Source organism: Triturus cristatus, chromosome 2_2 (genome assembly GCF_964204655.1).
Source record: "Triturus cristatus chromosome 2_2, aTriCri1.1, whole genome shotgun sequence".
NCBI classification, from domain to species: Eukaryota; Metazoa; Chordata; class Amphibia; order Caudata; family Salamandridae; genus Triturus; species Triturus cristatus.
The window spans coordinates 301,059,637-301,203,815 of NC_140582.1; positions in this window are offsets into that span (position 1 = coordinate 301,059,637).

Here is a 144,179-nt window from a genome sequence, read left to right on the forward strand (position 1 = left end):
ACTAGAGGTGCTCCCCAAATGGCTTCTAAATTAAGGCTACAGAAAATAATCGGGGAATTTTAAACTGCTCTTCTTCCAGTAAGGAGGAGCCCCACAGCTCCTAGTAGCCTCTCGGCCCGGAGCCTTCGAGTTTTAGCACTCTGCTCCTCCCTCAAAAAAGACTAAGCTATCTGCCTGCCTGCAATCCCCAGGTCCCAAGGACCTCTTTGTCTTGCAGGAGTCCAGGGTACCCCTTCACAAGGCACCTTCAGACAGGACCTGTTCCTCCTAGATCAACCACAAGCACAACCTCTACTGTTTCCCAGAGAAAGTGCAGAACCAGTCCACTGGCCAGTAAGACAGTCTACTAGAGTACAAGGTTACAATCCCAGAGTGTTCCTCCACTACATACAGGGCTTCCTCCAGATAGTGGGATCACCGCCTTTTCTCTTCTGTTTTCCATTCTTCTCTCTGTCCCTGTGCAGGTGTTTAAGGCTGGACGTGGAAAGTTCCAGGCGTGGGTGTCTCTTCTCAAACAAGAAATGCCACTTCACCACTTCACCCCTGAATGACATTTATTGGGAGCAGACAAATACCTGGCCCATCATCTCTCATAATATCTTAGGATTTTTTATAAATTACCTTAGTGTAGAGAGAGTTTGAAAGACCTCTGCTGCAGCTTAGGACCTCCCCAACTGACAGTGTAAAATTGTTTTATTCCATCCAAGACCTTAAAGAGAACCAATAGTGAGACTTGGCCAGAGCTCTGTTCTCTTCTCTCCTTTGTTCATAGAAAAAAGCCATGCACAGGCTTGCCATTGAATATCAGATAATCACACTATGCAAAGTTCCCCTCTGCCCTCTTCCTGTACTGATAGAAGGCTAATCCCTTCACCAATGGGCCTATTGTTCAGTGAAGGTTTGCAAGATGGCCAGAAAAGGAATTAACTTGGCTTAGAAGGGTAGTTTAAAACCAAACACTCAGTAGGGTTGGCTATCCGAAGTACATCAAGAAGAAGACAGTATCAGACCACAGGAGGTAGCCCATATACCACAGTGAGACTGGGGCAGTACATGATATCTAACAACAATGTCTCAATGTGGGATTCATTGGAAAGACAAGTTATTCCAAAGCAAACCATATCATCAAGTGACGGAGGAATGAATCCATACAAAAAGGACACAGAGAGACCAGAAATGTAGAAGAAAGTTATATTTTCAACACATGATGGACATATTACGTCATATGTACATATCGTATAAGTTTAAAGCACTGCGTGACACTTAGTGAAAAAGTGTAACCAACAAAATACTGTGCACAAGTGCTCGTGAGAATCGTGACGGCGCAAGTGACACATGAAGTGGTATGTACAGCGGTGAAAGGGCGCAACAGAGAGAACAATAATACAATGATTAAGTCAGAGTTAGGGCATTTACACAATTAATGAAGGGATTATGAAGGAACAATAGAGCAAATGCCCATGGTACAAATGCGCCAAAAGTAACGCTGTTAAAGTCGACGGCGTTTCGGCCAGTAGCACTCTAGGCCATCATCAGGACTGGTTACACATATTTGGGGCAGTGCTAGGGTAAAGGAGAGACAATTCTCAAACAAAGGAAAGAACTCGATTTCAAAGGACCAGAGAAAAAGAGAGAAAGAGCAGTGCAACGTATTAGTGACCACGGGCGACGTAAGGCGACCAAGTGTGAAGGACTACTGGGCGGTCACGAGTGGAAGGGCAAGGGGATAAAGACAAGAAGACAGTTAAAGAAAGGAATTGGTCATGGTGCCTAGAAGAACGGTGGGACCGAGTGACTTTCGAAAGTAGAGGGAGTAGTGAATGGGTGAAAAGGTGTAGTACCCGGGAGATAGGCATCTGTAAAACACCGTGGCTAATTGGGTAAATACGATCGATCCTAGCGATTAGTGCTGTTGACTATGAAGAGTCAACCGGTGACAAGGGCAGAAGTAAAATCTCGTCACCGAAGAGGAAAGTGCGAGCGAGCCTCAAGGGCTGTGATGTAGACTAGCAACTAGCCAGGTCGTGACTAAGTATGGACACAGGTTGACACTAGGGAAAAGTGCGCATCTGGGGCGGTCCCGTAAAGTAACCGGAGCGGGCGGGGGGATAAATGATCCCGAGTAACCGCGGGTGGGTCATAAACGAGGTGAAACTCCGTAAAGCGGCGGAGGGGAAACTTACACGCATGGAGAGGTGGGCTGGAACCAGCAGGGAACGGCCAAGTCGGGATTCCGGCAGGTCCAGTAAGGTCTCAGCTGCAGGGGGAGGGAAGGAGGAGGGTGAGGGGGGGCTCGAGTGTGGAACGGTCAATGAACGGGGAGCAAGGGGCTGCACTTACTTGAGGGACGCAGTGAATGAAGAAGGAGGCGAGTGAATCGCCGGGAGGGGTCCAGTGCAGGTTGCAGGCCGGTACGAATCAGGCGGCGAGTGATGTGCAAGAGCGCCGGTAGAAAGGTATAGAGGCGGCGTGTCCGGGTCACATGGTACGAGGACGAGTCACACGGGCTGTGAGAGAGGCAAGGGCGCGCGCAGAAGGAAGCGGGGAGATGATTGGTGAAGGGGCGTGGGGAGAGGAGTCATGGTAACTGGGACGGCAACTAATGGTGGTCAGTCACGGAGGTGGAACGGCGTATGTGTCATAAAGACAGGAAAGGAGGGGAAAGCGAAAGGGAAGAGGGATGAAAGGAGGGGAAGGATACAAAGGGTCAATTAACAGGAGGAGGAATAATAATAAACATAATGAAAACAAATTTCAAATAACTAAACATGATAAAACATACTTATAGAGTATAAAGGGTGAGACAAGGGGATGGGAGGGTGGGAAAATGGTGTGAAGAAAGGTGGTAAGGGAAAGCGGGGGCGGGGAAAAGGAGGTGAGAGACGGGGTATGGAGGGGGGGAGTGGGGGGTTTAAAAAAGATGAAGAAACATATTGCTTAAAACTAAAGCAAAGAAACAAAAATTAATTAGAAACAATTTACAATCAAATATTGACAACATAATTACTTCGAAGTGAAAGACATAATAATCAAAATGAAAATAGAGGAAGGAAAGGGAGGAGGGAAAAGGAAGGTGGTGGGGGGGAAAGGAGGGGGAAGAGAAACGGGGGAGGGGGGGGGAGGCACCAAAGAGGAGGGTATCAGAAATGGTGGGTAACGATGATGAGTAGAGTTGGAGAGCGTATCAGCTAGACAGAGAGGTAAAGGCAACAGGAAATCATGATTATGCAAGGGTGGAGTTCCATTCGTCAAAGGAATTCAGGCCTTGTTCGATGATGTTAAAGCGAGCAATCCAACGGCACTCACACCTATTCAAAAGTCTTTGAATGTCCCCGCCTCTTAATGGAATGGACGGTTTGTCGATTATCAGCCAGGTGAACTCAGTTTCTTTGTGATTTTTTTCTTTGAAATGGGCGACCAAAGGGGCTGTTAGGACTCCACATCTAATGCGGCTGCGGTGCTGAAGAATGCGGTCCTTGACCATCTGGGTGGTTTGCCCGATGTAGAGTTTGTTACAGGGGCATTTTATCAAGTAGATCACGTTTTGGGATCTGCAGTTGGTGAAGGAGATCAAATCATCTTTCAAGCCATTGTGTTCAAAAGTCTTTGCGTTGGTCGTGGAGGAGCATGCTGCACATCTTTGGCATCTGTAATGGGCCCGTACCGGTGGAAGTTTCCATGAGCATTGGATCGAATCCGATATGGCCGGTGTAGTAGGCCAAGTGATTGCATGTACCAGGTGGTCGGCTATGTTTTTACCCCTGCGGTGAGAATAGAGGGGGTTCGTTGAAGATGGTGAGTGGAGCTAGAATGTTCCAGTTTGATTTGATGGTCTTGGCTAGTTTATTACTGGAAGGTGAGAAGGTAGACACAAATGGGATACGGCTATTTGATCTCTTTTCCTTGGGGGTGAGTAAAGTGTCACGATGGTTATACCATGCACGTTTTCTTGCCCTGTTGACTAGTTTCTTAGGGTACCCACGAGCCACAAGTTTGGCAGTGAGTGTTGCAGCCTCCTTGAAGAAATCCTTGCGCCATTTGCAGTTGCGCCGAATCTGCAAAAATTGTTCGAATGGGAGACCGTCGCGGAGGCCACGTGGGTGGTTGCTAGAGTAGAGCAGTAAGGTGTAGCGCTCTGTTGGTTTCCTGTATAATGAGGTGCCGATTTTCCCATCTTCTACCCGTAGAGTAAGGTCCAAGAATGGAAGGTTATCTTCTTTTGGGTCCACTGTGAATTTGAGATGTTGTTGGCTATTATGTAGCCAGTCAATGAACTGGGATAGAGAAGTCTTGTCACCAGTCCAGATAATCAGGATGTCATCTATATAGCGGCGCCAGAAGGTGATGTTATTCCTGAAAGGGTTAAGGGCGGTAAGGATCAATGTGCTCTCGAGGTGATGTACGTACAAGATGGCAAAATTTGGAGCAAAACATGCGCCCATAGAGACTCCTTTGATCTGTAGGTAGTAGGTGTCTTTATACAAAAAATAGTTATTTTCCAGGGCAATTTCCAAGAGATCCATCACGAAATCTGTAGGTATTCTTTAGGGGGATGGTCGAGTGTTGAGGATATTTCTTATAACCGCAAGTCCTTCTCTGTGGGGTATATTGGTATAGAGGGATTCGATGTCCATACCTACCATCAAATTAGTACCAGGTATGAAAGGGGTGTCTTCAATGAGATTAATAAGATCCATGCTGTCACGAACGAAAGTATCAGTCTTGGGTACAAATTCTTTAAGAATGCTGTCGATGTACTTCCCAATGGGTTCTAGGATAGAACCACATCCAGAGACGATAGGCCTCCCAGGTGGATTCTGTTGATTCTTGTGTATCTAGGGTAAGACATAGAGTACTGGAGTATGTGGATTGATTTTGTTAAGAAACAAGGCCTCTTTATCTGAGATGATATTATCCAATTTCGCCTGATCAGTTAGAGTAAGAATTTTGGATCTTATCCCAAGGAGGGGGTCAGAAGGAAGAGCACGGTAGTGTTCCATGTTATTGAGTTGGCGAAGTATTTCCATGTCATATTTAGTTTGGTCTTGTATGACAATACCTCCCCCTTTATCTGCGGGCTTGATGATTAAGTCTTTGTTTTTGCTAAGGTGATGGAGGGCCTGTTTCTCTTCCAAGGATAGATTATAGGGGACAAATTCATGTTGCGATTGAATGTTCTTCATTTCTAGTAGAATCCTTCTTTCAAAAGTAAGAACTTCTGGGGGCATTAGTACTGATGGTGGGTTGAAGGTGGATGGTAAATGGAATGGGGAACGTGTGTTAAGTTCCCGTGAGGGTCTCTCTGAAAAGAACTGTTTCAATCTGATTCGTCTGAAGAATAGTAATAGATTCTCCTGGATCTCGAAGAAATTACTTCTGTCAGTGGGCACGAACGATAATCCTTTACTAAGGAGGTTGGTTTCGTATGGCGTGAGATTGTACTGGGAGAGGTTAAAGATGGGGAGTGTCATTGAAGAGTCGATTGTACTTGATTTGCTCACCATTGGTAGAATTTTCTTCTGGTCTGGCGTTCTCCGGAGTATTGATACTGGTTGTTGCCTCTCGATCGGCCCCTGCCCCTCGCTCGGTTTGACTCTAAAAAACCAGCAGGGAGTCGGGGTTGTGGTCTTGGTGGTTGGTTTCTTTGGGGTCGTGAGGTACTAGGTCCTTCTCCTGGGCTAGAGTCCTCGGCTGATGTATTTGAGGAAACCGAGAATGACACTTGTTGATGATTACGGTAGCAGCCCCAGTTTCTTTGTTGTTTAGGAGGTTGGTACGGTGTGTCATAAAAGTCGTCCTTTAAGTAAGGATAGGTGTGTTCGTTGTCGTAGTAGCGGATGTCTCTTTGAATCTTGTTAATTTTCTTGTTTTGTTCAAAGGTATTAAAGGAAAAGATGGTCTCATTCACTTTGTCAAGAAGGTTTTTGGCATCTGTGATGGTGGTGTCCTCGAGGATAAGTTTTTCGAGTTCAGCGATTTCAGCGAGCTCCTTCCGACTATGCTCCAAGGCTGTATCAATACCAAGGACCATCCAGTGTCTGGAACAAGTGGTGGCCAGATGGCTAAATCCGGATCTGAATTTAGGGTCCTGTGTGAAGATAGCCGGGACGTTGCGAATTTGTAGACCAAGTGGGATAACGTTGGATTTGAGATATTCCGTCGGCATGCGTGCATGAAGATCGGTGCGGATCTGTTTCTTTTTAAGCCTTTCAAGTCTGTCCAGTAAGATGCGAGATTCAGTTGCGCCAGGTGGCGCGGGAGTGGTGGAGGACGAGAGAAGAGAAGGTCCAGAAAGAATTCTTTGGATATATTCGTCAGAATAATTTGGGGTACATCAAGAAGAAAGCATATGACCAAATGAATATCGTATACGCATGTGGGACCCTTTTCAACAATGGAAAAGTCACATCAATAATTTTTCTATGGTCACGCAATCCAAAATTATATTTAGCACATTCTTCGGCTAAAATGTGAATATAGGTAAGCACAAGAGACATACACCACCTATGTGAAGATATCAGGCTGATTCGGACAACATTCTCCCTCACTCAACTTGAAGATGGGTGCCCAATCGTTTAAACATATGTAACGAGGGCAGAGCCTATTAAAACATGGGCATGATAGTTACCACTCAAAACCCTTTTGACAGTAGCTTACAGAGGATGAAACTCCAGTTGCGGGTCTCTCTCACGGTAGAGTTTCAAAAGCCAAGTGGCCCAATAAATAAACTGACTATAGGTGGAAGCTGGTTGTATAAGAGCAATCAGGTAAACAGATCTAAATTACTTCTAGAGATACTTCTGCCTCTGGCAGGGTGACACATTGTTGAATAAAGTACTGCTAACGTGTCCCTAGTGCTTAGGACCAGATCAACTTTTCATAAGTATTCATCCATTTCAACATTATGTTGTCCTTATGGTCTAGGACTGCCCTGTCCACCAATGAAATCAAAGAAATTAAAGAAGGTAGTTGTGATGATTCAAGGAGAAGGTCCTGTTGGAACACTCATAGCACCTATTTTATCAATAATTGAAACCTTAATCTTACTCCTAATCCCTTCACTGGTGTACATAGGATGCACTGCAGTGAGGTGCATTCATAGAGTGCAGAGGGATTATTGCCATTAGGATGAAATGTAATGTATTGAGAAGCAGGCCCTTAATGTGAGTGAGTTGCTTAGGAGGCTGTGTGCTGACTGATTATGAGTGCCTCTTAAAATTCAGAAACTCGTTTAAACTGGAGTCTGTAAGTTTGTCAGAATTGTGAGCATGCTGGGCTTTTCCGACAGTTGCAAATTTTCACACAATACATTTCAGCACGTCAAATCAGCTAAAACGTACTGCATGAAAAATGCCCAGTATATGTGGATTTTGGTTCAGTAAGAACCAAATCTCCATGTTTATGACAAAACATGTAATTGCCATCATTTTTCACACCCGACAAATATTGGACCCAAGGGCATTGTTATTGATGGAGTGCAATAAAATGAAGATGCAATTTTCTAACCTGCTACTCATACCCCCATACCCATTCACCCTTTTTATATATTTATAGGATGGACCAACATCTATCTCTTAGAGGAATGGATCTGCCCTAGATGGGGAATAGCCCGATTCCAATTTTGCTATATGTAGATGCCGCAGTCCTAATTGGAAGAACAGCAAATGGCCTACAATTGTTGTTTAACCTATTCTTGTCTTTCATGGAAGATTTGGATCTTAAGGCACATTTTTCAAAATCATTTATTATGACTAGCCGCTCCTAAAATACCAAGAGTAAGTCATATCAAATGAGTGGTACCCAGCTATATAAGGTTAGGGCCCTTAATTATTTGTGAATCTCTTATTGCAGGGTTAAACTGGGCGCCCCTTTTAACTTTAAGACTACAAAAAATGTGCAGCGCAATGGAGGCTGGGTTATATTACCCACTGTGTAGTTGAACAATTACTCTTAGCCTCCAATATTTTCAGCTAAGAATTGTTTGACTGAGGTACAAATACATGTGTATTTCCACCATCTTCATTTTGCTTTTTGTAAATGCTAATTAGGTTAGTTTGAGTATTGCGAAGAAGGGCAAAGTTGGGGCAGTTTGCAAGATGTGTCACACATTTGCCATAAATTCTGAAAGTTAGTGCTGCAGATCAGAGCATACAAATTCTCCTTACTTCCACGGACAGAGTAATTCCACAGTCATACGCACACACACTCATCATACGCTAGGGCCCATCACACTAATATTCGTACTATTACTCTATCCACACTGGATATACGAGAGAACTCCTAAACCAATCTGCATCTAAACTGAGGTCAATGCGACCTAATTGTTATGTCTTGAGTCATGATTTAAACAATAAGAACAAATTCGTTAATTCAATAATTGACAAAGAAATAACCACCCGACACTGTAATTCAAACAAAAGGTTATTTTTATCTAAATTAGTTCAAATGAAAAGTCAATCAATAGCAAATCATTATTCTCATAATTACCTATTCTAGCTAAGTGTCATTTAGGTCAGGACAGGTCTCTCAGTAAAGTCTCCCGAGTCGCCATCCTCTCAATCAGCGTTGATCCTCTCGAGCATAGGTTCAGGAAGAAGTGGCCTTAGACCCTCTCTAGTCTAACAATATTTATAGGAAAACTAACATATTTAAAGTTACAAACAAACTCTAGACGTCCGTTGAGCCGTTGAGCAGAGCGAGCAGGAAAGGATGTTGACTCGCAACATTTAGAAAAACCTCCGCTCTCGAAAATCACAAAAATAAAAACACGGAAGAAGGAAGCTCAAACTAAAAGTAACATCCATGAATGCTCTTCCTCGGAATCACAGTGAAGCCACCGCAAGTTTATCAAAGTTCATTGTGGCTTTCTTTCTTTTCCAAGGATAACTGGTGACATCTGGCAACAAGCCCAGAGCTGCTGTCCTCACGGAAACTTTCAATACAGACAGAGGCCGAAATCAGGATTTCATCCATATTCAGCGAGGCCTCTCTTCGTATTTCAGCTACTCAAATGCAGGCTGTAAATATCGGCCATCTTTGACTAGGCCAGAATGGACAATCTTAATTAAAAGAAACACAAAACAACGTTACCACATCGTAATGATTATACAGTGTTATTTCCCACTAATACCCTTACGTGTATGTAATTATCTAGCCATCTGCGACATAAAGAAGCATTAAAGCACGTTATTTTAAAGCGCAAACACGAAACAAATAGCACTTTAGCAACACTTATTTTATTAATTTGCTCACCAACTTAGTTCACGTATTAATAAAGCAACATAAATGCATTCCCACGTGTAATTCTTTCATTAGTAAGGTTGATTAGTCAGAAACTTCAACAAAATTAATATCTAAAATTATCTATTAGTGATTTTAATTATGACATATGCTGATGTTCGGATTTTGACAGAAAACCCTGCTCCAGCAATAGCACTCTATTTGCTCATTAGATCACTGTAGTAAAGCTACTGCTCACCAGGCTGCTGGCATTCAAAGTGCATGTTTCAGTCTGCATGTCAGAATATTTTTAACGAAATAGAAGAGGATTTAAGAAGTCAAAATGTGCCCTAATTTTTCTTTCTGCAGCACTAATCATAATTTCTATGGCAAAATGAACACCCTCATTTTGTTCCTTTGCAAAGTAAATATTTTAAGTGTTACCACTTTATTCCAATCAAGGTGGCTTCAGGTGTGCCATACTTTTATCATAAGTAAGACTGTTAGCGCTCCAGTTGTTCGTTAGAACACTCTAGGACATTCTGTCATTGGGCTATACATGGGCTACATCTGGGTGATATTTGTGCTACATTTGGGCTTTTTTGTCTCTGGTGGCCATTTTGGGAGACTTATTTGTTATGAAGTTTCCTAATTTCCTCATTTACTACAGTCTCCTCAGTAGGAAATACTTTCAGTTTTTTACTTTGATTCCATCAAGAAGGCATTCAGATGTGTCACACATTTGCCATAAATTCGGAATGTTAGCACTCTAGTTGCTTATTAGATCACTGTAGTAAAGCTACTGCTCACCAGGGAAGTCTGCTGCTGGTATTGAAAGTGCATGTTTCAGTCTGTATGTCAGAGTGTTTTTTAATGAAATAGAAGAGGATTTGAGAAGTCACTCAAAATGTGCCCTATTTTTTCTTTTTTCAGCACTAATCATAATTTCTACAGCAAAATGAACCCCCTCATTGTGTTCCTTTTAAATTAAACAACTCACTCTCTACTACTAACTCGCTACTACTCTCTACTACTCACTCTCTACTACTCACTCTCTACTACTCACTCTCTACCACTCTACTACTCTCTACTACTACTCTCTACTACTTAATCTCTACTACTCACTCTCTACTACTTTCTACTACTCACTCTACTACTCTCTACTTCTCTCTACCACTCACTCTCTACTACTCTACTACTCACTCTATACTACTGTCTACTACTCTCTCTCTACTACTCCCTCTCTACTACTCAGTCTACTACTCTCTACTACTCACTGTTTACTACTCTCTCTCTACTACTCACTCTCTACTACTCACTCTCTACTACTCACTCTCTACTACTCCCTACTACTCACTCTCAGCTACTCACTCTCTACTACTCGCTCTCTACTACTCTCTACTACTCACTCTCTACTACTCACTCTCTACTACTCTACTACTCTCTACTACTCTCTATACTACTCACTCTCTACTACTCACTCGCTACTACTCTCCTACTCTCTACTACTCTCTCTACTACTCACTCTCTACTGCTCACTTTACTACTCTCTACTACTCTCTACCACTCACTCTCTACTACTCTACTACTCACTCTCTACTACTCTCTACTACTCACTCTACTACTCACTATACAACTCTCTACTACTCACTCTCTACTACGTTCTCTCTACTACTCTCACTCCCTACTATTTTCTCTCTACTACTCACTCTCTACTACTCTCTACTCTTCACTCTCTACTACTCACTCTCTACTACTCACTCTCTACTACTCTCTACTACTCACTCTCCACTACCCACTCTCTACTACTCACTCTCTACTACTCTCTCTACTACTCACTCTCTACTATTCTCTACTACTCACTCTCTACTACACACTCTCTACTACTTGCTGTCTACTACTCGCTCTCTACTACTCTCTATTACTCACTCTACTACTCACTCTCTACTACTCCCTACTACTCACTCTACTACTCACACTCTACTACTCTCTACTACTCACTCTCTACTACTCCACTACTCTCTACTACTCACTCTCTACTACTCACACTCTACTACTCCCTACTACTCCACTACTCTCTACTACTCACTCTCTACTACTCACTCTCTACTACTCTACTATTCTCTACTACTCTCTCTCTACTACTCAAACTCTACTACTCACTCTCTACTACTCTCTACTACTCACTCTCTACTACTCACTCTCTACTACTCACTCTCTACTACTCACTCTACTACTCTCTACTACTCACTCTTCTACTCTCTCTACTACTCTCTACTACTCACTCTACTCTCTATTACTCATCCTCTACTCTCTACCTCTCTACCTCTCTCTCTACTACTCTCTACCTCTCTACCTCTACCTCTCTACCTCTACCTCTCTACCTCTACACCTCTACCTCTCTCTACACGCACACATTTGCATATATATATGCATATATATGCACATGCATTTATATATATGTATATATATATATATATACACATTCATATATAAGCATATATATAATCTGTATATCTATTACCTACTGGCAGTCGCCAGTAGGTAGTTATAGTTAGGACCTATTGTCCATAGGAAATCCGCAACATTCTATTTGGAATAACGTTGGTGTCGATTGATGAATCTTCGCGAAATTTTCCAAACTTTTGGCCAGCTCCGGTTCGCTCCTATCCTGAAAATTTCACGGTGAATCGTCAAGCAGGGGCCGAAAAAAAAGGGGGGTCCCAAAACGCGTTTTCCCCATGCATTTTCCCATAGGACCTGTTGACGCAGCTACAGCCCGAAGTGCTGAACGGAATTACACCAAATTTGGCAAAGAGGTAATCCTCAGTTCAGACTCATGCCTTTTGCTTAAATGGTGTAAATCCGTTCAGTAGTTCCTGAGAAAATCAAAAGTAAAATCATATGTATATCTGGGCGGAGCCTAACCACACATCTCATCGTGAGATCTGATTGGCTGTCAGCACTTCATCCAAGAAGTGTTGGCAGCCATCTTGGGACCAATATACATGATAGCACCTCATTAAAAAGCATTGCAGTTAATAGAAAGTTTTAAGACTTTAGTTACATTATAAATCATTTGTTGATGGTACCATACTCATTTTAGGAATTTTGGTGTGTTCTAAGGTGATTTTACCATGTGAAAAAGCCTTCTGCTGTGATATCATGAATCATGTTTGAGAGAAAACTATTTTCTCATGCTTTTCCCACAGAGGTTTGGAAGGTGATCTAAAAGCTAAACTGAGAGCATATTTTCTGTAAATTCACATTATCTTTCTCAGTCATGTGAGAATGAAGTCTGACATTCTCAGTAAAACATGTACATCCAACAAGGGCAGAGACTGTCAGTTGATTCCTTTGTGTTTTACTGCAGCTTCCCAGAGTGTTCTAAAGAACAACTAGAGCGCTAACAGTCCTACTTAGGACAAACTAATGGCACACCTGAAGCCATCTTGGTTGGAATAAAGTGGTAACTCGTGAAACATTTCATATAAAAAGGAACAACATGAGGGGGTTCATTTTGCCATAGAAAGTATGATTATTGCTGCAGAAAGAAAAATTAGGGCACATTTTGACTTCTCAAATCCTCTTCTATTTCATTAAAACATTCTGACATGCAGACTGAAACATGCACTTTCAATACCAGCAGCAGACTTCCCTGGTGAGCAGTAGCTTTACTACAGTGATCTAATAAGCAAGTAGTGTGCTAACATTATGAATTTATGGCAAATGTGAGACACATCTGAATGCCTTCTTGATGGAATCAAAGTAAAAAACTGAAAGTATTGCCTACTGAGGAAACTGTAGTAAATGAGGAAATTATGAAACATCATAACAAATAAGTCTCCCAAAATGGCCACCAGAGACAAAAGAGCCCAAATGTAGCCCAAATATCACCCAGATGTAGCCCAAGTATAGCCCAATGACAGAATGTCCCAGAGTGTTCTAACGAACAACTAGAGCGCTAACAGTCTTACTTATGACAAAAGTATGGCACACCTGAAGCCATCTTGATTGGAATAAAGTGGTAACACTTAAAACATTTAATTTACAAAGGAACAAAATGAGGGGGTTCATTTTGCCATAGAAATTATGATTAGTGCTGCAGAAAGAAAAATTAGGGCACATTTTGACTTCTCAAATCCTCTTCTATTTCATAAAAAAATTCTGACATGCAGACTGAAACATGCACTTTCAATACCAGCAGCAGACTTCCCTGGTGAGCAGTAGCTTTACTACAGTGATCTAATAAGCAACTAGTGTGCTAACATTCTGAATTTATGGCAAATGTGTGACACATCTGAATGCCTTCTTGATGGAATCAAAGTAAAAAACTGAAAGTATTTCCTACTGAGGAGACTGTAGTAAATGAGGAAATTAGGAAACATCATAACAAATAAGTCTCCCAAAATGGCCACCAGAGACAAAAGAGCCCAAATGTAGCCCAAATATCACCCAGATGTAGCCCAAGTATAGCCCAATGACAGAATGTCCCAGAGTGTTCTAATGAACAACTAGAGCGCTAACAGTCTTACTTATGACAAAAGTATGGCACACCTGAAGCCATCTTGATTGGAATAAAGTGGTAACACTTAAAACATTTAATTTACAAAGGAACAAAATGAGGGGGTTCATTTTGCCATAGAAATTATGATTAGTGCTGCAGAAAGAAAAATTAGGGCACATTTTGACTTCTCAAATCCTCTTCAATTTCATAAAAAAATTCTGACATGCAGACTGAAACATGCACTTTGAATACCAGCAGCAGACTTCCGTGGAGAGCAGTAGCTTTACTACAGTGATCTAATGAGCAACTAGAGTGCTAACATTCAGAATTTATGGCAAATGTGTGACATATCTGAATATCTTCTTGATGGAATCAAAGTAAAAAACTGAAAGCATTTCCTACTGAGGAGACTGCAGTAAATGAGGAAATTAGGAAACTTCATAACAAATAAATCTCCCAAGATGGCCACCAGAGACAAAAGAGCCCAAATGCAGCACAAATATCACCCAGATGTAGCCCACATGTAGCCCAATGACAGAAGTGTGCTAACACTTTTTTTTTGTGTATTTGCAGTTTTATATAGTGCAGACTTGTCAGGTATTGGAGTGCTTTACATGAGTATTGGTTACATCACACAAGATCAAATTCATTTTGGTTGTAGTCATGGGGAGATTAAGTGATTTGACCAGAATCACAGAATGTTGAGCTGAAGCAGAAACTCCAACCTGGTTCCCCAGTTGCAAAGTCTGCAGCTCTGGAAGTAACACCACATTCTCTCCCCTAGGTGCAACATTTAATCAAGTGGTCAACTGGATAAAAAAACATAAAGATTATAAATAATTTAGAAGTTCTTTGTCGCTATTTGAAAACTCAGAAAATATGTCCTCATTTTAGTTTTTTAGAGCACTAACCATAATTTTGATGCAAATAAGACCCTCTCATAAACGTAATTTCTAAAGGAAATACTCTAGGTATTACAGTTTTGATTACATCCAGATGACGTCAGGCGTTCCACACTTTTGTAATAAATATAGAATGTTAGCAATCTAGTTGTTCATTGGGATACTGTTGAGAGGCAGAGACCAGGGGCACGGACTCTGAAAATTGAAGGCAGGTAGGAGAGTGCAGATGCAACAATTTGACCACACTGGGCAGGCAGGAAGGGCAGTGGCAGCACAACAGACTATGGAGGACAGTGGAAAGGGGGGCAGGGGCATCAAACCAACAATACAGGACTGGCAAGAGAGGCTGTGGCAATATAATAGACCATTGTGGGCAGAAGGAAGAGGCAGTGGTAGTACAACCATACATGCCAACAGACCCGTTTCAGCCAGGAAATGTCCAAAGTTTTTAAGCTCAAATGGGCTTTATTTGATCTGTCTGCTGTCTACAATCTCCTCTTTTTCAATGTAACTCAAAGGGGAAAATCAATACCACGTTTTTTTTTCAAAATCTCCCTCTTACCAAGTTCAAAATGTTCGCAAGTATGGTACATTGGATCATGGTAGGCAGGAGGAATTGGGGTAGGGACATGGACTCGGATAACAGAGTACAGGAGGGACATGGAGAGGTGCACCAAACTGACCCTACAGGGCAGGCATCAGGGTTTGCAGCAGCACAGTACACCACACAGCGCATGCGGGACGGGAGTGCAGCACAACAATCCATAGAAAGCAATAGGGAGGGGACAAGACCATGCACATGGACAACAGAGAACAGAGGGGAAAGAGGCAATGGTAGCTAGCTGACCATAATGGACAGACAGGAGAGAAAGCTGCAGCATAACAGACTATAAAGGGCAGGAGGGACAGATCAGGGGCATTACAATGGAACAGACAAGTCAGGAGGGAGGGAATAGGGGTCTGCACATGGAAACAGAGGGCTGGGGGCAAGGGGGCAGGGCAGGAGCAGCAAGATGACCATGGAGGTCAGGCAGGTTGGGCACTAGAAACAAGACACACCATGGAGAGCAACAATGAGACTATGATGGCATACACACAGACCATGGAGGGAAGGTGGGAGGGGGTCAGGGGCAGCTAGCTGACCACACAGGGAAGGTGGGAGGGGCCATGGCAGCACAGAAGACCATGCATGGCAAGCGGGAGGGTTAGTGGCAGCACAATGGCTACGATGGGCAAGAAGGAGGGTGCAGGGGCATGCACAAAGGACCATGGAGGATAGAAGGGGGGGGGGTCAGGACCTGGGCACAGACAAGAGAGTTCAAGGGAAGGGGCCTCACAACAGACCGCGTGGGGCAGGCAGGAGGAGCAGTTGCAGCACAACAAACTAGGGAGGGCAGAAGGGTGTGGCAGTAAAATGGACCATGGAGGACAGGAAGAAGGGGATAGGGGCATGGCATGTGGACAGGCAGGGTGGAGGTGGCAGGGACAGGTTACAGTCATCTGACAATGCTAGGCAGGTGGGAGGGGAGTGGCAGCTCAACAGAACGCTCTGAGTAGATAGGAGTGGCAGGTCCATGGAACATCGTGGGCAAAAAGGATGGAGCAGGGGCATGCACAAAGACATCGGAGGGCAGGGGGAAGGAGAATAGGGGCAGCAAGCTAAGCACAGAGGCTAAGCAGGAGGTCAATGATGGGTCATAGAATTGGGCAATGGAGGGCAGGAGGAGTGGACTGGTACATCATGCTAAATGGAGGGCAGTGGCAGCACATCAGACCATGCGTGGCAGGAGGGAGGAGGCTAGTCCATGGATTCAGACAACAGAGGATAGGGAGGAGGTGGATGGGGCAGCAAGCTAACTGTTCAGAGAAGGTGGGTATTAGGAACTTTATTGTTTTTAAAATGTATGTCTGTGCGAACTACTTAAAATATGAACAAGTATGCAGCATAATCTCACTTTTATTCAGGAAGAAGAGGACGTTTGTGACTGTGACTCCGGGTTCTCTTGGCAGCAACACCCCCTGACCCTCCACCCCCATCGCAAAATGTAATGCTCGTGAAAAGGGTAGGTGGACGCAGTGTTATATAGAACATAGTCCTGAGAGCACGATTGAAAATGAAAACTAGATATAGTATATGGTATAAAGTATGCACCAAAAAGTGTGATATAAGATGAACCGGGCGTGAAATATAATATGCAATACATTGTGCGCAATTACAGATTCATTGGAGAGCGCGAGATAGCACAGGCACTAGCGCGTGCTATGCGCCTTGGAGTGTAATATGCACATGGCAGTGTGGTGTAAGCTAACTAGTCTCTAAAGTTGTAATATAAAATATGTGCTGGGGAGTGTAACGTTGCATATGCACTGTGATAAAGATATGGATCCCAGATTGTAATATGTATGGCATAGCGCTGTGTGTTATAACATAGGCATCGAGGAAGGCACGTTAGATGGGGCAATATAACCCGTGCGAAGTGTCGCATGACATATTCACGGGGTGGTGTTACAGTGCACATGGGCTAGAGAGTGTCATAGCATACGCACTAGCTGGTGGAATACAACACAGAGGTGTGAGGCACTCGGCGGGCACTGGTGGTGTAACACAGCATTGGGCTCAGCCAGGAGCACGCTGTGACTCTCAAGTGAGGTTCGTCTCCTTTCCAGAGAGTAAAATAAAAAGTATTACACATCCGGCGGTGGATGTGTGTTTTATTAACCGTGAGGGGGGTTTCTTGCATAGTTTGGTCGAATTTTTGTCGAATCCCCTTTGAATGGCTTGGTGTGCGTGTATATTAAATGTGCCCGTCAATAGCTACCCATGTTTGTATAAATAAACGACAAGGGTGTTTACTTGGAGAATACCCACCAGCGGGGGCGCTGGGTTTAGGCACGGTAGGGCGTCAGACACGTCAGAGCTTCACTAGCGGTGTAAATACATTCCATGTGGAATCATTCTATGCATAGTCACCTTTTGATTAATATCACACAAATCGTCATGGTGATAGGTACATACGGTTTGTCCAGCATGTCCTAGGTGTTTCTATAAATATATATATTTTTTAAATAATAAAAAACAAAGGCCGGCCCCGGGGGATGGGGTCCCCGGGGCCATAAGTGGCCTGAGGAGGGGGGCAACGCAGCCCCCTCCTAAAGAATTTTAAAAAAACGCCATGACCCGGGGGTTGGAGTCCCCGGGGCCAATTAAGGCCTTGGGAGGGCCAAATTAATTTTATGGGGTCCCCAGGGCAAGTAAATTAGAAAAAGAAGGGGGGCCACACAGCCCTCCTTCTTAAAAAAATAAAAAAAATAAAAGACCGGCATCGCGCCGGAGGCCACGCCCCCTCCTTGCAGCACTCTGCAAACGCGCCCCCTGGCCATTTGTAAGTTGGGGAATTAATTCCTCTTCAATACTTAGGGTCCCTGAGGGCCAACTAGCCCAACAGGTATCTCCAGTATGCGCCAAGGAGCTGCGTTGCAGACAGGTGTTTTGAGGCCACACCCCTTTTTACACCTCTATGCAACGCAGCTCTGTGGCGCTTACTGGAGGTACCTAGTGGACTAGTTTGACCCTAGGGACCCTTAGGATTCAAGGGGACTTAATCTCTCAACTTAGAACGGCCACAGTGCGCGTTTACGCAGTGGTGAAGGGAGGGGACGGGGCCTGAGGTGACGTGTGCAAACACGCCCTGTGGCGCGTTTTAAGTTGGGGAAATAATTCCTTTTTAATCCTGAGGGACCCTGGGGGCCAACTAGCCCACCAGGTGCTTCCAGTAAGCGCCACTGCTCTGCGTTGCAGAGAGGTGGTGCAGGCCGTGCCCCTTTTTACACCTCTCTGCAATGGCGCTTACTGGACGTACCTAGTGGGCTATTTTGCCCCTAGGGATCCTCAGGATTCAAGGGGACTTAATCTCCGAACTTAAAAATGGCCACAGGGCGTGTTTACACAGTGGGGAATCTAGGGGACGGGGCCTGAGGTGATGTGTGCAACCACACCCTATGGCGCGTTTTAAGTTGGGGAAATAATTCCCCTTCATTCCTGAGGGCCCCTGGGGGCTAACTAGCCCACCAGGTGCTTCCAGTAAGCACCACTGAGCTGCGTTGCAGAGAGGTGGTCCAGGCTGTGCCACTTTTTACACCTCTCTGCAACGCAGCTCTGTGGTGCTTTCTGGAGGTACCTAGTGGGCTAGTTGCACCCTAGGGACCCTCAGAATTCAAATGAACTTAAACTCCTAACTAAAAACGGCCACAGGGCGTGTTTACACAGTGGTGAAGGGAGGGGAAGGGGCCTGAGTTAACGTGTGCAAACAAGCTCAGTGGTGCGTTTTAAGTTGGGGAAATAATTCCCTTTCAATCCTGAGGGACCCTGGGGGCCAACTAGCCCACCAGGTGCTTCCAGTAAGCGCCACTGCGCTGCGCTGCAGAGAGGTGGTCTAGGCTGTGCCCCTTTTTACATCTCTCTGCAACGCAGCTCTGTGGCGCTTACTGGAGGTACCTAGTGGTCTAGTTGGACCCTAGGGACCCTCAGGATTCAAGGAGACTTCATCCGCAAAATTAAAACAGCCACAGGGTGTGTTTGCACACGTCAGCTCAGCCCCCCCTCCCTTCATCAGTGTGCAAATGTGCCCTGTGGCACATTTTAAGAGGTAGTTTTAATCCCCCTGCCCTATTATGTACTAGTGTCTTACAGAGGAGGCCATGGTAATCACAGGGGTACCCCAACGCATAGTGTTCCCTAGTGTATGTAGGTGTTTTAACTGGATTCTAAGTGTCTTTTAGCATAGTACTGGCTCTAGGACTGGTTAGTCAGAGTCAGTTACCACCAGTACCCATCTGAAAAAGTTGAGGGTATAGGATGATTTCTTCGTCTTTGAGGACTTCTGATGCTTCTTTCTGCATTTGTTTTTCTTTTTTCTATGTGTTTTTTCTTCTTTCTTCACATGTCCTACCTCTGTAGGCATAGTTAGAAACTAGCATTTAAAAAACCTTTGAAATTCACTGATAAAGCCATAGGTTTCAGGCACGTTATAGTTAGGAATAAGCATTTAAAAAACCTTAGAAATTCACTGAAACCATAGGTTTCAGGGGCGTTATAGTTAGTTGGACATTATAGTTAGTTGGACATTTCACTCGTACAAAGCAGTGCCCTCAATGCACTGCTGAAGACGTCACATATTACATCACTCATGACATGGTCAGTGACATCACTCATGACATCACTGATGACATCATCCTTGTAATAGAGTGGCAGACCTCCTCTCACCCTATTTTAACCATTGATCCACAGACTCAAAAATAAAAACTAACATTTTAAAAACAATGGACATACCAATACCACTTACAACACACCTATTCAGTAATTCCAAGATCTACACAAACATCCACTCATTCACCAACAGTCCTATACAGTCACTCATACATGTACTCCCTCATCATATGTACTCATACACCTATACATCCTGTTACACACTGACACTCATCCATAGAGTTACTCGCACACATAGTCACACATGCAAACAAAGTATCAAACATCCATTACATTGCAGATACAGTTATACACACACCACCACACTTACTGCTACAGAAACTTACACATACTTACTCTCTTAAGCAATCACTTATAGAAACATATACTAATTTATACAAGAACTCTTCCAATCTCTCACTGTGAGATATACTCACTTATATACACCAATACTCACATATACTAGTTTAAAACATATATAGATACTCATAAAGACACTATTGAGACAGTCATTCACTCACTAACATACCCATACACACACTCATCCACCCAAACAGTCAGGCACACATGCTGTCTTCAACACATACAAACAGTGAGTCACTCATTCATGCATCTATGCGCTAAGTAATACCCCCTGAACCACACAGACACTCACACACTCATACTGATACTCACAAAAACAACTAATAACCCATATAGACACTCATGTGGCTACTCACCAACCCATGCAGCCACTTATACACAAAGTGAGAGACTGATACAGATATTACAGATTTAAACATTACTCACTAACACATGTATTCACTAAGATACACTTGATCAGTCAGTTATACAATCAATTTTTAAAAAACAATCATCCAATTAGACACTTATATACCCATTTATTCTTCCATCGACCTTGAGATATACGTATATAAAACATATTTAATTTTCAGAAAAAAAAACATATTCACTGGATGATGTCATCAGTAATGTCATCAGTGATGTCATTTGAGATGTCATTAGTGATGTCATGAGTGATGTCACTGACCATGTTATGAGTGATGTAATATGTGACGTCATCAGCAGTGCATTGCGGACGCGCGAGTTATAGTTAGCTGAACTAATTATAACGGGGGAATTTCAATGGTTTTGTTAGAGTGAAATGTCCAACTAACTATAACGCCCCTGAAACCTATGTTTTTTTCAGTGAATATATTTATATATATATTTATATTCAACACAAACAAATCTGAGATAGTTTCATATTACAAGCAAAGAAACAATATATGAGTCTTCTTATGTATTCATCTTCTGATGTTTATTCTTATTTTCTTTGTATGAGATTGGTGGCTCCGGGCAATGTTACCTGTAACCCAAGTTGTATTAGAATATATATATATATATATATATATATATATATATATATATATATATATATATATATATATATATATATATATATATATATACTGGCAGTCGTCAGTAGTTAGTTATAGGTAGGACCTTGCTTCTATTCAAAGAGCGTTTTTTCTTTTATCTTTGGTGCCATTTGATGAATCTTCACAATATTTTCAAAACTAATGGTTTGCTCAGGTCAGCTCCTGTCTTGAAAGTTTCGCGGTGATTCGTCAAATGGGGGCCGAGAAAAAAGAGGGGATACAAAAAGAGTTTTCCCCATATTAATTTCTATAGGAACTTTAAACAAAGCTACAGCCCGAACTGCTGATCTGAATTACACCTAATTTGGCATAAAGGTAGGTCTTGGTTCAGAAAATGTGCTTTTTTTAAAAAAATGGTGTAAATCCGTTCAGTAGTTGCTGAGAAAGTCCAAAAATAAATATATCAATATCTGAGGGCCGAAGAGGATTAGTGAACCCTCCCAAGCACGAGCTTCATTCTGATTGGCTGCCAATACTCCAAACCAGGAAGTGTTGGCAGCCAACTTGTGACTCAGTAAAACCGAGTCACAAGAAATCAGTTAAAAAAGGATACAAGACAAGAAAGGGGGGCAGGTTAGAAACACCCTGACCCCCTAGGCCTGCTCAGGGATCCCACAAGGATCCCCAGAGCCCAAAAAAGCATGAAAAAAACAAAATAGGCCAAATTCACGCTGGGTGCGTGAATCCAGCCCCCCAAAATGTAAAAAACAAAGCGCGGGCTCCGGTGCTTCTTTTCTTTAAGCCCCCGGGTGGGCCAAGTCCCGGGGGCAATGTCCAATAAATTAGCTGGGACCCGCCACCTCCCTGAGGCTTGATCCATAATGTGCGGTGGGCACGCAGCCCCCCCACAGCCCCGGGGAGTGCCACCTGCCGGGGATTATTTATAAAAAAAATCCATGGGAGTCCTTCCCCCCACGCTGCCCCGGACACTGTCACCTCCCTGGGGCTTTAGTTTTTTAGGGGTGGGGGGCCTTGTGGGCCCCCTCAAGCCCCGGGGATGCGCACCTTCAGCGGGGTTCCAATCATATTAAAAACACCCAGGAAGTTGCCTTTTGCTATCACAGGGCGGGAGCACAGCTCCCGCCCTGCCATACCAAACACTGCTTTGCTTCTTGGAAGCAAGAGCAGGAAACCTGCTCTCACTTCCAAGAAGCAAAGCCGAATTGCTTTTGGACAAGGGAAGCTGCATGTTAGCAGCTCCCCTTGTCCAAAAGCAATGCCGGCTCCTTCAGGGGGCAGGGAGCCAGCTGGGACCACGAGGGCATTGGGGCTCACCCCATGGTCCCCAACGCTGAGGCTAGGCCCCAGTTTTGGGCTCCCCGGGGCCAGAAGTGGCTCAGGGGAGGGGGGCCACACCGCCCCCTCCCTGGAAAAATATATATATTTTTAATAAAAACGAGGCCAAGCCCCGGGAGATAGGGTCCCCAGGGCCAATAGTGGAAAAAATAAAAAAAAATGCTCAGGCCGTGGGGGATTGGGTCCCCAGGGCCCAAAAAATACTAAACAAAGGGGGCCACACAGCCCCCCTTCTAAAAATATATTTAAAAAAAGAAAAGCCAGCATCTCAACGGAGGCACCACCCCCTCCCTGCACCACTCTGCAAACGTGCCTCCTGGTGCATTCTAAGTTGGGGGATTAAGTCCCCTTGAATCCTGAGGGTCCCTGGGGGCCAATTAGATCACCAGGTACCTCCAGCAAGCCCCACACAGTGGGATTGCTGAGAGGTGGTCCGGGCCATGCCCCTTTTAGCACCACTCTGCAAATGCACCTCTTGGAGCACTGCTGGTGGGGCGATTAGGTCCTCTTGTGTCCTGCGGACCTCAGGACTAAAGTGGACTTCATCCCCCAAGCAGCAGTGCACTAGGAGGCGTGTTCCAGAGTGGTGTAAAAAGGGGGCTTGGCCTCAGACCACTCTCAGCAATCCAGCTGTGTGGGGCTTACTAGAGATAACAGGAGGGCTAGTTGTCCCCCAGGGACCCTCAGAAGGCAAGGGGACTTCATCCCCTAACCAAGAGCGCACCAGGAGGCACGTTTGCAGTGTGGTGGAGAAAGGGGGCATGGCCTGTGTCCACCTCTCAGTAATCCCATTATCTGGGCCTTACTGGAGGTATCAGGTAGGCTAGTTGGCCCCTAATGACCCCCATCAGTGAAGGGGATTTTAAGACCCATCGAAGAGCACACCAGGGAGCACCTTTGCAGACGGGTGGTCAAAGAGGGTGTGGCCTGCTATGAGTACTTGCCAATGCTGCTGTGTGGGACTTACTGGAGGTAATAGGAGGGGCAGTTGCCCCCCAACGTTGTCATTGGGGGCCAGCTACCCGTCCTGTTACCTCCAGTAAGTCCCACACAGCGGGATTGCTAAGAGGTCTTCGGAGGTCTCCACCACTCTGCAAATTTACCTCCTCGCACACTACAGGTTGGGGATGAAGTACTCTTTACTCCTGAGGGACTTTGGGGGCCAAGAAGCCCTGCTTGTACCTCCTGTAAGTCCTACGCAGCGGAATGCCTTTACGCTGGTTGGAGGTCCAGTCCCATTGCTCCACCACCCTGCAAACGTGACTACCAGTTGAAGAAGCATTTGCAATGTAAATTTAGGTTTCGCATTTGCGAGAGTTAGAGCTATTGACGTTGTAAATTTAAAAGTGTTTTATTAATGTTTCTTAGAGTGGAGTGGATGTAGGTTGTGTGTAGTGGAATTATGTGGTATGTCGTGCAGTGAATTTATGTGGATAGAAAGTATGTGGTATTTAGTGTATAGGAATTATGTAGAGTGGGATTATGTGTTATGGAGAGTAATTGTGTGGTATGCTAGACTGTGTTGTGGAGTTGTAACCTCAGGTTTAGTCTTCCTCATTTCCATAGAAGCTAAACTATAAACTCAATGAGACAAACAAAAGAAGGAACCACTGAGGAGCACTTCTGGACCTAGTCAGAGGTATGAGCAGAGCCACTGGAATTATGCGACTGTTTGGCTGCACGCCTTTTGCACAGTTATACATTTTCTGCATTTGCCACATCTATCATCTGCTGTATAATCTGCAGATTTGAACAAAAAAAACATTGTTTCTAGCTCAAACGGCTCAGATGTTACCAAAAATGCAGCAACAAGTGTTACAGTGTGGTTGAAGGGCCTTTGCAAACCTATAACGGTTACCTGTTACTTATTGCTAAATATGGGTATTAACTTTGTACTAATGGTGTGTAAATGACTCTTTCTTCTTTCTGCGACTTTCTTACCTCTTTCTGCATTTCTGTTGCTTCTTTTTGCACCTTTCTTTTTTCTGCACTTCTTTTGCCTCTTTCTGCACCTCTGTTGCCTCTTTCTGCACCTCACTTGCTTCCTTTTGTACCCCTCTTGCCTCTTTCTGCACCCTTCTTCCCTCTTTCTGCACCTCTTTTGCCTCTTTCTGTACCCCTGTTCCCTCTTTCTGCACCTCTCCTGCCTGTTTCTGCACCTCTCTTGCCTCTTCCTGAACTTCTCTTGCCCCTTTCTGCACCACTGTTGCTGCTTTCTGCACTTCTGTTGCCTCTTTTTGTACCCTCTTGCCTCTTTCTCCACCTCTGTTGCTTCATTATGCACCCCTCTTGCCTCTTTCTGCACCCTTCTTCCTTCTTTGTGCAATTCTCTTGCCTCTCTACAATTCTCTTCCGTCTTTGCACCCCTCGTGCCTCTTTCTGCACCTCTGATCCTTCTATCTGCACTTATCTTTCCTCTTTCTACACCCCTCTTGCCTCTTTCTGCACTTCTGTTGATTCTTTTCCACTGCTCTTGCTTCTTTCTGCACCCTCTTGCCTTTTTCTGCACCCCTTTTCCCACTTTCTATACCTCTCTTGCCTCTGTCTGCACCACTGTTTCCTCTTTCTGCACCTCTTTTGCCTGTTTCTGCAACTTTCTGTAGTGCGCTTGCCTCCTTCGGCACCTCTGTTGCTTCTTTCTGTACTTCTTTTGCCTCTTTCTGCAGATCTCTTTCATCTTTCTGTACCCCTGCTGTCTCTTTCTGCACTCGTCTTCCTTCTTTCTGCACCTCTCTTTCTTCTTTCTGCACTTCATTTGCCTCTTTCTGCACCTCTCTTGAAAATATCTGCACCTCTCTTGCCTCTTTCTGCATCTCACATGCCTCTTTCTGCACTTCTCTTGCTTCTTTTTACACCTCTGATGCTTCTTTCAGCAATTCTATTGCATCTTTCTGTGCTTCTCTTGCTTGTTTCTGTCCCTCTCTTGCATCCTTCTGCACCTCTGTTGCCTCTTTCTGCACCTCACTTGCTTCTTTCTGTACCCCTCTTGCCTCTTTCTCCACTGCTCTTTCTTCTTTCTGCACCTCTCTTGCTGCTTTCTGCACCCCTGTTCCCTCTTTCTGTACCTTTCCTGTCAGTTTCTGTACCTCTCTTGCCTCTTTTTTGTATCCCTGTTGCTATGTTCTATACTTCTCTTGCCTCTTTCTGAACCCTTCACACCACTTTCAGCACCTCTGTTGCTTCTTTCTGCACTTCTCTTCCTTCTTTCTGCATCCCTCCTGCCTCTTTCTGTACCACTCTTGCCTCTTTGTGTACCTCTCCTAACTCTTTTGGCACCCATCTTGTCTCTTTCTGCACCTCTCTTCCTAATTTCTGCACCTCTCTTGCCTCTGTCTGCACCCCTGTTCCCTCTTTCTGCACCTCTTGTGCCTGTTTCTGCAACTTTCTTGCCTCTTTCTGCAGTACTCTTGCCTCTTTCTGCACCTCGGTTGCTTTTTTCCGCACTTCTTTTGCCTTTTTCTGCACCTCACTTGCTTCTTTCTGCATCCTTGTTGTCTCTTTCTGCATTAGTCTTTCCTCTTTCTGTACCCCTCTTGCTTCTTTCTGCACCCTTCTTCCATTTTTTGGATCCCTCTTGCCTCTTTCTGCACCTCACTTGCTTCTTTCTGCACTTCTCTTGATTCTTTCTACACCTCTGTTGCGTCTTTCAGCAATTTTCGTGCCTCTTTCTGCATTTCTCTTACTTGTTTCTGCACCTCTTTTACGTCTTTCTGCACCTCTGTTCCTTCTTTCTGCACTTCTCCTGTTTCTTTATGCACCCCTCTTGCCTCTTTCTGCACCTATGTTGCTTCTTTCTGCACTTCTCTTGCTTCTTTCTGTACCTCTCTTGCACATTTCTGCACCCCTCATGCCTCTCTGTGCACCTCTCTTGCCTCTTTCTTCTCTTCTCTTGCCTCTTTCTGCAGCCCTTGTGCCTCTTTCTGCACCAATGTTGATTCTTTCTGTACCTCTCTTGCCCCTGTGTTCACCCCTGTTCCCTCTTTGTACACCTCTTTTGCAAGTTTCTGCAACTCTCTTGCCTCTATCTACACTTTTATTTTCTCTTTCTGCACCACTGTAGCTTCCTTCTATACTTCTCTTGCCTCTTTCTGCACCCCGCTTGCCTCTTTCCATACCTCTCTTGCTTCTTTCTGTACCACTCATGGCTCATTCTGCACCCTTCTTCTCTTTTCCTGCATATCTCTTGGTTCCTTTTGCACTGTTCTTGCCTCATTCTGTACCCCTCGTGCCTCTTTCTGAACCTCTTTTGCTTCTTTCTGCACCACTCTTGCCTCTTTCTGCACTGCTCTTGCATCTTTCTGCATTGCTCTTGCTTCTTTCTGTACCTCTGTTGTTTCTTTCTGTACTTCTCTTGCTTCTTTCTACACCTCTCTTGCTTCTTTCTGCACCCTAATTGCCTCTTTTTGCACTCTTCTTCCCCCTTTGTGCACCTCTCTTGCCTCTTTCTGCACCTCTCTTGCCTCTTTCTGTGCCCCTCTAGCCTCTTTCTGCATCTATTTTGCTAGTTTCTGATCTTCTTTTGCCTCTTTCTGTGCCCCTCTTGACTCCTACTGCACATCTGTTGTTTTTTACTGCACTGCTCTTGCTTCTTTCTGTACCCCTCATGCCTCTTTCGGCACCCCTCTTCTTTCTTTCTGCACCCCTGTTCCCTCTTTCTGCACCTCTTCTGCCTCTCTCTGAACTTCTCTTGTCTCTTTCTGCACCTCTGTTGCTTCTTTGTGCACTTCTCTTGCCTCTTTCTGTACCCCTCTTCCCTCTTCCTGCCCCTCTGTTGATTCTTTCTGTAGTTCTTTTACTTCTTTATGCACCTCACTTGCTTCTCTCCGCACCTCTCTTGCCTCTTTCTGAACCCTTCTCCCCTTTTTCAGCACTTCTCTTGCGTCTTTCTGCACCTCTCTTACCTCTTTCTGCACACACAGGGCTACTTTTAAATTAAACTGACCTCAGGCTCAGCAGTGAACACATGCAAGTGCAGAAAAGGGCTGCTGGCCTCTAAACTATCATGAACTATTATATGATAGGGGCTTAGAGGTAGTTTTAATCCCCCTGCCCTATTATGCACTAGGGCCTTACAGGGGGGGTCATGAAATTCACAAGGGGTACCCAACCCATAGTGTACCCTTGTGCATGTAGGTGTTTTCACTGTATTCTAAGTGTATTTCAGCGTAGCAGTGGCTCTGGGCCTGGTTAGGCAGAGCCCAGGGTCAGTCAGCTACCACCAGTACCAGTCAGAAAAAAGTTGGGGGTGCCCAGGGCACAGGATGACTTTCCAACAAGGCCTCTTTCTGCACCTCTGTTGGTTCTTTCTCCATATCTCTTGCTTCTTTCTGCACCTTTCTTCCTCTATCTGGACTTATGTTGCCTCTTTCTGCATTTCTCTTGCTTCTTTCTGTGCCTTTCTTCCTCTTTCTGCACATGTCCTACCTCTGTAGGCATAGTTAGAAATCAGCATTTAAAAAACCTTTGAAAATCACTGAAAAAAACCATAGGTTTCAGGGATGGTATAGTTAGTTGGACATTTCACTCGTACAAAACCAGAGAAATTCTGCTGTTATAGTTAGTTGAGCTAACTATAACTCGCGCCCCCACAATATACTGCTGATGACATCTCATATTACATCATTCATGACATGGTCAGTGACATCACTGATGACATCTCAAATGACATCACTGAAGACATCTCTGATGACATCATCCACGTGATAATCTGATGCACCACCTCACACCCTAATATAACCTTTGATACACCCACTCAAAAATACAGACTACCATTCTCAAAACCATAGACACACAAATACCAGTTATTACATACCCATTCCTAGGTCTACACACACATCCACTCATTCACCCATGCAGTCACTCATACATGCAGTCACTCATCAATACAGTACTATCATATGCACTTATACACCTATACAGACACTCACACACCACCACTCATCCATAGAGTTACTCACACACCTAGTCAGTCATGCAAAGAATCAATCACACTCACATTTACTCACCTATACAGTTATACACACACCACCTCACTTATTCATACTGATACTAACACATACTTACTCGCTTATACAGTCACTGATACAACCACACACTCATCCATACAGCCACTCTCACAATCACTCACTCTCACATATAGTCATTTATATACTCCAACACTCATATATAGTGCCTTTCAAATATATTGTTACACATGTATCACTGAGACATCCATTCACTCACCAAAACACCCATACACACACTCACTCACCCATACAGCCCTTCACAGATGCACTCTTAAAACCCATACACCCAGTGACTCACCCACTCACACATCTATACACAGAGTCACACACCCCCCCACCCACCCACACAGGCACTCTGGCAACCATACTCAGACAACCAATCAATAACCCAGACAATCATGTAGCTACTCACCAACCCATGCAGCCTCATTTAATCATACACTTATACAGTCAGTCACGCACCTACTAAATCATCCATTCAGACACTTATAAACCCACTCATTCTTCAATACACCTTGGCTTACCGCAAGGTTGAGGCGCTCTTTTTTGTCAGACTTTTGCTTTTGGATTTCATGTAAAGAGTGCCCACCGGCTGCGATATATGACATGACTGGAGTTTTGATGGAAGGGCCATATTCAGAGGCCCGCCGCAACTTGGTGATTGAACTTTTCCACAGCCAGGGTATGCAGAAGGGATTTCCCTGTGCACTTCGTGCTACGAGGATACCAGCTTGAAAGGCAAGCTATAAGGTACTTTGGTGGTAGCAGGATGTCCTATGAAATACTGTGCCCGTCTTATGGAACTTTCCGTTTAAGGCAGTGATTGCATTCGGAGCACAGTGGAACGAAGGAAGTTTTGCCAATAGCAAACATTGAATGAGAAATTGTGGAAAAAAGGTCAGTTTTGGAGCATTATGGGAACTGTGGTACTGTGACTACAAAAACAACGAATGCAGCAAAGTGGAACATTTATTTATGAACACTTTTGTTCAAAGGATTGAACCTGGTTGAAATTGAAATAATGGTACTTACTTTTGCTGCTTTCAAATACATTATGAGAAATCCATTTATATATAAACTCACTGTCCCTTTAAAAACTGTGATTAAGCGGACATCTGTCCTTTTTCAATGTTTATAGTCATGTTATTTAAATTCTAACGAACCCGCCAAACACACAGTGGCATATGATTAAGACTCGCATGAGTTGAAACGCGTAATGCTGGTTTGCTGGTTCCATGCTGGAATTTATTTGCCTCAAATAAAAAAACCTAGAAGCACGATTGGAGTTGGCCTGTTTTCACGCTGTGGAAGGAGTGCGTGTTGTTCTGTGGAATATAGATACATATATATACATATAAAAAATATATTTAAACTTTACAGAAACATACAGTCATTTGATAATGTCATCAGTGATGTCATCGGTGATGTTATTTGAAATGTCATCAGTGATGTTATTGGTGATGTCACTGACCATGTCATGAATGATGTAATATGTGACGTCATCAGCAGTGCATTGCGAGGGCCTAATTTCTCTGGTTTTGTACTAGTAAACATGTGTTTTTTTCAGTGATGTCTATATATATATATGGCGGTCACCAGTAGGTAGTTATAGTTAGGACCTAGTTTCCATAGGAAAAGCATTTTTTTATTTTTCCAATAACTTTAGCGCTGGTTGACGAATCTTCGCGAAATTTTCAAAACTAGTGGGGCGCTCTGGTCAGCACCTGTCTTGAAAGTTTCGGGTTGATTTGCCAAGCGGGGGCCGAGAAAAAAGGGGGGGTCCCAAAACGCGCTATCCACATGTAATTTTCCACAGGAATCTTTAGACAAAGCTACTGCCTAAACTTCTGAACGGAAGTACACCAAATTTGGCAAAAAGTTAGCCCTTGGTTCAGAAAGAACCCTTTTTGTTAAATGATTTAAATCTGTTCAGTATTTCCAGAGAAATTTGGAGAAAAAAAAGGTTTCCATATCTATGGACGCGGCGGGTTCGCGAACCCTCCCAAGCACAAGCTTTACTCTGATCGGCTGGCAACATTCCAAACCAGGAACTGTTGGCAGCCATCTTGTGACTCAGTAGAATCGAGTCACAAGCAAACAGTAAAACAAAGTAAAAAATGAAGAAAAGGGGGCAGGGTAGAAACACCCTGACCCCCTAAGGCTGCTTAGGGGGTTCTACAAGGACCCGCAGGGACCACATTTTTTTTTAATTAAACAGCAGAAGTCGCGTTGGGGTAGTGACCCCTGCCAATTAAAAAAAAAGGAGCGTGGACTGTCATTTTGAAAGAGCCCCCGGGTGGGCCAGGTCCCGGGGTCACTCAGGAATTAATGTGTGGGGGCCCATGAGGGCCCCCATAGGCCCGGGGACCGCCACCTCCCCGGGGCAGTTAATATTTAAATACGAACGGACCCCCGGGACCTCCACTTGCCCGGGACAATGAAAAGGAGAGAGGGGGGCCCCCTCAAGAAGCCCTTGATGGCCCTGGAGACCGCCACCCCACAGGGCTAGCTCTTGTAGTGTCCCGGGCTGTTTGCAATGACAGGGCAGGAGCCGTGGCGCTCCCGCCCTGTCATTGCAAACTCCTACATTGCTTCATGGAAGCGAGTGCAGGGAAATCTGCTCTTGCTTCTACAAAGCAAATCACGATTGCTTTTCCACAAGGGGAGCCAGCAGCAGCTCCCCTTGTGGAAAAGCAATAAATTAATAATAGTAGATTTTCTTTTTTCGTCAAAGCTTGGAGTCGCGACCCTTACGTGGCACCCAGCAGGGCCCCCTGGTGTAAACACGAGGGGTTCGCGGTGCTCAGCACTGCCCCCTAGTGTAAACACGAGTGGTGCGCAGCTCTCATCACGGCCCCCTAGTGTGAATGCGCGGGGTGCGCGGCTCCCAGTGCAGCCCCTAGTGTGAACGCGAGGGGTGCGCGGCTTTGTTAGTCACTCTGCGTGCGCGATTCTAAGCAAAACAAATATATATATTCATATAAACCTAGGTTATATGCTGGGTTATTGAGTGGCTCTAGAAAGAGCTCTTCTTTTCATTGGGAGATTGTTGTAGCTACATGTGAGTGCGGATGCAGAGCTTCAGGTTGTTGAGAAACATTCTGTTGCCTTCATCAGTGAAGTGTACTCCATCACTTCTGTAGATGCCATCCATATTGAAACAAAGACTGTTGTTATAGATGGAGCCCATCCTATGGTCTCTGAGGTAAGCAGAAACAGCTAACAGCAGCTTTATTGAAATGTATTCTAGCTTTCTTAATCTGAGGACAGAATTGTTTGGACCACTTCCATATCTGAATTTGGCATATGTTAGAGTATACAAAGACAGTTTGGGGGAAAAGCAACATCAATTCTGCAAAGGTGTCCTTCATTAGCATTTCCAGACCTACCCCAGTCAATGTGCCTAGGTCATTGCCACCATAGTGAACAATCATGAGGTCAGGGACTTGGAGATGCAAAAAGGGTTTAAACAAAGGCATCAATTTGTGCCACTTTAATCCTCTCTGTCCACTCCATTTAAAGTCTACATTTTGCACTGCTAGGTCTTTGTCAATACCACTGCGTTCAGCATACCCTTTGCACCAGAAAATATAGCTGTGCCCAAAAATCCACACTGAAAGCATCTTGAAAGGATGACTGTAGGTAATGAAAAGATGTTTGTAGCTGAGGTAGTCAGTTGGTAGAATGAGAGATATCTAAAATGGTGGCGAAGATGCTGTTTTTAAGAAAGTAGAGATTTGGCTGTTTAAGAACATAGTACATTAAAAAATAGGGTGCATTTTACTTTCTTTAAAAATCAAGTTTCTTATTGGTTAGTAAAAAATGTTTGAAAGGTACAGCAGAAAGGATAAGGTCATGTTTTGCAAAGGCAACCACCCCTGCTGTTCTCATTTGCAACATTGTGTGGTGAACTTGTGACCTGCCAGTTAAGTTGAATGTTGCATGGCCTGTTGCTATGGAAACTGACTTAAGCAGAAGGGGTGAAAAAGTCAGTTGATAAGGGTTATTATCTGTGACCAATTGAAATGTGTTTTACAATTTGAAAATCTCTACTGGTTTCACCTTGTAGAGTCTGGTAATTTATATTGACTGTGTGTAAAAGAAATTCCTATCTGAATGTGTGAGATTTTTCATTCAACAGATTCATTTAAAAGGTGAGTTATATATTTTTGAGGTTTATTTAAAAAACATTTGACATTATTCTAAAGCTGTGTTGTTTGAAATGTATTATTAAATGTAGAGACGTATATTGGAATTAGTTTCAATGTACTTGAAGTTTGTTTGAAAAGCAGTCTGTACAGTAATATGTATATTGTTAAGTCTGTTCAAAGGTATACCTGAATGATGCCTCATATTTTTAGATAGTTGGTTGTAGATGCAGTACAAATGTGTATTTTGAAAGATGTTCATAGAAGGTGTAGTTTATTAGGCTTCATTTTTAATTCTCTTTACAAAGGAATAGTTGAATGATACTGCATAATTATAAATAGTTTGGTAAAGATGCAGCACAACTGTGGTGTTTGAACGATGATCATATACGGTGTTATTAATTAGGTGTCTGTTATTAGTTTGTACAGAAGGTAAAGATAAATGATAGCATATGTTTAAAGATAGAATGGTGAAATTAGGTGCTGTTAATTAGGTTTCTCTCTGTAGTCTGAGCAAAGGTATAGTTGAATGATGCCACGTAATTTTAGATACAAAGCTGAAGATGTATAAAAAAAACTGTGGTTTTTAAAAATGATAATTTAAGGTGTTATTAATTTCTCTTCATTCTTAAGTCTGTTGAGAGGTATAGTTTAATGATGTCGCATATTTCTAGATTGAATGATCAAGATGTAACTCAAAAATAAACCACCATATATTACCCTTTCTGGCATGTTGTACCTATATATTTAACTAGGTAATGAGTTATCTATGTGTTCAGATTCTATTTATACAGTTGCATGTATGCTTAGTGTACTCATGCAATGACCCAGGCACTAACTCATGCATTTCTACAATCCCTTGAGTACTATCTATACATTTCAGTAATCTCTCCGTTACTACTTATGCACTCCTCCAATCACCCAGCCAGTCCTATGTCCTTATCTAATCACTGCGCAAAACCCAAGCACTTATAAATTCATCATGCACTCTCCTTACAGTATTCTAATCATCCAGTCAGTACCCATGTACTTATGCAATGACCCAGGCACTAACTCATGTACTTCTATAATCCCTGCAGCACTACCTATACAGTTCAGTAATCTCCCTGTTACTACTTATGCACTCCTCCAATCACCCAGCTAGTCCCATGTCCTTATCCAATCACTGTGCCAAAACTCAAGCACTCATAAATTCACCATGCACTTTCCTTGCAGAACTCTAATCATCCAGTCACTACTCATGTACTCATGCAATGATCCAGGCACTAACTCATGCACTTCTACAATCCCTTGAGCGCTACCTATACAGTTCAGTAATCTCCCTGTTACTACCTATGTATTCAAGCACTCTAATCATCCAGTCGCTACCCATGTACTCATGCAATGACCCAGGCACTAACTCATGCTCTGCCACAATCCCATGTCCACTACCCATGCAGTCCTCTAAACACCGAAACACTATTCATCTACTCCTCCAATTATCCAGGTAGTACCTGTATATTGCAGCAAACCCAATGTGATTTCAAAACAAAGCATTTAATTGGTTTTTATGTAGAACGTGTTTGTTTAGTAATAGAATAGTATATTTTTATTTAGTTATATTATTAATATTATATATTTTTTATTTTTTTCAGACATTCTTCATCATCATCAAAAAAGACTTACCATGACCAAAAAAACAGAAAGGAGGAAACAAGAAAAAAGAGAATATTATTTTAAAAAAAAGACAACAGCAAGAATTAGATGAACTACAACATGTGGGAAAAAAGAAAAAATCTTGTGGTAAGAGAACAAAATAATTTATTAAAATACTTTCAAGGACTAGAAACAGTTTGCACAATGTAGAAAGTAGAAAGAATACCACAACATCAAAGAAGAATGAAATAAAAAATGGAAAAATGAATGGGAAATCACGTTTTCAAAAAACAATCTATGGTAAAAGGAGAAAGAATCAATTTGATGAAATAAGGAAAAGAATGTTTCACAATAGAGTAGTACTTAATTTATTAAAAGATGGCAAGAAATATAGAAAAAGATCAACATTTTATAAAAAGAAGAAACATGTTGAAACTATTGTAGAAAAGGCTTTCGAATTAAAAAGGAAATTATTCATTTTAGTTTTAAACAGAATTTGGTCATCAGATAAGCCAATACATTTTATGAAGGCCAAAAATATAAAGAAATGACTAATTAACACAACTAACCTTTGTGATATTTTGTTGGGGTGAATGGAAGCACATTTCAAGTTCAGAGCCTTTGTTTAATGATGAGAGCTATTTTCAAACCAATACATTAGTTCACGCAGTTGATACCAGTGGTCATGCTTATGAAGTGAAGAACGGTTGTCCAATTGAAAAAGAAAAGATGGTTCCTAGAAATGTAGAAGTAGTGATAGATGATGAAGTCCTAGGGAGACGTACTAAAGCCCAAGTGTATACTTGGAATTGGGTAGTATTTGTAGTATGCTACAGGAGTCTATTGATATTTTTCGAAATTTCTTAGAAGAGTATCGTAAAAAAAGTGTTAAACAAAAGATTAAGATGCGGCAAGGACTGGATCCTTGCAAAGTGAGAAAAAATACTGATTTGCAAGGTCATTCTCTTGCTTGTCTTTCTAGAAAAGTGTGTCAAAGTGTTTTTCATCATTTCATAATGTTAGCAGTACATCACTCTCAAATGCGGAAGTTAGTCAGAAGATTGTACTATGCAAAAAGTCCAGCAATAATTTTAAGTGATTTAAATAGTGTTCTTTTGCATGGGTCAGTATCAGATGTAAAAAAAAGTTTGTGATGAAATAGAGTTTCGTTACTTTGGTCTTGAACAAGAGTGTAGAGAGAGTGAGACATTGATAGAAGCAGGTGTTGAAGAAGACGTGCAAGATAGTAGTACTGAGAAGTTTGAAGAAGAAATTACAAAGTTTAAGGCAATTTGTTGTGAAAGACCAAATTATGTTTGTATTTGTTGTTGACGTACTCACTATAAAAATCAAACTAGGAATGTTTATCTGTATTTAAAAAGTGAAAAAGAAAACAATGATCAGTGGGAGGAATTTGCAACGTATTTGTTCGTAGAAAATTGCTTTGATTTGGGTAGTGATCAACGTATCTGTAAATATTGTTATACCAAATTAGAGGATAACAAAATGCCAGCTAGATCTGTACATAATAACCTAGAGTTGGTAGGTATTCCTCCAGAGCTGGTAGATTTAAATACTTATGAGTCTAGTCTGATTCAATCTGTGTACTCGTTTCAGGCTATTGTTCGTATGGAGCATAAAACAGGTAAATTGCCTTCCACAGATTTACAGAGAGGATTAAAAGGAAGAGTTGTATATTTACCTTTAGATTTAAAGAAAAATATTGAAACTATTGGTGTAGAGAAAGAGGACACTGAATCTATAGTTATTCTAGTCAATGGTGTTCCTACGAAGAGTCGGAAAATATGGCAAGAATTAGTAGATGTGAGCAAAGTGTTATATCTCACAAAAAACAATGATTACTACAAAAATGTGTATGTGGAAGAAGAAAAAATAGTTTTAGGAGATAATTGCAACATTTCAAGTGACCAAATTGAAAAAGTGGACATGTCCAAAAGTGAAGAAATTGATGAACATTATAGTGTACATCCTTTACATTCCGAAGAAGTGATGGACAATACTATTGAATGATTTCAAATGAAGAAAGCGAAGGGTACTCTCATGAGTGTTTAGGAAAAGGTTTGGAAGCTCGATGTTTTCCACAGCTCTTCCCCACTGGAAAAGGTGGATGATATGACGAACTACCAGTACAGATTCCTGCATCAGAATATCGGACAACAAGATTGTACTACGAAGATCCAAGATTTTGGCAATGTATCCCATATATATTTCATCATTTGTTTGAAAGTGACTTGTCTGGACTTTGATATGCAGTCAACCACATATTAAAAACAGGAGTTCATCTTCAAAATGTTTCTGCAAAGGAACTCATGGACAAAGCACTTCAAAGAGATCATTAGAATCTCAATTGATTAATTTGATGGCGTGTTAACTTGGTACTAATGAGTATTGGTATCATCGTCATGGAGAACTTAAATGCATGTTAAGGAACTTAGGAACTCCTACGTGGTTTGTTAAGCTAAGCTGTGCTGAATACGCATGGGACGATTTACTTGAATTTCTTCGAGAAGCAAATTCAGATATCAAAAACATTGAATTCAAGACACCTGGAGAACTGTGTTCCTTGGATCCTGTAAATGTGTGCAGATATTTTAATCATAGGTTTCAAGCTATGATGTTTTTCATCTACAATAAAATCAATCCTCCTCTTGGAGAAGTTATTGATTTCTTTTAGAGAAAGGAGTATCAAGCTAGAGGTGCTCCTCATATACATATGCTTTTATGGATCAAGGATGCACCCAACTTTAGAACTGATTCGGATGAGACTGTTTTATCTTTTATTGAAGACTACGTTACATGTGCTGTATCAAAAACAAGAGAAGAAAACAGCATAAGACAACAAGTTTTACGGTTTCAAACTCATCGATGTGGCAAATACTGTCGACGGAAATACAAGTCGAAGGAAAAGTTTTATACAAAATGTCGTTTTGGATTTCCACGTCCAGTAATATCGAAAGGAAGAGTCAACAGTTTCATGTCAGCAGTGAGGCATACTATCACTAGAAAATCTCCCCAAAACACGTACAATTCAAAAAGAAGTGAACAATCAAAGTATATTAATGATTATAATCCAGTTATTTTGTTGATGTGGAATGCTAATATGGATATCCAGTATGTTGCGGATAATTCCTTTGCTGTTGCTCGGTATGTAACATCATACATAACAAAATCTGAAAAGACGGAGTTGAAAGAAATGAGGGAAGAAATTTCCCATGAGAAGAGTCTTAGTAAGAAATTGTACAGCTTTAGTTTGAAGATACTGTCCCATCGAGAGATTGGATCCTACGAATGTTCGGATCGGTTGTCCTCTTCAAGTTTATATTCAAAGTCAAGAGGAATCATTTGGGTTACTCTAGGTCTTGCTGCAACACGAAATCGAGTACTTAAATCTATACAAGAAATCGAATAGTTAGCATTAAATGAAATGGAAAGCACAGATATTGTTAAAACAAACATGTTGGATACGTACTATCCTAATAGAAGTCCCCATCTTGAAAACATATGTCTCTATGAAGTGCTGCAATATTACAGTTTTAAGAGAAATATTACAGAGCACATAAATGAAGAAAAATATGCAGTGATTGGTTCAGAAGGATGTTTGGTGAAACATAGTAAAGGAAATCTGATTAATCACAGGAAACTGAGTTGTGATACGCCAGATAAAAGGCAATTTTACTATTTAGCACTTCTGCAACTCTTCAAGCCTTGGCGTACTGAAATGGAATTACTTTGAGATTTTCAGTGCTATGAAGATTCTTTTAATGCATGTAGAGATAGCATTGAATGCACAGTTTTTCAAAATTATCTCCAAACGAATGTTAAACAAAGAAATTGAATAGGAAGCTAGTATTGCAGTTGAGATTGCTAGAGACAGTTCTCAAGATAGTCAAAGTTCCGCTCCACTCAGTCAAGATCCACTAGGAGAACCAATTCTTGAAAATGAAGCAGCAATTGCTATGAGTGAAGTAGAAACGGCAATGCATCAAGCTCAACATGATATTATGGAGTTGGGGAACTTAGAAGTGTAACTAAATATTGAACAGAAAGAAATATATCAGCAAGTTACACAACAGATGGACCATGGTTTACTTCATGAAAACAAAGAATGCAACTATATATCAGTGGTCAAGGTGGTACAGGAAAAAGTTTCTTAATCAAAGTTTTAACCAGTTATTTACAGAAACCCCTGAATCTCATTTATATTGTGTTGTAACCGCTCCAACTGGGTTAGCAGCACACAACATTAAAGGAATTACATTTCATCACTTGCTAATGCTACCTGTTGAACAGGAAAACAAGTTGGAATATCACAAGCTTTCTGGAGAAGCTTGTTTAGAAGTTTCAAGAGTACTAAAGAAAATTAAACTTCTGATTATTGATGAGGTAAGCATGGTCTCAAACTTAATGCTTGCCTTTGTGCATTTAAGAATGCAGCAAATTTTAAAAACAGAATACGATGTATTATTTGGAGGAAAACATGTGATAGTTTTTCGCGATCTACTGCATCTTTCTCCTGTAAAAGGGAAACCAGGTTATAAAACACTTGTGCATGAAGACACCAGAAATCTTTGGGAAGCATTGGAAATGTGAACATTTGGTCATATTTTGAGTACAAAGAACTTATTAAAAATATGCGACAGGCAAGTGATGAAGATTATGGAAGCATTCTTCAAGATATAAGAATTGGTGTATTGACAGAACATGGCAAAGAAGCTTTGCAAAGTCGACTACTTACAAACTTGTTTCCAAGTGAAAATGTTGCACCGGTAATAATATACAAAGAAATTGTAGAAAAGAAATCTATAATCTACCTAATGCCAACACTGCAAGAGTGTTCTACATTCAATGAAGAACTTTTGAAGCTGGAAAAACAACACATAATAAAAATGGAAGCAATTGGTAAAATAGAGCAAGAATGAATTACTATTATTTTGACAGAAAAATTAAAACAATATTGGGTTAATTGGCAAAATCTATATCTAAGACTGTTGGTTTAGAAAATAATTTATATGTTTGTGAAACTGTCGGGTAATTTTACGGCGTAATTTGGATGTGGAAAAAGGTTGAGTAAATGGAGGAATGGGAAAAGTTGTTGATTTTGTTAATTATCAAAATAGAGATGCAATTGAATTTTTGAAGATCAAATTTGATCAGATTGAAGAAGTAAAAGAGATAGCACGTTGTTCTGTTTGTTTTTTCCTTGTTAAAGATTTGTATGTTCGTAGAAAACAGTTTCCTCTTTCTTTAGCATATGTGGTGACCATTCATACATTTCAAGGTTTAAGTGTAGACAGTGCTTGGTAAACATTGGAAGTACTGTGTTTAAAGAGGGTATGGCATATGTTGCATTGTCCCAAGTCAGAAGTTTATCTGGATTGTATTTGATTGATTTTGATGAGAGAAAGATTAGTGCAGATGCAAAGTGTGTAAGAGAGTATAATCGGTTAAGAAGATTGTATGCTCCGAACTTAGGGGAATATCCTGTATATGAAAAGCGTGTAGTAGGTAGAAAATGAACATATGAGAGACTCTGTAGTGAGGTTGGAAAGAAGAAAAAAAATCAAGACAATGTTGAGTTTCCAAGCAAAAAGAACAGGGACACTGTTGAAGAGATTGTAAGATATCAGTTAGAAGATAGTTCAGGTTTCAACTGCTATGCTAATGTAGGTGTGAATGTCATATTTTTCTAGAAAATCTCCAACAACAAATTATGGAGAATCGAGAAAAAATGTTTTGTTCCTTGTTGCATTCTATTTTTGAGAAATTGAGTACTGATAAAACTAAAATTCAAAGTGTTTCTGGCATTTGGAATCTTCTGGATATATGTTCTGGTTCTTCACAATTTGCACAGAATGTACAGCAAGATGCTCAGGAATTTCTTATGTTTAAGCTTGCAGTATTGGAAGATGAAGGAATACAAACTGAAAATCTGTTTGTAGTTCGTTACAGATGGGAACATGAATGTGAACATTGTAGATTTACTTCTACCACTAACATACACACTGAAAGATTCATATATTTGGCAATACCAGATTGTAAAACAGTGTCTTTTAACAAAGTAGTTAAATCAGCTAATCAAAATATGGAGTGTAGTCACTGCAAGTCAGAAATGTTATCAACATTATTTATAGAAAGATTTGGACAATATATCATTTTAAAGATACAACGTTGTACAGCAGATGGAAGAAAAAAGGAAACTTTAATTAAAAGTTTTGTAGCAAGTCAACTATCAATATCAGTAAGAATTTTGAAATCAGTAGCAATTATTTTCCACAATGGACCTTCTATAACATCTGGAAACTACACTGTCTATTTAAAGTGCAATAAAGGATGGACACATTGTAATGATGCCCATTTGCTTTTCAAATATCAGTTACCTAATGAATTACCAAATTCATACCTAATATTTTTGATGCCAAAGTTCTGAGAACATCATTCGGCCTATTGGGAAGATGTCATCATGAATTAATGAGATTATTTTGGAGATTTTTAATCCAAAGGATTTCAGAAACATTATTTGGCCTATTGGAAAGATGTTAATATGAATTAAGAAGTTTATTTTTGGTATTCTCACTGCAAATGGTTTCAAAAACATCATTAAGACTATAGGGAAAATATCAAGAATCGCTGATTCAATTATCTTTTCTGTTCTTTGATATTTTATTTAGAAAATTGTGTTAAAAAGAAGCATTTCATATATTTGATCTTTGTATTATATGCAATAATATTGAGGATGTTTATTTTAGGAAATCTGAACATATAGTTGAGTTTGTTGTAAATATTTTGAACACAGATTTTTTAACAATCTTATTGATTGTATTTTTTTTCCCCGCTGCTACATGATGAGCAACATTGAAATCACTGTCTATGGTGAAATTCTATAGATTCTGAGAACAGCAAAAAAAGCAAACTGAATATGTTATGTAATGGTAAAATTATTGTGTGTACTTTAAACTATAATATTATATGTTATAACTGTATTTTTTCTTCTCTTTTACAGACCAAAATTCTAAAGTTTGAAAGTATTTAAAATTTAGATTATAAAAAAGAACTGCAAAAATTGTTTCAAAGACTTTCATATCTACTCTCGAAAAGGTAAGATTAAGTAACCGAAACACTATCCATGCAGTACTACATTCACCTCTGCATTATCCATACAGTCCTTTTACCACCTAGACACTGCTCATTCATACCTTTAATTCCCCAGGTAGTACCCATGCAGTCAAACAATCATCCTGTCACTCCCTGTACACTCCTTCAGTCACTAAGCCACTACCATATACTAATCCAAACACTCCGCCAATACCCAAGCATGTATAAATTCACCACGCACTCTCCTTGTGGTACTCTAATCATCCACTCAGTACCATTATACTCATGCAATGACCCAGTCACAGGCACTGCTGCAATTCCCTATACACTACCCATGTAGTCCTCTAACCACTTACACACTTCTCATTTGCTCCTTTAATTCCCCTGGTAGTACCCATGCACTCCAGCAATCACCCTGTCACTCCCCGTGCACTCCTCCAGTCACCCAGCCAGTACCATGTATTAATCCAAACACTCCGCCAATACCCAAGGAACTAATAAATTCACCACACACTCTCCTTGTAGTACTCTAATCATCCACTCAGTACCCAGGTACTCATGCAATGACCCAGTCACAAACACATGCACTGCTGCAATCCCCTATGCACTACCCATGTAGTCCTCTAACCACTTACACACTTCTCATTCGCTCCTTCAATTGCCCTGGTAGTACCCATGCACCCGGGCAATCACCCTGTAACTCCCCGCGCACTCCTCCAGTCACCCAGCCACTCCCATGTACTAATCCAAACACTCGGCCAATACCCAAGGAACTAATAAATTCACCATGCACTCTCCTTGCGGTACTCTAATCATCCACTCAATACCCATGTACTCATGCATTGACCCAGTCACAAACACATGCACTGCTCCAATCCCCTATGCACTACCCATGTAGTCCTCTAACCACTTACACACTTCTCATTCGCTCCTTCAATTCTCCAGGTAGTACCCATGCAGAAGAGCAATCACCCTGTCACTCCCTGTGCACTCCTCCAGTCACCCAGCCACTACCTTGTACTAATCCAAACACTCCGCCAATACCCAAGCATGTATAAATTCACCACGCACTCTCCTTGCGGTACTCTAATCATCCACTCAGTACCCATGTACTCATGCAATGACTCAGTCACAAACACATGCACTGCTGTAATCCCGTATGCACTAACCATGTAGTCCTCTAACCACTTAAACACTTCTCATTTGCTCCTTCAAGTCCCCTGGTAGTACCCATGCAGTCCAGGAATCTCCCTGCCACTCCCCGTGCACTCCTCCAGTCACCTAGCCACTACCATGTACTAATCCAAACACTCAGCCAATACCCAAGCACGTTTAAATTCACCACACACTCTCCTTGCGGTACTCTAATCATCCACTCAGTACCCATATACTCATGCAATGATCCACTCACAAACACATGCACTGCTGCAATTCCCTATGCCCTACTCATGCAGTCCTCTAACCACTTACACACTTCTCATTTGCTCCTTCAATTCCCCTGGTAGTACCCATGCAGTCCAGCAATCTCCCTGTCTCTCCCCGTGCACTCCTCCAGTCACACAGCCACTACCATGTACTAATCGAAACACTCTGCCAATACCCAAGGAACTAATAAATTAACCACACACTCTCATTGCGGTACTCTAATCATCCACTCAGTACCCATGTATTCATGCAATGACCCAGTCACAAACACATGCACTGCTGCAATCCCCTATGCACTACTCATGCAGTCCTCTAACCACTTACACACTTGTCATTCGCTCCTAAAATTCCCCTGGTAGTACCCATGCAGAACAGAAATCACCCTGTCGCTCCCCGTGCACTCCTCCAGTCACCCAGCCACTACCACGTAGTAATCCAAACACTCCGCCAGTGCCCAAGCACTTATAAATTCACCAAGCACTCTTCTTGCAGTACTCTAATCATCCACTCAGTACCCATGTACTCATGCAATGACCCAGCCACAAACACATGCACTGCTGCAATCCCCTATGCACTACTCATGCAGTCCTCTAACCACTTAAACACTTCTCATTCGCTCCTTCAATTCCCCTGGTAGTACCCCTGCCACTACCATGTACTAATCCAAACACTCCGCCAATACCCAAGCACTTATACATTCTCCATGCACTCTCCTTGCAGTACTCTAATCATCAGTCACTCAAGTAATTTTTCTTTTTTAAACCAGTAGAGGTGGATCAGTAAGAACATTTTTTTTTCTGAACAGTTTTTTTTAATGTTATTTTGTAACTTTTTTTGTGTGTTTTTTATTTTAAAAGCAACAGACAAAAATGAAGATCAGGATACGATCTCTCTAACAAAAACAAAAGCACATTCTAAAAAGAAAAATTAACATTTATGTGCTTTTAGAGCAGGAGAGATAACGTCCACACACTGCTCTCCAATACAGAGTTTGGTGTCGCACTTAATGCAACTAACTGTTGCATTTAAAAATTCTGGAAGAATGTGGGGCCTTGGCGCAGGTAGAACCTGTGCTGACGTAGATGGAGCATTACGATCACGTTCAGCAGCAGCATTCAACTCTCTTCTCCTCTCCTCTCTTGCCAGGTGTACCGGGTGTATCGTCTCCAGATGTTTCTTAATGTTGCTAGAACCGCACAAATACTTCTTTTTGGACCCTCTAGACTGCACTCTCTTGCAAATAACGCAAGTAACTTTTCTGGCGTTCACCTTTTTTGCACCTTGAGGAACGGTGAAAAAAGCCCATACAATACTTTCTTTTTTCTTCTTGCCCTGGTCCACCATCTGTTCTTCCTCCTCAATGGCCAAAAAATCAACTTCAGCAAGACAGGAAGCCATAGTTTTTTTGTAAAATAAACAAACACACAAAAAAGGTAAAGTTAAGAAGACAAATAGGAAACCGGTCTTTCCTCTGTGAAAGACAAAAAATAAGGGGAATATCAAGAGGATGGATCCTCCCTCTTCCACAATGAAATTGATTTAAACCAATCAGATTATTTTTTTCTTCTGCTGACATGAAGTCGTGTAGGGTGCGCGCACCCGTCACGCACCCATCGCGCACCTGCAAAATATCGAATACATGATTATACACTATATATAGAAATTTCTATAAACTTTTACTAAGTATATTAGCAAAACTGTTCACTCTAATATCATATTCATAGTTTCAATAGTCATTTTTATAAGTTTAACAATACGTCGCAGTCGAGACCCCGGCGCAATCACGGCGCGATCACGGTGCGACCCTGGAAATATATGCGGGGAGGGGTCACGCACACTACGCGCATACGTTGCGCATAGCGCAAAATGACTTTCAAACAGATTATATTGAAAATAATAGTTTAAAAGTACTTTTGTAAATAAATTTAGACAAACACTTAAGCAAAACTTTTATTCATAATTAATTTAAAGATATTTCATACTTTACAAATTACGCCGAAGTTGTGACCCCCGCGCGACTTCTAAAATGGCTATGTGCGCACTCATCGTGTAAGGTGCGCAAACCTTTTTTTAAATATATATATGTATAAAATGTAGTCAATATAAAAAACTATAGGATTGAGGCACATTATACTTAGGAATCAGCATTTAAAAAATGTTTGTAATTCACTGAAAAAACAACAGGTTTCAGGGACGTTATAGTTAGAAATTAGCATTTAAAAAACCTTTGAAATTCACTGAAAAAAACATAGGTTTTAGGGAAGGGTATTTGGACATTTCACTCTTTCAAAACCAGAGAAATTCAGCCATTATAGTTAGTTGGGCTAACTATAACTCCCGCCCCTGCAATGCACTGCTGATGACGTTACATATTACATCACTCATGACATGGTCAGTGACAAAACTGATGACATCTCAAATGACATCACTGATGACATCACTGATGACATCATCCACGTGATCATCTGATGCACCTCCTCACACCCTAATATAACCTTTGAAACACCCTCTCTAAAATACAGACTACTATTCTCGAAACCATAGACACACCAATACCAGTTAGTACATACCCACTCACTGATCCATAGGTCGACACACACATCCACTCACCCATACAGTGACTCATACACGCAGTCACTCATCAATATAGCTATTGAAATATGCAATCATACACCTGTACAGATACTCACACACCGCCACACACTCATAGAGTTACTCACACACCTAGTCAGTCTTGCAAAAAATCAATCACTACTCGCCTATACAGTTATACACACACATCACTTCACTTATTCATACAGATACTAATACATACTTACTGTCTTATACAATCACTGACACAAGCACACACTCATCCATACAGTCAATATCACAATCATATATAGACATTTATATATTCCAACACTCACATATACTGTCTTTTACATATGTAGTTACAACGTGTGAAAAAGAAAACTACTACACCACAGTCTTCATAACTTCTCTTCCCCTTGTCTACCACACAAAATTGCTACTTTTCAAAAACAACATCATAGCCCATTGCCTCAATTTCAACCAGTCTCCCCACCACCGACACACACAGACCCTAGAAAATGGACTCTAAGCCTGTTGGACAACCAGAAACAACTCATTTTCAGAGTCCTGCCACAGCAAACACAATCATCAATAGCACACCACTTATGACCTCCAGGATAATACTCTCCCAAGGCACACCACCTCTTCCAAAACAACACCTTTATACCGCCCACTAATAAATACTTGTTCTATGGCCAAAAGGAAGTACCACACCTTCAACCTATCGACAGACACAAAACCTGACTTACTTTACATAACGTACTCATGGCTGGGGGAAGTCAAGGCTCCAATATAGCATGAAGCTGTTCCTCCAGGCTATCGAACTGTTACACAAAATCTCATTGAATCCCATTGGCAAAGAGGAGGCAGTTTAGCTGCCATTTAAGAAAACAACAACTCCCATTAAAGCTGGCTATCTTCCATACAGGCTTTTTAAGGCCCTTCTGGTCAGACGCAGCCATATCCAAACCTTTTTCTACAACTTTCCCCTTGTTTACAGACCACCACGTAGCAAAAGAACATTCCCAGATACATTTCTAGAAAATTCAAACAGACTTATGTTATGCAATGTTATGGTAGCAGTTTTTTTAAAGTGCTCAGATTACACCAGCTGTAGCGTTCCCACGCTAGGATTTCCACACTATAGCAACAGGAAAAACATCTCAAGAAGCTACCAGAGACCCTAAAAGGAATAAGGCATCCAAGGCAAAGACCAATGCCCAACCTCTGTGAGGCCTACAGGGAATTAACTCTGTCTAAGCAGCGAGGCTTCTAAATTATTCCATGGTTGGACAAACCTAACATGCCCCACTCAAGAGAAATCCTCACTGGTCTAGAAACGTTCAACCTACAACAGCTCATTCCCAAATCCACACACATTACAGGAAAAATCTCAGATGTCATTTTTGGCAGCCCAGACCTAGTCGCATTCCAAAGGGTTACTCCGGTTACATGGTTAGACCACACCTGGTTGCCTTTCAACAGATAACAGCACAACTCATCCCAGCTAAACTCAGTTTACCTGCTACTACATATCAACCTTGGAACACGCTGAATTTGGAGGACCTAGTAAACAATCTTACTTTCAACATAGATATGAACACAAACTCATTTAACATTATGGATGGCTCCTTAAAGCTTTTATATATTAATCCAACAAAACACATCAAAACATAACACATGAAAGAAGTCCCTTGGCAGAATGCACATTTAAAAGAGATAAAACAACAAATGGCAAAGCTTCCACGCACCTGGCTCAAACCAAACAACTCTGGAATCAAAATAAACTCACATAAACATAACAGAATGCACAAATCAACAATCAAGCAAGGTAAAATAAATGCTAGTACTGAAGCAGATTCCCCCACCATACACTGCTTATGACCTTATATATTACATCACTCATGACATGTTAAATGACATCAATGATGATATTTCCAATGACATCATTAAAACAATTATTGTTGAGACCATACACTGATTGTGACAACATCCAATAAGGTTTTCGGCAATCTGCCAGGTTGGCAGCTGGGCCTGGCCTGTGACCAGGCCCTGCACCCAACACTCACCGGAGGTCAACCTGCTGGAATGTATTTCCTTTGGACATGTACTGTTGGTAGTTGACCGCAGGGTCTGACCTGTTGCTAGGTCCTACGCAAAACCCCTCATAGGTGCCCAGAGCTCCACTGCTGGCCAACTCCCATGGTCTAGTAACCCCCCACTATTTCTTTCCAGTACTCCCGCGGGACCACATGGGAGGGTCGTGCTGGGTCAAGCCGTATCTCAAGGGGTCCTTGCTGGGACTGCAAGGAGTATTGTAGGACACATTTTCTATTTTATTTAGCCTGGGGGGAGGAGTTTGGTCTGGGACCCCCTCACAATGACCAGGGGGTTAAGGTACTCCTACCCTGGCCCCTTATGGCTTTTCTTATTAACGGTAGGACACGGGGACCAAGTCCCCATGTCCTTTGATAGGCATCTGTAACAATCCTATTGATGTTGCTGCCAGACAATCAGATTCCTTAGTACAGAGTTGGCCCTCCCAACCAAACAGCTCGCTCTATTTTTTTTCTTTTCGTTTGTCTGTACCGCAGAATTCCTGCATGTCCAACCATCCAGATATCACTAACATTTGAAGTTTAATTTCATGAAAATGGCTGAATAGATTTATACTAAATCACACAAAAGTATGTTTTTCTAAGTAACAATCTAGCTTTCTGCCAAATTTGGCGTAATTCTGTTCAGTCCTTATTTCTAAAATGCCTCTGAACATTTTATAAGAATTTGCATGAGGAAAATGTGTTTTAGTGCACTCTCCTTTTTCTCTGCTCTGCTTGACAGATCACCCCCAAATATTCCAGGAGGGAGCTGAGGTAGATGAACTGGTTTTGGGAACGTTTTGGGAAGATTCGTCAAATGACACTAAAGTTATGTACCAAAAAAGCTCTTCCATTGGAAACTCTGGAAACTCTGACGTAACTAACTATACAGTGGAGACCAATATATATATAAAAATGTAGATTTACAAAAAAACACCAAAAGCACCTTTTATGATTAGAAGAATCCATGCATGTTTATGCATTAGATGTACACACAAGATTGACTATGTAAATATGGAGATGTGCCTGTAGTTGTAAACATTATATAAGAATATAATAATTATATATACACTTACCGAAATAAAAATGATACAATAAATATCTGCATATATATGACAATAGACATATGTTTATGCATTACATATATACTTGTGTCATAGCATGTCACATCTACACCCTCTGTTGGATCCTTAGCTGGGAACTTGGGAATCATCTTTGATACCAAAGTTTCTTGGAAAGAACATATCTTGAACACAGTCTTTGTCCGTTTAATTCTCTAAAAAGTGCTCTCTTTCTTCCCTATGTAATATTGGAGAACGACTCTCCAAGCTACCTTTGTAGCTATGCTGGAGTAATGGAACTCGATTTTCCTTGTCTTTCGCAATAAGTAGATCCAATGTGTTCATATTATCCAAAATGCATCCGCATGTCTCCTATTGTGTTTTGCCCTTTGTGACCTTCATTGGTTCAAAAAAGGAAAAAAGATGCCTGTTCAATTCCTTTAGCTTCCAATGCACAACTGCAGAAGTAATCGGCCCCGATTACATCGAGGATATTTTCAAGCACCATGTACCCATTCTCTACGCTCAGCCTCCACTAATCTTATTTGCATTCACTACCTGAAGGAAATGAGATTTAAAGGCCATTCTTTGATAACCTTAAAGCTGTGGCCAGTAACCAACTTTCACCCAGGATCCGTAATGTTATGTTATGTTATAACAATTTATATAGCGCACTAATACCCGTGGGTGTCTAGGCGCTTCCTGTTCACATGATGTGTCAGAAGAAGCTAGTTTCTAAAAAGCCATGTCTTGAGCAGTTTCCTAAACTCAAGCAGGGAGGAAATCCTCCTAAGAGAAAATGGAAGGGAGTTCCATTCCTTGATAGTACTGTACCTGAAACTCCTCCCCCCAGTTCGTCCTTTTAAATCTGGACGTGGGCATCAGGTACGCATTGGCCGAGCGTAACGGTCTATTGGGCGAATACCAGCTGAAGGAGTCCACAAGAAATTGTGGGCCTTCTCTGTAAAGGGCCTTATGTGCGATGCAGAGAGCCTTGAATTTATCACGCTGGCCAACGGGCAGCCAATGCAATTCCTGAATCCCTGCCCTAATGGACTGGTATTTGGAACATCCAGAACTAGTCTAGCGGCGGCGTTTTGTACCACTTGCAATCTTCTGAGTAGGTTGGATTGAAGGTTGATATATAGGCCATTGCAGTAATCCAGTTTTGATAAAACCAGGGAGGTCAGTACCGTTTTTCTGGTATTTTTTGGGATAAATGGGAGAATCTTACGTAGTGTTCTAATGGTGAGAAATGAGGAAGACACCACCTTAGAAATCTCACTTTTCCTTTCAGAAACAATGCGCAACACATCTATTTGCGCTTTTTTTTCCTCTCTGATTTTCTTTGATCGCATAATTTTCACACTGTTGTGATCTTAGTGCCAGAACAACCTTTTCCGGGTGACAGTGTGCTTTATAAATGATCAATCAATCAATGTCTCTTCCTCATGCTCAGAGAGAAAACTCCTTGTACACAAGATTCATTGCTTTGCTTGTTTCTGAAAAAAGCAAAAATTATTGGAGTGGTCTGCATCAACATGGCTGCCCAAACGGCATTCTCCTGTGATGAAAGCATGTGTGTCACAAAGGAGGATGCACATTTATCACAGACATCCCACCAGTCAGATAGGGAGATCCACCATCGGAGGACAAAGAGTAGGCAAAGGCTTCCATCAAACAAACAGGCTGGAACACCCACCCAACAAGACGTGTCTCTGAGGTTTTCAGTCTAACTTCAAAATAAATGAGAGTAAGTTTGGCCTTATTGTTCTTCCAGGGCTTTGATGTGTCATTGTTCCAAAAGTAAATTTAATTGAGCAAAATAGATAGTTTTTGGGTATATAGAGGTAAATTTGGTTCATCAATTGTGTATCACAAACATACACTCTATTTTGGTACTTAAACTATTAACAGCCAAAACACCTAAACCGAGATTTGAAAAATAGCCAGGTTTTCAACAGCCTCCTGAAATGAGTGCACACATAGTTAGACTAAATAAACCTGAAGAGATGGCTTTTCCTCACAGGGTACACCAAAACTGAAACAGCGCGGCCTGTCTGTCATTGTCTGCTAAAGCAAGGAATCATCAGCAAAATCCATTGGTGGAGCATGCAGGTCTACTGCAACCCTGTGTCCAAACATTTTTGTGCAACTTTGGGGCAGAACTAAACAAGATTTGATGAATTAAACATATCATCGTAAATACCGCTATGGGTCAGGTATAGACAGCCAACGAAGCAGCCTCAAAGGTAGGTAGATTCCTTCAAATCTGTTTTCTCGTGAAACCAATCATGCAGCAGAACTTTGTACCCTCTCAGGGCCGGCTTTAGCGCTGGTGGCGCCCAGTGCGACAATCATATTTGGCACCCCCACATGCCATTGTCGCCTCCTCGGATTCTCTAACTACCACAAGACAAAAGTGCCCCTCAGCTCTCCAATCATAATTAATTGCTAAACACAGCGCCCCCGCCGAGGTCAGCACCCCCCTACACAGGTCAGTCGCACTGCCCTAACGCCAGCCCTGTACCCTCCGAATATTATTCAGAAGTGACTTAGCGAGACAAGGACACAAGGAGTAGAAACAATCAATCCTCAACCCCAGTAAGACAGATGCAGCCATAGGGTGTGGAGTGAGACAAGGCACAATTTTCCTCAGAAGTCTTGTCTAAGCTAAAACAATCAAACACGTAGAGGCAACTGTGTAGTATTTTGTGCTAGGTATTTTTCCAATTGAAACCTGACATAATCTCAAGTAAAATTATCCTCAAGTGTAAAACACGTTACTTTTTGAGATAGTAACACAGTGAAAAAAATCATACAATGTCAGTGACCACAAATTTCCCCCCAATCTTGGTGTTTGATTTAATCTGCCACAGAATTAAAGGGGATGCTAAGTCGTGCTACTTTGTGTGACTGCAAAAGTGTGGGTTTAAGTGGACCTCTATAGGCGTTTGGTCAGTTCTTCTCCCACAACTCACACATTTTAAAGCATTTTGCTCCTCTACTCAAAGCAACGTTATTTAGTAATCCATTAGTGGTATAGAAACCTTTTACACTTAACTCTACTGGTTGTATCACTCTGGGTCAGGTTAATGGCCACACAGTAATTTAATGCATTTGTGAAATATTGTTACTAGTTGCCTCACTCACAAGACCTACAGTGTACTATAGTGTTCTGGACTCTAAAGCAGAGGAGGAGTATTGTGTGTAATAAACGCAAAAAACAGACTGAAAGTGTGGGAGGGGTCTATGCCACACAGGGCTAACATTTTAAAACTTTGAGTTAAAAAATGAATGCTGTGCTTTTGGAAAAACAGTGCTGATTTTGATGCTACACTCTTAATGAGGAAATGCTAAACCATTCCATTTTGTGTCAGTGCTTCCCCGGGAGTTTTGGGGTTATTGGAAGATGGCTGATTAGGTCCATGTTGCCAAAGGCCCTTGGTGGATTAGGCTGTCTTTCCAGCATGGGTCAGAGGGAGCTGGAGGTTGAGCTGTGGATGGTCAGGCTGTTGCTTTTTGCCCATGTGAAAATGCTCCTTGTTTTATATAGATATAGAATCATTATATACCAGCATATCTCAAGGTGCCACGCTGGTGGCAGCAGCGCGTGCCCTTGAGTCTTTGGAATGGTTTTATGACACCCCACAATCATTTGTCTTGCAATATAAAAATCAGCTGTACTTGCAGGTATCCGGGACTTCAATGGGGGCTACATTCGCCCCCAGTCTGGCCTGCATTTATGTGGGCCAATTTGAGGATAATGTTACATATCATGCCTCCATTCCCTTCAGAGGGAATATCTCCCTCTGGAGGAGATATATTGACGATGTCCTCTGTATCTGGACAGGTACAGAGGACCATCTATCAGCCTTTCTAGCATGGCTGAATCAGGCTGATGAATGTCTACGGTTTACCTGGTCGTTTAGTAACATGTCTGCTGTATATCTAGATGTCGATATTACAGCCAGGGACCAGAGGCTGTATACTAATGCTCATCAGAAACCTACGGACAGGAATTCCCTCCTTCATTATCGCTCGTTCCATCCTAGAGCCTTGAGGGATAATCTCCCGGCAGGCCAGTTTTTGCGATATCGCCGGTACTGCTCTACAACTGATAAGTTTGTTGAGCAATCAGAAGAACTGGTGACTAAGTTAAAAGAAAGGTAATATCCAATTAAAATAATTAAACAAGCACGTAAGTGTGCCTTAAATACTCCACGAGATGCCTTGTTAGAAAGAAGTGAAAAGCTGAAAAATGAATGTCTGCCTGTAGTAACAACGTTTGATCCCCTCTCTACAAAATTGAGACAGATAGTAAGGAAACATTGGTCCTTACTTGATACAACTACAAATAAAATGCCACCCCCACGGTTTGCATTTAAGAGAGCGCCTAATTTGAAGGACAAACTTGTTCATACACGCACCCTGTTAACAACACAGTCATTCAATCTTCCATCTGGTCATTTCCTGTGTGGTGGCTGTTCGGTGTGTGGTCTTACACAGGTGACTAGGAGTGTAATGTTGCAAGACGGTAGGACATGGTTTTTAAACAAGTTCAGCAACTGCAACACAACTAACGTCATCTATAGGCTGACGTTTAGCTGTGGGTTGTATTATATTGGCTTGACTTCACAAAAGGTGAAAGTCCGTATACAAGAGCATTTAAGCACTCTGAAGGCAAAAAAATTGACAACACGACTGGTGCAATATTTTAATGAGAAACAATATGACCCAAGGGATCTGAGATGGACTGTGCTTGAGAGAGTGTTGGGTGAGACACACAACATTGAATCCATTTTGGTAAGGAAAGAAGCCAAATGGATTTTCTCTGAAAAGGTGGACCAGTCGGGATTGAATGATTCTATTGAATGGAACAGGGTGAGCAGACGTTGAAATGTACTTGTCTATCCCCATATTATATACATCCCCATTGAAAGCTTTCTAAATTTCATTGTTCTGGGTCACCAGGCTCTGATACTGGGTAATACATGGTTGTTTGTCTCGCAGTTACCTTATGATTCATGATGACAAATGTATAAGGTGTAGGAAGTGGCTTGTGATGTATATTGGAATACCTTATAGCACCGCCTTTGAACACCAGTTGAGGACATTGGGCCTTTGCCTGTCTTAAAGATGTAAATTTGGTGATTGAAAGGTCATCGGCTATTGGTACATCAATCAATGAGTAAAAATAGATGTTTTTTTTTTTTAAAAATGACGATGTATATGGAATTTACAAGTGAAAATAAAGCTATATTGAGTAACTCTACCCTTTTGAAGAAATAAAATAATAATAAAGAGTATAACTCACACTCTGAAAGGAAAAGTGGTGGCTTAGATAATCGCCGTTTTTTATGGATAGCGGTTAGAATGAGCACAAAGTTTTCTTTTCAAGAATACAGGGTATTTAATTTTAGCTGTTGACTCTGTGATTCGATATCTTGCCTATCTTGCAAAAAAGTCTCTGCACCTAGCGTGTAAATAAATGCCATGCAATTCGTGACGCAATAGGTCTTCTAGAGTTATTTCTTCCCCTTGTTAAGATGGCCGCCGTGTAATAGAGAAAGGTCTACTAACGTTACGGGACATCTGTGAAATGAGCGCAGGACCGGTGAGGCATTTATGACGCTCAGAACTGGGCGCCCATGAGTGGAGCTTCTAACACGCCGGTGGGACTCGGCAGGGGTAAGATGTGTGTTTACGGGCACACTGTTACCCGGTGTTTGTACTAAGATTTGGATTTTGAGATGGAGAGGTGAGCGTATGAGACTCGAGTTAAAATGCCCGTGTTTGGATTCTATCCTTTGTAAAACTTTTTTTAAAATAAACGCGGAATGCGTTAAGTTTTACGGTACGAGGTTGTACCATGGCCTGCCTCCGGTGCACTTCCTGAGGTGGCGTATTGCCAGTGGTTCGGTGTGTGTTGAAGAATATGCGCTAACTTGGATTGCGTACTGAGAATTGGGCCCATAGGAAATGGAGGTGGCTATGAAAATAATTAGCTGATCAGTATGAATATGGGAAAAGGTTTCCAGTTGCTTATGATGATAGGAAGACGCTAAGAATTTTATTGAGAGTATACGATAACCGATAAGTGGTATAATGCTATGCCTTACATTCATATAGGAAACTAGACATTGGGCAGTTACCCTATGGACACGTGATCAGTAGACGCGTGTACTGATTTGAGATGGTTGCAGGTACGAGGAGACTTCGCAACTAATCGGTAAAGATGGATTTGTGTATTCTGTCCAGAGCAAGCTTCTTATTACAGTATGTCTTGATAAAGACAGGTGGCTTTTACATATGGCGCTCTTTGTGTTCTTTGTCATACCATCACAGGTTTTAAGGTGAATCTCCAGTGAAATTGATAAATGGAACCCCAACAGCCCTGAAGAAGTTGCATAAGAGTTGAGCAACGAAACATGTAGCGTTAAAGAATTGATTATGGTTTGAATGAAACCATTTTTAATTGGGGAAGCTTACAGCAGTGAATAAAGCTAAGTTGAAGCCAGTAGGCTTTACCGTGTTTTAGTGGTGAGGATTACTTCTTTATATTCTCACAGGGGTCCAATGGGCACGTAGAAGAATATTAGGCACTGATAGTTAACCCACATTCGAACTTTACTATCTTTCTTTTCTATCTTCACTGGGTATGAGATTCTTCTGAAAAGAGTATACTCACATTCCTGTTCTCTATATGGATAGAGAGTGGCGAATGATGATAAGTGGGTATACTGGCAAGCATTAGCCAGAAACCCCTCTTGGTGTTACTACCCTGAGGTGCTTTCTCTCCTATTCCACACTTTTTCTGGATATTCTTGGGTGGGAGTAGGTATGATGGTTTGACGATCCTTTTAAATTTGACACACCAGGGCACTTAGAGTGGTGGTGGTGTACACACTCTAGGGAAATAAGAGAGGATTGTATATCCCTTGAGTGTCCCAGTTTAAGGATTTGGTGTACTCTGGGTCAGGTCATTAGTTGTTTATAATATGTTGAGTGGGGGACGGCATGGCCCTGCTTTCTGCCTATAGCTCCTAGTGTGTGATTATCCATTGGCATGTGCCAACACTACATGTGGAAAACGGACTCCAAAAGACTTTGCAGCTTTGGAAGCTGGACGTACTCACTATCCTTTAAGGCACTTTCAGACAAGCAGGTGCAAGATACTGGTAAAAGCAAAAATCTAGGTAAAGATATTGGCATGGCCAAAAAAGAGCAGCTGTGATGTAGGTAAATAAGTAAATCGGGGTTGCATAAGTCCTATGGTACATATATTAGTTAGAATATATGGTGCTAAAGAAGATGAGTTTGACAATCCTCACAAATCAATGCCCAACCTAAAATATATGACGTCGCAAATGGAGAGCAGGAGAAAGCAAATGAGGAAGTCATTTAGATTGCATATAATGTTTTTGCAAAATGTTGCAGTTCATATATAGTTGGACTACACAAACAGGTATTACTTTGTAACTTAACTCTATTAGAAATATTCACCATGTCCCTCTATTTTGGCTCGCACTATGCTATAATATCCCAGTACAGAGACATATGCATGACACACATAATGCACATATCCTTTGACCTACCACCTGCATGCCTGTCTAACTCCTGAGACATTAAGAGTTCATATACTATACTTCTGTATGACTGGTAGGATGCACTGACATTCAAGAAATCCGACAATCAAGGGAGATGACTTGCACCCAGCAATGACAACCCAGCACTGAGACAGAGAGCTTTCCCAGTGCACCTCCACACTAACATTCAGTGCATATTATTGGCATGCACTGTGCACCGATATCCCAGTACAGGGAGCATAAGGTAAGATTGTAACAGCTCAGAAAGAAATGTGCAACCTTTAGGTATCACCTAATGTTCCAGTATAATAGCTCAGGGGGGGTTAGTGTCTGACAAACAGATCTGTTTGGAAGTTTAAACTGTGAGTCTCCGTCTGTACAGCTAGTTCACCTTCTACCATGATGTCTGTGTAAAATGCAGGTTAGATGGAATTTTGCGGGAGATAGCATGGGAAGTTAATATAACGTTAACAGATATCTGTTTTGTAATTTGTGGGTAACACGTTTGCATGCCAGTAAAATTATTAATGTGTCCAGTGTAGAGAAGTGGGGCAAACATGCAGATCATATGTTTCTATAACAGTTAGCTGAAGTTGGTGATGTGTTTTCTGCCAGATCTGAAGGATCTGCAAGTGACAATTTGTGATCCCAGTGGGACAGCTGGAGTGTGGAGGATGAGCACAGGGACAGGGTGTCTGCTACCTTGATCCACCTGTAATAATATAGTCACAAGCTCCAATTCAATAAAACAGCGTGATGGTCTAATTAGCTGAGATCTGTGCAGGCACCGAAGGTCAAATGTTTGAATACGTGCTGACCAATGTAGCCTTTCATCATTTCGAAGTCAATAAAATAGGAGGATTTGGATGTAAATACAATAACACTGCTTCTAAAACTGGCACTGGCTACCAGGGACCCTTTGGTATTTAAATTCAACACCATTGATAAAAAACACATACACATTCCATTCTTGAATCCCCCAAAAAAGTAAATATTCAAGAAACCCAAGTAGATTTTTGAAATTCTCTCCCACCATTATCAAAACAAGCATTGGCATAGCCAATAGGTCTCGCCTTTGGGACCTTATAAGTGTTTAGCCATGCAACACTTGATGTTGTTGTACCAAGGATATTGTGCTGGATAACTAAATACTTATAAGGTCCCAAAGGCGAGACCTATTGGCTATGCCAATGCTTGTTTTGATAATGGTGGGAGAGAATTTCAAAAAGGCATGCGTTTTGTTTCTCCCCCCCTCGAATCCCCATGCTCACTGTGCTGCCCTTCACTTTCACCATTGCTTACAATGCCCCTACCTTTTTTAAGCACCTCCCCATCCAGCTCATACATTGCTTACTCTCATGCTGTTTACCATTTCTTGTCAATGTTTACAGTATATGCAACCCACCACTCCACTGTTGTGCCCCTGTTGCTTTTTTTAAAATTAATGTTCACTTTTTGGGAGGACCCACTAGTTGCCAGACTGCTCTATTCTATATACCATGAGCTTTTTCGATTTTTTGAAACAATTTTTAAATCACCACTCTAGCAGGGGCGTCCGTCATCTTGGAATGGTAAAGTGAAACAAAATTGCCGCTGTGTCATGGTGTATCCGCTTGCATATGTGTTGATGCATGGGCACGTATTTGTTATCATATGGGGGCACTACAGTGCCATGATACAAACATAAGCATGCGTGATGACGTATGCATGTATATTCATAGCTGCATTTTGTTTTTGGCCATGCAGTTCCACATCCGCAAATAAGCACTAACGCATTACAGCATCAGCAGAAAACATTGGCAAAGCCAAAAGGTCAGGTAGCAGCACTGAAAGGTACGACCATCGGCTTTGCAAATGCTTATTTAACATTGTGTATTCCCTACTGCTTTCCATTGTATAATCTAATCGGATGATTTTGCATTTAAGAATACATTCAATGTATTTTTTAATCTTTTAAAAACAAGATATTTGCATTTTCATAATAAACATGTTTCTGATAATTTCATATATCTTTACGTATTGCTGATAGTGTTATTATTCCTGAGACATTCAAAAGACAATGCAAAATACTTCTCACTGCTGTGTCTGGAGTGTTTTAAGCAGACAACTATTACACCCCTTCAGAGGGCATTCTGTGTCCCCTTCTGTATTCACATTTTGCTTCTTCCCAGCACAGTGTACTGCATGGGGCAGAGGGTCTGCCCCTTCCTTCGTTGCATTGCACTGAGGCTTTTTTCTCGTTTAAACTATTGCTAAAGCCTTCTCCAAGTGTTGCGGGTGGCAAGTTCAACCAGTTCTCTCTAATCAAACACACATTCTTTCTAAGTAGTGAGTATTTTAATGCTTTATTGATCTCCAAATGAGAAATGAGGCAATACATCTGCTGATCTTTCCTGAGAGCATGAAAAGGATGCCTCACAGTATTTGTGTGAGTCTGTGTGATCAATGTAACACAACTGCGAGATATTAAAAAACTTCTCACGTGCCCCCAGAAACTATGTCCGCTAAAGAGCTGTCAAAACACAATATATTATCACAGCCACGCGAGAGGCCCCCCCACCTCTCTCCGGACCAATCAGAGATTAAGTATATTAATGACAGCTCTAGTTAGATATTAAAATGCTGATTAAATTTCCCTGGAGTGCCACTGCTGCCATCAAAAGTATGATGTACCCAGGAATAATGAGGAAATATTATATTTCTCTTGTACGCGCCTTTGTATTTCCTCCACACTCCCCATGTATAATTGATATTTGAAACATGCCGGATGGCAGAGCCGCCAGGTGTTATTTTTCAAGAGGGACGATCCCTCAATCAAAACAAGCACAAGCGCGCGCGCCTCGCTTGGCAGCAGGGAGAGAGGAGGGGGCCTCCGCGATTCCCTTGCGAGAGCGAGCGGCAAGGCGCGATAATTGATACCATATGACGCTGTCGCTCGCTCCCGCAAGGGAATCATCACACGTGCACGCGTTGCCATTGAAGACAATGGAACGCGTGCACGTTTTTGGGCGAAAAAGGGAACCGATGGCTAAAGGTCTCCTCCTATGCAGCGCATGCGCGCTGCGTACGCTAGACCTAAACAGAAGAAGCGGAGCACAAAAAGCAGGAAACTACTTTTCAGGGCCAAAAGCAAGACATCACTGTTTTAATAGTTCAAACACACCCCTTTACCAACACTTTACTGAGAAATCAGCCACTCTCTCCTCTGTCCTAATGCTTGCAACCACTGTCTTTGTTTTCCTTGCCCTGCTTGATCTAGAGACATTTACATCTGACACTGTATCCGAAAAGGCACCTACCATGGGCGGGCATTGACAGAAGTTGGCAGATGTACCTTCTGGTGCCCTATGATGATGCAAATCCAGGCTCCACGTGCACCCTTTAACTCCACCGGCCAGGGTCAATTTGGCCAACATGGTACTTCTGCATTTTCCCAATAGGCTGCTGCTTTCCGAGTTGGATGAGCTATCATTACAAAAATGTATTGTATTGCAACTGTATTTATACAGCACTTACTACCCCTAAGGCGCTGAGGTGCTTTATCATGCTCCCGTGGGCTGGCCTGTATATCTTTTGCCTGTGTTGATACTGGTCCAGCTCGTCCTTCTGCCGGCCTTATCCTGACAAATGATCTGTTGCCCTGGTGACGGGTGCAAACGAGACAGGCTCCTCTAGTGTCGCCAGACACGCACTCAGTTGGCGTTGCGACATCTCCTCGTGTTCGCATCCGCAGCGGTAATGCTGCACGTGAAGAAATTCGAATAAAGTTGAAGACAGGAAGGTTTCAGAAGAGGCCTGAAGCACCCAGTATTTATTATTTCACAGAAAAACCATTCTGCTGCAGGCTGAGGTCTTCTTGTTTCACAATCGAGAATAGTTCCTTAAGTTTATAGAAGGCACAAGAAGCACTGAGCTGAATTTATTCTAACTACTAAAATTAGACACCTTCCTGTTCTGCTCCCAGTTTAAGGAAGAACATATCCAAAAAGCATTTGCAATGCCATAGGTCTCGCATTTACGAGACTTTGAGCTATTGACACTGTAAATGTTAATAACTTAAATTCTCGCGAATGCAAGACCTATCGAATTGCAAATATTGTTTGTTTTTAAGTGCCCCATGCCGCGCTTGCACTTAATAGAGACCACGCCCCTTACTTTAGACGAGCCCGTGTCTTGTTAATGCAAGACCTATGGCATTACAAAGAAGCGGCCGCCATTTTCTCGGCTGCTTGCAAAGTGAAAGTACGCATGGCATGCTGAATATACAGAAAACACGTTGTGGCTGCAGTAGGGCAAAATCCATCAAAGGAAATAGTGCTTACAGAGTAAATAACACAGACGGTGTGATAACAGGTGTAAAAGGGCCAGTCACCATGGGAGATACTAAATGAAGACAAAGCGGTACTAAGGAGGGACTAACAAGCTGATTACTGAATCAGAAGCTAGCATTTACAAAGAACAAAGACACAAGCCAATGAAAAATATGGACGGAGAGTCGGCGGAGCTTCAGGTGCATACTCTAATACTGCACGCCTCGCAGAGCAGCGCATGCTCTGCATAGGCTCCACCTAAAAATATGACAAGGAGCACATCAAACGTCCTCAACTCTGACAAAAAAGAGGGTAGTGATGGGGAGAAAAGATGAGTGGAAAACAGGTGCACTCTCATGAAGTGATTGTTATAAAAGAAACAAATAAAGCTTGAAAAGCAGACACTGGTAAAAGCACAGGAGCAGCCAATCAGAGTGATGATAAAAAAGCTTTGCTCCACGGGAGGGATATTCACAAGTCAGATGAGATAAAACAAATCAAACTTGTGAATAGAAAGTAAGCAAAAGTGAATGACAAAAAAAAAGCCAGTGGTAAGCAATAGGCGGAATGCATTACTAGGTCAGCTTCCAACTTGTCCCAATATGTCTTTGCAACCAGACAGCTGTGCTGTCTAGTAGGATTTAACGTACAAACAGGTGAGTGCTTTGGTTCCCATACCCATAAGACACTATAATAAATGTTCAACGATCAGACTAATTGTACTTTCACGTTGATTGCTAAAAACTACTTCTGAACCAAACACTTAAGAAAATCTATTAAACAAATGGCCAAACTCCAACAAATAACATACTCAACCAAGCAATAGCATTACTATTTCTAAAATAAATAGCGCCCAAACAAAGAATGAGTTACCAAGCTATAAAAATGGTTGAAAAAGTTCTACAAATGTCAATAGCATACCTTAAAATACCTTGGCCCAGATTTAAGTACCTATCACACAATGGAGCGCAGCACGGAAAGTTGCTGCAATGCATGGCGTGAGGGAGAGAGCAGGAGAGCGTCATATCTACAGAGATAAGGCAGGGGCGTAACTCAGGCCCCCGCATCCCCCGCGGTGCGGGGTGGGCGCCAGCTGCAGGGGGGGCCTTCAGCACATTATTCCGGTCTGAGCGTTCCAGATAAAATCCGGAGCAGGGGCCCCTCCGTGCACATTGCAGGGGGGGCCCTTAAACGTTCGTTACGCCACTGAGATAAGGTACTATCCTCCCCTCTCCCTAGTAACAGCGAACAATCAGGCAGCCTATGCCACACACACACCTTTGCACCTTGCTGCAAGGGCGTTTGTGTGAGTCTAGCTTAGATTTTGTACTGGAAGTGTATCCTTCCAGTACAAAATACTATGCATACACAAGAGGTAACACTTTCCACACTTTGTTTGTGTGCTCTCCGTTAAAAAAAACACAAACCCGACGCAAAACCTTTGTAAATCTGGGACTACAGTTTTCACATTGAAAATTTACATTTTTAATAATAGAAATGTCATAGTTTCAGATGATTTGCCTTTGTTATTGCACGTCTAATTTAATGCTTATGTCTGGACTGACTACATCCTGATGATTATTCTTTTCATTTTAAATAGCGCACCTCAAAGATTCATATTTGAAATGGTAATGTCTATTACCAAGAAGATCTATGAATTTCAACAGTGTTACCTCAGTGACCCGGAAGAGGCATTATCTCTGCCTTGTTGGATTGATAAAACTTTGTTTCTGCTGCAAGGGCCAAAGTTCTGAATAAAAGGCCATTCCTTCAATGTTATCTCTAAAACGACCGTGTAGCTCTGTGATTCGCAGTCATCTTAAATTTTAATTTCTAATCTTTTTTTAAAGGGTAAATGGTTTCCATCCTTTCCAAGAGGAAAATGTGAAATGTCACAGACATTGATCAAAGTGCTTTGATTAGTTGCGGGAAATGTTTTGTTTTAGATTCAATTTTTAAGCAATATATATTATCTCCAACATGTAGGTACATTTCATACTTAATGCCAGTTCTGCGTCATTTGTGTTTGCTAGGGATATTTATATGTTATATAATACATGGGATTGTTGTGAGGTTCCCAGTCACTGATTATATAGAAAAGATGTCAGAACTGAACTGTAATAAGTTATTGCAGTCGTGTTCTTGCATCATGATGCCTGCTGCCAGAGCCAGCAGTTGAGGGGAAAAGCAGGTCAGGTCATGGAGCAGCTGTTTAAAGCTGCGAAATTGGAATGTTGCTTTTTTTGCTCTATTTTTCTAGTTTACAATGATAAACAGAAAGAACGTGTTTATTTTTTCCACTTCTTAGATGATTACGGAAATGTTCGAATGTTTCTGCATGTTTGTGCACATTCTGAGCTTCTAGAACTTAAAAAAAAAATGCTGTTGCATTGAACGATTTCTAATATCTTTTTGCAACAAATATCTAGCAGGTTTTTGTATGCGTTTAATTTTGCACTAGATTATATTTTTATTTTTCATATTTGCAAACATGTTCTCTCTTTTATATGAAAGAGCTACGCACCAAGGTTTTAAACGGCTTGTGAGAAAGGCGATGTTGTGACCATCTATTATATGGGATAAAGTACCACCTGCTGTACATGACAAGGATATTGCAAGTCATCTCAGAGTTTCATAACCTTATAAAGAAACTAGCTCTTTATCCTCATTCCTCTATATGGCTATGAAACTTCTTGGTGACTTGCAATATCCTTCTAAAGTATAGCAGAGGGTACTTTATTCCTTATATAATAGGACTGCATTTCCTCTACAGCTTTCACATTGGGAATTGTGAGACAGTGGCCAAATTATATACATATGAAGTTTGGTGGAGGTATTTGCATGCACCGGCCCTTAAAAAACTAAATTGTTTTACCGGCTGCTCAGTGCAAATATCATTTATGCACTGTTTGTGGTGCACTTGTCAGTGCAAAATTGGATTGATGCAAAGTAATTCAATCTGACAAGCAATATAGACAGAGAATGAGCTCCGATAGTCATCCTCCTTTTCAACTCCCCCATAGAAACACACTAAGAGTGTGGTATAAGATTGGTTGGGTCTCAAAGTGGTTGATGTGCAAAAACAGCTGCGGCATTGACCCCTGACCTTCATTTTGTGATGCGAAGAATGTACAAATCCTTAACAGAGCAAAATGCCCATGATGTAGGATCTGCAGACTTCTGTTCCATTAATATTAAAGAGACGAGATTCTGGCTGCGAATGTTACTGAATAAATTGGAAAAATGCAGTAATGGATGACTGCGAGGGACAGTTGACTTCCATCCAGGCATATTTTTTTTTTGCAGCCCTATTCTCAAGGGGACTGAGGCTGCAATAATGTAAACTTAAAATAGGAACTCTGTGAGCGCCATTGGTAGGAGCTTGCAGCAGTCCTCTAGATCATTGTCTGACCTGATGTCGGCAGGCCATATTCCAAAAGTTAAAGCTTTCCCCTCTTTTTTTTTCTAATTGGATTCCAACACTTAAGCCAGTACAAGGAAAGAGCTCAGCAAAGCTTTTTAACAGTTCTATTGACATTGTATGCAGGGCCCGCATTAGTGCTGGTGGCACCTGGTGCACCAGTCTTTTTTGGCCACCCACTCAATGGCATCCTTCTCCATGAATTCCCTCATTTCCACTCTCCAAGAGTGCACCTCATCTAGCCATAGCCTCTCTCTGAAATACATTTCATTTTTTTAATAGTGCTACTCTTAGTTCAGTAACACTCAGTTATGTGATCTACATGTCACTCGTTCTTTGCAGGAGACACATTAACACTCCACGCCACTCTATGATGAGTCAAAACTGCCACTAGACGAAAATCGATCTCCCACCAGTAAGAGCATTATTCAGCAGTTAGCTTGACATTTCTATTGTTGCCTGAAAACCCCTGGACGCACAAGGAAGTTCACGTGCTCTTAAACCAGCAGTTATTTTTAAACACAGGTCCCCACACCAAAGTCAGCGCCAGATGTTGCTGCACTGGCTGCACTTCCCTAAATCCGTCCCTGATTTGTATGGATGGGGGCAGAGCTTGTGCCACAGGTAAGATGGCTGCCCTGTGAATCATGCAACCAGGGCCTTCACTCCTACTCCTCCATTTATCCAGCATGGAGACAGAAGATACTACTGAAGAGGCCCAGATGGCCGGGAGACTGGACCCAACCGAGGCAAGATGTCCCCTGGGAGAATAAGCAGGTATTCTCACATACCTGCTGATCAGGGCATATAGGAGAAACCCATCGGCTGGAGCATGGCAGTTATGTTATGTTACGTTAAAATATTTTTATAACGCGCAGTAGTTACTCCGAAGAGTGTCCCAGCGCGAACCCAAGGGGGGGAGAGCCAAGGCAAGAGCAAGAGGAGACTTATGGAAATAGATAAGTTTTAAGGAGACGCTTAAAACAGCCTGGGTCCTGGGTATTTCGCAGGAAAAATGGGAGAGCATTCCATGCAACGGCAGCAGTTCAAGGTGAAGCCTGGACGAAACGCACTACCACTGTGCTCTGCAGTGGGCTGGATTTCACAGCCGATGATGGGAGGTGCTGGTGCAGCTGCCCTGGCTAACTGTGGCAAGCTGCCACCTGCCACCTGCTGCGTGCACGGCCAGGCGGTTTCCGCCATACCTAGACTCCCTCCTGGATGGCATTAGCAGAACCGGAGTGACTCTCCTGTCTCTCTCACCACTTCCATTACTGGAGGGGGGCCTCTGACGGCGGTCTGTTGTGCCAGGGGTGCTTGGGCTGTTGCTCTAGTTCTATATGACAAATGAGAGGTAAGCAGTGATGATTCACTATTTGTCTAACTTTGTCCATCATTTAAGGAGGAGCCAAGAACATGGCTAAACAATGAGGGGGAGTGCTGTTGCTGCCACGTTGTTCTTACCGTGAGACACCACACTCACACTACATTCCTGTGCTACTTTGCAGATCCAGTCATTCTTTATGCTGCACCGCACTGGAGGTAGGTGCCAGCCCTGTTGAAAGCTCTTTCTGTTGGTTTTCTTGGGGCATTTTGAAAGCACTGCAGGCACCCTCCCGCTATGGGCATCAATAACTGGGCTGAAAGACTGAACCAAATTATGCCTGGCTTAGGCAGTAACCATTGAGGTTTGGGTTTTGGCTCTGTTGTGGTGCGGTGTATCTCAACCTCTTGCCAATAGATGACCTCTTTGGATGCTCAGAATGTGCACAAACATGCAGAAACATTCTAACATTTCTGTAATCATCTAAGAAGTGGAAAAAATAAACATGTTCTTTCTGTTTATCATTGTAAAGACGCCATTCTGATTAAGGGGACGATATAGCTGCGTGAGGTGCAAGTCCTTGAGCGGCCCAGCTTCCCCCAATGTCGAAAGGGAAGATGTTGCAGCAATTAACCAGTTCAGAAGCCATGGCTAGTGCAAAAGCCAAGCCGCCGATGTGAGGTATGTCTGGGGAGCAGACTATTAATATGGAGGTGCTTATGAGGGAACAGGAGGATATCAAAAGCTCCATACGTACGGTGGAAGCACATTGTTAGATTTGGGGGTCTCTTGTTGGCACAGGTAGGTACTTGTGACAAATAGGGACCCTCGCCTCTAGTCAGGGTAAGGGGATGTTAATGTTAATAAGATTTGTAAAAGCGCACATATACCCGAAGGTGTCTTGGCGATAGGACCAAAAAGACAAGCACAAGCTAGAACCTAGTACTGAAAAAGCCAAGTTTTTAGTTGTTTTCTGAAGCCAGTCAGGGAACTCATTTCCCTAAGTTCCAAAGGCAGTGTGTTGATGCACCGTAAGAGAAGCTACGGCCTCCCCAATGGGCAGTACGGATCCTAGGTGTCAGCAGTAATCTTGCCCCCATCGACCGAAGGTGTCTGGTCGGTTGGTACCATACAAAACACTTCTGAAGAAATAAAGGACCTATATGGTGCAGGGCCTTGTACACAATACACAGAGTTTTGAATTTAATCCACTGAAGCACCGGGAGCCAGTGCAAATTGCGGATACCGTTGTAAACTGGACAGTGTCTGGGGATGTTAAGCAAAAGACGTGCTGCCGAGTTCTGGATCATCTGAAGTTTATTCAAACATTGCTTCTGAGCATTGAGATAGAGCCCATTACAATAGTCTAACTTCGATTGAATGAGTGCAGCAACCACTGTTTTCCTGGTATTTTCTGGGATATATGGGAAAATCTTCCTTATTTTCTTTATAAGGAAATGTGACGCGGAGACCACGGCATTGATTTGTTGACAAAATGTCAATCTGTTGTCGTTCAGCATACCCAAGTTTTTTACTTTTGGGTTAGGAGGTAGGCCCATTTCTACTGGCCACCACAAATTACTCCACGAGGGCTGCAAATTACCGAAAATCAAAACTTCGGTTTTATCGGAATTAAGTTTAAGGCAATGCGCTGTCATCCATTTGATGATAGTTCTCATGCAGCTTTGAAACTGCAGAGTCGGGGAGTTTTGACGTTCATGTGCTGCTACAACAATCTGGCGATCGGACGGTAGTTGGAAGGATTAGTGGCATCTAGCGTGTTTTTTTTTAATAAAGGCAAAATGGAGGTCTCCTTCCAGCTGGTCGGAAAAATACCAGATGAAAACATCAAATTGAATATTTCTTCCAGCCTGGGACACACCAAATCAGCCATGCCTTTCAAAAATGTGGGAGGGCAAGGGTTCATTGGTGAACCTGACTTAATTTCATTTAAGTGCTTTATTACATCTTCAGTAGATACCGGAGAAAAGGTAAAAATGTGACTATATGAGACCATGTCACAAGAGTGGGACAGAGGACAGGGCTCGGGATCATTCTTGAAAGCTTTAAAAATTTCCAAAACTTTAGATTTAAAAACATCTGCAGTGGCATCACAAAATTTCTGGTTAGCCCTCCTCCCTGTGTGATTGGGCGTAGCCAGTTTATTAATCAATGAAAACAGTTCCTTAGGTGAATTAATTGCTAATTCTATCTGGTGTGTAAAATATTTTTTCTTTTCTGAAATTAAGAGTTTTTTGTATTTCAATAAGGCTGATTTGTAGTCTAGTTTTTCTGGCTCATCATAATGTAGACGCCAGCGCCGTTCCAGGCGACGGCAAAAAAAGTTTTTCCTTCCGAAGGGCTTCTGAGAACCAAGGGGCGGAGGGGATAGCTCTATTGCCTGATAACGTTTTTATGGGCACGGTAGCATCAACCACCCCCTGAATCCAATTGGTGCAATTAGTCATGGCTAAGTCGACATGGTCCTGGAAAGAAGGACAGGAGGTTAACAAGTGAGTGTGAAGGATACACTCCTAAAATATCCGCTGCTCACACCCTTGGTAGCTTGGCACGAGCAGACAGGCTTATCTCAGAGGCAGTGTGTAAAGCATTTGTGACTACATACAGTAATCCAGTGACAACACTACAAATGGACACCACGCAGGTTTTATATAAAAAATAAGTATACTTCATATAGATTTACCACAAGACCATAAACGACAAAAATACACAATACTATTACTTTAAGATGGTAGTTTTAGCTTAGTTCAGTTCAGTTCTTAAGATGCAACACTTTGAATCAATGTACCTTACGATGCGTTGCGCTTCCACAACAAGCAATGTCGCAGCGATGGAAATGCGGCAAAGTTCTGGTGCAAAGAAATAAAGATGTGAAGATCTTCCAGATGCGGCACGCTTCTCCGGGGATGCGAGAAGTTCTCGGTTCGATGCGTGGACTGCAGCGGCGAGACCCTTGTTCAGAAGTGCGACGGCAACAGCTTCAGCTGCGACACTCTTCTCCCAGTTTACGTGAAGCTTCCGCACAATGCGACAACTACAGTGGCGACATCCTTGTTCAGAAATGCAACAGCAGCAGCTCCGACGGCGGTGCACTTCTCTTGGGATGCGAGGCGCTTTCCTTGATGCGGTGCAATGCGACAGTTCCAGCGGCGACACCCTTGCTCAGAAGTGCGACGGAAGCAACAGCGACGGCGACATGCCTCTTCCTCGTTGCGAGACCCTTCTCTCGATGCGGTGCAGTGCGACAATTCCAGCGGTGACACCCTTGTTCAGAAGTGCGATGGCAGGCAGCAGTGACGGCGACACGCTTCCTCTTTGTTGCGAGACGCTTCTCTCGATGCGGTGCAGTGTGACAGCTCCAGCGGTGACACCTTTGTTCAGAAGTGCGATGGCAGCAGCAGCTCCTTGCAACAAGCTTCGGCTTTGTTGAGTCGCGCTTCTAGCTCCTTGCGACACGCAGTCCCTCAGAAGGCCCAAAACAGCAGTAGGCACTTCCAAAGAACTCTGGGGAGCTGGGGTTTGAAGTCTGTTGTCCCTGAGAATTCAGCAGGAGGCAAGCTCTGTTCCAAGCCCTGAAGTACTGGGTATTTTAAGCCCAGCGGTGCAGGGGAACACACCCTATGACTTCGGGGTTCTTCCTGTTTCAGACCTACAGAAACACAGAGTCTTCTGGGTGAAGTCAAAGATCAGTTTATGGATGTATGACGTTACAACGCACACTTTTACAACGCATGCACTTACAACGCATTTTTTACAACGCATAATCCATTACAACGCATGACATTACAACGCATGACACTACAACGCATTTTTAAAAAATACCTTTACAACGCATTTCCATTACAACGCATACTACCTTTACAACGCATACCATTACAACGCATAATATTAAATTACATTTAAGGTAAGTATTAGATAGTATAGGGGTAAAAATTACTATTCTAACTCCAGGGGGTGCAACAGTAGGGTAAGTGTTGGATAGTATAGGGGTAAAAATTACTATTCTAACTCCAGGGGGTGCAACAGTAGGGTAAGTGTTGGATAGTATAGGGGTAAAAATTACTATTCTAACTCCAGGGGGTGCAACAGTAGGGTAAGTGTTGGATAGTATAGGGGTAAAAATTACTATTCTAACTCCAGGGGGTGCAACAGTAGAGTAAGTGTTGGATAGTATAGGGGTAAAAATTACTATTCTAACTCCAGGGGGTGCAACAGTAGGGTAAGTGTTGGATAGTATAGGGGTAAAAATTACTATTCTAACTCCAGGGGGTGCAACAGTAGGGTAAGTGTTGGATAGTATAGGTGTAAAAATTACTATTCTAACTCCAGGGGGTGCAACAGTAGGGTAAGTGTTGGATAGTATAGGGGTAAAAATTGCTATTCTAACTCCAGGGGGTGCAACAGTAGGGTAAGTGTTGGATAGTATAGGGGTAAAAATTACTATTCTAACTCCAGGGGGTGCAACAGTAGGGTAAGTGTTGGATAGTATAGGGGTGTGGAAATATGGATTTTTCTGGTCAGTTATGTCCCCTATCTTGGACCCCAACGGTTCTATGTACATGTTACAAGTACATGTATGTTCCCTCCAGTTCCAGTTATGAAGACGCAAATACATGTGCGTCCACCGTTAACATGTCCTCTTTCAGATCCGCCATGAATGGGCCGGATATTCCATTCCTAAGTACGAAAGGCCACCGCCTTTATATGGTTCACTTATGCCATTTTACAGTTCAGACGAGTAGGCCCTGATTCTGTCATCAAGCTTTTCTTGCTTTCTGTCTCTGAAGCTCCAGTCCGAGCCTGCATCTGTGACCATGAACTTTGTCTCATTCCCTGCGCGGCTCACGATGCCTGACATCAGCTTGCTGCCTGCCAAGAACTGTATTTCACCTTCGAAAATTATCTGCTCCGCTCCCTGCCCAATGCATTCCTGTCTAGTAGCTTAAGTAAACATTCTGCCAACTACCGAGCAGAGGCCCGGCTTCTCTGTCTTCATGCAAGTAATTCATAGTCCTGTTACTATGAAAGATTCCTGCCCTCGCATCTAGTGTAGACACTTAGACGCTTGTACACGCACTAACAGTCAGTATAGTCAGTATAGAATAAGATTCTACTCCAAGAAGGCCTCTCTTCTGGATAACATAGTTCTTTAAACATAGGATGTTAGATATGATTTGGGATTAGGTTGACTTGACCCTCTAGACATCTGTCGCCACATGTAGAGCTAAATGTCAAGTCCCCTTCACCCCCTAGCTGCACGTCAATCACACGTCATGCTGCTGCGCGCGCATCTCTGCAAAGTATTTCTGCTGACATTGCGAAATTATTTCATAGGTCCACCCATATGTAACATCACAACCAATGACGTTTCCTTGTTACTCCAAATTACGCCTCCTTCAGCTACGCATGTGAAATGTTATCTTTGCTATCAATTGTTACGCCTCTTGCATTTGCTTCGCTGTAATGCCTATAGTATAAAAGTTATTAATTATCAATAATGTATGTACTTCACTTCCTGAGCCTCCGTGGTGATGGAACTTGGAGTCCACGATTTCGAAATCGTCCATTGGAATAAAGCCCGTTCTTAACCTCTAATACCACGGATTCTGCCTCTTACTTATTGAGCTATTTTTATTATGTTCTGTATCAAATTAAGTCCCGGTAATTAAATTATTTACCACATAAATGGCGCCCGAACAGGGACACTTTCTCATCTCACGCGCCAGTGGTGCGTTGCAGGCCCGGTCTCCTGCCACAGCTGGACGGATAACAACGCGTACCAGCAGGATTTCCTGTATCTCCCTCCGGTCAAGCGGGGGCGACTGAGGCTGCGATCAACACCCAGACGAGGCGGTGAGAAGTGCGAAGTATCCCGACCAGAGCCTAGCTGAGAGAGCAAGATCCGAGGTATACAGAGGCCCACCAGGTTTCCGATGTCCCGACGTGTCCGAAGTTTTCGAGTCGAGTCGAGTCCAGTCCGGTCCAGTTCAGTTCAGTCCCGTTCCGAGGCCTTCCGTTCCGAGCTACCCGGTGAGTACCATTACTGAGGAGGCGTTCTGGCGTGCACATAAGTTGTGCCGGTCCAGACGGGTTTGGGTACACAAATCAGGTCTGCACTGTTCCAGCAGTGTATCTGTACTGTTTAGCAGTATATCTAGTATATCAAGTATATAAATTCAGAATAATTCAGTTAAATGCCGAGTATTATGTTTAGTGATTACGTTTTCTTAGATCATCGTCATCATCATCGTTGCTCATGTAAATGTTAAATGTTAAATGTATTGATATGTCCTGCATGTGGTATGAATGACTGTTCATTATTGTGTTTTATTGTATTAAGTTTGTTCAAAACCAAGTATCAGATCAGTTTTCAATATGCCGCTCTTTTCAAAACTAAGACAGATCACAACTAGAAAAGGGGTACTCGAAGAAGCTGTTCCCATTCCTCCTAGGGACACTCCAGGGTACTTCATGTATCATAAACACGGCCTAGACGCTATATTATTTCTTGATCTATGGGTAGACTACACTAAGGAATTACCAGAAAGTCAGAGGTGGCCCGCAGCTGGGACCTGGGATGCAGAGTGCATCGTGAAAGTAGAGGAAGAATTATGGAAAAGGAAAGCTAGACAATCACAGAAAGACGCCATTGAATTATGGCGTAAAGAATCGTATAGACGCACAGAAAAAGCACGTAGACAGGAAGAGAAGAGTAAAGAGAATTCAAATAAAGTTCAAGAAAATCTATTAATTGAAGAAGGTACACGAGTAAAATCAGAACAAGTAGACAGACAAAGACATGCCCTTATGAAGGGTATGTATCCCCTTCTGGCCGAAGGATTACCTAAGGCTACTGCGGGGATACCAAAAGACTTGCCACCCCCATTATTTCCAATAAAGGTACATCCTAAGGGGCATCCTAGAACCGCAGAAGATGTTTTTCTTTCCTCATATTTAGATGACGCAGCTCCCGAGTATGCTAACCCCGCCCCACACAGACCGTCGGCCGGGGAGGTTCAACGCCAAGATCCTGTATCTGTACCTTTACAACAACAAATCCTGACACAAGTTCCGGCAAGCACGTCCGTTCCCACATCTGTTCCTACAGCTGCTTCTATAGCTGTGTCCACACCTATAGTTGCTGTATCACGTTCTACGAATCCTTTCACGCCCGATACTCCAGACGGGGCTACCGGAGGTGCTACCAATATTTTTTCTACGCCACCCAGAGTAAATAAACTTACCTTTCAAGAGTCAGCACACCCACGTACCCCCAAACTCATAAATTCCCGCACGCTTAAGGAACTTCTTGTAGATTGTAGATATGACCCTGTGCCCGGCAAAGAGGACGAAATGATCATGGCATCATTACGTATCAGACGAGCCGCGGTGTATTTAGGGAAGTTATCAGGAATGACTATGCATCTAGATAATATATATCATTTTGTCCAGACAGGGCGAGATTCTGAATGTATTAACAGAGCTATGGAATACTAGAAAGTGGAGATACAAGGGGAACTGTTACGTTTCCTCATAAATTGCGTAATCAGAAATCAAGACCGACCGGGGGTAGATCCGGAAATAATGCAAACTCTTACCAGATGGAGCCAGAATATATCAGAAGGGAGACATGATAGGCAAAAATGTATAATAGCTATGTGCAGAAAGATCCGAAAAGAAATAGAACGCCTACACGAAGAGAGATTAGCGGTAGACCAGTTTGAACAAAACGAGGAGGAGGAAGGATCAGGACTGCCCACAGGACAGTCAGACACCATAGCCTATGTAGGTAGAGGAAGATCTTGTAATAGTACCAGATGTTTTACTGATCCGATACGTCCGATATGTCCAGATAATAACAGAAATTTCCAAACACCTATAATAAATATAAGGTCCCCCGAGCATTCGTTCCAAGCCGCTGACAAATTACTGCGAGAACGAAGGGGTTATCATTTACTCGATTCTATGGATGAACAAGAATTAGCCAGGTCAGCCGTTCATTGGGTTGACAGTCCCGGAAAATATGGTGATGATACAGTAGCACACACATTTTTGAACCTCACCCCAGATGAACAGCGTTTAGCTGGGATTTATATGATTCAACAACTTCTTATACTATATAAAAGCCAACATTCAGATCCTGGTCCCTTACCTGATATATTGACTGAATTACTCACGAATAGATGGAAAGGTTCAGGTACTAAGTTAATTAAGGAAATACTAGAATCCAGAAAGCAGTACATTCTTTTTGTATGTCCAGAACATGTTTCATTGCCCATCAAGGAAAGACCGATGTATTACATGGACAAGAAGTACACCCAATAAAGGGCGAGGACAATCAGTTTAAACGTGTATATGTAAATACGCCCATATCAAAAATAGAATTGTTAGAAATGAAGAAAGTGGTACCCAGTCATGACAAAGACCCAGCGGGTTTCCACCGAGAAATTAAAGATATGTTACTCATGGGAGAGTATACCTATCCCGACATTATGACAATATTAAAGGTATTAATGCCTGCTGGCATTTATGAAAAACTCAAGGAAAAAGAGTGGGAGGTAGGAGACCAAAAGATAGATTGGACAGCATTAGAAAATGAAGAAAGGGCCCGAGGTCCAGGTTCGGGGCTTGGGGACAAAACTAAAGCATTACCAGGTTTATTAGTACAGGTACTGCCACGTTTATTAACTACGAAAAAGGAAGACTGGGGTGCAATCTCAGCCTGTAAACAAAAGCAAGATGAAGACACTAGTGATTTCTATGCCCGATTCGAAAAATGTTTTGGTATAAATAGTGGTATAAAAGCAAGTAGCGAGTCATACCCACATCTGTTTGTGACAAAATTAGTTGAAAATTCTTTGCCCCAAGTGAAGAATAGAGTATTAAAATTCGAGAGTACCTGGCAAGGGAATACCCCATCACAAATGTTACAAATGTTACAGTACCATTACAATAGAATTAGAGAGGAACAAGAACATGAACAAAGACGCATGAAAGACACGAAAATGAAAATGCTAGTCTCTCAGACAGTTCCAGCTGAAGGACATAAAAAGGGTACGACACATTCCGGTGATTCAGCAGGACCTATAAAAGGGACATGCAACTATTGTAAACAGCCAGGACATTACATACACGATTGCCCAGTTCTGAAGCGTAATATCGCCACAGGTATTACAAAAGAAAGACCACGGCCACTTAGACAGGATCAGAATGAACAAGGAGCACCGCAGCATGCACAAGCCATGCCAGCTCCACAACAGTCTATACAGTTTGTGCCAGCCGCACCAGCGCTGCCGGCTGCTGCCACACAAACCACGACACAACAGCTGTACCAGACCGCACAGTATGACTATCCTGATTATCAACGATATGCATGAACCAGCCTAGAGAGGGAAGTTGACTTACCCCTTATCGAGGTCCCTGTAGACCAAGAAGGACCTTATGTACATAGTGAATTATTAGGCCAAGATAGAAAATTTTTACTTGATACAGGGGCAAGTCGAACAACTATAAAACGTAGTGAAGTTCCAGGGGCACCCCTCTCAGGCTCACAGAATATATCCCTTGGTTTTTCAGGAAAACCTATTGTTAATGAAGTATCACAGCCTCTTCCTCTTACGATAGGACCCTTGACCAGAACTACAGATTTATTGCTTACTAAATCATGTCCAGAAAACTTGTTAGGTATAAAAACACTGAAAGCTCTAGGAGCTATAATATGTTGTTCTCCGGAAGGAGTAAGATTGTTTTTACGTGATTTCAAAGGTCACTATGTGTCTCGAGACATGTATTCCCGACTGCAGACTTTACCCACACATTTATGGGCACAAGGCCCTACAGATGTTGGTTGCATGAACATTACACCATATCGAGTCACACTAAAGGCAGGAGTGGTACTACCACGAATGCGACAATACAAGTTACCCCCAGATGCTGTAATGGCTTTACTGCAAATCATTGACGAGCTTATTGCCCAAGGAGTGGTTGTAGAAACAGACTCCAATGTATGTAATTCACCGATAATTCCGATTCTTAAACGAACAGATCCGAAGGCCCCGCCAGTATATCGATTGGTTATTGATCTGCGCGAATTAAATAAATGTATTGTACCACAATACCCTGTAGTTCCAGACATCTCTTCATTACTGACAGCTATTGATTCCGAAGCAACATTCTTTACTGTAATTGATCTCAAAAATGCCTTTTTCAGCGTCCCAATAGATCCGGAAAGCCAATATTTGTTCGGATTTAGTTTAAATGGACGTAGCTTCAAATTCTCACGCGCACCTCAAGGATTTACAGAAAGCCCCAGCATCTATAGCCAAGCACTGAAACGAGAACTTGACAGTATCCACATGCCAGTCAACACTGCTCTGCTTCAATATGTCGATGATCTGCTGATCACCGCCCGAAGCGAACCTGAATGTGAAAAAGCATCACTGACGGTTTTACAATTTCTAGCCGAAAAGGGGCACAAGGTGTCCCCTTCTAAGCTGCAATTCTGTGTCCAGCGAGTTATTTACCTTGGTCACTCGCTGTCCAAGGAGGGAAGGCAGCTTACACCAGATCGCATTCAGTTAATAGCTAATATGCCAATACCCAAGACACAAAAGGAGGTGCGGGCTTTCATAGGCCTCACTTCATATTGTAGGCAGTGGATCCCTCAGTATGCATTTCTAGCAAAACCACTCATTCAATTAACAACACAGGAGGCAGCCACATCGACTGTCCTCCCTTGGACTCAGGAACACACACTAGCTTTTGAAAGCTTAAAGAAAGCTCTATGCCAAGCACCTGTTTTAGCAACACCATGTTACAGAAAACATTTTACACTCTTTGTTACAGAACGAGAAGGTACTGCCTTGTCAGTACTCACACAGGAACAAGCAGGATCACACAAACCGTGTGCTTATTTTTCTAGTACATTAGATCCCGTAGCTCAGGCTCTGCCTGCGTGCCTGAAATCAGTGGCAGCGACAACTTTAGCAATCAGACAAAGCGATGCTATAGTGTTAGGACATCCATTGACAGTTCAAGTACCACATGCAGTAGAGGTTCTTGTGAATCGAACGCAAACACAACACTTGACTATAGCACGACTTACAGGGTATGAACTAACATTGTTTCAGCCACATATAGAAATCAGACGTTGTAACACATTGAATCCTGCCACACTTTTACCTGTAAATGGAACAGACCCACTAGCTCATGATTGTATTGATGTTATTACAATAACGACGAAACCCAGACAAGACTTGACAGATGTCCCATTGTCAGATCCAGACCTAACGTTGTATGTAGATGGTTCATGTATGAGAACAGGTACAGGAGAGTTAGTGGCCGCTTACGCAGTCACAACAGACACTGAAATTATTGAAACCAAGTGTATAAATACCTTGTCCGCTCAAGCAGCAGAGCTCGTCGCTCTGACACAAGCCTGTATTCAAGCCACAAATAAAAAAGTCAACATATATACTGATTCACGTTATGCATTCGGAGTTGTACATGACTTCGGCGTGCTGTGGCGAGAGAGAGGTTATTTAACTTCTCACGGTGCCCACATTCAGCACGGACCCCTCATTCATGCCTTATTAGATGCAATACATTTACCCATTGCAATATCGATTATGAAATGTAAAGCTCATACGAAAATTACTGATATCATTTCTCAAGGCAATGATCTAGCTGACAGAACAGCTAAACAGACTGCTCAAACTCAAACATCCGACATGACAAAGACAATAGTCCCGACGCCAACACATTGTATGATGGTTAAAGATCCTACTCTTGACGTAATTGATATACAGACACATGCTACACCAGACGAAATAAAGAAATGGATTGAATTAGGAGGGATCCAAACGGATCAAGGATGGTTGATGAAGGAAAAGTCTGTGTGGTTCCTTCCTGATTCAATGGTCCAGGTTATAATTAACACTGTACATAGTCCAGCACATCTAGGAGAAAAAGCTATGCTAGACAGCATTCAACATATCTGGTTCAACAAGCATTTACGAGCAGCAGCGAAACAAAAAGTCCGTACCTGTATGATCTGTTGTCAGTTTAACCCAGGAAAAAGCATCCCCGTAGAGCAGGGTGGATTTCAGCCTCCTGATCACCCTTTTGAAATCCTCCAGATGGATTATATCCAGATGGAACGATGTCGAGGATTCAAATATGTTCTCGTAGTTGTCTGTGCTCTTTCCCGTTGGACCGAAGCGTACCCAGTATCAGATTACACTGCCCCGACCACTGCCAAGCAGCTAGTTCGAGAATTCTTCCCACGGTACGGTTTACCACGTGCTGTCTACTCAGATAACGGCCAGCCGTTCTCATCCGAACTAATGAAACACGTTTCACTTTTGTTAGGCTATCAGTGGAAGTTCCATTGTGTCCGACACCCCGAGGCAGCAGGTCTCGTGGAACGACATAATCAAACTTTGAAAATCAGATTGTCCAAAATATGCAGGGAGAAAGGTGTCGACTGGGTAGTAGCATTACCAGTTGCACTCTTTTACATGAGAATGGTAGCACACTCTCGAACAGGGCTATCCCCGTATGAGGTGATCTTTGGCAGACCACCAAATATGTGGGGGACGCCTATACCACGTAAAATAACTGATATTGACTGTAATATGCTGACAGATTACTTGGCTTCCTTGATGTCTGCACTACAATCTTGTCGTTCACAGGTAGCTGCAGCTTTTCCTGACAACACTGAAGTGAAACCCCATGACGTAATTCCGGGGGATCTCGTTTTAGTGAGGAACTTTGATCGAAAGACTCAGCTGGATCCTAGGTGGAGGTCGCCTCAGCTCGTATTGCTCACCACAAGGACAGCCGTGAAGATCGAAGGCAGAAAAGGCTGGGTACATTCAAGTCATATCAAGAAATTTTATGGACTACCATCGGATATAAAAACTACACCTCGTGTGTCTTCACCCATTGACTCAAAACTTCCTGTGGTTGACTCAAGTAGTCACGAACATTATAAACTAAAACTCAGATCTAATCCGTCGGGCGATTCGATTGTTTAAGTCCTCTCCAAGGTGAAGCGGTTGAATTTGTCTCCGACATGTATCCCTTAGATCTGAATAGAGAAAAAACCCGAAAAATGTTGAAACGACATACATATTGTAAATCACTGCGTAGTCATTGCACAGTGACGTTATTAATTTTGTTTTTCTTAAGTTTTTTTATAATTATTGCAAGTATATTGTTGCACATATATTATCCTATTTCTAGACATGTTTATAATATTACTGCTGAACATTCTTTTAGTGAATTACCCCCGCATGAATTGTCATACAGATTTGCGCTGCGCAATAACACTTTTATTAGTATGTTACATCATTCCCATCAGGTTAGCAATGCTACAAATTGTTGGATATGTGGCCGACTCCCTCCCTATCAGAACTATAAAGGAATTCTACCTCTTTTTCCATACCCGTTCACACACAACGGCTCCTGTGGAGCATGGTTTAGCTTAATTAATTCCTTAGATTCAAATTCTGCAGTTTATCAAGACAACTGGGTATGGGGAAATCTGAACTTAGTTTTACTTAAAGTCTGCCACCCCAACAAGGAGGGACTTCCCAAAAGAACAGGAACTGATCTAGAAAATGAAGTATATGGATTAGGTAATTTTACGCTTAATCTTATGATCCTAAATATCGAATCCGAAGCTACTCCAATTTTGCCCGCCATGTCAGTATTTCCAGTAAAAGGTGAATTATGTGTAAGAAAGAATGGTTCCATACATATGGGCCATAGTAGATGCACCACTGTAATAGAATTCAGTGATCAAGGCAAGTCGACATTTAGAGCTTCCCGCCATTCCTATTTTATATGTGGTCAGACGGCATATGTACGTTTGCCTCTAGATTGGGATGGTACCTGCTACATTGGATTTCTTTTGCCACCTGTTTTTCTAGCTCCTCCTGATTATCATAGAAATACTCATTTAGTACACAATAGACAGCAGAGAGATCTCCCAATTGTCGATTACACTGAAATAGCATGGGAAAAATACACAGATTTCAATAAAGGTCTCTTTCCCTATATAGGTACCGTTACTAATAGTAAGCTGATACGTAGATTGACTAGAACCCTTGAAGCAGTAGTGAACGAAACTATTTCCGCCCTAGGCAATTTAACAGAAGAGCAGTCTGCCATGCGGATTGTTGTGCTTCAAAATCGTCTTGTCCTTGACGTCATCCTGGCTGATAGGGGCGGAGCTTGTAGGGTCATCGGATCAAGCTGTTGCGTATTCATACCAGAAAATTCGCCATCTGTATATAAAGCTATAACGCGCCTTCATAAGATTGTAAGCCAGATACACCAGAATCCAGGCACCTGGACTTGGTCCGGTTGGTTTTGGAGCGTGTTATCAGCCTGGGGATGGAGAGTTCTATCCTTCCTAGGTATTGGCCTTCTCATACTATTCAGTTGCTGCTTATGCCTGCAATGTGGACCAGCGATTTGTGGTCTGTGTGCCACATCGTGCATTCCACATCAAGATTTTCATTCAAGATCCCGGAAGAAGAAAGAAGAACAAATGATGCTATATGAACAGATCAATGGATTAATGAAGATTGATATCTCTTGACGGGCAAGTAGGGGACAAGGAGGGAATGTGGAAATATGGATTTTTCTGGTCAGTTATGTCCCCTATCTTGGACCCCAACGGTTCTATGTACATGTTACAAGTACATGTATGTTCCCTCCAGTTCCAGTTATGAAGACGCAAATACATGTGCGTCCACCGTTAACATGTCCTCTTTCAGATCCGCCATGAATGGGCCGGATATTCCATTCCTAAGTACGAAAGGCCACCGCCTTTATATGGTTCACTTATGCCATTTTACAGTTCAGACGAGTAGGCCCTGATTCTGTCATCAAGCTTTTCTTGCTTTCTGTCTCTGAAGCTCCAGTCCGAGCCTGCATCTGTGACCATGAACTTTGTCTCATTCCCTGCGCGGCTCACGATGCCTGACATCAGCTTGCTGCCTGCCAAGAACTGTATTTCACCTTCGAAAATTATCTGCTCCGCTCCCTGCCCAATGCATTCCTGTCTAGTAGCTTAAGTAAACATTCTGCCAACTACCGAGCAGAGGCCCGGCTTCTCTGTCTTCATGCAAGTAATTCATAGTCCTGTTACTATGAAAGATTCCTGCCCTCGCATCTAGTGTAGACACTTAGACGCTTGTACACGCACTAACAGTCAGTATAGTCAGTATAGAATAAGATTCTACTCCAAGAAGGCCTCTCTTCTGGATAACATAGTTCTTTAAACATAGGATGTTAGATATGATTTGGGATTAGGTTGACTTGACCCTCTAGACATCTGTCGCCACATGTAGAGCTAAATGTCAAGTCCCCTTCACCCCCTAGCTGCACGTCAATCACACGTCATGCTGCTGCGCGCGCATCTCTGCAAAGTATTTCTGCTGACATTGCGAAATTATTTCATAGGTCCACCCATATGTAACATCACAACCAATGACGTTTCCTTGTTACTCCAAATTACGCCTCCTTCAGCTACGCATGTGAAATGTTATCTTTGCTATCAATTGTTACGCCTCTTGCATTTGCTTCGCTGTAATGCCTATAGTATAAAAGTTATTAATTATCAATAATGTATGTACTTCACTTCCTGAGCCTCCGTGGTGATGGAACTTGGAGTCCACGATTTCGAAATCGTCCATTGGAATAAAGCCCGTTCTTAACCTCTAATACCACGGATTCTGCCTCTTACTTATTGAGCTATTTTTATTATGTTCTGTATCAAATTAAGTCCCGGTAATTAAATTATTTACCACAGGGGTAAAAATTACTATTCTAACTCCAGGGGGTGCAACAGTAGGGTAAGTGTTGGATAGTATAGGGGTAAAAATTACTATTCTAACTCCAGGGGGTGCAACAGTAGGGTAAGTGTTGGATAGTGTAGTGTAATATTATGCGTTGTAATGGTATGCGTTGTAATGGTAGTATGCGTTGTAATGGAATGCGTTGTAAAGATAGTTTTTAAAAATGCGTTGTAGTGTCATGCGTTGTAATGTCATGCGTTGTAATGGATTATGCGTTGTAAAAAATGCGTTGTAAAGGTAGTGCGTTGTAAAAGTTGCGTTGTAAAGGTTGTTCCCCTCAGTTTATTGGCTGCAGACCAATTACCGGCGTCCTAGAAGTACAACAGCGTGTATGTTCTCAGGAGACTGCTGAAAATCACAGAAACGAGCTTCTCCTTAAATACAGAATTTCCTGCCTCAGGCATACATTCCTTAGTTTTATGGCATGGTCATATAAAGCATACATTACAAATGAAAAAGCAGAGTCATGATGACCATCCCACATTCCAGTTAAGCCAGCCCGCAATTATTTACACAGCAAGGTTCAGATCCCACATCAGATATCGATAGGCCCCAATAAACATGAGCATCTCCTGTTTTGGGAAACAAGCCATAAAGCAGGAACAGTCAGGTGTGAAAGAGATTAGCTGGAGGCTCGTGTGGGATGAAAGGACTTTATGGTGTGTCAAACCCTGATGCTAATCACAGGTGGCCAGGGGACGGGGAACTCGTGAGACCAGTTTGACCCGGGGCAGCGGAGCCAAGCTGCCCAGGTCACAGAAAAGTCAAGGAAAGGCACATGTGCTCCAAAAAAGGCCCGTATTCGCTTCATGCTATATAGCCTATGTGAGGGCAACCATAAGATGGCCACCGATACGAAATGGAACCCACGTAGTGATGCATAATAGCATATACACAGTGCATTCATAGCTAAAACGTTACAAAAAGCACTTGTACATACCGCATTAACCATTCGCGGTTCACTATTACCGGGATAGACAGGGGTAGGGCCTTGCCTCCTACGCGGTCCCAAATTCTAAAGTACGACAGCCCTTGGAGATCCTTACAAGTTGAAATAAGCACACAAAGTCTCTTCTCCTTCCTTTGGAAGTCAGGCAAACCACTGCAGGCCAATCCCCCAAGCAGCACTTCAGCTTAGGGATAGTCTCTCCTCAGTTTCTTCAGGGTCTGCTCCTCAGTAAAGGTTTCTTCTTGTTCCAAAAGGGATCTAAATTCTTGGAATCAGGGTCCCACTACTAATACCCCAAAATCCTTTGTTCTCTGAGGAGAGAGGGGCCTTTGCCTGGTCCAAACCAGTTCCTGAGCACTCTGTTTACTAGACTTCTCCTTTCCTTTCACAGTGTAGGGCAGAAACATCAGACACCCCACAGGAGGTGGAGCCAGCATTGTGGAAGGCAAGTACAGCCCTGGAGCACTTTGGTGACAAGATTCCTTCTCTTCATTCACTGTGCAGGGCAGAGACATCAGTCGCTCCCCAGGAGGTGGAGCCAGCATTGTGGTAGGGAGGCACAGCCCTTTTCAAGGTTCAGGTGTTACCCCTCCCTCCCATCTAGATGCAGATCTCTCTATTCACCACTGGGCTGACTCATCCTGTCTCTCGGAATCCCCCAGCCCTGTCACTCACAGAAACCAGACAAAGGAATACACAACCTAGCAGAGGCAGGCTTGAAAGGTTAGGCAAGAAGATACCTACTTTCTAAAAGTGTTATTTTTAAACACAGAATGTTAAAACCACCTTCACTAAAAGGTGTAATTTATCATTCTGAGTTCAGGCATACTAAACTCGAATTTCGACCATGTTCTCTGAGTCAGTTAAGATTATAAACATGCAATAATCTAACAGCCCATTCTGGCCTATGGAGAACAGGTAGCCTTGCAATAGTGAAAAACGAAAATGGCTGTAATTCACTATTGGGACATGTCCTACCTTATCCTTACAATGCACCCTGCCCTTGGCCCTACTATAGGGGTGTCTGATATGAGGAAAAGGGAAGGTTTAGGGACTGGCAAGTTGGTGCACTTGCCCAGTCAGCATGATAGTACCAGACTGCACGCAGGCTCTGCAATGGCAGACCTTAGACATATTTTACAAGGCTGCTTCTGTGGGTGGCACAACCAGTGCTGCAAGCCCACCACCAGCATTTGGATTTACAAGCCCTGGGCACTCCTGGTGCACTGTACTAGGGTCTGACAGGTAAACCAAACCACCCCATCATGGAATCACAAATCATACATCAATTTACAATAGGGAGAGCATATGCACTTTAGCACTGATCAGCAGTGGCAAAGTGCCCAGAGTCATAAAACAGCCAACAACAGGTCAGAAAAAATAAAGGAGGAAGGCAAAAAGCTCAGGGATGACCCTGCAAAAAGGGCCAAGTCCAACACACATGCATCCTCTACAATAAGAGAATTGAAATCTATACATGCTGAATTATCTATCTTCAAATCCATACTAGACTCCAGAGATGCCGATATATATTTACATGACTTATGTTCCATTCCTAAACATATGTGGTGGACTCCGTTCACAACCAATGAGGAAGAAGAAAGACTTTTTCATTAAACTCAGCAGAATTCTGACAGAAGTTGGGATGCAGGCATTCATAGTAGGCAACAATTGTAATCTTGCCCCAACCCTGTTCTGGATCACCCCAGACATTCTGATCACCAGCACAGTACTGTGCTATGCAACCTTGGTGAAATGCTAGCTGAGCACCAATTTGCGGAACCCTGGAGGCTCCTACATCCAACCGTGACTAGACCTTTTACTCCTGCTTTCACCAAGTGGAATCCCATATTGATTACTTTTTACTCAGCACCTTCCTACTGCTCAAGGCTGCTCCTGTCTGAAAGGGGAATAGCATATTTCAGACCATGCCCGATCTCCTTGGTACTAGTACTACAACATTCAAATGCCCCAAAACAGAGTCTGGAGGATGGGTACTGACAGCTACAAACTTCCTGAGAACAAGTGAAAATTGCTGGCATACTTACAAGACTACATGGAGTGAAATGAGGGCTCGGTATCCTCTATATGGGTCTTGTGGGTGGCAGGTAAGGCATACATGAGAGGTTTGATGATGAAAGACTCAGAAGTGGCAAGAAGGCAAGCTCAACAACACCAGCTCACCATGGAAAAAGAGATTCTGCACTTGCCCCACTGGTACCGGCAGGCACTTTCATGGGCCAATCTCTGGTCCATCGAGAAACATCAATTTCAACGCAGTCATTACATTGCACTGCTTTTACAACACAACTGTTACAATGCAACTGCTTTTACATCGCATACCATTACAACGCCTGTCACTACAACGTATGCCATTATAATGCATACCATTACAACGTATTATAAGGTAAGTAATGGAGATTTTTTAGTTTTAGGGTAGGTATGGTTTGGGGGTAGATAGGAATAGTAATTTTTACCGCTACACTATCCAACACTTTCCCCACTGTTGCACTCACTGGAGAGGGAATAGTAATTTGTATCCCTACACTATCCAACACTTACCCTACTGTTGCACTCACTGGAGTGGGAATAGTAATTTTTACCCCTACACTATCCAACACTTACCCTAAAAGTATTATGCATTGTAATGGTATGCGTTATAATGGTATGCATTGTAATGGAATGCATTGTAATGGCATGCGTTGTAAAATCTTGCGATGCAATGGTAGTTGCAATGTAAAAACCGCGTTATAAAAGCATGCGCTCTAATTGTTTGCGTTGTAACCTCATATATTCTGCTCAATCAAAACCAAAAAGTTGATCTGAACTCCCTGCTTATGGGAGCTGCAGAAAAAGCCCTCCATAGACTTAGGAGTCATCATTATGAATGAGGAGAAAAAGAAGGCAGCGTGCTTGCCTTCCAACTGAATAAACAGTCTGCACAATCTACAATACCCGACATATATGGAAACAATCGTACCTTAGCCACTCACCCAACAACCATTGTTGCAGAATTTGCACGGTACTATTCTGCACTTTAGGCCATGGGAGCCCCTGATGATAATGAGCAAGAAACCTCATTCTATCAAGACCTTCCACGACCATGCTTAACATGTGACAACCAAACAGCTCTGGATGGAGAAATAATGAATGGTGAAGGTGCAGAAGCCAAGATTTCAATGGGAAAAGTACCAGGAATTAATGGATTCCCCATTGAGTTTGAGAACATCACAGCTGAACACTCTGTACTATTATTGAGGAAAATGTTCAGAGTCACTGACTCGCAAAACTCACCACTACTGAAAGTTTACACAAGCCCTAATCAAGCTGATACCGAAACTGGATAGAGCTATTTTGCACTGCGAAAACTACCATCCAATTTTTCTCATTAATTCAGATATGAAGATCTTGGCCAAGCGAGGCCCTTCCAATGACTTCGGTCAGAACAGTAAACAGCGTACAAGGATTGCAATTTCATTGGATGAAGAAACAACTGAAGTGTCTGGGAATTTGGTTCAGTCCAACCTGCATCGCATGGTAGCTGACAATATAGATTCTCTCAAGAACAAGATGCAGAAATAATTTCTGATGTGGCAACACCTACAACTTTCCCTATGGGGAAAGGTACAAACCGTTAAAATGGTCGTGGTATTGGTCCATTAGATGTTCTGATCTGCAACGGTTGCCAAGCTACATTTGCTGACCTACAACAAGAATATAATCTGAAAAACTCGCAATACCTACACTACCTTCAACTAAAAGGTGTACATCTTTGGAAGTTAGGAGGCAACCCACAGGCTCTGGAGGACTTTACTCTTCACTGGTATCTGTCCAAATGGGAGTACAAGAAAATAATTATGGTCCTATATGATACTCTCATCAACCACGCATTTTTGAAACCCACCTTAAACTGTCTCTATAATCTCTGGTCACTTCATTTCAAGGCCCCCAATCTGAAACAGAATGGGAGGAGCTACTTTTAGAACATGAGAAAATCTTACAAGAAGTACCACTGAAATTTTGCTATTTCAAGATTCTCCATGACTGGCACTGGTCACCAAACTCTACAGAGCAAAGTTGACTGATTTTCCCTTCTGCTGAAGACGCGGACACATTAAAGGAGACAAAACCCACGTAGTATGGACATACCAGTGCTTCAACATTACTGATCAGTGGTATGGGATACTTTTCAAACTGCCACACACCTACAAATCTGACCCTGCCGGGACCTAGGGCATCTGCATGTGACACACAAGGTAGAGGACATACTCTTGCACCAAAAACGCTGGCTAGATACTTCATTGACTGTGGGCGCTATCTGTACTCTGAAACACTAGAAATATGCCATACCACCATCAGAAGAGGAATGGGCTATGTAAATGGTGTATATGGCATCACACGAGAAGCTGATTTATACACTAAACAACTAGATGGAAATGGGGGCCTTTTCTGCCCTGATATTTCTGGATAACATCGGTCTCTGAAACAAGTTTTCCCCACTGTGGCTCTATTTCACCTAGAGGCCAAACCTTTCCTCCCAGATGCAACTGGGTGCTACCCTACCCGGATCGTTATTCGTGGCACGAAACCCCTTACACATCAGTGGCTTGTACTCACAGTGGCTGCAATGATCATTCATGCTGTAGAAGCCTCCTGTCTCTCTCCCCTCCCTTGGATATGTTGCATGTATGGCCTAATTACAGCCCACACACAAACGCAATTGTTGACCCCCTTTGATATGTGTTTAGACCAGGCTTCTCTGACAAGGAGCTCTTGAGCCACTGGTTTCTCTCCAGCTACCTGTAAGCAGCTATCCTGAGTGCTGTCCAGCCTACTAAATTTGAAGCCTTTGCATGGCTACATTAATTTATGTACACCAAAATTGAAAAGCGTATATTCGAGATAAAAATGTGTGTATTTTCAAAACTTATAAGCTGATGTTTTGAGAAAAGTTATAGACTTTGTGCATATGTGTTTAATGCAATACTTGAGTGAGGTATCATTTTGAGACAGGGAGGCTTCACACTCATATTACCTTGGTACCCTGGGTTATGACAGTTATAGCTGTAATGTACTACCCATGTAGAGGTATTCCAAATTGATGAAGACTTTATTACATTACTGGTGCCAACAATGTATGAGGCATTTAAGGCATTTAGGCGATCACTGCTGATAATCTTTCATGGGTTGTACTAATTTAATATTGTTTGATATGCTCACTATTGTGACAGTAATAATGGTAGCTCTGATTGATATTCATTGAAGATAAATAGCTCATAATACAGAAAAGATTGGAGGCCCTGGCTTAGACCCACGGCCATTCCTGAACATACCAATAGTTATATCTTGAAACTTGGACTATGATTCTGAACTTTGAGACTCATCCCCCGGTTATATACAATAGTGAACAGCTAGTTTTCTGTCATTTTCGGTTGATTCAATTGTACTATGTAACTACAGCTGCTGCATGCTTTCACTGTATACTTTCATGGTATCCTATATGACCAAATGTATAAACTGAATAAATAAATACATTAAATAAATATATATTATATGGATGCCTCATGGAAAGGCTCTGATTGACGGGGATTTGCCCTTCCTTGTGACACCTTGAGAGTACTTCTTTGTTACAGAAGGGGACACAAATGCTTGTAAGGCCGCTTCGATAAAGCCTATTGTATAGGTTCATCTTGTGAACCAATGCAATGTCAAGGCACATCCCCTATTTCCTGGATATTTTATCCATGAAAAAAATTAGGAACGCTGTACTCGTGGTGGCAGTCTGACAACTGCCACCATTGCAGGTCCACCCGCTGTATTTCAAGTGTGGCGGTTAGACCACCACAGGGCCGTCGCCTCCTCCTGGATCCAGGATCCCATGGTGTGACACTGCGGAAAAGGGCAGGAATATGCTGGGGGTGCTGCTGCTGCACAGCTGAGCATATTCTGACTTGCATTTCCACCGTCCGTTTCATGGTGGTGAGCCCGCCATGAAAAGGGTGGTGGAGATGCAACTAAGGGAGCCCTCACAGAGCCCCCTGCCTCTTCTGGGTCTGGGGGTGCATGGGTGGGTACATGTTGTGCCCCCTTGGAATTGCACCCCTGTTCCTCCACAGCGTGGCATTGACAACATGTTGCATGCCACGGCGTTCAGGAACATGCAGCAGGTTCTTTCACGGAGGCGTTCTGCAGTTAAGGCTCTCCTATGAACCTAACATAGCCGCCTTTATTAGACTGCCACAGCACCACCAGCCCACCCTGGATTCAACTCACAATCCAGTGGGCAGGCGCACCATGGGCTTGGTGGCACTCCTGCCAATGCAGCGGTAGTGGTGCTGCAGGAGGATCGCCAAACTCGTAATAAAGCCCTAAATGTCTTTGCTTACCACCTGTGACAAGTGAGGGGAACAGGAACAAGAGGGAGTCATCTACTTATTGGTGATTCCAGCATTAGGGAAGACTAACGCCTCCACTCTGACTCCTAAAAGAAAAGGAACAGATCCATTAGAAACAGGGTAAGGACAAACGGAGAAACACAGGAAAAACACAGAGATTAAAAAAGAACTCACATTCTTCCCACAGGGAGAAACACAGGAAGAGAAATGAAGTAAGACAGGCAGCTGGAGGAAGATATAAGAAGGACAGGAGCAAGAGGAGGCGACGTGGAGAAACGGGAGAAGAAGAGAGAAGACGCTGCAGGACAGGAAGTGTAAGGAAAGGCTGCAGGAAAGCCGCTGGCCTATCAAAGAGAGGAAATGATGCAAGCTAACAGGGAAGTGAATGGATGCCTTACAGCTGGCAACCGCCTACTGAAAGACCCGAGAAACCAGAGATGAGAGAGTCATCGGGGAAGAGGACCCCTGGGAGTCCTATGCTTGAGCCGCAGGACCTCCCAAGCTACGTTCACAGGGGAGCATGGCTAAGTCAGGTCAGTGCTCGTATACTGGAATGGAGGGGGCCCTCATGTGTAGGTAGAGGTATTCCAAATTGTAGGAAACCATAACAGTTAGAATGCCAGAAAGACATTTGAGATCAGAGGAACAAGGTGACTAATAGGGGGTTTTAGTCCTTTGCCTTCCATTGGTAAACATCATGTTTATTAAATGGCTACCCTAATCAAAGCATTTAATAAGTTAAACGGCAATTTTTTCATTAGCCTAAGTCATACATATATAAAACAAAATTACACCACAGGGAATTGCTTACATAGCTGAGCAAAAACGCATAAAGTCACAGTGCATCACAAAACTACAGCTCAATCCAGTCAGACTCATAAAATATTTATATCCCTTAGCTTTTAAGCTAGCGTGCTATGTGAGAGACTAGATACTGGAGATCAATAACATGATCTTATATTTTTTTAATATATATTTTTATTTATATTTTGTAATTTGAACTTACAAGCAAAGAAATCCTGAATACACAATACAAATTGGTTGTTGGGCAATAGCATTTGGTGTAGGGCAAAAGATATAGCAACAGTTCCTCTGAAAGAGAGCATAAGGTTAGACTCCAGTACTGTATATGTACATGTGCCGAGGGTCACATTTAAATTATCCACACTTATTGACAATGGGTCAGGTATGACAATTTTATAGGCTCTTTGCCCGATCTCCCCAGTAGAAAGTCCAGTCCCTCCTCCTCCACAACCAGCTCCAAGCCATAATATTTTATCCATGGAGCCCAGATCTTTTGGAATTTTGGGGGACAACCTCTTGCTTTGTATGTCACTTTCTGCGCTACCATATAGAGATCTAAACATGTTCTCCATTCCTTTAGTGTAAGGAGTTGGTGGGCACCCCAGTATCGAGCTATGTCCCTCTTGGCTACCACCAACCCCAAGTTAGCCAACATAAGTTTATAACGTGGTAGATCCACATCTGTGAAGATTCCCAGTAGGAGGCACCTAGCTTCCAACTCAAGTTGGGCTTCCAGTATACTGTTTAGTTCCTTCACTATCTTACTCCAATATGTTTGAATCCTGCTGCACTCCCAGAGGGTGTGTATAAATTTACTGCGTTCTGTGTGGCATCTGAGGCAATCCGGGTTGTCTGCTCTCCCTATAGTGTGTTGCCTTGCTTTGTCAAAGTAAGTCCTGTGTAGGATTTTATACTGTATGAGCCATAATCTTAGTTTAATCGGCACTTCACGTGGGTGCATAAGGACGGCCTCCCAGTCGATGTCCTCCATTAGGCTAGTAGTGAGTTCCCATTTTGCTATAAGTGGGCCTAGTTTGTCAGGCATATTGTTAATTAGTGTTTTATATGTCAACGAGATGGCTTGAGTCGGAATCTCTTCCTGCAAGAGCCTGCCTTCTAATGGGCCATAATCCGGCAGCATCTCCATGTCTAGTCCCTCTGCTTGCCAGGCATGTTTCGGTCTAAGATAGGCAGAGGATTGAGTGTCGTGAAACTGATATGTGGCTTGAAGCGAGGTGAATGGGGCCAATGTGCCTTTCTCTATTACATCCCCTATTTTGGAGATCCCTATTAGATCCCACTGTTTAAACCTTCTCAGTTTTCCAATCTCAGCTAGTCTAGTTCCCTCCCGTAAAGGGGTCTCCCTTGTAAGTTTCATGTCCAATTTTACTCACTTCTCAGCACTTTTCCACGCTTCGAGCACTCTTTGGGTAGCTGGTAGGAGCCGGCTACTGCTTTTACCTCCATAGATATAGTGTAATTGTGTGTGCTCTCGGAATGATAAACTTTCCAACATGTAGGTGGAGTGGTCTCTCGGAGCATGGTTCCATCAATTAATTATAATGAGATGGGCCACTCTGTAGTAGGCCCTGATATCCTAAGGGCCAGACCCTCATTGTATGGGTTTTGCTACAGCGTTTGAAGCGCTATTCAGGGGGTTCCTGTTTTGATGACTGCCTCAGCTCCTTTAAAATCCGGAAGGTCTATTTCTGTTTGTTGTCGGCAGCCAGGATCCCAGCTTCGTAATATTCAGCTTTTTTGGCTATAGTGGCTTTTGTATATGCTGCCAACATGGTTTTGTATTTAGACAGAGCCTCTGGGTCGTATGCTTTACGCCAGGCTCTCTTGGACTGGCGCAGGGTTTGTTTCTTCCCTCTAAAAGCCTCATTAAACCAGGGGGGCCCTTTGCCTTGTTCCTCACTATTTCCCTACGTGCAGGAGCTACTATATCAATGGCAACACTCAGCCTGAGTGAGAGGGACTCGCTTTCCTCGTCAAGGTTTCCTTGTGCCAGCCTCATTGAGGCTGATTTACGCAGGGTCCCGACAAAGTTTCATTCTTTTATTTTTTTTCATCCACGCAGCACTTTCCACTCAGGGGGAGGATTGGCCACTCGACCCGTGAGTGGAAACAGGCCCCTGATCAAAAAATGGTCAGACCAGGCGCAGGGACTGATATCCGTCAGGCTGGCTTATGGGTGGGTGGTCCAGACCAGGTCGAGGGTATGACCCTTGTCATGGGTGGGAGCATTTACAAATTGTTTGAGTTCCAAGGTAGATAGTGCCTCATCCAACTGTTTGGCAAAGCAGTCTCTGGGTATCTGATCCCAGTGAAAGTTAAAATCCCCCATCACAAAGATGCACAGATACGGGGAGCGGAGGTCACTAACTAACTCGGTGAAGAGCTCAATATACTTGGGGGTCGTTCGAGGAGGACAGTAAACCACCAGTAGGATTAGGCAAGAGGACTGGGAATGGATCTTTGCTCCCAGCACATCTGCCCCCTCGATGTTTTCAACACATAGAGTCACTATCGTTAGCTGTCGATTATATAGTATTGCTACCTCCCCTCCTCTAGTGTTTCCCGTCCTGTTATGCCATAAGGCAGCATAATCTGGGGGTAGGGCTGCTACTATGTCCGGGGCTGAGGAGTCCTCAAGCCAAGTTTCTGTAACCCCCAGGATGTCTAGGGAGCCCTCTTGGAGGAGGGAGAAGACGTCGAGGTTGTGCTTCTGTAGGGAGCGGGTGTTCAGGACCGCTACCCGTAGTCCGTATGGGCTAGCAGACCCGGTTGACCTGGGAGGGTGAGGTGGAGTACCTGCACTCCCTGCTACAGTTTGTGTCCTTAGTAAGCCTTCCGCTCTGAGGATGTCCGCTACGTTGTTGTTTAGGGGGACATTTCCACGAGCTAAGGCCAGGAGATCCTCCTCAGAGTACGGGCGTTGAGGACCAGGAGTTCTGGCCCCTGGCCCCAGTCGGGCTCAGATGGGCGCAGACGGGCTTGCCTTATCATACACCTGTGAAATTACATAAATATGGCCTAAGGGCAGATGTTAACTGCAGAAGATGCGGCACTAGAGATGCTGACTTTGTGCACCTAGCATGGTACTGCTGGTAAATTGGTAAAATACTAGGAACAACTACGGGAAATCATGAAATGCGATATAGAATGCTCAGTGAAAGTTTGTGTATTAGGTATATTAAACGAAGTACCACCAGTTAAGAGGAAGCTAGCGGCAATAGCCTTACTGCTGGCTAAGCACAGAGTATAAATAAACTGGGACAGCAAACTAAAACCTACATGCCAGAAATGGATAAAAGATATGGGGCCATATGTAGGTAAATTACATTTACCGATTCTTAAATACCGAATTTTACCGATTCGGTATTTATGAATCTGTAAATGTAATGTAGGTAAAAAAATACCGAATCGGTAAGTGTCGGTATTTTAGAATCGGTATTTACCGATTCGGTAATGGCTACTGGCATCCCATTCATTCCTAAGGGCCTGGAGGCCCATAGGAATGAATAGGAAGCCAGTTGCCATTACCGAATCGGTAAATACCGAATCGGTAATGGGGGAGGCATCATCATGGGTGGCAGGGTGTCACATTGACACCCTGTTGCACCCCTGATTCGTCCATGTGTGCACATGTGGCACACATACATGCCCTAAGGGCATGTATGTCTGCCACATTGCACACTTCAAAGTGCACAAAAATGCTTTTTTACACCCATTCGTCATTTACCACCAACTTTTAGTTGGTGGTAAATAACGAATCCCCACACCCACGACACACTCCCCCTACATCTCATTTCAGGATTCGGTATTTACCGAATCGGTAAAATTACCGATTCGGTAATTTTACCGATTCGGTAAATTACCGAATCCTGAAATGATCCCCCTACATTGCAAAAGCCTAAATACCGGTCGGTAACGGTATATTTACCGAAAATCGGCCGTTACCGACCGGTATTTGGCTTCCTACATATGGCCCATGGTGTATTGCAAAGACACTCTGACGGTATATGAAGAAGAATTGCCTGCAGGGTTATGGCCAAAAGACTTTGGCTTGAAAACCCAAACATTACAAACCCAAATAAAGCGCAATCCGTAACTAATCAAGAGAATGATGAGATAGCCGTAATATCAGTAGGGATTTAAAAGTAGACACTATGAGCATGTGATGTACATTGTGATGCTGGGATGTGATGTGACTCTGATGTTATTATCTGTAATACTGAAAAATAATTAAAACATTTTTCAAAAATAACGTAGACTGATAGGATCCCTTTCTTTTGCGGAAATCAACATCATAGACTGTAGAAAATATGTGTTGTAGAAACTTAAAAAATGTTCCACCAAAGGTGCTATATAAAATTATTCCAACCCTGAACTCCTCAAACAATTAAGGTTCTTTTAATCTGGTTAACAAGTACGTTGTTACGTGAAATGAATTGATTAAACTAAATACAGCTTAGAAAAAGGCAAATGACCACAAAGCTAATTTCTATTTAGACAAAATTCTGAAAGCACAAACCTTCCCCAGGGTTTGTTTTCAGTAATCAAGAGTCTTCAAAACATTCTCTTTCGAGGGGTAACCACTTGATCCAATGAGAAATCCAATGTTTACTGCAACCCACTATAACTTAAAGTACCTTCTCCTGTTTTGATGCGCTAAGGCATCCACTATTTTCTGAATTCTTCCCTCTCAGAAATGATGGGTTTCTGTCCTTGCTGCAATGCAGTATTGAAAGGATTCACTAATAAAATTTTGAAGTAAAAAATATCGGTAACAAAAATATTGCAGTAAAAATATAGAATACAAAAATATCGACTCCCTATACTTAAACAGGTAAGTACAAAAATATCGAAACAAAAATATTGATGTAAAAAATATAGATGTAAAAATTATCGATGTTTAAATATATATAAAATAAAATACAATTAAATAAATATACTAAGGTGCCGATTCCGATCCTGTAAAACCCGGGTACGAATGGTCGTACGGAGCGTATTCTCCATACAACTCGTACCCGGGAAATCCTCCTTACAAAGCAGCAAGTACGATTCGTACAGAAATACCATTTCCGTACGAATTGTACAAAACTACGTGCGGCGAAAAAATACCCACAATTCCGATCTGGGACATCGCGTACGTGACGTCCGGACGGAGTCAGGCAGCGTTTTACGGACCAGCAAGTACGATTCGTGCCTACGTCATTCCGCACGTAGCATTTTTTACGGGAGCCAAAAACTGCCGGGAAATTGAGGACGACGCGAACAAGGAGCACCGGTACGCGACGGACAGCCATTGACCCCATCCTACGTGTCATCCCGGCCCTCCTAGCCTACGACCTGCTGCACAGAAACCCACGTCGACGCCGCAGAAGGTCACAACAACACCCAGGGGCAAAGGGGGGGGCCATGGGCAGCAAACATAACCCCCACCCAAGTAAAAATGTAAATATGTCCTGTACATACATGACCTCCAGGGTCTGGTCACTTCGGGGGGGCATGTCCACCAACCCCTACGTACCGTCACAACGGAAGTGGACGTGGACGCGTACCCGTCACCACGACAATGGTGGTACGTACCGTACCCACCCCCCACAGCGTGGGTACAGCCCGTACCACCATTGGAGTGTGGATGTAGGGGTCCGTGTGGTACGGACCATACACACGCCCCCAGTGCGTGGATACGGCGCGTACCCCTACATCACCACTCCAATGGTGGTACGGGCCGTACCCATGCCCTCAGAGCGTGGGTACGGCCCATACCACCATTGGAGTGTGGATGTAGGGGTCCGCGTGGTACAGACCGTACACACGCCCCCAGAGCGTGGGTACAGCACGTACCCCTACATCACCACTCCAATGGTGGTACGGGCCATACCCACACTCTGGGGGCGTGGGTACGGCGTGTACATGTGGGGGGCTGGAGTACGGTGTTGGGGTACGGTGCGTACAGGTACGGGGCTGGGGTACGGTGTTGGGAAACGGTGCGTACAGGTACGGGACTGGGGTACGTGCCTGGGGTGCGGCGCGTACAGGTACGGGCCTGGGGTACGGTGCGTACAGGTGCGGGGCTGGGAGACGGGCCTGGGGTGTGGCACATACAGGTGCGGGGCTGGGGTACGGTCCTGTGGTACGGTGCGGAGGGGGGTACGGTGCTGACATACGGGGGTACGGTGCTGACATATGCAGGGGGAGGAGGGCTGTACGACTCGTATCCGGGCACAAGTTTACCCGTGTACATGTGTGCTACAGCATTCACTCCGTACGGGGCCTTTTACATGCGGTTGTGTATTCGGACGGGCGGTACGGATCGTACTTGCTCGCTCGGACTTCTGTTTTACGATTTGCACGTAAAAATGTCCGGCTCCCTATCGTACACTTTTCCCGACGCTATTCGGACGTAAAAATTTCCGGCTCCCTCTCGTACCCTTTTCCCAACGCAATTTGTATGTATTTTTCACGTACGAATCGTACTTCGCAGTTTGTACGGTACTTGTACGATTCGTATGTGAAAATATACGGATGCAAGTCGTACGCACATTTTTTTTGCCGGATCGGAATCGGCACCTAAATATTAATATTATTTTTAACAAAACAAATTAAATTTAATATACATTTTAACAAAATATTACAAGTTAACTTAATAAAAAAAAATATGAACACCCAAACATAATCATTTATACATATATTCACTTAAAAATTATTTAGCAATTATCTTTATTGAATTTGTAAACTTTTAAATTACATAAAAATAAAATGAATACTTATAGAAATAATTTAAAATTACCATTTTATAAGTAATTCAAACATTTAACTATTATAAAAAAATTACAACATACATTTCACAGTAAAATAAATACAACAGTAGGGAAAATGTTGGATAGTGGGGGCGTTAAAATTACTATTCCATCTCCAAAGAGTGCGACAGTAGGGAAAATGTTGGATAGCGGGGGGGGGGGGAATTACATTTCACTCCAGTGATTGCAACAGTAGGGAAAGTATTGGATAGTGAAGGGGTAACAATTACTATTCCTACTCCAAACAGTGCAAAAGTAGGGAAAATGTTGGATAGTGGAAGGGTAAAAATTACTATTCCCACTCCAGTGAGTGCAACAGTAGGGAAAGTATTGGATAGCGGAGGGGTAAAAATTACTATTCCAACTCCAAAGAGTGCAACAGTAGGGAAAATGTTGGATAGCGGAGGGGTAAAAATCACTATTCCCACTCCAGTGAGTGCAACAGTAGGGAAAGTGTTGGATAGCGGAAGGGAAAAATTACTATTCCCACTCCAGTAAGTGCTTCATAGCAGAGGGGTAAACATTACTATTCCAACTCCAAAGAGTGCAACAGTAGGGAAAATGTTGGATAGCAGAGGGGTAAAAATTACTATTCCCACTCCTGTGAGTGCAACAGTAGGGGAAGTGTTGGATAGCAAAGGGGTAAAAATTACTATTCCCACTCCAGTGAGTGCAACAGTAGGGAAGTGGTGGTGTTACAGGGTAGGAAATAAAATAAATACATTGATGTTTTAAATGTTTTTTTGTTTGTCAATATTAACATAATTAATAATGATTTTACAAATTAGTATCAATAAAAAAGATTATTAAAAATTTTTTGAATATGCTTTTTTTAACACTATAGTATGCCCAACACACACCTAAAAGAAATTAAACAATTACCATAGTTAATTACTAATTAAATAATTTTTTATTAATTAACAACTAAGGTGCCGATTCTGATCCGTTAAAAACAATTCCCGTACGACTCGTATCTGTATTTTTTACGTACGAATCGTACAAGTCCTGTACAAACGGCCAAGTACGATTCATACGTGTAAAATACATACGAATGATCTCTGGAAAAGTCTACGACATGTCCCCGGACAGTTTTACGTACGATTCGTAAAACTGAAGTCCGAGCGCACAAGTACGATCCGTACCGGCGTTCCGAATACACATTCGTATGTAAAACGTCCCGTACGGAGCAAACTGTGTACCACCCCTACCCCGGGTACACCTGGGCGAGGGGTACAAGTCGTACGGCCCCCCCAGCCTCCCACCCCACCCCCGCATGTATGCACCGTACCCCCACCCCGTATGTACGGTGCGCACCCCACCCCCGTATGTACAGTGCGTACCCCATCCCCGTCTGTAGGCATCATACCCAAACCCCCCCATGTACGGTGCGTACCCCCCGTATGTATGCACCGTAGCCCCACCCCCGCATGTGCAGTGCGTACCCCACCCCCGTATGTACGGCGTGTACCCCACCCCCGCATGTACGGTGAGTACCCCACCCCCGTATGTATGGCACGTACATGCGGGGGGAGGGCTGGGGGTACGGTGCGGACGTGTAGGGATGGGGGTACGGTGCGTACCGGGCCCCCTTTTCCTCGTGCATCGCGGCGTACTTAGTTTTTCTGGCACTTTTTGGCTCCCGTAAAAATATTCCTGTGCGAAGTGCTGTGGGTACGAATCGTACTTGCTGGTCCGTAAAACGCTGCCTGACTCCGTGCGAATGTCGCGTACGCGCTGTCCCGGATCGGACTTGTATGTATTTTTTAGTCGCACGGTGTTTTTTACGATTCGTACGGAAATGGTATTTCTGTACGATTCGTACTTGGTGGTTTGTAAGGTGCATTCCCCGGGTACGAGTCGTACGGAAAAAACGCTCCGTATGACGATTCGTACCCGGGTTTTACAGGATCGGAATCGGCACCTAATTATTAATTCATAAATTAAAAATAAATTGCTTCCCACCCTTCCCATCATACCACCACACACACCTAAAATTAATTGCACAATTACCATCATTAATCACTAATTGATTAATTCAAAATATTTAACAGCTAATGATTATTTTATCAATTAAAAATAAACTACTTCCCACTCTTCTCACAATTTTCACCGATAAACACAACAAAACACACCTAAAAATAATTACACAATTAACATAAAAAATTGCCAATTAATTAACTGAAATTAATTAAAAACTAATGACTAAATAATTAATACAAAATGAATTTACACATTTAACACATCTCAATTAAACAAATAATAATTAATTAAAATGTATCAATACATTTACTATAAATAAATTACTTCCCACCCTATTCCCCTATAAATCCACAAATCGCTACGGAACTAAAAATGCAAAATTCAAACAAAAAATAATTAAATAAGTACTAAAATTTTAACACAAATAATAAAAATACAAACAATTCTTACGCAAAAAATACATGCATCACAAACATATAAAATATATACTAAAATACATAACATTAATAAAAAATAGATATTTTTAACATCTATATTTTTGCAAACGATATTAAACACTTCGATATTTTTTACATCGATATTAAATACACAAAATCGATATTCTGCACCACGATATTTTTTCTTTCAATATTCTTGACCAACGATATTTTTACCACGATATTTGTGCACATTGATATTTTTACATCTATATTCTGGCTCTGCACCATTGGAAGAATACCAAGACTGATTTGCCTATAGCTGAGTCCAACCTGAGGTCACATGGTGTGCAAAATAACAATCAAATGGGATGTTGCCCTGAATAATTACCAGTGGCTGAGATTAATTCACTCATTCCATCCATCACTTTTTGTATACATTTTAGCAGGTGGCACAAGGCTGAGCACACACTAATTTATAAGATGTTGCATCAACATGACAGTATTTCATAAGTAATTCCAAAAACCTTTAGATGGTTTGTAAATATTCCCAAATGCTCCTAGATTTTAGCAGGTGGGATAGGGTAAAACCAATTTACGATAACATGCCCAAAAATAAGTCTGCACCAAGAGCACATGAATTCTTCAACCAATAATGTCACCTCTGGAGCTCTAAGAAAGCTGCTTGCAGAGGTACCTTCAAGATGGATATATATCAAATGCACAGATACCAAGAAAATACTCAATGAAAAGGTGCCCTGGCACTAAATTGAAGAGGGCTAGATGAAAACAGATTTAACTGGCAAATAAAATCTGGAGACTGACTGAACACAGATTAGGTGAGAGAGTATTCCAAGTTGTAGTGGTTAGGACAGAGAAGGCCAGCTTTATATGTAACATATTACAGGCGATGTGTGGCTTTACAAGGAAGGGGCAGATTTACAAGGACTGGCGCATCCCTGCATATCAGCAGGGATGTGCCAGGTAAGATGCGTCAAGCAAGTTTACTCTTGCGCCACCACCGATGCGTCGCATTTACAATGCGGCGCATCGTGGCGCAAGGATAAACAGATGCGTGATGCATCTGATGGTGTAAGGGCAGCGCATTGCTGGAGTCGTGTCGCAAGCGCGACGCAACTCCAGAAATACTCAGGGCCTGCCCGTACCTAACATGCTGAGTCACGCCTTACGCCTGCTTCAGGCAGGCGCAGGGTTTTGACGCAGCGGCGTCAGAAAAGTGACTCCGTGAAATCTTGTAGATTTCACTGCGTCACTTTTCCGAGGCTTTTTTCCGACGGAACGCCCACCCTACATACATTAAACCTTTACAACCTGAGGCATCTCCCTAGATGCGTCACATTGTAAATAAGGTGCAACATGGCGCATGGTTTACGCCGCGGCTGCGTCACACAAGTGACGCAACGGCGGCGCAAATGTGTCGCAAGGGGCTTGTAAATCTGCCCCTGTGTCTCCAAAATCAACGGTAATTCTGCCGCGCTGGTCAACTTTCTCCGACCGAGGTACTCTACAGCGGGCCTCACCTTGGTCTTGCCCCAGTGTGTACTTTTGCCCTGGCTTTCAGAGGTGTTCCCCGGGTATAATGGATTAATTACTGGCAAAAAGATTTTGTAGAAGAATTTTCATGCAAAAACATTTTTGAAAGTGAAAATCTATACAAACACCATACGTAATGCAAGTTTTTCTTCTGCTAAACCTATTGTCGTGGGATTTCTACCTGATGGTTTAAACGTTTCACAAACTCTGGGAAGTTTCCGAAGTTTTAAAAATAACTCCGCAATGTTGGTGGAATCCAGTATAACATATTCCCCACATCGCTACCATAAAATGTTTATCTTCTTATCTTGTTGCAAATCAATTCACATTAAATGTTTATTTCCCACAGAGAGTGTCTGTTGGTACAATGTCTATGTTACTAAGTGCCCAACAGAGATTGATCGAAATGCTTTCCAGGAACCAATGTCCTTAGAACTGAAATGCCAACACATTCTAAGGCATTATAAGAGCTGTGGTCTGCACACGTGTTAATTCAATACATGGATATAGCAATGAAATATGACAGAATTAAATATTTATGACACATTGCTGATGTAGTGATGGATAGTAATCTCAAGACCCCAACGAAACAGCTAAATCATATTTGCTCTTCCTGTTTAGCCTAATGCTTGTAATGCTGAGTTTCTGCTCCCCATCTCGTTATAGCTTGCAAGGGAAGCATGCAGAAAACCGGTTTTCTGCATGCTTCCCTTGCAAGCTATAACGAGACAAACTATTTTCTCTTGTTGACTGACATCCCCCGTCCAAGTCTGCTGTCTACTCCCACTCAAATAGGTTAGCAACAGGAGTGGGAGACAGAGAAGTGTAGCAGCCTCTAGAGCTAAGATGGTGTCAGCACTCATACCTTATGGCTTAAGCTTAACCTCAAAACAAAAAGGAATGTTGGAACGATATTGAGGAGGTGAACTTGGATTCCATCAGTGAACATAATTCGTAATAGAGGGAATTGGAAATGTTGCAAGACTTGGATACAATGTCAGAGGGATGTGAATCAGAGTAGGGAGGTTAGCCACTACAATGGGTTTGCTCTGAGAAAGGAAGAGACAGCAAGGAGACTCAGAGAGGCAGTCCATATAGGAGTAGAGCAGGCAATGAGCAGCCAGGAAGAACCTAAGACACTATGGGCCTCATGTAGGTAAATAAATTTTACCGGTTCTAAAATACCGAGCCGTACCGAATCGGTAAATTAGAATCGGTAAGTTATATGTAGGTAAAAATTCGGTAACAGTTACCGATTCGGTAACATTCGGTAATCACGAATCGGAATTCACCGAATCGGTAAATACCGAGGTGGTATTTACCGAATCGGAAAATACCGAGGTGGAAGTTACCGAATCGCAAAATACCGAGGTGGTAGTTACCGATTCGGAAAATACCGATTCGGTATGTACGGAGTCGGTAAAGAAAATCACATGACTTGACGAAACAGCGAATCCAGTGCAACGACAGCCCACCCAACCTGGAACTGCCCACACCCAGGCAGGTGTACTCAATTAGCCGAAGTGGCCACACCCAGGCAGGTGGACATAATTAGCCGACCCTGGAGAGGCTTGGAGTGCAGAGGAGAGGCAGGGAGCAGTTGCATGTGCGAGCGGGTAAACGAACAGCATGTCCAGCCAGAGAACACAGAAAGACGGAGGGGAAAGGAGGAGGAAGCTGAAATTTAGCCCCAAGGAACTCCAGGTGCTGGTGGAGGAGGTCGTGAAGCAGCACCAGAAGCTGTTCGGCAGGCAATCCCTGCAAGTGCCTGAGGTGGAAAAGCGCAACATATGGCTGGCCATCCAGGCGCAGGTCAATGCTGTGGGAGTGACCCACAGGGACATTGAGGTCCTCAAAAAGCGCTGGTATGACCTGAGGATTGTAACCAAGAGGAAGATGGGCGACATCCAGAAGGAGGCCAGCCAGACCGGAGGTGGAACCAACAGGGCACCTGCCCTCACCGAACTGGAGGAGCTGGTGGCGGCCACAATCGAGCAAGAGAGCGTCGTGGGTCTTGGGGACGCCGACAGCTCTGCCAGAGCCGCAACACACCAAGGTAAGACGAAAGCACAGCAATGTATCCCCCCCTACCCCATCCCACATCCCCCAAATGTGAAACGAGAATCACACTGCAGTCCACACGTGTCAGTGCAGACAGGCAATGCATTTCGGGAGATGTAGTCAGGGCAACACTAACCATGACGTAAATGTTACAGGGCAACAAGGCATGTCACGCACTCGAGGCACAAGGAGACAGGGGACATGTTGGAATGTGAAATTATTTATTGTGCCGCTTGCAATGCAGCCCTTCGGGGACACTGAGCCAATGTTGTATTTCTGTCCACAGATGTGACATCATGCAGGACAGGGCATGCTGCATGAGAGACGGCACCACGGCAACATCAAACACCTCCAGCCAGCACAAGTACAGACCGGGGAGCAGGCCCACTGGCAGCCGCACCACCAACACAGCCAGCATCGCCGCACACAGAGCCAGCATCACCTCACCGTGAGCCAGCATCACCACCACCAGAGCCAGCCTCGCCACTCATGTTCGATTCACCGGCCACATCTCCGCTTGCATGCGTGAGACAGAGGAGGCGTCCAGCAGCCAGGCTACGAGCCTTGGACACCTCGTCAGACGACAGCATGGGCCCTGAAGACCGCACCGGGCCCCAGGAAGGGAGCCATGCCACTGTGCCCCACACCTCACAGGCAGCACAGACGGAAACAAGAGGGCACCGCAGGTCGCGTGTCCAGAGTCCACCAGCACCCACTGACGGCCATGGTGTCTTCTTGGGGCTCGAGGGCCAAATGTTAAAGCAACAGCGCCTGCAATCAAAGGCAGTCATGTCAGTCCAGAGGCACATGCGGGTGATGAAGACAAGCATAGTCAACATGGACACAAACATTGGCGGCATGGCTGCGGGCATTCGGGACATGTCCCAGTCTATCCAGCAGTTGTGCAGCAAATTAGATGCTGACATCGAAGCACGGCGCCGGGAACGCCAGAGAAAGGACACTACCAGCAGGGCACTCAACCGTCTGGCAACTGCCACTTCCCTACTGTGCCGGCGCTCTGTGACGATGCAGGAGGGCCTAACACAGTGCTGCAGCGACCTGTCTCGGGGGATGGTGCAGGTGACAAGTGCACTAGGGGTGCTATTGACGAGTCAGGCGTCGACAACTGCTGCAGGGGATCCTGCGGAGAGCATCGACACCACCAGCAGCATCACACCCCCCGTCCCAGAAACACGCAGGAGCAGCAGGCGGCTTGGGGTTGGCTCTAGTGAGGATGCACAGGCCGTGCAATCCACCACTGCAGCGCGTATGCGCAAACATTGATGTCGCCCTGCCTAGCCACTTCACAATGGGTGACGCAACCCTGGACATACTCCTTGTATAGATGATATATTGCCAGATTGGCCTGATCATGTGTTCATGGCGTGGTGCCACATTAAACTACGTCATGACTGCTCACAACTCGCTGTGTCCCCTTACTTACTCAGAAATAGTTGGATGTGATCTCTGCCCGTCTCTCTCTCCCATCGATTGCAGTTGGCACTCTAGCTGCGTTGCCCTCTGGCTGGCCTGACTCATCCTCGTTGTCCTCAAAATATGTTAGTTCCACATCTGTACCTTTTTTCGTGGCAAGGTTGTGCAGCATTGCACAAGTGGCAATGATCTTGCAGCAGGTGATGGGTTTGTACTGGCGTGCGCCTCCGCTCTTGTGCAGGCAGCGGAACCTGCTCTTCAGTAGTCCAAACGTGCGCTCCACCACATTGCGTGTTGTTTTGTGTGCCACGTTGTATCGTCTCTCACTCTGGGTAGCTGGGTGTAGGTAGGGAGTGAGGATGAATGACCGGCATGCATATGCACTGTCGCCTGGATGGGTGAAAGGGAACCATCAGTAACATGCCTCTATACACTATGTTTGCATGTTTCAAGGGGCGTCACTGTTACTTACCTAGCAGGTATCCCTCTCCGAATTCTCCGGCACTCAGTCGTGTGTAAATCCCACTATTCTGGAAGATGTAAGAGTCGTGGGTGCTCCCAGGAAACTTTGCAACAATATCTGTGATGATGTTCCCTGCATCACAGATCACCTGCACGTTGATGGAGTGGGTGGACTTCCTGTTCTTGTAGATGTGCTCTGTATCTGCTGGTGGACAGATTGGGATGTGTGTACCATCAATACAGCCGAGGACATGGGGGAACTGTGCCATGTGATAAAAGTCAGTTTTTGTTTTCTGCAGTGCAGCCTGTGAGTTCGGGAAGCTTATGTAGTGGTGCATTCTCTGCATCATGGCATCCAGGAACTTCCTGAAGAAACGGGACAGGCAACTTTGGGATACCCCACCCACCGCAGCTATCACCACCTGATAACTGCCGGATGCCAACAGATGTAGGCTGCAGAGCACCTGCACATGTGGGGGTATGGCGTGCGCCCTTCTAACTGGCTGGTCCAGGAGTGGGTGTAGGTCCCTGATTAAGTCCATGATGGTTTCGGGGTGTAGCCTGTACCTCTCATGTATCTCTGCATCAGTCAGCTGGAATAGTGTGATGCGCTGTCTGTAGATTTGTTCCTCCCGTCGCCACACCCTCAGTCCTGCTGCCTGTAGACGTAGGCGCCTTGCAATGACGTACATAGCGGCCATGTTGTCCACGCTGTTGAATTTTGGGTTTGCTTTTATCCATTGTTGATGGTTACCACCTGCTTTTAGTCCGTGTTAATTACCGACTCTTAATTACCGATTTTAATGGATTTCTTAATTACCGACTGCTCCTACATGTCATTTTAAATTTTTACCACTTCATATTTACCACTTCATGTTTACCGATTCGTTAATTCTGTATTCGGTAAGTATGAATCGGTATTTTAGAATTCGGTAACTATGAATCGGTATTTACCGCCTCATATTTACCGAAAAGTGGTTTTTGGACTCCTACATCTCACTTGTCTGCATACCGGTCGGTAACGGCATATTTACCGAAAATCGGCCGTTACCGACCGGTATTTCGCTACCTACATGAGGCCCTATGTGAGGGCCAGCCCCATGAGAGATAAACACTAGATTTCAATACCCCACAAGGATGGTGAAAACTCAGTGAGTAACAGGTTGACCAAGACAGTGCAAGAAGATACTAAAGAAAGTGAATACAGGGAAGACACTGTGAAGTGGTGTAAAGTGAAGGGTGTACAGTGGAGTGGCGTAGAGTAATGTTGACTTGAGTGGCGGTGAGTGCCACAGAGTGGCTTAGAGTTGTGGGAAAGATTGGTAAAGAGTGGAGCGGATTATAGTGGAGTGGGGTAGAGTAGAGTGGCTTGGAGTAGAGTGATATAAAGTGGAGTGGCATAGAGAAGCATAGAGTAGAATGACATAGAGTATAAGGCTAGAGTAGAGTAAAGTGGGGTGAGTAGAGTAGAGTGGTGTGGAGTAGAGTGGAGTGGCGTGGCGTGGAGTAGAGTGGTGTAGAGTGGCGTATATTGACATAAAGTAGAGTGGCATATAGTGGTGCACAGTGGCATTATGTGGAGTGGCATGGAGTGGAGTACAGCAGAGTGTTGTATAGAGGCATAGAGCAGAATTGTGTGCAGTAGAGTGGCATAGAATAGCATTGAGTGGCATGGAATGGCTTGGAGTGGTGTATAGTAGAGTGGAGTAGGGTGGAGAGGCAGGGAATGGAGTGGTATATATTAGACTGACGTGGATTAGAGTGGTGTAGAGCAGAGTGGAGTTGAGTGGCATAGAGAGGCATAGAGTGCAATAGTGTACAGAGGCATGGCATAGGTTGACAGTAGAGTAGCATGGTGTACAATGACACAGAGTGGTACAGAGTAGAGTGGCGTAGAGTGGAGTGGCATGGAGTGCTGTAGAGTTGCATTGTGTGGAGTGGAGGGGCATGGATAAGAGTGGAGTGGCATATAGTAGAGTGAAGTAGAGTAGAGTGATGTAGAGAGGAAAGATGTGAAGTGGAGTAAAATGGAGTAGAGTGGCAGAGTAGAGTGGTGTAAAGTGGAGTGGCATGGAGTGGCATAGAGTGCTGTGGAGTGGAATAGAGTGGAGTGGATTAGAGAGGAGTGGCCTAGAGTAGAATGGCCTAGAGTGGAGTGGAGTGGATTAGAGCAGAACGGCCTAAAGTGGAACTGCCTGGAGTGGAGTGGATTAGAGTGAAATGGCCAAGAGTGGAGTGGCATAGAATGGAGTGGTGTAGAGTGGAGTGACATGGATTAGAGTGGAACAGACTAGAGTGGAGTGGTGTAGGGTAGAGTGGTGTAGAGTAGAGTGGCGTAGAGTAGAGTGGCATAGAGTGGCATAGAGTTGACTGGCATAGAGTTCCATAGAGTGTTGTGGAGTGGCATTGTATGGAGTGAAGTGGCATGGAATTGGCATAGAGTCAAGTGGAGTAGAGTAGCATACACTGAAGTGGAGTAGAGTGGCATAGATTGGAGTACAGTGGCATCGAGTGGAATGGAGTGGCATAGAGTGAAGTGGTGTAGAGCGGCATAGATTGGAGCAGAGTGGCATAGATTGGAGTACAGTGGCATCGAGTGGAATGGAGTTGCATAGAGTGACATAGTTTAGAATGGAGTGATGTAGAGGATAGTGGAGTGAAGTAGAGTGGGGTGGTATAGAGTATAGTGGGGTGGCGTTGTGTAGAGTGGCATTTAGTAGTGTGGAGTGGTGCAGAGTATAGTGGAGTGGCATGGACTGTCATATAGTAGAATTATGTGGAGTGGAGTGGAGTTGTGTAGAGTAGAGTGGAATGGCGTAGAGTTACATAGAGTAGAGTGGAGTGGTGTAGAGTAGAATTACACGGAGTGGAGTGGTGTAGAGTGTGGTAGAGTAAAGTGGACTGGTGTAGAGTGGAGTGGTGTAGAATAGCTTAGAGAGAAGTGAAGTGGCATTGAATTGAGTCGAGTAGTACTGTTGTGGATGAAAGTAACTAAAGCATCAATAGAAGCAGCAGATAGGGTGAAAGCAGCATAAATAAGAAACTATATGCCTGTGTCAAAAGTAAGAAAGCACATTGCGTGTCCTGAAATAAAACCAAAATACTCACAAAATGTAAAAAAAATAGTGCATTACAAAAAGACAAGGAAGAACATAAGTGAGGAAGAACACATGTACTTGGTACATTCTCTATGGAGGAGCTAACGCAAGAAAGGAAAGGAAGCCTACAGGCGATAAGCAATCAAAAGATTGCAAATGAGATTTACCCTGAAAACAACTAATGGTATGCTGTGGACGAGTTGTGAGCCCACTGAATTGTGAAAACACCTTGCAGCACAATGCATGCACTGTGTAGGCGAGACCAAAATATTAGGGCAGAGTTGGTTGTATGCCAGAATATAATTTACATGCATATTGTCTGACATAAATATTATGTCCTAAATATTGTTTAGAAAATATTGCCCCATTGTATCTTGAATATAAGTGAAAATTATGTCTAGGACATGATATTTATGTCAAGCGATATTCTGACAACTATTCTGCATCCAACTATTTGAATGCAGAACTTCCTGTGTGGTGGAGGATAGATATTATTTTGAATGTGACCGGCACAGACAGTTTTGGGTCATACTGGAAGGGATGAGGTGAATTGAAAAAGCCTGAGAGTCGGAGGACACAAGTACATACCAGTTGTACCATAAAATGTGCAAAAAAATCTAAAATGCTCTGTGTTCATAGTTGGGGCAAGGGGTAACACACTTGTCTCAGATGTTACTCATGTGTATACATAACTATGCTGATAACAGACTCAAAAGAAATACTGCACAAAACCAGTTTAAAGTTTCTTTAAGTATTTTATGATAAAAACTGTTGTTGCACTTTAGAAAACAAAGGTGAGCTGGTGTACTCTGCATGTAAGAGCAGGTCACTGATTGAACGCCATCTTGGTTAGCGGTCTAGTTGACCAGAAGGAGGAGGTTACCCTCACTACTTAAGGCCGAAGCAAGCACGGACGCACCACCAGCATGCCAAAAGCAAGCCCATTTGCACCCGGCCATGCACCGGCCATGCACAGCGCCAGCCATGCTGCTGGTTTGGAAAAAGATTCCGCCAGGTCTATCCACCTCCGATATACGAGGGAGCAACTCATGGCATTAGGTGAGCACAAGGGCGGTGACATTAATCACAGGGTGCTGGCAATTACAAGTACAGTTTTGAAAGAAATAGGGGGCAATAACCTCCGATGTTGTTTCCTAAATGTTAGATCCCTTGTGAAACATCACCTGGAGATCCACCTTTTGATGGAACTATATGATCTGGTAGCAGTGTTTCTGACCGAAACATGGACACACCTAGATTCAGAAGTTGAACTGGGGCTAGGCCCGGCAGTAGAGGAGACAGAGTAGGAGTAATTTTCAAAGAAAAATGAAACTTCACCCAGATTGATATTGATGAAGCTGTAAATATAGAACTTCTGGGGTTTTCATTAAAACATCATAAATGGCGCTTGCTCACCAGAATGGTCTGTTACAGGCCCCTCGGCCCAGTTAGTCCCCAACAACAGGCATTGATCGACATCTTTAGTAATATGTCACTCACTCATGCCAAATTAATCATTCTTGGGGACTTTAACCTAGGGTCAAATGGGGACCCGAGTCCAGCTCTCAAGGACCTCCTTCAATCGTGTGAGAACATAGGCCTGCAACAAATGGTGATGGAATCGACACATCAGGGAGAACACATACTAGATCTAATATTTCTAGCTAAAAATGTTACAGCAATGGAAAGTATTCTACCCCTATGCTGGACTGACCACTATCTCATAAAGTTTTTGGTATTGAACCCCAGAGCAACGAAAAATCCAGCCACTATAGAAAATAACCACCAGGGCAGGGAATGGAACAAACTTCTGAAAATAGCAAAGTAAAACCCTGTGTCGAAGATAACTTTCCTTTTGATATAAATAAATTGGTGGACGAAAATTATCTAGAACTCTGCAAACAGATTAGAACCACCCTTGATCATATTGTCTCAATGAAAGAATTAAAAACACGCACAGACCGTCAGCACCATAGTGTAATGAGGAGCTAAAAAATCTAAAAAAGGGCTGTAAACAGCCAGAAAAAAGTGGAAGAAGCTTTACACAGATGAGGATAAAATAGTCCTTTAAGCAGCTTTGAGCAACTATAAGATTGAGATCTCCAAAGCAAAAGTAGAGCACTATGCTAGCACTATTTTAAGTGCGTTGAGTAGTGCTAGAAGTATATTTAAAATAATGACTAATCTCTCTAAACCTGACTGCCTAAAAAGTAAGATCACTGCCACACAGGACCCATGTGAAAGTTTAGCTACATTCTTTGATGAGAAAATTAATTAAATCATTGATGGTCTGGAAACGGGCAACACCGACCAATCAGAGGGACATGGCCAGGTTAGATTGGCTGAGATGCCATCACTGGCTCAGAAGGGGGAGAAGGTGGATAAGGATAAAATAGAGACTCTGGAATATTTCAAGACTCTAACAGAGCATGTCTTCAATATGTTAGCTTCGAGGGTCTCCTCAGGATCCCCGCTGGATCCATTACTGCACCGGGTGTGGAAAGAATTAAAGGAGGAACTTTTTCCACAACTCCGAAAGATCTGCTGCCAATCTTTGAACAGCCGAGTAGTACCAGCATGTTGGAAACCAAATATAGTTGCACCACTTTTGAAGAAAGCCAAGTTAGACCCTGTGTGCCCTAATATCTATAGACCTATTTCCCTTTTACTCTATCCTGTGAAAATAATTCAACGTTTGGTCAGCAAAACACTTTCTCAATCCCTAACTAATCATAGGCTGGAAGATGAGCAATTTGGCTTCCAACCAGGACATGGGACAGAAACCACTCTACTAACAGTCATGGATAAACTTAGAATGCGAGCAGACAAAGGACAATCAGTTATACCGATCCTACTGGATATGTCTGCCGAGTTCAATACAGTCAACCACAGAACCCTCATGAAAAGGCTTATTGAAATTGGGGTAGGTGGCATGGTAATGAAGTGGCTTCTGGCATACCTGTCGGACAGATTACAGGCAGTGGCCTTACCCCCTTTCCAAACTAAGTTTGGAAATATTAAGCACAGTGTCTCTCAGGGATAGGCAATCAGCCCAATATTGTTCAATATCTATATGAGCTCATTGATTTCAATTATTAATTCATACAAAGTTAACCTGGTGAACTATGCAGACGACACGCAACTTACCTTGTCACTGGAAGGTAATTAATCAATAACACTCGACTGCTTCTACGAGTGCATGCAAAAGACATCAGGATGGCATAAACGGGGACAAAATGGAGGTCCTATGCTGTAAAGCAAAGTAAATTCCTCTTTCTCTCCCGGTCAATTTCTGGCCTATCCTCACATATAAGCCACTGATACCCTCAGAGACAGTGAACAATCTGGGGTAGTTTTTGACAACAAACTGAGTCTAGTAACCCAGGTGAATAAAATGGCTGGGACTAGCAATTCCCTTATCAGAGCACTACGAAAAATACTTCCAATGCTACCTGTCTCAGCCAGAGCACTAGTAGTAAGAAGTATCATCCTGAGTCGACTGGATTATTGTAATGCTCTGCTATTGGGTGCTCCAAATTTCTTGATTAAGAGACTCCAGAGAGTTCAGACAATAGCTGAAAAACTAGCCTTGAAGAGAACATACAGATCATCGACTTCCATGTCTTTGAGGGAGCTTCATTGGCTTCCACTGACGCAGAGGATACAGTTTAAATCACTCCGTATGGTGTTTAAGACACTGCATGGTCTAGGACCAATACCACTGCAAAACAAATTTAAATGGTATGTCCCGACCAGAAGCCTTTGTTCGTCATCAGCCAAACTGGTAAGCAGGCCCAGGTTTAGAACAACAAGACTTGGAGGAAGAGCTTTTGGTATTGAAGCAGCACGACTCTGGAATGAGCTCCTGTCGACTCTAAGACAGAAGATCTAGTACAGTTTAGAAAGAGACTTAAAACAGGGCTCTTTCCAAAGGAGTAATTCAGATCGCCTGATATCACCTAGCAATTGACATCTTTATAGGAATATGTGTTAATAGCAGTACTTACATAATACAGCGCCAGGATGCCCGTCGGGTTATGTGTGCTTTATAAATAGCTGTTACAGAACATAACATACCATAACTGTTATTAATTTTTCTCATGCAAATTCCTTACTCATGTTAGATTATGTTCAGGGTGTTGCTCTCATTTTAATATAATATAATATAAAATGATATACTTTTGCAAGCTCTAGCTGCTCTGATTTTTTAGTTCTAAGGCCCCAAGTACTCAGTGATTCATCTGTTATCTCTAGACCCTATTCACTTGTAAAAACAAAACATCTGAGCATGCCCGGTTTAACACAGGAACCTTTTAGGTATTTAAGCTTTAGAATGCATTTACCTTAGGTCAATTCTAAGGCATCCACATGAATAGCCCCACCAGGGCCGGATTGGGAACCCAAAGCAGCCATGACAATTTTGGCAGATCGGACCCCATCCCCGCCATTGAGGGGGAGAGAGGGGGTAGCGTGAAGCACTACTGCTAAACAAAAACGACCCCCAGGACTGCTGCTTTTGTCACTGGGGGCCCATGATGCAAAATGGGCCCCCAGTAGCAAAAGCCGGCCTCCACTGCTCCAAAACCAGCCTCTACCCTTCAAGTCTCCCGGGCAAATGCCGAATGCCTGCTACGGCCAGTCCAGCCCTGAGCCCCACAAGACCAGCTCAGGGATTCCACCAAACTGAGACTTATAAGGTAATTAGTGTGAGTTAAGTTTGTTCTTGATGTATGGTAGAGTGGCATCCAGTTGAATAGGCTATCTAGTAGTTGAGTGTGGAATTTAGAGGACTCTTCTCACAAACCGTTTTTCCTCACTCATTAATAGGTTAGAGGCGGCATACCCCTAAATTCCAATCTCATGGGTAAGCGAGAACAGGCAGTTCACCTAACATACATTTAACATCACTTCTGCATACTTGCTTTCACTCGGTTTGGTCAACTTCCACTTTCCTGAGCTAGCCTTTGTTGTCCAGTGGGAATTAGGGGTGTCTATAGTGCACGCTTACTTGGTATTTTGCTGGAGTGTTCCACCAAAGTTGGTGCACGTTAGTGCTGTACATCTCTAGACACATGTGTTTCTGGATTTTATCCATCATCAGTAGAGATCAGAAAACGATTTTCATCTGGGGTTGCTGAGCAGGCTGCCACAATCCTTACAGATCTCAGTACCTATCACAGGCGCACAGGTGCATCTCCACAAGCTTGTCAGCTCAATGGCTCAAGGCTCAGCTTTGGTGAAAAACTCCAGCTAATTTTGAAGTAAGTTTGAACTGTGTACTGCATTTACCAGGATGCAAAGGGGTAACTGTGCTGGCACTGTGAGGCAGTGTGCTCCCAACCCCCATTCCATTTAAACGGTTCCCTTGAGCCAGCAAGCTGATGAGCTTTGGAGATGCACCTGTGTGCCTGTGAGTGGTACTATGACCTGAGAGGAACTTGGCAGCATTTCCAGCAACCCCAGATGATTTTTCTTTGCTCTCTAATACTGCTGCTCTCTACTGATGATGGGCTCAACCCATAACCAAGTGTCTAGAGATATACAGCAATGTCTGCACCAACTTTGGTGAAAAATTCCAGCTAATTTTGAGGTAAGTTTGAACTGTGTACTGCATTTACCAGGATGCAAAGGGGCGAACTGTGCTGGGACTGTGAGGTAGTGTGCTCCCAACCCCCATTGTGTTTCAAAGGCTCCCTTGAGCCAGCAAGCTGACAAGTTTGGAGATGCACCTGTGTGCCTGTGAGTGGTACTGTGACCTGAGAGGAACTTGGTAGCATTTCCAGCAACCCTAGATGATTTTTCTTTGCTCTCTAATACTGCTGCTTTCTACTGATGACGGGCTTAACCCAGAAACACGTGTCTAGAGATATACAGCAATGTCTGCACCAACTTTGGTGAAAACTCCAGCTAATTTTAAAGTAAGTTTGAACTGTGTACTGCATTTACCAGGATGTATAGGGGCAAACTGTGCTGGGACTGTGAGGCAGTGTGCTCCCAACCCCCATTCTGTTTAAAAGGCTCGCTTGAGCCAGCAATCTGACGAGCTTTGGAGATGCACCTGTGTGCCTGTGAGTGGTACTGTGACCTGAGAGGAACTTGGTAGCATTTCCTGCAACCGCAGATGATTTTTCTTTGCTCTCTAATACTGCTGCTTTCTACTGATGATGGGCTCAACCCAGAAACACGTGTCTAGAGATATACAGCAATGTCTGCACCAATTTTGGTGAAAAACTCCAGCTAATTTTGAAGTAAGTTTGAACTGTGTACTGCATTTACCAGGATGCAAAGGGGTGAACTGTGCTGGGACTGTGAGGCAGTGTGGCCCCAACCCCCATTATGTATATATTGTTGGCTGAAACTTTTTACAGCAAGAGACTTTCTTCAGACGCACTTTGTCGACAGTTTACCGGCCGCTGCATTTAATTAAACCAACTTGTTCCTGTTTTTGCCAAATGTCTCTTGCCTTTTTATTTCTTTAAGGTTAATTCATATCCAAGCAACACTTTATATCCCTGCTGTTCTTGCTTTGGGTCTTCTGGTAACTTGATGTTTTCTTGTTTACATAAATTTTAGCCTCCTCTTAATGACTTCAAAGATGCTAAATATAGCTTAGAAAGGAAGATACACACAATAGGTATTTTTAGGGCACTGAATAGCTCATAATACATTAATTTATTTCCCAGGATATCTTCTATCACTTCTTACAAGCTTTGAGAGTAGAAAGTTTAAATCTGGCAGCAGATCCTTTTTCTGCTCCAGTCTTTTTTTATGACATGTTTTATGTGGAAAAAATCTGTGTGTTACTTTGTTACTGTATGTGGAGCACTCATGCCAATGCATCCATGTCACATTACAAAGCAACACATGATTTTAAAGTAACTGCCTTCTGAGGCCAAACATTTGATGTGTTATGGAATAATGTCTTATTTTCTTGACAGATTTTTTCAATTGAATTCTCCTACCAGAGTTCTAAGAGGTGCAGGACTCATGAACATTTCCTGGGAATTGTCGTTGAAAATGTATCACCACTTGTTTTATCAACATAGCAGTGAAGATGAATGGGAATGAATTAGGAATGTTTTAATTACATACTGGTAAACTTCATTGCATTGAGTCCTGCTCTTCTTCATCACAGTTCTGGGAATGCTCCCTCTTGGGTGGTCTGTGTATCACACCTTGATGCTAATGTGTGCCTAACTTAAATAGGCCATCCTCATTACAGGTTGGGTATTTTTGTTCTCAGTGTAAGGGTGGAAGTAAACATTATTGTTACATTTAAATTGATAACGCAGTTGCATGTTTCTTGAACATGCCACCCAGTGACGGCACCTCTGCTAAGTTGGAGGAGTGTCCCCCCACTGCTCACAGAGCAGTGTAAAAAGTAAATGATAACAGAGGTTATTTCTGTTATTATAATTTTTTTTCCAGCCAGGTTGGGCAGGGCTGGGACTCCAGTGATGTTTGGGAGGAGTGGTTGCTGCACTGCAAAGGGCACAGGACTGCTTGGCTGGCCCTTTTGGACTGGGCAAGCAGTCCTGCACACTTTGCATGTTTCCCACCAGGCTGCATTACACAGCCTGGAGGGGAACATGCCCAGCCTCCCATTCCCCGTCTGAGCGCGTAGTCATGGTCCTAAGACCAATCCCAATGCTGCATTGCAGCATTGTGATTGGCTTAGGGGAGGGAGCCTGTGTGCATCTGGCAAAGAGACAACATCACGACGAGGGACACAGAGGAGAGAAGACTCGTGACGCGGTGAGAAGGTAAGTGGAGGAGAGGAGTTGACCTAACGGGTGGTCGACCTCGAAACTGCGGAACTGGTTCGAGTCTCGGCAAAGACGCTGAGCATCCTGTGATCCTGGGTAAATCACCTAATCTCCCCGTGCCTAACCAAAATGAATGTGTGTCCTCATGTAACGTAACTGGTGCTATGTAAAGCGCTCTGATACTCTATTCGGGTCAAGTTCGTGCTATATAAAACTCTGCAAAAAAAAAAAGTGTTTCTTTATATTTTTTAAACCCCCCAGCAACCTCCTCCCCAGCCCTCCACTCTCATTCTGTGCCAGCCGCTACTGGACTTACCTTCATAAAATAAGAATTATAGCGAGGAAGAGTAGGTTACTGAGTCCACCTGAGTTCAACAATGGCTTAATTTGACTAAGAAAAGCGCAAACGTGATTTCCATTACACTATATCTCTATCCAGTCACATCTGTTTGACTATTGAGACTCCAAAGCACTGCTATGAGGTTTCTAACTTATAGCCACAAAAACCCTAAAACACTTGACATAATCAATCTCCTCCCCTCAGATTAAACCAAAAGTTTAAAAAAAATTAACAGTAAACCAATGGTACGATTTGGACCTTACTAACATAAACAATGAGAGGCCTAAATGAGTAACACTGACGGAAGGTGACTTGTAATAAATCTGGCATAATACTATGCAGAAATATATAGGAGAGGGGCAGCAGAACATCCAGGAGGCCAAAAAGAGAAAGCTAAGCTGATCACACCAACTAAATAACAAATAAATATAGAGCAATCTGGAACATTTTCAATCAATCAAACATCTATTTTTTAAAGATAACCCCAAAGTATCCCAACACCATTGCAAAAGTTTGCTTGCATTTTTGATCGATAGCTATGGATACGTGGGAAGATATAATCAACACTTTTGAGCAGTTCCAAATTTCTCAAAAATAATCACACCATACAATCACTATTTACCACCTTCCAGCTCCTTGATGAAAAAATGATGAAGACAGAGGGCCACATCCATGTGTTTAATCTGCATGTAGATTCATATCTAGCATCATGCTTTAATATTGATCTCATTTCACTTGCCCCAAATCACATGCAACACAAACTCATCCCCCCCCTCCAGTGGAGTAATCCCGAAAAGTCTGAATCGTGCAGTCAATAAATACACGAGCAAGAAACCCAAGCGTGACGCTTAGATATTATTCATGCAAAGGTAAATCAGATCTGTCCATTCAACAATAAATTATGGAGAGAAAGTTGCCTTAAGAAAATGAAAGTGTCTGTGGACCAAAACAAACTTCCTCACAAGCAGCCAACAAGATTTAGTACCATGGGAGCTGCAGAGATCACAATGACAAACATACAATAGGATTTATCCTAGACAAAGCATAGCATATCAGTAACCCCTGCCTCTACTAGACCTTTAAGTGTCCAATGGTAGAGTAGATCATGCTACTTTAAAAATGTGACTGAGAGATGGATGGTGACTGCATGGACTGCTCTGAAGTGGATACAGTCATTACTTACCAATCAATCAATCAATGGTTGGTAAAGTGCTGCTACTCACCCGAAGGTTGTCTCAAGGCACTGGGGGGGGGGGGAGGTGCGCATATCCAGGATGTTACGGTGATTTGTCGAAGAGCCAGGTCTTGAGGCCCTTCAGGAACTTAGAAAAGGGAACAAATGGCAGCAAGGGATAATTAACTCCGAACTACCTGACTATACATTACGTGCAAACACAAGGGGACACTGTTGCCCACCTCCTAGGTCCACTGCCAAAGAACCCAACAATTGAAATACATATTTACAGAGCATGGAACGAGAGACGGTGGTTCACGTAGGCTGGCCCGGTGTTGTGGCGGGCTTTGTGGGCGTGGGTGAGAAGCTTGAAGGTGACTCTCTTCTCGATGGGGAGCCAGTGTAGTGGCCATAGGTATTGGCTGATGTGGCAGTGGCGCTGTAGGTTGCAGATTAGTCTGGCGGTGGCATTCAGGACATTCTGGAGTTTGCGGGTGAGGTTCCATCAAAGCCAAATAATTAAAAATTGTCACAAGTTCTAGTAACCTGTAAACAGCTGATCAAGCAAAGTGATGAATTCCCTCATTTACCCTTCCTGCACATTTCCAGGCCACAAGGTTGTGACAGTTGTTCCGGAGATGCTTACAAGGGTAAAGGCGTAAGAGGGACAGAGAGGGGGAGAGATAAAGGGAGAGAGGGTAAGAGTGTGAGAGAGACAGAGAGGGAGCAAGGGGGAGAGAGACAGAAGGAGAGAGGGAGAAAGGAAGAGAGAGAGAGAGGGAGAGAGAGGGGAAGCGAGGGAGAGAGAGAGGGATAGAGCTTGGAGGAGGGAGAGGGAGAGAGAGGGAGAGATAGAGAGAGAGAGAGAGAGAGAGAGAGAGAGCTAGCGAGAGAGAGTGAGAGAAAGAGGGAGAGAGAGAGAGAGATAGAGAGAGGGAGGGAGAGGGAGAGAGAGACAAATAGAGAGAGAGAGAGAAAGAGAAACAAGGTGATCTATTTACTTGTGTTTCTTCCATTTCAGTCAAATTGAGTTTTGTCATCACTCATTTGTTCGTTCTAGCCATGGTTCCAGATTCTTATCCCTGTCTGGAAAATAGAAGGTCATTTAGTGTATTATATTATTTACACCCTTAATTACCTTTGTGCCCCCAAAATGCATTCTAATCATTTATCTTGTCTTTGACTTTTTATTAGATTCTGAGTTCAGATTTAGTATGGTACTTTCTGTATTCAACCCATTGCCCTCATCACCAAGTACTCACAATAAAACTTTGCTTTCACCAAGAGACAATCATCAAGTCTTTCTACACTGTTATTTGCATTCTAGGTCATGGACCTGTATTTATCAATTAGACTTTTGGTGTTTTATTCAAATAATGGTACTGAAATTCATGCTGAAAGAAAATGTCATTGTACAATAAGTAGCCATGTCCAGTTTCTTTTAAATTCTGTAAAATAGCAAAAGGTTGTATACTTCACTAAGGGGTGTTACATCGTCCTCTATTGGGCTGTAAATCTGACCAGGTGGAAAATTGGCTCTCTACTTTCCGGCTGACTAAAATCCACATGACTTTGGGATCCCTAACAGCCAGCTGCACTTCGCCCAAGAAAATGCACGAAATCAGAATTGCCACACCTCGAACAGCCGCATGGGCTGATGAATAGAATGCTTGCGAGATAAAGTTTGGCATTTTGGGTAAATTGGATTGTGCCTTAGGTGAGCTTCTTGGAGCAGAATTATCTGAGCTTGAGGCCCCTTAAGCCACTGAAGTACTGACCTAAACTTTACTTTGTTATTTATCCCGTTAATGTTACATGAAACCATTATAAAAGATATAAAATTCATGGTGGATATACAACCGACAGCCCTGCTCATTTGTTTCTCCCGACTTGACTGCTATTATCCTAGCTGCTTAGAGTGCTTTATGGCACTGGTGTGTTCCAGCCATATATTTGATATAAAAATCAAAAAAATCCTTACCTTTCTACCTGTATTTTTCAAACCCAAAGTGACCCAAATACACCACCCTTCTATTACCGACACTGAAGGCTCCTCCAAAGCAGGAGCTCACCCACCCTTATGTGCCCATACACAACCTCCTCCAACACCCTTCCCCCAGAATGAGTGCCCTGTCATGGCACTCCCTAAAACTTCAATTTAGGGGAAAAGAGGGCAGGTAGGCCTAGTCTAATACCAGGCAAAGCATTATATGACCTAATAAATTCTTGTGTTATTTAACTGATTCCAATCAATCCAAAGAGACAAAATTCCTTAGAAGGAGCTACTTATTGCTCCTCCCCATGCACACCAATCTTATTGAATGTAAAAAGCCCTTATGCTGATCAGCAGCCTCTTGTCTCTTGAAATCATCGATCAGTCCTACGAAGTCTCTGCTGTGCCCTGCTGCCAATATTGACATGTTTGAGAAGATTCTGAAGGAAAAAATATCTGGAGTGGAATATGATTTACTGATAAAGGCATGTGACAATATCTGTTCTTTAATCCTCAAGTCACCAAAATTGACAAAAATAGTGCGTGGGTATTTGGCATTGGGCGATTGGACTGCGGTAACGCAGTGTGCTCGGATGATTTTATTGTGCAGTGTGGTATTGTGCCTTTGTATTTTATGGTTTTCTCATTTGTTTTGCGGTTTTTCATGAGTTTTTTCCCTTTTTTATTTTTTCTTGTCTTCCTTCTTATTTGTATTTCATTTTCTTCCTTTCTTCCTTCCTCCTTCCTTATTTCCTTCCTTCCTTCCTACCTTCCTTCCTTCCTTCCTCTGTTTCCAAATGTTTCCCTACACCCAGCGCTATTTCAGAGCAGGGCAAACAGGGGAGCGGTTTGCACCAGGCCCTCCTGAACTGCGAGCAGCAGCAGCCACCTACCCTGCAGTTGGCAGCACGTCCAATGGTGCAGCCCAGGGCAATCTTTTGTGTGGTGGAGGTGGTATTCTAGTTTTTTTTATGCAGCTCCACCTCCCCTCCATGCTGGCAGCAGGCCTGGCAGCGGGGACCCCCTGCGGGAGCATTGGCTGCATTTGGGGAGGGTGGGCAGATGTGTGCCGCATGCCAGGTGAGTCCAGCGAATCACCCATCAGCTGACAAACCAATGGGCGGATATCTTCGACTGGGAGGAGGACCTTCTCGGCCTGACCGAGGCATCGAGATTGTGGGGCTAAAATTTTGTTTTCCGAATAGCATGCTGCTCACACTTAGAGGTAAGTTATGTTTAGTTTACGTTGAAAATATTATTATGTGGTCCAATTTGAGCTAGGCCGGTGCTTTGCGCTATCTAATCATACTTGTTGGCACTCGCTTTGGCTGAATATTTAGGAAGCAATTGCAGACTCTTTTCTCCTCCGGTCACCATAGTGAATTCGTGATTTCAGTGAGGTAGTATTCTTTGTGACTTTCTTTAGGTAGCTCATACAGTCCCAAGCAATTTCATAGTGATGTGTAGTACTAGTATTCATCTATGCATTGAAGAAAAGGGAGACTGAGTTGATCCATCAAGGGAGTTTAGAAATAACAATAGAATTAAAGATCTTTAATTGCACTGAATTAGTTCCAAATGTAGTTTTTGTTAAGGAAATTTGGAATAGGGATTTTAGGATTAGTATGGGCAACAAAACGATAGTAGATACTAGTACTATATGCGATCTGATATAGATAAGTACAATGTTACAATGTGTTTGCTTGTCAAGATTTTGTGGAGATTATCTGTACCACTAATCTATTTTTTTAATCTTCTATATTTTTTACATCAGCACCCCAAGGGCAAGAAGAGGGGCAGCACAGAGGCGATTCCGGGAATAGCTGGGGTGGGGGTGCCGACCACCAGCGCCACTGATGAGGGGTCTGCTCAGCCCACTAAGTTATATTATTTATTATTATTATTACCCTAACTTTTACCTCTGCCCACTATTATACCACTTTTAATTTTGCCTTGGTTTTTTTAATACTCTCTCCTTTTTTCCATGTCCCCTTGTTGTATTCCGCTTTAGTTGTCCATATATAGATTTTCCTGAAACATGTCCTTATATAGGCACAATTTGCATTGCCCTTATATAGGCATAAGATCCCAGTCCTTATTTAGGCATTAGCCATGCTATCCAAATACAGGCATGGTCACCTACATCCGCCCACCCCAACGTCACAACGAGTTCTTAGAAACCAGACCCTTAAGCTCTTGGGAGTTCCCCTAGCACAGGATTATTGATTTCTCCAAGAACTCATTTATTATGCATGAGCCGCTATTCCTTAAGGGTTTATTCCTAACGTCTTCCTCTGCTCGATATTACGTCAATGCTAACATTCCAAGGCACCTACCAGGTATAAATATACCTTCCCTTGCCCAAGCAAGTAGGAGGAGACCTCGACTTTCGAGGAGCCCGTATCCCGGCCTGACGCACTGACAAGAGACGCTGTCATTACTGCTCGCAGAGAATCCAGCTTCCAGTGTTCTGACTCCCTTTGCGGGGTGTTAGAGTTTGAGACCCGGAAAGAGATTCCCACCTCTCTTATTCTCAAGGTATGGAGCTGACTAGAACCTGGAGGGACTCTTGGCATACCAGACTTGGCATACCAGACTATAGCATACCATACTATAGCCTACCATACTATAGAGTACATCACCAATTTCTTACATTGTACTACACTTAGGTTAGGTACACTGGGGTAGAACTAGTTAGAGAAGCATCTTATGAGTACCCGCATTTTTAGCTTATGTTATTTATGTATATGAAGATCTGTGTCATAGCTAAAAGATAATGCTAGCGCAGTATTATTTCTTTCTACAGCTTATGCTGTACATAATATATCTCGCTTACTGTCTTATGATTGTAACAGCTCATATCTCTTACACGAGAAAAAAGATTGTTCAATAAATCCTTTTATTGAAACGCCCGTCTATTCTTTCTGTGTAAACTCTGAAGAAACTAAGCATGCACGATTAGCTGAGTGAAACTGTTATCTGTTATTTCCACGATTCTGAGATTGTTCCGAATCTTAAGGGAAACAACGTTGTCATGTTCATGCGCTTGCCAGAAACTACTCCCTTCTTGTTTACAAGGAGTTTCAAGTGGCCTCTGAGTTAGATGACACAAACTAATTAAGTTTATTATACTCGATAGGGGCATACTGACCTCAGTCCTATGCCAAATCTATAGGGTATATTATTCCAATGCACAGAGCCAATTAGTGAAATAGGAACTACCCTACACCCTATCCAAATTGTGTTCAATTTCTGCTATCCCTGCATTATCTTTTTTTCCCCTTAATTCATGTTTTTGGGTTTTTTTTGGTAGCTGACTTTTTCCTGTCTGTACCTGTCTGTAGTTTTGTTTTGTTGATACTCATTCCCACTCCCCTACATCTCATGTGGTAATGTAAGACTAAGAACATATTTTGGGTACTCCACTATCAACTGTGAAGATTGCAGGCCCAACTAAGCTAGTATTATAAATAATATTCACCATGTATCTTTGTTGAAAAGGCAATCTTTTTCTTTCTCATGCTCCAATGAGAGCTCAGCCATGGTCATGGACCCCACCCCATGTTGTGCTGTGTAATTCATGTATACAGTATACTAGTAGTTTCCATGATAGTGCAGCATAGCTGGAAAGTATGAGGTCCCATTGCATTTGCCAACCAACACCATATGTCTTTCATTGACCATTATTATTCCATCCCATTGTTCAAAGACTCATATTCATATACTTCATCATCATCATAGGCTATAGCTCTGCCTCTCCATTACAAAACGTTTTTTTTTTTTTTATTTTTTTTTTTTAAAGTTTTATTGTGCAGAGAAAAGGTTACAAGCACGGGCCTACAACCGCCAGGGCCGGCCGCTAGTAGTTAAAGTGGTCAAGCAGATCAAAAAACAATGACTGGCCCACAGGGGCTCCGCTATATTACAGTAGATCAGACTGCACATAAGGGAAGTCAGGATACACACTTTTAATATAAATAACAACAAAAATAAAGAAAAACGAAAAGCAAGGCGAAACGACTTGAAATGGGCGTCGAACCACAGCCGGGGGAGTCCACACCCGACCACCCGAGGGCGGTCAATAAAAGGAGGCCTGAGAGGGAGGGGGGGGCCACGGGAGAACCAAATCTGTACTCCGAAGTACGAGATAAGCAAGGAACCCTCAAGGATCAGGGGGACGAGGCAACCCCAGACGTATCCACCAGGGGGGGAGCACAGATAGACCCGCGATACACGTTCCACTGCCCCCAAATTCTACCCCATGCCCCCGGTTTACCACGAGCCACATACACAGTTTTCTCCCTGAACATGCACCAGTCCATGTTCTCCTTCCATACGGACACGGTGGGAGGCCGTTGGGAACCCCAAAGCTGCGCTATATCTCTCTTTGCGATCATGTTCACCAAGGCCGCCCACCGAGCCTGAGCCGCATTATAGTCATTGGGCTCCCATACATTCAGAACACAGCGACGCACCTCCGGCAGCAGAGCGACCCCGGTGACTCGTCTCATAACATCATGCACCTGGCGCCAATATTCCGCCACCTCGCGGCATTCCCATAGTATGTGGAGAAAGGTGGCACTGAGCCCGCAGCCACGCTTACAGAGTCCGTCGTCAGAGAACCCCATCGAGACCAAGCGGGGGCCCGTCACATAAACACGATGGAGAATCTTAAGCTGGACCAGACGGAGACGGGCCGGGATGGCCACCTCCTTAGGGGATGACAGTGCAGTCTGCCAGTCCTCGTCGTCCAACTCCACCCCATCTCCCGTCCATGCCTCCCGAAGACGCACCAAGAGGTCAGCCCGATTATTTATCAGTTTTTTGTAAATCAAGGAGATAGTACTGTCGGGGACGTGACCATCGAGTATGCGGTCCTCGAGAGGTGAAGAAGCAGGGACCGTGGTCCCCTCCCCAAAGACCGAGAGCAGGGCGTGCCGAACCTGTGCATAACGGAAGAACTCTCTTTCACTAAGCTCGTGCTCGCTCTGGAGCGCCGCGAAGGATTTAACCGCACCTTTAACCCATAGGTCCCCCACTCTGCTGATGCCGATCGTGTCCCAGCGCTCGAAGCCTTTCGTTGTCCAGAGGCTTCCCAAGCGTTCTGAGGCGAATAAAGGAGTGGCACACGTTAAACGCTCACTCCAGCCCATCGCTACGTTCGCCGCCTTCCACACACGTACCGCAATCCTAGTAGGGCCCGTAAGGATCCTACCAGCGGATCGAGAGTAAAGCGCTCTGTTATAGTTACCGCCGGGAAGCAGGAATTTATCCATCTCATATGCCGGGTTCAAACCAGGAGCGTACGTAGCATGGTTAATGGCAGACAGCTGGGAGGCCCAATAGTACCGTCTAATATCAGGAAGCGCGATGCCCCCGTCATACCAGGGGAGAGTCAGCTTTGCCAAAGCGATACGCGCTCGCCCGTCCCAAACCAGTCTCCTCTGCAAACTCTCCACTTCCCTAAAGTAGGCCGCCGGAATGACATCGAAGGAGTTCTGGAGTGCATAAAGAAATCTGGGAAGGGACATCATTTTAAACAGCGCCGCGCGACCAACTGGAGGCAAGGGCAACTTACACCACCGAGCCGTATCCGCCCTCAAACGCCGGAGTGGAGACAGGAGATTCTGCTCATAGCGGACCGCCGGATCCAACGAAACGTACACCCCCAGGTATTTAAAGCCGGACTGAGATATTTGGAGCGGAAGCCGAGGCGGCAAGAGAGGAAGGCCACCAGAGATAGGATACACACAAGATTTGGACCAATTAATTATCAGACCCGAATTTTTCCCGAAGGAAGTAAGGACATCAAAGAGAACATTGAGCGACTTCCGCGGCGAGGTGAGATACAAGAGAATATCATCCGCGTACAATGAGACCCGATCCTCGAAGCCCGGGGCCCACCGGAGCCCCCTGATCGAGGGCTCCCAACGGAGCCAGGCAGCGAGCGGTTCCAAGGCGAGAGAAAAGAGCAGCGGGGACAACGGGCACCCCTGCCTAGTTCCCCTCCCAAGAGCGAAAGGCCGAGAAACCCGCCCATTGACAACAACCTGAGCCATTGGTCCAGCATAAAGAAGCTTCACCCAGCTAAGAAATCCCTCCCCAAAGCCAAACTTCGCCAAGACGGCCCAAAGGAATGGCCACTCAATGGTGTCAAAGGCCATCGTGGCGTCTAAGGAGACCAATACGGCCGGTTCAGAGAAGTTCTCCGCCCTGGCGAGGACGCCGTGCAGACGCCGTAAGTTGAGAGCGGTATTACGATGAGGGATGAAGCCGCATTGATCCGGATGTATCAAGTCACATATAACGCTCAGCAAGCGATTAGCGAGGACCTTAGCAAGGATTTTGGGTTCGGCATTTAGTAGAGAAATAGGCCTATATGAGGCACAGCGGTCACGTGGCTTACCATCCTTGGGAATCACCACTATAGTAGCTAGACGCTGGTCGTCGGGAAGGGAACCCCTCTCGAGCGACTCCTGAAACATATGATGGAGGAAAGGCGCGATTTTATCCGGGCGTAATTTATACAGCTCAATCGGCAGGCCGTTGGGGCCCATAGCCTTGCCCGAGCGAAGGGAGCGAATCGCAGTAGCAATCTCGTCGACAGACAAAGGGGCATCCATCAGCTCGCGGTCCTCGACGGATAAGCCGGGCAGGGCAATATCCCGCAGCAGAAGACGAGAGTCGTCCTCATCTCTATCAGACACCGGGGAGTACACAGCCCGGAGGTGGTCAGCAAAACACTCCACAATCTCACCAGGTTCAGTCACACACACTCCATCCGAAGCCCGAAGCTCCGGGACCACACGATTCACTCTCTCCTTCTTGTCCAACCAGGCAATCAGCTTACCCGCCTTATCTCCGGCATCATACAACCTACCCTGCTGCTCCCTATACATGGTCTTGGCAGCATCAGTAACAAGAGACTTATATTCAAACTGCTTCAGGCTGAGGGCATGCAGCCCATCCGGAGTGACACCTGCCTCCAAGGCTGCCTCCAGCCCCGATATTTCAGTCTCCAGCGTCACCACCGCCTCCCTCTTAACCCTCTTAGCCTCCACTATCTGGGACAGGGCATGCCCGCGGAGCACTGCTTTAAAAGCTTCCCACAGGGACACTGAGGACAACACCGACCCCTCATTCTCAAGAAAATATTGATCAATCGACTTAATCAGGCTATCACGGATCTTGGGGTCTCGCAGGTACCAAGGGTTAATAGGAGCGATCCGCCCAGCGGACCGCGTCCCAGTGTCAAAAAGCAGCCACAGTGGGGAATGATCAGAGATACCCCGGGCCAGGTGTTTAACCTCTCGAATCCGGGCAGTCTGGGCCGCGGGCATAAGAAAATAATCCAATCTGGAGAGACTCCCATGGGCCCCAGAGTGAAATGTGTACTGACACTGTGTCGGATGCATTAACCTCCAACAATCCACCAGACCGAAGGTATCCAGGAGTCCGCCGAGCCACGCCTGGGCGGCAGGGAGGGCCCTGGGCGGGTGGCGATCCAGGTCACCCGAGACAACCGAATTAAAGTCCCCACCCATAAGCAGAAGACTGTCAGGAAGCCCAAGCAGCATACGACCCAAGTCTGAGAAGGTGGAGTTCTGGAGGCCCGGGGGAACATAGACCGAGATCAAGGAAAGGGACTGCCCCTCCCACCTCCCAGTCAGAGCCACATAGCGCCCTCTGTCGTCTAGGACTACCCTGGTGATCTCTAACGGATGTGAAGATCGCAGGAGAATGCCTACCCCTCTAGAACCAGTGGTGAAACCAGAATGGGCCACGAGCCGGTATCCCCCCCGTTCATGGCATGACAAACATTACCAACCAGATGCGTCTCCTGTAAGAACACCACATCAGGAGTCAAACGACGCAAATATTGCAGCACAACACCCCGTTTGATACGGTCCCCCAATCCGTTGACGTTCCAAGACATCAATCTCAACCCGTCCCCCCCCATCCCCTCCAGTAGATCAAAGGTCCCCTAGCAAATAGCGCAACACCCGAAACTGAACCATAGCCAATACCTCGCCTTGAAAACAAAAAACACAAATCCAAACAACCCCACCCATCCGCCAACCCCCCCCGAATCCAACACCCCCCACCCTGCACCCCTGCGGTCCAAAAAACCACCCCAACTTGCAGTGTGCCTGTCGCCCTACAAACCCCATTCTACGAAAAGACCCCGGAGGAGGAAAGGGACCCGTCCCCGCCCGCCCCCACACAGATCATAATGAAACAAAATGCACAAAAGAAGTAGAACCCAGCCGAACAATACAAAATGGCAAAGTCAAGGACCAAAAGTCACTCCGAAGGAGACCCGCCACCCTCGGTACCGGCAGAGGGCCCAGTCCGGTCACCCCGGTCCGGCAGTGAATCCAGCCAGTCACTCACAGTCGCCAGAGAGTCAAAAAAGGTAGTCCGATCTTCATATTCCACTCGGAGCCTAGCAGGAAAAAGCATAGAGTACTTGAGACCCAGGTGGCGGAGACGACGCTTCACCCCCTGGAAGCCCATCCGCTGTTTCTGGACAAGTTGGGTGAAGTCCGGGAAAAAGTTAATGGACGAGTTCTCATATCGGACCGGGCCATGGACCCGTGAGGCCTGCAGAATCGCATCTCGGTCTCTGTAATGAAAAAGTCTCGCAACAATAGGCCTCGGGGGGGCCCCCGGTCGCGGCCGACCACCTGGAACTCGATGGGCCCGCTCCACGGCGAAGAACTTACTCAGGCCAGCGGGAGCAAGCTGTTCGAGGATGAGCTCCTCAACCATGAGATCAACCGGGCGGTTGTCGGAGGTCTCCGGAACGCCTATGACGCGGATGTTATTGCGTCGAGCCCGTCCCTCGAAGTCCTCCAGCCGCCGGGCCATCAGATCGTTGGCCGACTTGAGATCGCTGAGAGTAGTCTGCAGGTCCGACACGTCCGTACCAAGGGAGGACATCCGTACATCCAGCGATTGAACCCTCTCGTTGGTCTTAGAGAGATCCGCCCGGATTAGCGTAACATCAATGGCTACCGTGTCGATTTTACGGGCCAAGGCCTCGTACTGCGTAGCGATGGTCTCCCTGATGCCATTAATGGCGCCCATGATGTCCTGCAGGGACAGATCCGGAGAAACGGACGGGCCACCACTGGCATCATCCGGGGGGACACTGGCCGTCCCGGGGGATCCTTTACCCTGAGTGTAGCGGTCCATGTTGTTCGCCTGGACCGGTCCCCCACGTAGGGATGTCTTGGTCTTACGCCTCTCGGGGTCTCCCTTGCCTCCCATGAGAACCACGTTCGCCGAAGAGGACCACCGAGTAAGCGTCGAGGGGGCACAGGCCAAGCAGACGCGGGCCGCACCAGAGGCCGCAATGTGGTGGAGCGAAGGGACCACCGTCGATGGGCACACTGGCAGCAGGCGAAGACACAGGCATCAAGCGAAGGCAAAGTGAAAGCCCAGTCGCACCGATCAATTCCACTGTCCAGCCCCTCAGAGATCCAAAAGTGAAACCGAAAGTGATGGGACGGCCACTGGCACAGCCCCGCTGCCGTTGTTGTTCAACTACGCCCCGGCTCCACAGATCACCCTCGCATCGGGCACAGCCATCGGTTGGGCCTCAAAAGTTCAAACCACCATAACTCAGGATTGCCAGGTCCGATTTGGTTTCCGGAAGGAGTTTAGTGTTCAGCCAACATTCGTCTTCCAGATTCCATCAACCAAGTCAGGATAAAGTCAGGATAAATTCCGAGGAGCAGCGAGGGTCCGGGGAGCCCTGTGCTCACGCGACCATCTTGGATGCGCGCTAGGCTCCTCCCCCTACAAAACGTTTTTGATTGACTTTTCTAACTTTCTCAACCAACAAAATGCCCAGAGTGATATTTTTGATAGACGATACTGCATTGCTAACCAAACTGTAGTGATGTATTGCGGTTGTACTTTTTTTATTTAAATAATTAAGGAGAGGCATATCTGGCGTCTAAAAAATGTATGTTTTTTTCTAGCCACACAGACCATCAGTGCCACCGGCTCATGTGCAGCTACAGCAGGAGAAAGAGATTTGGTTACAGGGGGACAAGCAGCAGCAGGGACAGGCGGTGGTAAGTCACTTTGCTTTCTGATTAACAATTACTATTATACTCACTAGCTACAATGGCATTGTCGTGACTCATGGACGCCCTCCTTTACCAGCTACAGAAGTGGTTGAGTTATGGCCTCTTCTATCTGCAACTCAGCAAATGCTCACATAATGAACGCTGAAAATGATGACTTGATGGAAACGGGTAAGAACGGTAGGTTAAAAGAAAGGATGGGTGAAATGTTATATGAGTGAAAGGATGCATGGGTGGGTGAAAGGATGTGTGGGTGGGTTTTGGGTAAATGGATGGAGGGGTGAAAGGATGTTTGAAAGATAAGGTGGGCACTGAATGGATGGATAATGGATTGGAAATTCTGGTGAAAGACTGAATGAGAGAAAGTAAAGCTTGAATCACAGTGTCTATTGGTGAATATGGAAGCACGAAAACATGAATGGATAATTGCTTGGATGAATAAACAAGGAAGCTCTTCTGGAGAGGGGCATTCTGCTTCCCTTATTTGTTTATGGTTATCAAATCTATAGTTCAAAGTTGGGGAAATATTTATGTTTGTTCTAATCCCTTGGATCACTGTATTTGTTAAGGGAGGCAGAAATGTATGCCACACATCATTATTCATCACCTCCCTCCCTGCTCATGGCATTTCACCCCCCATGACCGAAGTGCAGTATGGTTTAATTTGTGCCTACATTGTTGGTTGTGCAATGTGTGTCTGCTTCAGTTAATGTAGCATATGCAAAGATTTCAATGCACTGTAAACCGAACACATAAGGTGTGTTTCCCTTTGACCACTCAGTCATCTAATGGTACTTCACTCCTTTAGTCATTCCTAAGTTCTTCCATCCCAGCCTACCAAAAAATTGGAAACTCCATTCTTGGCATGTGCCATATTTTTACGGTCATGTGTAGTGATTCCAAAATATATTTAATGGTTTCCCATAAATGATCTATTTTAAGCTTGTTCAGATTTTGCCCTTTTGACTTTTGTCAACTACAGTGACTGAATAAGCCAAAGCTTAGGCACATGATGAATAGATGATCAGTGACACCCCTCTATTAAATAGCAAAAGCTCTCCCTACATACCTTACCCGGCAGTAGAGTCATTTGAATTTCCTTTCCTTACTGCACAGCAAATTCGTTTGTTGGAAATAATTTGTGGCGGTGAGTGAGGCCAGTGAATAAAGTGAGACTAAGTGCCTGATTTGATTTCAAGTTTGGCATATGGGATACTCCGTGACGAACAAACCAAATACAATCTCTATAACCCGTTACTTTCCCTGTAGTGCAGTGCATTGTTTTCCTCACTGTCTACTTACAGCAGACAGGATAATAATATCTGCATTTTATATGTGACATGTGTAATATAGTATCTTATTTATTGTTTATCTAATTCTTTGGAGTCAGGGTAAAAAATGAAAGGCATTTGAAGAAGAGCAGGCCCATTGGAATTAAAGATAGATAATTGTTGACTACAGCTACCCCAGCTGCAGACAGTACCAAAGTATCTGATGCGCTAGCTAGCATGCCTCCATTAATAGCACAGCATCTTGTGCTCCTAGTACATACTGCCTTATTCCTTAAAGAGAGAGAAATTATTTGCATTTTTCCACTCAAAGTGTCTGCTAAGGTAATCAAAAAGCCTTTAAAATAGAGAAAAATCAAATCACTGTTTTTTTTTATCTGGTGGTATTCTGCCTTAATTCTATTCTGCCAGGCAGTGAGTGCTTTTTATGTGAAACACGTGTGGGTAAAAGAAAAAAATGGCGTTGTGACTCTCCTAATCATAAACACATCAAATTCCAATGGCCCTAGTGGACCAGCAATGTACAACTGTTGTGCCACCCCCTACTTAATTTTAAGTAAGTTACAGGGCAGTAGAGAAAGGTCCAGGGATCCTGATTCTGGATATTAATTCATATGGTGCTGGAGAATCTTTGCTCGAGGCTCTGGACCTTTCCAGCCTTGTATTGTTAAGTGAAGACAGGGGTATGAGCATTTGTTACTCCCTTCCAGAAAATCAATTTTAGCCAATAGGGCGATTCCTTTTTATAATACAGAACAATGGTCCAGAATGGTTTAAAAGAAGGTGGTTATTTATTTGCATTGAAAAGGAACAGTCGACAGGTGTTTCGCCCTATGTGGCAAGTTTAGCCAGGGCTATCTCAAGGCTAGTCATTATAATCAGCCAAGATTGAATCAGAGGTTAAATACATTCCATTTTGCTTCAGATATTGGATTTAAGTGTCCAAAATAAGAAATGTCTCAGTTCTATCGGTGGGCTCTGGTAAAGGCCTGGGGTAACCCATATGCGAGGCGTTAATCGATGTAAGTGTTTGCACAGAGCATTGTTTATAATTTTCTTTTTTCTTTTTGTTTTTTTCGATATAGCTACTACTGCTGGTCTACCAGCATCACCCACCAGGCTGGAGATAGTGGCCCAGCCACGGTGGCACAGGCTGGGTATCACCCAGTCCTAATACCAGCGGCAAGTGACCCTGAAGGAAAGGAAGAAGAGGCAGAATTAGCTGCTTCTGACACTGGCCCAGTTGAGCAGGCCAGCCCCAACCTCGTATTGTTAAGTGAAGTCTGGGGTATGAGCATTTTGTTCCTCCCGTAAAGAAAATCAAGTTTAGCCAATAGGGTGATTCCGTTATATAACACAGAACAATAGTCCATATTGGTTTAAATGAAGGTGGTTATTTATTTGCATTGAAAAGGAACTGCCGGCCCGTGTTTCGCCCTATGTGGCAAGTTCAGCCAGGGCTTTCTCAAGGCTAGTCATTATATTCAGCAAAGATTGAATCAGAGGTTAAATACATTCCATTTTGCTTCAGATATTGGATTTAAGCATCCAAAATAAGAAATGTCTCAGGTGGGCTCTGGTAAAGTCCCGGGATAATCCCTTATGTGAGGCGTTCTACCATATAATTGTTTGCACAAAGCATTGTTTATAATTTGCTTTTTGTTTTTTTCGATAAAGCTACTACTGCTGGTCCACAAGCATCACCCACCAGGAAGGTGATAGTGGCCCAGCTGCGGTGGCAGAGGCTGGAGATCACCCAGTCCTAATACCAGCGGCTGGTGGCCCTGAAGGAAAGGATGAAGAGGCAGAAGTAGCTGCTTCTGACACTGGCCCCAGTTGAGCAAGCCAGCCCCAGTCTCCCGGCCATTACGTCACCAGGACCGCCGCCAATTCTCAGGGTCCGTGACTGCCACTGCAGCCACCCCATCCTGCTCAGATAGGCAATTCCAGCATCGAATCCTGCAGTGACTTTACCACATTGAAAACTGGCTAGGGAGTAGAGAGCAAAGCTTGGATCAGCTCCAGACCCGTATGGACATGGCTCTCTTTTAAGCCCTTTTTAAAATTATTTCTTTTTGGTTATAGATTTGTTGTGGATGGAGAGGGTGGAAAGGAAATTGGGACTAGATGTTTTTGTCTTGGACTTTTTCTTTGATAGTGGTTGAGGATGGGTCAATTTGTTTGGGAAAAGGGTTGGGCCTGTTGTTGGTGTAAAGGGTGGGGTTTCTTTTTGTAAAAAATGCAAGGGGAAAATTATTTTTACCACAATTTATGCCTGAAGTAGTTAATTTGTGTTATATTTTTATTCTTCACAGCTGTCTTTTCGCGCAGCTTGTATTTTAAATCTGTTGATAAAAGTGTATACCAGTTATTTATAGTTAGTTATATACTCTTGCCTTACTACCCTCTGTAGCTATCTTGGCTATTAGGGGGGAAGCTGCCATGATCTATATTGCCTACAACAACCTAGGTAAATGATTACTTATCTGCAGTAGAAGTTAGTTGCTTATTTACTAACTGAGCTAGTTCACTTCAGTCCATCGTTCTCTTACCTGAATATAAATGAAGCAATAACAGGGGAGGCATCACAACTTCACAAGCGATGTCCCACTTCCGCCCAGTTGAGCTCAAACTGTAGGATTAATCGGGAGGATTATCCATCGCAGGTAACTACATTGAAATAAAAACACTGAGTTAGTGGGTTATATATTATATTAAAGCTTTACAAAGCATTGAGACCACACTCCTACATGATACAACAAAGAACACCTGATATTGATAATACAAAAAGATAGCATTAGTAAGTTCTTATGAGCAATGGCGAGCTAGTATTGAATTAATTCTAAAATTACAAAATCCTTAAGTCAAGAAAAGTGGACTCAAATTCTGGATTGGACAAGGTTAATTGTTTACCCAACACAAGGCCTGAATAATGATACTGATGAATGATGTTCTTCTATATCTAAAATATGGATCACTTTTATGCATGAATGGGTAAATGGAGCCAGTGTAGGCTTTTGCTTGGGTAACAGAAGATCCTGCAGTGAGTTGGCGTCACTTTCACTCCATCTACCCCACCAAGTGTGTGATCCATTTATGGTGTAAATTAAGTCACATCTCAATAAATCCCATAGCCTGGGGGAAGAGGGTTAGGGGATTGAAGAATAGATTGAAAAAGGGATTTGGGGAAAGATGTGACAAAGACAAACACTATACAAAGATAATATGCATCTGGGTGATGATGATGATCATCATCATCAATCTGTTGTGGAAGGAAACGAAGGAATGAGTATGACACAGTACAGTTAAATGCATTTCAAACAGTCCTTCTGTCCCACAAGCCTAAGTTGTCAGATATCTAAATGTTCTGTCTTCTAGGGCTGAAAAAATCAAATTATGGAGGAGTGAACCCACCCAGATCTAAAAATATGGTCGTTAAAATAATTTTTTTACGGTATTGCCAAATTGGGTGATACATCTGCATTCTCTTCTGGAATGGCCGCCACTCTTGGGCGCCTGTCTGGGCCGATCCGGTAGGTAAGCAGCAGTGTTGAGCTCAGCTTTCGTCTTTCATTCGTGCAGGAGATGAGTAGGCCTATGGATTGTTAAACAGAAAATGTATTGTAGAGTCAAGGGGAAGGACAGAAGGAAGGTAGGCTTTATGAGGAGTGTACACAAAAGACTCAGAGGCAGGGAAAAAAAACAAGAGGACTTGGAGTTTCACTTTTGCCACCAGTGCAACACACACACTCAGTAGCATATCCGAAATCAACACACCTTTCTCTATTCCACATAGCTGAGTACTAGGCCTCAGAGTCATGGTTTCCTTTCAGCTGGGCCTGTAGCAGATGCAACAATGGGTTAGCTTGGCCCATCGTACTGTCCTTCTTGCTAACTTCCCATGTGAAAACCTCAAAAGGGAGTAGCATCTGTGCCAGGCATTTGGATATGCCCCATTTGTCTACATCCATGGTCCTAGCTTCCCAATTGCATCTCCTCTTCTTTGATTGACACAGTCATTGATCTGTTTGTACTGCTCAAGCAGACGTTGAAACATGCAATAGATCAGGTTCCAACATGCACCTCCTGTATCAGAGTTTTAACTGGTACTCTATTAGCATGCTGAATAATGCACAACTGCTTCCGGTCTTTAAAAGAATGGCTGTAATGAGTGCAGATTCTTCTGCAGGTGGTCAGTATGTTACTGACTATGCCTTCTTTTTTTAGAAAGGCTTGCAACACCAGGTTGATACAATGCCCCAAACACAGGACCCTGAAATTGCAACCATCTGTTATGTTCTTGACTATGTTACTGACATTTTCTGTGGCAAGAAATCCAATTCTGAGACCTCTGTGGGGGGCAGTCACTCAGACACGTTGCTGTTAAATTTGGCAAAGATGTTTGCAGCAGTGTGTGCTTTCTCCATGGTCATCATGTCTACTGTTGCATGCCGCCAAATGTTCTTAAAACTTTTTTCAGGGCTAAGATCTGTAGATAGCTTTTGCTTTACCCTCGCAAAAGAGATCCAGTGTGCAGCCGCCTTACAACTGGTCCACATGTCTGTCATCAAGTGAACAGTGTGAACAAAACTTTGCTGCAAAGCTTGTCCAACCAATTGTAGCACATCGTGATGCTGTGCTGGAACAGCAATGTGCCAAAATAAGTTCGACTGGTAATCTTCAATTTGGAGCAGATGGCTGCCACAAATTCTAAGAATCCCTCTCCTTTTGAAAAAAGAAGAAGGGAGGAGGTCCAGCACTAACATTTTTGCCAGCTTCCCATTGTACAAGCAAGCCATTGGGTGGTTGAGTTAATAGGGGCCCTTCTACCTACACATGCTTGTAATAGTAGCCTTAATTTTCTTCTTTTTTGGGCTACTGACCCAGGCGACGTTTGAAAAGTAGGTGGTGGTAGACTCTGTGTGCATCGTAGTGAGGTTACTTAGGTAATAAAAAAATCCACCACTTTAAAGTCAAACCACACCACCATAACATAACATTTTATTTCAAAATAGGATAACACAAAATACAGATAGAGCTCTTTCCTTTATGTCCATATATTCTAAACAAGATGCCTGTGGTACTCAGGGAAATGCATGGGTAAATGAAATAATAATCTTTAAAAAAAAATGAAGGTTAGTGTGTGCCTATAGCAGGCAATGTGGTCCAGAAGGAAATGAAATACTCATTAAAAAAAGAATGATGGTGAAGTGTCTACAGTGCACCACAGCCAGGGTGTCCAGTTGGAAATGGAATTATACCTAAAAAAACTGAATGCTGTTGCGTGGCTGTGCGCCTATTGTGGGTGAATGGATGGATGGTTAAATGGATGGATTGACAGACCAAAGCAAAATTAAAAAAATGAAAATAAATATTTTTTTTTTATTAAGAAAATAAATAACAAATACGAGTAAAAAAAACACAAAAAAAGATCAATAATTCCTGATGTTTGTATGAGAGGAAGAGAAGAAACCTATTGTGAGGAAAGGAGGTGCAAAAAAAATGCAAATAAATGCATGTAATATATGATCATTGTTCATCAAAATCATTTCCTTCATATGCATACACTACAATGATCCTCAGGCATAATATAGAACTGATATTACATCCATCCATGCAAGTCTATGGCAAAGGCACATTGGATGTATGCACAAAATGGCAGCCAGCCACATGGTCAAACAACAACAGCAAAAAAAGAGGCATGGGGAATAAAGAACACATGCAAGCCTATGGCAAAGGCACACTGATTGGATGCACAAAATGGCTGCCAGCCAGTGCCACATGGTCAAACAAAAACAGCAAGCAGGGAGGCATGGGGAACAAAGAATACATGAAAGACTGTGGCACAGGCACACTGGCTGGATGCACAAAATCACTGCCAGCCAGTGCCACATGGTCAAACAATCACAGCAAGCAAGGAGGCATGGGGAACAAAGAACACATGCAAGCCTATTGCAAAAACAGACTGTTTGGATGCACGAAATACTGCCAGCCACATGACCAAACAACAACAGCAAGCAAAGAGGCATGGGAAACAAAGAGAACACATTCAGGCCTATGGGCACAGACTCCACAAAATGGCCACATGGCATGTAGAACAAATACAAATAGTGGCCTTTTGCAAGCTCACTCACTGGCCAGACAATGGAGGCACAGTAACACTAAGGAAAACACTACCTTTAACTCAGCAATGCCAAGACAAAAATTAACTGAGCTATAACCATTTTACAACAACATACATCCTCCCAAGGCATCAAATATTACCCCACAATTTCACTTTTTGTACACAAAAAAAGTTAAATACAAAAAATACCATGTTTCAAATGTAATCCAATGCCATCCCAGACCTAAATGATATTTTAAAACAACATATACCATAGGAACAGATGTTTCATGCACCCATGACAAGTAGATATGTAATTATTTTATTGTTTGATTACTTAAAATCATGACAATTTAAAATAAAATAGGCAAAAAATAAATTTCATCTTAAATGCAACAAGAAGACGTTAAAATTGTTAAAAAGATACAGTGGTGTGAAATAAATAAATAAATAAATATATATATATATATATATATATATACATATCTTAATTATTATTTTATTTTTTTAAGGAAAGAAGCAACTAAAGTGTGTTTAAAAACATAATGACCTTGTTGATGAGTGTAAAAAGCACCCCCAACTTTCAGTAAGACATACAAAGGCTCCACCAGTAAAAGTCATAGAGTATGATAGGGAACGCGGGGGCCCAGATCAGTCATGGATTTAAAGATTGTGGCGGTGGTTCCTGCAAACCTACGGTGTTAAGTTTATTTGCAGTTTAGAAAACAAATTTTGTAAACTTAACATTGAGCATCGTGTTGTTGGGGTTCATTGCTGACATAATGGCTTGCTGGCATGATCGGACGCCGTGTTTGATCCATTCACCTCGCAACAACCGCCTTCTATCCTTGAGAAATGCAGGGCAAACACACACCACGTGCTCAATTGTTTCTGAGTGATGACCGCAGCCCCTACAATTAATGTCCTCATTTGAGCAACGCCATGCAGGCAAATGTTTTTAAAAAGGCCATTCGCCCATCCTCAGTGCCATAAATCTTTTCTTCCAGGCAACTGCATAAGTGCTCGAAAGATATGGGGCCTCTGATCTGGGTTTGAGCTCAGTGATTATAGACCAGGCATGTATTCTTTTAGACAGTTGTGCCCTGTCCCGATGGAAAGATCAGAGGCGAACACTTCTTTTAATGGACAGTATTAGTGCCTGCTGGGGCAGATTAGTTCCCCAATAGTCCACGACCTCGAGCAGATTCAAGGAGTGTTCAAGGAATCGTCGGTGTTTTGGGCTGGATTGATCTACTGATATTTCTTGCCACAACTTGGCCTCCAGGCTTCCTTCCCTTGAATTACGCAGTTTTTGACACAGCTTGATGAATGCACCTGCTCCAACACCCTCATGGTTCAGAAGGCCAAACTCAAGCCTGATCTGAGCTGGAGATGCCGATTTCGGAAGGTGCCAGGTTCATTTGTAGATTTTAATTGTTGTTTTGTTCAGCATTGACGAGTTGCTCCCCAACATTATTTCTTGACCATAGGTTAAACAGTTTGTAACCTTTGCCTTCATAACTGTCAGGAGGGGAGATAAGCTTGGGCCAAGTAGCTGTGCCGAAAGTTTCATTGTTGCTGCTTCGAGGGACAATGCTTTCGCTTTGACCGCTTCTTTCTGTTTTACAAAAGAGCCCTTGGAATCCATGTGAATGCCGAGATATTTATACGATGTCACAGTTCACATTTTTTTGCCGTCAAAGAACCACCCACTGGTTTGCTGCTTCCGATTCCCGAAGGTGATAGCTTTTGTTTTTGAAAGATTTAATTCCAAAGCGTTACATGACAAGTACTGGCCTGGGCCTACTGACTAGATGGCCCCTGGCAGACTAGGCCAAATAATAAAATAAATAAATATTACAAATTTACCAAACATGAAGAAAATGTACTGAACTATTCAAAATTGTTCCTTTTCCAAAAGAAGAAAAATTAAATGCAAAAATATAACTAGGCCCCTACAGAAACTGCAGGCCACCCACCACAATACATTTGAAAATTCAAATAAAAGTAAAAATAAATACTGGTTCATGCCCTCTAACAAACAATCAACACCCTTATACAAGAGGTTTTGAACCTACTTGTAGAATCTCAAATACAAAGTCCTTAAACCCAATGGTAAATATACAGCAAACAAAGAGTGACCCTTACAGCTCCAAATCCAAATGAAAAACGACCAGGAGATGGACGAAGCTCTGGGAGAAGCCCGATGGACAGAAACAGGAAGTTGGAGTCTCTGGGGCACTTCCGTTATGTTGTAAAAAAAAAAGGCTTCTTGCACAAAAAGAACAACTTGAGCGGTCCTTTGGAGAACCACATTCACTCAAAAGTCTCTGCTTCTCAATCACAATAACTACTCGGGTGATGTTTTCGTGAGCAGCATTACATTAGCGCCTTCACAGCCTGAAGGTGTGCGAGCTGGTATGAAGTCTTGCGCGCGCTCACTAGCTGCCTGAGAATATAGTGGCAGTCCAGATTGAGCGCCAAAACAAATCTTGAGCATGTAAATGGAAACAAAAACTCCGCTTCGCACCCGGGAGGTGGAATCCAGGAACTCCATGCTCTGCCGCGGAGTGCCCAAATTCCAAAAACTCTGCAAGAGGTGTGGAGGTTCATGTGTTTAGTGGGCTTCTTTTTATTTCAGAACTCCCCACTGGATCAGGTGTTGAAGTGCTGTAGCAGGCTGATGTCCAGTGCTGACCAGGAAAGTTCCACTCTACTCAAATGCTCTTGCCTGTCAAAGCATGGTTGCTTTACTGGGGATATTTATACCATGCCATCAGAAGATTCTCAATGTTTCCATTAGAGGTTGACTTCTGCTCTTAGCACACCTGGGGTCCAACACATCCCACATGAACAAACCTTCACTGCAGTAAGGGTCAGGTAAACATATTTCACAGTTCCCTGTTTTCTATCCCTGGGATCACAAAGCCTTTGTGCCTAAGAAATTAGATTTCCGTCTCCATGCCTGAATCAACTTGGTCAAACTATTGGATCTGGTTGTCAAATATGCCTTCTATTTTTTACGTCAAGGTTGCCTTATGCTGATAAGCACTTGAGACTGCTTGATGAGCATGGTAACATGCATGATGGACCAGGAGTATGACTTGAATCAATCTAATGAGTCCCTTAAACTACACTTCCTGCACTGTGTTCCCCAGAGGTCCTCTCTAGTGCCCAAAATATTCCATATCTACATGTAAAAAATGACACTCATGAAACAATGAAATTCTTATCTATGAAAATGATTCATAAACTCGGTTTTGTCTGAGGAGCAGAATTTGATAATAGGGAATATTAACAAAAAGCCTAGAACGCATCTTCCACTGGAGGAGAGAGAGTTTCCTTTATAATTGAGCCGAATCTGGAATCTGACGATTGCAAGGAAGCAGAGCTCTCCATCTCTTAACAAGTAAACATTTTGGTTACAGGAACCAAAGACCAGATGTACATGGACTTCTGTTTGCGATTTCCTAATAGTGAATTTTTGGGATTTGCTATTAGGAAATTGCAAACAGCTAAGTACAACAGTGCGATTCCCAATGGATCTCAAGGGACCTGCCTCATTAATTTTCATGAGGCAGGTCGCAATTTACGACCCATAGGGAATGGCTTGCACTCTCAGAGATGGTGGCCTCCTGGGGAAAGGAGACCACCATATCTGTGACGGCTTTTTAAATAAATACATTTTTTATTTCGAAATGCCATGGCATGCTCTTAAAAGCTTTTGGTGCCCACATTCAGAAAGGGGAAGGAGTCCATTCGGGACCCCTTCCCATTTGCGAATGGGTTCCCACCTCCTTCATGTAGTCGGTAAAGTATGTATGTTTTGCGACCCCATTCACAAAACATTCATACATGCCCCTCCGACTCGTTATTAGGAAGGGACGCCCTTGACACACCTCTTCCTAATAGCGACTCGCAAACCCAATTTGCGATTCGGTAATAGCTTGACCAATAGCCTAAAATGTGTTGTACATTTAAGAATGCTTTTTTCAAATCGCAAACGGCGCGATTCTGCAAATCGGGCCATTTGCGCATTGAAAAAAACCTTGTACATCTGGCCCCAATTACCAACTTCCATGCAACAGACTTTAAAGGTGCCGAATCTGGCAGTAAGATTGGACCCAGTCTGAAGAATAATATCCATATCAAAACCTCTCTGAAAGCTAACCATTGGCAACTGTTGAATGCTAGGCTCACACGCAATTCCATCCATCTGCACATGTTCAAGGTATGGAACACGTGGCCAGAATCGCACAATCTTATTATTTAGCACCTTTATTTAGATATTGTAACAGTGTTATTTTCACGATTGCCCTTTGCTGTGACCAGTTCTACTTCCTGTAACACTTTTCGCCCTAAGTGGGATGGGTATGCCCAGACGTGCGGCCCTTGCTCACTGTGTCACTGGATTCAAGCTAGCCTGGCTGAAGATGGGTGACATACCCTGAAACCGGTCCCAGGATACTTCTTTCCGGTCAAGGGAGGATCTGGCCTGGCAGTTCGGTCTGGACTGTTCCCATGGGGCACAGGATCAAGACTGATTTGCATATGGCTGGGTCCAAACTGGAGTGGCGTAGTGGGCAAAAGAACAATGGATTTAACCCATGTCTTTTGACTGGGGGAGAATGTTTGCATTGTCAGCATTCCGTCCATCATTTGTTTGCTGTAACACAGTTCTACTTCACGGCGGCAAAAATAAAAGTTTGTATTTTTTTTATTTATACTGAATACAAAGACAATACAACTGAGCACTGCAAAATTAAATGACACAAGACAGCTCTCTTACGGTATGTGACAGGGAGTTACATACCACTTTTCAAGTAATTAGTACCATTCAGACAGTTTATGTCCGCTGTCTTCTGCTGCGTAATAAAAAGGAACTTGGGTACCAGAAGAGGTTATCCCCCCCCCCCGTGTATTATTCAAGCTCCTCAGCTAGACCATCTGAAATGCTGTCATTAGAAGCACAATTGTTAAAAACATGGAGGTTGAAGCATGAGAACACAGAGTACTATGCCCTGCAAAGTTCTTATCATTTCTTGTGGAGCAGAGCCAAGCTACCTACTGTTCAGAAAGCAGTGGCAAACAACTCTTCAAACAGGTTTCTGAGCGAATGGAAATGCAATGGAAGAGCTGATGAGATTAATAATACTTTTGCAAAATTCTTACTGCAGCCAATCTACAACCAGTTATTGTCAAATTCCCTCAAACATGAAGAAATGCCCCTCTCAACTCTCCGCACTAATCACTGTGCTTGCTTATGAGCTTCACTAAAACACGATACCTTATGCCAAATGTATATGTATTTTTAAAATACACCAATTTACTTAACAGTGCTCTGAGACGTGTCTAAAAACTCCACGAACTGCTAATAAAATAAGGGAATAAATTCAATAAGATTGAACAATGATGCAGGGCATGACCACTGCCTGGGTCACCCACACTGTAACTATGTCGGGAGGATCTGGGTCCTCTTATCAGAGCAAATTTAAAAAACGCAACAAGAAAAAAGACTCACCTGTGCTTTGCCAGCCATGCAGACAGTATAGAGTTTATTTCCACTCCCCCACATGGTCTACCTGGTCCAAGGGAGATCCAGAAGGACAAGAAACTGATGTTCGACATTGTCAATGTTCATATTTTGTTTCGACATAAAAAATAGCAAAACATTATTCTGTTTCAAACCACAAAGCAGCATTCATTAACGCAAAAAGGAAAAATGACAGAAGACACACGTATCATAAAAATATTATATGGTTCCTAAAATGCAGTGGTCCTAAGTAGCACTTGGAAAAAAAAGCATCTACTTGTCTGTTCAGGTGGTCTGGAAGTCTCTTGTCACCCTTTCCCACAACATACGTCTCCTGCACAAAAATATAAATGTTCTCTTGTTGTACTTTGCTAACTCTCAATTTGAGTTCCAACCCACAATATCAAATTAAAATACCTGAGGGGCATATTAACAAGGTCCGGCAATAAATACCGCAAAGCGTGCTTAGAGCTTGCATATTTATCGCCAGCTATCTTTGGAATTTATCACCCTGTTAGCGCGTTATTGACAACGCGCATTGCTGAGGCGATAAAAATTCCAGAGGTAGTTGGGATATAGCCGTTTTCCTTGGTGGAAAACAGCGATATCCTAGAGGATAGGGCCTGTGGTCTTAGCCACACAATCCACCCCACATGTTAGATATGCCTTAGTCAGGAATTTAACAGACGTTAAATTCCTGCGTTAAGGCATACTTAACGCGATTTTATTTATCGCTAACCCTCCTTGATAATATCGCGAAGCTGCCTTCCCATGTTGCTTTTCACAGCCACGCCTCTTTTGCATCTCATTATCGATGCGAGGCGAGGCGTGTGAAAAAGGGGCGATACGTCAGGGAATCACGCACTAGCGTGCCCTTGATGATAATGCGATAATATTATCGCTGCTTTGTGCCCGGAAACGGGCTCTAAAGAGGCGATAATATTATCGTTGCCCCTTGATAATATACCCCTACCTTCTTTCCACCTTTCGTCTCCTCCTTCCGGGTTTTCTCTTCTCCGACACGTTAAAATTAAATACTTGGGACTTCACCTGAAAACAACTGTGCAAGTATTATAACTGATCCAGTGCATCTAATAGGAGAGTACTGGCACTTCTCAGGAGCAAATAGGTACTCTGCATATCGAGTACCAGTACTTCTATAGTTCAATTTAAAGCACTTCAAGAGACAAAACGTGCCACTAGCTTTGTTGAATAGGTCAGTAGAGGAATAGTCTGATAATGACCCTAATATGTTGGTCAAATGCAGTTTCTTTCAATCTGGGCCTCAGAACTGTGATCTTCAACTCACAAGGCACATTTCCTGACCAAATTACATGTTCATAATGTCACTTATCAGGCGTCCTTCAGCTAGTAGCACGTTTCAGTGCACTCAAGTTGGTAGCAAATCCGCTGGTGAACATGTGGGTTTGCTGACTTGCACAATCTAAGTCACAAATAATTGTACCCAGTTCTGATATCAACACCTCCCCTGACTTGTTAGATGCAAAGTAGCTTTAGGTTTCTCTTTTCATAACTGCTGTTATCACCCCTATTTCTTCCCGAAAATAATCCACAAATTGATTACTTTTTCTTATGTTATGTTATATCAATTTATATCCCGCTCAGCAACTCGACAGAGTGTCTCGTGCATGCAGAGGTAAAGGCAGAAAGTACCAAGGAAACGTCTAAAACAGGAATGTTTTAAGTTTTTTTTTTAACATCACAAGATACTGAATGCTCCGAAGCGCCAAAGGAAGAGCATTCCAGGCTGCACTAGCTTTCCTGACAAGCGAGCAACCGCCCAACCTATGGCACTTAAATCTGGGGGTCTGCAACAAGAGTTGAGAGGATGATCTCAGCTGTGTGGCAGGGGAGTAGAAAGCAAATCTATCCTGGAGATACCTCGGGCCTTTGCCATAAAGGGCCCTGTGGGCAATGGATAGCACTTTGAATTGAATTTGAGCCTCCACGGGGAGCCAGTGAAGGGAGCGCAAATGCGCACACACACTGCACCTTTTTGACAGGCCAAGCAGGAGTCTGGCGGCAGAGTTTTGAACAACCTGCAATTTACGTAAAAGGTACCCTGGAATGCCGACATATAGGGCATTCGCATAGTCCAGGCGAGATAAAATTAAAGCGCAAACCACTGTTTCCTTAGCAGGACCTGGGAGAAAAGGAAGACATTTTCTCAGGGCCTTCAAGGTGCCGAAGCATGTCCTGACAAGCTTGTTGACTTGTGTCGAGAAATTCAGATTTTCCGAGAACCAAATCCTAGATTTTTAGCAATATTACTTCCTGCACTAGGCAGGGGAAAACCCGGAGGCCACAGCTTAGCTCTGAAGTCGACCGGAAAAGTTCCATACAAAAGAACCTCGGACTTCCCTTCATTGCCCTTCAGCTGGGCCTGGGCCAGCCAATGGAAAACAGAGGCAAGACAGTGTTGTGCTGCCTGGACCAATTCATCCTCTCTTCCCCAAGAGAACAGCAGTTGGGTATTGTCGGCATAAGCCATCACCTTAGCCCCCAGTGATTCCGTTAGAAAAACCAGCGGGGTAACATAGATGTTGAATAAAAGGGGACTAAAGGAGGATCCCTGCGGGACACCAGTGGCCAGCTGCTGAGGCTCCGAGGCACACGGAGGGAGCCAGACCTGCTGCGTGTGGGCTTCGAGAAAGGACCCGATCCAGCCCCAGACGGAACCAGAGATGCCAATTTCCAAAAGGCAATTGAGG